The 144,179-nt window shown below is 40.5% G+C and overlaps 3 protein-coding genes and 1 long non-coding RNA gene across 7 annotated transcripts; all 4 read right to left on the minus strand.

The window, feature by feature from the left end:
- Positions 1 to 16,196: 16,196 nt before the first annotated feature.
- LOC110502263 (myopalladin) lies at positions 16,197 to 62,969 on the minus strand. 3 transcript variants are annotated; one of them, XM_036959987.1, is made up of 21 exons: positions 62,701 to 62,969; positions 61,154 to 62,452; positions 45,470 to 45,645; positions 45,204 to 45,252; positions 43,026 to 43,488; positions 40,042 to 40,134; positions 39,699 to 39,840; positions 39,411 to 39,434; positions 34,205 to 34,321; positions 32,006 to 32,720; positions 29,669 to 30,925; positions 29,334 to 29,481; positions 28,605 to 28,685; positions 19,872 to 20,093; positions 19,392 to 19,541; positions 19,219 to 19,301; positions 18,747 to 18,876; positions 18,355 to 18,562; positions 17,907 to 18,072; positions 17,531 to 17,664; positions 16,197 to 17,366 (listed from the first exon to the last, which is right to left on the minus strand). In XM_036959987.1, the coding sequence occupies exons 1-21, from the start codon at positions 62,754 to 62,756 to the stop codon at positions 17,317 to 17,319; spliced, it is 5,763 nt and encodes a 1,920-aa protein (XP_036815882.1). In that variant the 5' UTR covers positions 62,757 to 62,969; the 3' UTR covers positions 16,197 to 17,316. The 3 variants fall into 3 exon arrangements, with proteins under 3 accessions (XP_036815882.1, XP_036815884.1, XP_036815885.1); XM_036959989.1 differs by lacking the exon at positions 28,605 to 28,685; XM_036959990.1 differs by lacking the exons at positions 16,197 to 17,366; positions 17,531 to 17,664; positions 17,907 to 18,072 and having other exon boundaries at positions 18,422 to 18,562; positions 18,747 to 18,800.
- Positions 62,970 to 64,906: 1,937 nt separating this feature from the next.
- Positions 64,907 to 82,314, minus strand: LOC110502262 (CDK2-associated and cullin domain-containing protein 1). The gene is made up of 9 exons (XM_021580163.2): positions 81,848 to 82,314; positions 73,475 to 73,601; positions 71,510 to 71,612; positions 71,248 to 71,343; positions 67,472 to 67,574; positions 67,262 to 67,351; positions 66,867 to 67,005; positions 66,627 to 66,670; positions 64,907 to 66,495 (listed from the first exon to the last, which is right to left on the minus strand). Exons 1-8 carry the CDS (start codon positions 82,167 to 82,169, stop codon positions 66,628 to 66,630), a joined length of 1,023 nt encoding a protein of 340 aa, XP_021435838.2. The 5' UTR covers positions 82,170 to 82,314; the 3' UTR covers positions 64,907 to 66,495; position 66,627.
- Positions 82,315 to 92,669: 10,355 nt separating this feature from the next.
- Positions 92,670 to 97,336, minus strand: LOC110503047. The gene is made up of 3 exons (XR_002470420.2): positions 97,058 to 97,336; positions 96,800 to 96,887; positions 92,670 to 93,223 (listed from the first exon to the last, which is right to left on the minus strand). It is a non-coding gene; the product is annotated as an uncharacterized LOC110503047 (long non-coding RNA).
- A 13,486-nt stretch (positions 97,337 to 110,822) lies between these two features.
- On the minus strand, positions 110,823 to 118,634 carry LOC110502261 (NAD-dependent protein deacetylase sirtuin-1). Of its 2 annotated transcripts, none has more exons than XM_021580161.2 (9): positions 118,223 to 118,634; positions 117,308 to 117,430; positions 114,226 to 114,464; positions 113,982 to 114,134; positions 113,720 to 113,867; positions 113,548 to 113,627; positions 113,203 to 113,386; positions 112,424 to 113,077; positions 110,823 to 112,244 (listed from the first exon to the last, which is right to left on the minus strand). In XM_021580161.2, exons 1-9 carry the CDS (start codon positions 118,545 to 118,547, stop codon positions 111,964 to 111,966), a joined length of 2,187 nt encoding a protein of 728 aa, XP_021435836.2. In that variant the 5' UTR covers positions 118,548 to 118,634; the 3' UTR covers positions 110,823 to 111,963. The 2 variants fall into 2 exon arrangements, with proteins under 2 accessions (XP_021435836.2, XP_021435837.2); XM_021580162.2 differs by having other exon boundaries at positions 117,308 to 117,379; positions 118,223 to 118,631.
- Between the last annotated feature and the right edge of the window lie 25,545 nt (positions 118,635 to 144,179).

Here is a 144,179-nt window from a genome sequence, read left to right on the forward strand (position 1 = left end):
CTGACAAGTGTGGAATTTCAAGAAGCTGATTATATAGCATGGTCATTACACAGGTGCACCTTGTGCTGGGGACAATAAAAGGCCACTCTAAAATGTGCAATTTTGTCACACAACACAATGTCACAGATGTCTCAAGTTTTGAGGGAGCATGCAATTGGCATGCCAGAGAATTTATGTTAATTTCTCAACCATAAACTGCCCCAACGCCGTTTTAGAGAACCAGCCTCACAACCATAGACCACGTGTAAGCACGCCAGCCCAGGATCTCCACATCCGGCTTCTTCACCTGCGGGATCGTCCGAGACCAGCCACCTGGATAGCTGGTGAAACTGTGGGTTTGCACAAATGAAGAATGAATAAGAATACCACAAACTGTTAGAAACCTCAGGGAAGCTCATCTGCATGCTTGTCGTCCTCACCAGGGTCTTAGTTCGGCGTCGTAACCGACTTCAATAGGCAAATGCTCACCTTCAATGGCCACTGGCACGCTGGAGAAGTGTGGTCTTTATGGATGAATCCCGCTTTCAACTGTACTTATGGCGTTGAGTGTGCGAGCAGTTTGCTGATGTCAATGTTGTGATAAGAGTGCCCCATGGTGGCTGTGAGGTTATGGTATGGGCATGCATAAGCTACGGACAACGAACACAATTGCATTTTATCTGTGACAGTTTGAATGCACAGAGATACGGTGACGTAGATCCTGAGGCCCATTGTCATGCCATTCATCTGCCAACATCCCCTCATGTTTCAGCATGATAATGCACGGCCCCATATCGCAAGGATCTGTACACAATTTCTGGAAGCTGAAAATGTTCCAGTTAATCCATGGCCTGCATACTCACCAGACATGTCACCCAATGAGTATGTTTGGGATGCTCTGGATTGACTTGTACGACAGCCTGTTCCAATTCCAGCCAATATCGAGCAACTTCGCACAGCCATTGAAGCGGAGTGGGACAACATTCCACATGCCACAACCAACAGCCGGATCAACTCTATGCGAAAGAAATCTGTCGCACTGCATGAGGCAAATGGTGGTCACAACAGAAACTGACTGGTTTTCTGATCTATGCCCCTACTTTAAAAAAAAAGGTTTCTGTGACCAACAGATGCATATCTGTATTGCCAGTCATGTGAAATCCATAGATTAGGGCCTAATGAATTTATTTCAATTGACTGATTTCCCTATATGAACTGTATCTCAGTAAAATCTTTGAAATTGTTGCATGTTGCGTTTATATTTTTGTTCAGTGTATATTGACAAATGTCAACAACAAAAAAGGTCCATCAAAGTTCAAACCTGATAACAATGAATTTATAGGAATGCTGTAAGTACAGAACTTACACTCTGACAGAGCTCCAGAGTTGCTCTGTGAATATTGGAGAAACTTCCAGAAGGACAACCATCTCTGCAACACTCCACCAATCATGCCTTTATGGTACAGCGGCCAGACGGAGGCCACTCCTCAGTAAAAGGCATATGACAGCCCGCTTGTAGTTTGCCAAAAGGCACCTAAAGACTCTCAGACCATGACGTTTACATTCCTCTTTACCCATCTCATATGTATATACTGTAATATAAACTGGGTGGTACGAGCCCTGAATGCTGATTGGCTGACAGCCGTGGTATATCAGACCGTATACCACGGGTATGACAAAACATTTATTTTTACTGCTACATTGGTAATCAGTTTATAATAGGAATAAGGCACCTTGGGGGTTTGTGATATATGGCCAATATACGGCTACGGGTTGTGTCCAGAGGCATTCCGCATTGCGTCATGCTCAAGAACAGGCCTTATAGTCATGGTATATTGGCCATATACCACACCCCCTCGAGCATTATTGCTTAATACTATTCTACTGTATTTTAGTCAATGCCACTCCTACATTGCTCGTCCTAATATTTCTATATTCCTTCATTTTATTATTTTACTTTTAGATTTGTGAATTTTTAGATACTACTCCACTTTTGGAGGTAAGAGCACAAGCATTTCACTACACCCGCAATAACATCTGTTAAATATGTGTATGTGACCAATCAAATTTGATTTGACTTGAGTAACAAGATTCTCTAGTCTGATGAAACCAAGATGTATCTCTTTGGCCTGAATGCCAAGCTTCACATCTGGAGGAAACCTAGCACCATCCCTACGGTGAAGCATTGTGGTGTCAGCATCATGCTGTGGGGATGTTTTTCAGCAGCAGGGACTGGGAGACTAGTCAGAATTGAGGTAAAGATGAATGGAGAAAAGTACAGGGATCCTTGATGAAAACCTGCTCCAGAGTGCTCAGGCCCTCAGACTGGGGCGAAGGTTCACCTTCCAACAGGACAATGACACTAAGCACACAGACTAAGCACACTGTTAAGACAACGCAGGAGTAGCTTTGGGACAAGTCTCTGAATGTCCTTGAGTGGCCAGGCCAGAGTCCAGACTTGTACCCGATCGAACATCTCTGGAGAGACCTGAAATAGCTGTGCAGCGACACTCCCCATCCAACCTGATAGAGCTTGAGAGGATCTGCAGAGAAGAATGTGAGAAACTCCTCAAATACAGGTGTGCCAAGCTTGTAGCGTCATACCCAAGAAGACGAGGCTGTAATCTCTTCCAAAGCTGCTTCAACAAAGTGCTGAGTAAAGGGTCTCAATACTGATGTAAATATATTTCATAATAAAAATTGATACATTTGCTAGAATAAAAAAAAGAGTTTGTGCTTCGCCAATAAGGGGTATTGTGTCTAGATTGATGAGGGGGGGGGAAATGATTTAATCCATTTTAGAATAAGGCTGTAAAGTAACAAAATTTGGAAAAAGTCAAGGGGTCTGAACACTTCCCGAATGCATTGTATATACAGTGCCTTGCGAAAGTATTCGGCCCCCTTGAACTTTGCGACCTTTTGCCACATTTCAGGCTTCAAACATAAAGATATAAAACTGTATTTTTTTGTGAAGAATCAACAACAAGTGGGACACAATCATGAAGTGGAATGACATTTATTGGATATTTCAAACTTTTTTAACAAATCAAAAACTGAAAAATTGGCCGTGCAAAATTATTCAGCCCCTTTACTTTCAGTGCAGCAAACTCTCTCCAGAAGTTCAGTGAGGATCTCTGAATGATCCAATGTTGACCTAAATGACTAATGATGATAAATACAATCTACCTGTGTGTAATCAAGTCTCCGTATAAATGCACCTGCACTGTGATAGTCTCAGAGGTCCGTTAAAAGCGCAGAGAGCGTCATGAAGAACAAGGAACACACCAGGCAGGTCCGAGATACTGTTGTGAAGAAGTTTAAAGCCGGATTTGGATACAAAAAGATTTTCCAAGCTTTAAACATCCCAAGGAGCACTGTGCAAGCAATAATATTGAAATGGAAGGAGTATCAGACCACTGCAAATCTACCAAGACCTGGCCGTCCCTCTAAACTTTCAGCTCATACAAGGAGAAGACTGATCAGAGATGCAGCCAAGAGGCCCATGATCACTCTGGATGAACTGCAGAGATATACAGCTGAGGTGGGAGACTCTGTCCATAGGACAACAATCAGTCGTATATTGCACACATCTGGCCTTTATGGAAGAGTGGCAAGAAGAAAGCCATTTCTTAAAGATATCCATAAAAAGTGTTGTTTAAAGTTTGCCACATGCCACTTGGGAGACACACCAAACATGTGGAAGAAGGTGCTCTGGTCAGATGAAACCAAAATTGAACTTTTTGGCAACAATGCAAAACGTTATGTTTGGCGTAAAAGCAACACAGCTGAACACACCATCCCCACTGTCAAACATGGTGGTGGCAGCATCATGGTTTGGGCCTGCTTTTCTTTAGCAGGGACAGGGAAGATGGTTAAAATTGATGGGAAGATGGATGGAGCCAAATACAGGACCATTCTGGAAGAAAACCTGATGGAGTCTGCAAAAGACCTGAGACTGGGACGGAGATTTGTCTTCCAACAAGACAATGATCCAAAACATAAAGCAAAATCTACAATGGAATGGTTCAAAAATAAACAAATCCAGGTGTTAGAATGGCCAAGTCAAAGTCCAGACCTGAATCCAATCGAGAATCTGTGGAAAGAACTGAAAACTGCTGTTCACAAATGCTCTCCATCCAACCTCACTGAGCTCGAGCTGTTTTGCAAGGAGGAATGGGAAAAATTTTCAGTCTCTCGATGTGCAAAACTGATAGAGACAAAACCCAAGCGACTTACAGCTGTAATCGCAGCAAAAGGTGGGCTGAATAATTTTGCACGCCCAATTTTTCAGTTTTTGATTTGTTAAAAAAGTTTGAAATATCCAATAAATGTTTTTCCACTTCATGATTGTGTCCCACTTGTTGTTGATTCTTCACAAAAAAATACAGTTTTATATATTTTTGTTTGAAGCCTGAAATGTGGCAAAAGGTCGCAAAGTTCAAGGGGGCCGAATACTTTCGCAAGGCACTGTATATTTAATCTACATTACAAAATAATAGACTTATCTCAGAATCATTTTGTTAGTGACAACATTTTTAGATGAGACAGAATTGGTTTTTTTGGACAAGAGTAGTGGCAGACAGAGAAAGTTTTGGAAAATAATTGGTGACATAAAGAGGTTTCTGTGAGAATACCCCACATTACCCTATTTTCAGACACTTGAATAATTGGGTCATTCCTCGAAATGAGTGCCTTTTGCATCCCTTTGATATTATAATTAGAAATTGTGCGCGAATATAGAATTTTAAAATCCTGTTATATAAAAATAAAGTGCCCTTCAATATAGACCACATGGAAAATTCTAAAATCTGAATTTTACCCCACTTAACCCCAACATTTCTCCACGTTTTCACCATTATTGTAAAGCCCTAGTTATTTTGTTGCTTTGACAAAGTCATTTCTGAATACTATTATTATTTATTTAATGCGATACATTTTAAGGTAACCCAGTTACATGAACTAAATTATTGTTTTAATATGGTGAAACTATTCCCCCCCAAAATTATTTGAAAGAAACATTGAACATCTAATAGTCAAACAGAAGGTGAGCTGGTTCTACTCTTTTTGGCCATTTTCTGGTGTTTGAGTGGGGCGAGCATAACGCGTCAACCCTGTTACTGATAAGTAGATGTGTGAAGCTTGCATTCAGTTGCCCTTCCCTGTTGCACCCAGTGGCGGTCGGTGCCGTTTAAGATGACTTTTTTTTTTTATGAACATGCCTTATTTCTATTACAGCATATTGGATGACTGTCATTCATATTCCATTCATGCAGCTCAATGTAACATCGATAGGTTAACTACTACATGACACTCAAATTTTCCGTATACCCATCATGAGGTTGCTACAACATAACCTATGAATGTAAGTTTACAACGTAGGTGCACATGTTGAGAGACATTTGAGTAATCAAGGTGACAGATGGTAATACATTCAATACATCGAGCTGATCTAGGGTGTAATCATTAGTCCGACAGTTGCAAACAATGGTTTCTATGGGACAAATTCAGGTATGTTTATCCCTGTTTCGTTCCGTTTGCTTCCGTTTAAGAATGTTTTTCAACAGAATCGGCAGAATGAATACACCCCTGATCACACTAAAACACAGTTCACTTTCACCACAGCCACATACAAACAGCATGATCACTTTGATCATTGTAGCTATAATTCCTTCTCGACATGCTCTCCTCCTGTCACCTTTTCCCTTCGCTTGTGGAATTCAGTGCACAAAACATCAGCTGTCTGTGACCAGGAGAAAAACCTTTCCAAGCCATAACCTTCATATCATAACCACTATACACAGCCTACAATCGCTGTCACCATTATTAGCTGGTGTCATAGTCAACATAGCTACTAGAACTAAAGCGTTAGTAAACCCCCTACAATCATGCAATACAGTGTACAGTCAGCAAGCAGTTTAGCAGTTACACCGGTGTGCCCCAGTGGAAATAAATGAATAAAACCAAAAGCTTACCTTGACTTGGAAGAGTTCCAGTGTTGGATAGCCATAGCCAGCTAGCTAACATAGCATCCCTCTCTGTTTGAGCCAGGTGTTTGAGTAGGCTAAACTAGCTGAAAGTGGGAAAAGAATACAACAAAATATAGCTAGCTCTCTCCTTTGATTCTCCTTCACTTTTGAATAAATTAATTTGTTCAAAACGGTCCGCGGAACACACACACTTTTTCAGAGCACTCGCTCTGATTTATACACATACAACATATGAGACCATCCCACATGCAAATGAAGTTACATCCCAATCCGTGCATCCTGCTTGTTCAGCCCAATAACGCCCATATCTCCCCTGTCATTCCTTCAGCATCTCCATGTCCTAAGAATATGTGAGTTATGTCTATAATCCATCAGTTGGTCATTTGGCTGACCCCCTCCTTTGTATATCCCTCTGACCTTTGTATGTCCAGCTGTCCTAGGTGTCGCCTTCTCTTCATGTGGTTGTCTAAGATCAGAAGACTATACATCTATGGCCTCCTCTGTTCTTCTCTCCTATACAATAGACAATGTATTTTACCAGAATGGCAAATGCACTCTATAAGTGTATCTCTCTCTTGTGTTACAGTATTTATGTTCCTCCATATATGTACATAATTTCTCCCATAGTTGCACACAACAAGCTTCCATTCCCCCTGTCACAAGGGAATTTATAGCTGATTTGAGATGAAATCATCAACCCAGTTACAGTCAACCATGTTACTTTAGTTGACACTTTATAGGAACTTGCTATTCATAGGTTGCACCTCGATCCCTGGGTTGCGTCATGCCATTGTTATGAACGTTCTCAAGCCGCCCTTTATCGGCGGTGCCGTAGTGGGGCCGTGAAGTGGTGATAAGCCCAGTCATTCTGGAAGGAGGCTAACTACTGTTTTGTCTAATTTCACTATAGTGCATGGAAATACGATGACATTGCTAACGTACTCAGATATTTAGTAGGATTACACTTTGCCAGCATTAGCATGTATTTACTTTAGATAGATGGCAATGTTGACATTAGCTAGCAAATTTAGTGAAAAATAGCTAGCAATGCTAACGTTAGCTAGCTAAAATCCGGTGGCCTCCCCTCAATCTTAGCTAGCCAAAGTTATAGTTGGCAAGCAATCTGGGGACATCAAAATTATGACAAAAGTTTTTCCTATTAGTTATTTGCCTTGTATTTCCAAACCACTGTAATGCACTTTTGATGAAAATCTTCATCAGCACTCATTGACGATGCATTGAGTAGAATGCTCGGTATGGCATCAGTCCAAAACGAACGTTCAAACCATATTGTGAAGAAACATGCAACCCCTTCATATTTTTTAAATTTAATCTCATGAGATGTGAAAACATGTTTTTTATTAAGTTGAACATGTGCTCTTCATGACAAAATGTAAAAATTATGTGAAGAAAAATCTCAAAGTTACACTACCAAAGGGGTCTCACTTCGTGGAACGACCCAGTTAACTCGCTGTAAATACACTATCAGCCAGAACAACTTTTTCAGTTGCGCTCCTTTGCAAGACAAACAAAATATGAAGAACATATTGGCTGTCTGTGTCAGTGGATTATTATGCATATGCTTTTTCATTGTTTGATTCCAGACGTGGTCTATTGCGCATTTTTGTTTGTAGTAAATAGTGGCGACCGGTCATTCAGGGCAGAGTCACACCTGTTTTGAGCCCCACATTTTTAGCACAAAAAAGTAACAATTATTATTATATATATATTTTTGGAGGCTTTGCCTGTTTTGAATGTTATTTTGGCATTAATACCAGTCACATATCAGTTTGCAAACAATGTAAAAAAATATATATCATTGAGTTAATAAAGCAGCATACAAACATGGTCTCTTTTTTTGTTTTCTTAGGTAAGGTAGCTCCAAAATGCAGGTGATTCAGCCTAGCTCAGTGCTTTCTGTGGTGGTGGGACAAGCCAGCAGAAAATACGCTCATTGTCTTAGTCTTAATTATGGATTGCCTCTTATGCGCTTGTCATCCACTTACGCCATAGTTTGTACATATCAATTGTCAGTAGAAACCACATTTGTTTAATTAAGACAGCCATATCAGCTATGTTTTTATAAATGTCAGTAAATGAGGCTGAATGAACTGTTTCATCGTCAGACAAGGCTCCGCTGATAGCCAGGTGTAGCAGTGGTATAGTGCAATTAATGTATTGTTTAGTGTTGTGTAGTGGCTTTGCTGGCAAGCATCCCATTTTATATTTATTATTTCCAGAGATGGAAACCAGAGACTTGTTTCCATCAGATTGACTTCCTGCAGATATGTGATGATGTGTCATGATAAAGTGCACATAAAAATAGATTTTGCAGTAAATTTCTATGTACCAAATAAAAAATACATGTTAAATGAGTTCCTTAGCATTTTCAACTCAACTGATTTTCTCCCCCCAAAAATTATTGAGCAAGTGAGCCCGCTCTGGTATTGGCATGTGTGCTCTAGCTCTAGCCAACAGCGCTATTGGCTAGAGGTAGAGCACACCTACACAGAGTACAAAACATTAGAAACACCATCCTAAAATGTAGTTGCACCCAATTTTGACCTCAGAACAGCCTCAATTAGTCAGGGCATTGACTCCAATGCTTCCCACAGTTGTGTCAGGTTGGCTGGGTGTCCTTTGAGTGGTGGACCATTCTTGATACACAGGGGAATCTGTTTAGCATGAAAAACCCAGAAACGTTGCCGTTCTTGACACACTGACGTGCCTGGCACCTACTACCACACCCTTTTCAGAGGCACACCTTTTGTCTTGCCCATTCACCCTCTGAATGGCACACATACACAGGCCATAGCTGTGTTCAAATACCCATACGAACATACTGTATACTTAATGAGTATATACTATTAGTACATTTTAGTATACTGTAAATGAAACGTATTGTTTCAGTTGAGCTTACTAAAGCTTCGCCTGTCTACCGGAAGTTGATGCTGTTGCTATGCAACCTCTTGCTAGCTTGTTAGCATAACAAATGACTAGCTAAACATTTTACAATTTCGGTTGTATTCATAAATTCAAATCTTGAGTGCCAGAGTGCGCTCTGGACGTTCGTAAATCCAGAGCATTGTCAGCAGTGGTGGAAAAAGTACCCAATTGTCATACTTGTGTTAAAGTAAAGATACCTTAATAGAAAATTACTCAAGTAAAAGTGAAAGTCACCCAGTAAAATACTACTTGAGTAAAAGTATTTGGTTTTACATTTTAAGTATTAAAAGTAAAAGTATAAATAATTTAATATTCCTTATATTAAGCAAACCAGACGGAATAATTGTTTTATTTTATTTACTGCTAGCCAGGGGCACTCTCCAACACTCAGACATAATTTACAAGTAAAGTGTTTGTGTTTAGTTAGTCCGCCAGATCAGAGGCAACAGGGATGTTCTCTCTAATAAGTGCATGAATGTGACAATTTTCCTTTCCTGCTAAGCATTCAAAATGTAAGAGTACTTTTAGGTGTCAGAGAAAATGTTTGTAGTAAAAAGTACATTGTTTCATTGAGGAATGTAGTGAAGTGAAAGTTAAAGTGAAAAATAATATAAAGAATATGATCTACATGATCAGTCTCTGTGTGTAAAATAAAAAGTGGTTAAGTAGCCCTATTTTGAGATGTGAGATATTACAATCTCTTTAAATAATGACAGGAATGGAGGAGGTCTTTTCTCCAGTGAGATTGCTAAGCGAACACCGCCATGTTTAGGCTGGCTAACAACCTGCTGCCTGGCCTGCACCCTCTCTCATTTAGTTTCCAGTTGTCCAATGTATTCTAAGTCAGTGTAGTGACCCGTAGTCCTACATAATTGAAGATCATCCCATAATTTCAGATAATTCTTAAATGATATACTAATTTAAGACATTACACATTTCCTTAAATGAGATAACAAGGAAGGGATTTCCAACACAGTATTAGTCTGTACATCACTTCAACTTGATATCCTTACACGGTAATATAGTAAAAATTAAGCAAACGCAAATGCAACAACAAACTGTGTTGAACCAAATCATACCTTTGAAAAACGAGCAGCATCCACCACGTTTTGTTTCTGAACCTGTCTCTAGCCGCTTGATCTCGGTTGGGAAAAGGCTCATAGGGTTTGGGTTAAATGCAGAAGACACATTTCAGTCAAATGCATTCAGTTGTACAACTGACTAGGTATCCCCCTTTCCCTTCCTTCATTTGTGGTAAGTTTGCAGATGCTGTCGAAGGAGCCTTGGTGGAAGAGGGACTGGGGGTTGTAGACGGTGCGGATGGCCCGAGTAATGTATGGAGGAGAGCCACAGAACCCCTGGTTCACCCAGGAACGTTTCCCCAGGCTGTGCATCTCACCTGTCCACTGAAATGGTTCTCCGACTGGTTGTTGAAGTGCTGCATTGGTGCCTGGTTGGGATCACCTTGCTCTCTATACTCCGATATGGGATATTATTACTGTAGGTTCTCAAGCAACATGATAGGGAGGCAAGACCAGTCTAGCAAGGTTGTTAACCATCACCTGTTGGTGGGATCATTTAAAAAAAGGGCCGATGACATAGGCATGGAGGAGAGGGGAGCTGGTGCCTTCTTGTGTGCCATAAACTGCTCAGTTTAACATTAAATATATGAGACACACTGCACATTCTTTTAAAAAAGGCAGCATATTACACAGAGTTATTAGAATTGGGCACTTCGCTCATATTCATTTTCTTCAGCCATGGGGGTGCTGAGAAAATGTTTTTGATCATTTGTTTGGCCGTGCCTGATGTTACTACAAACCTACAGGAAAAATAGGTAAAATTAAAAAGTACATGTTTTCATTCGAAAATGTGAGAGTAATGCTGATAAATCACTTTAACAACCTGTTAACCACTCAGTCATTCAGCATGACAACAAACTCCCACTAAACATGTTACATTGCCAACTGTTAAACGCTTGTGGTGGAATCAATCAGAATATAACTGCAAGAGTTCCTCTGATCTTCTGCCCGAAGACCTGTAGTATAATTAGTATATACTAATACATGTATGTTGATTGATTGCAGTTGAAAGCACATATAGAGTACAATTGAATGCAAAGGATGTGACACACTCAGATGAAATAATACATCAAATCAAACCATCTTCACTCTGGCTTGGTTACTCTGAAGACACTCTGTATCATCAAATAATTCATTGTTTATTAAATGAACTCATTGAGTTAGAATAAAATCTATTTTGACAATGAATATAGACTAGGGCTAGGCATACACTTACAGTATGTGCATACTGCACCATCAAAGAGTGGGCCACCAACAAAAATGTTAACAATGGAGCACGTGCATCCTATGCCATTTTCACATGCACATCTATTGATTTATATGATATATATATATATATATATATATATAGGAGTCAATGAATGCCATTCCATGAGAATGCAACATTACTTTTCTAAACATAATGGTAAGCTATACAAGTCTCATAACAACAGAAACATAAACAGTAGAGTCATAGGTCCCATGTTTTGGTGTATGGTAAGAATTGTTTTTGTATTTATCTCAATCTCCAAGGGTAGGCTATATATCATTAGTTGAAATTACTGGAAGTCTTACAGACTGTGGCTTTTAAAGGGGCAATCTGCAATTCAAACAAAGGGCTAGATTCAATCCGGACCGAGGAAGATCCGCGTTATAGGGTGATTGAAATGTAGATGTAATGTCCGATTGAGCCGACATATGCAACGTTTACCGTGAATGCAATCTCTGCGAACATGGGAACATTGCCTTCAAATTTCAAACGCGATATAGCGTGGATCTTCCATGTTCCGGACTGAATCTACACCAAAGTGGTCACCCCCCGGCTGCTGTTGTTTCGGTAAACAGCTGAGGGATGGGGGTGGAGAAATGTAACTACTCTCAAATTCATAGACCGAGCCATTTATGCAAGGACTGACTATTATTTTCCCCTAATCCTACCACCTCTCCCCTAATTGGAGAAAACTGATGGACAAAAACACTTCGGCTTCTACACCCAGCTTATACATAGTATATACATTTTACAGACACAGTATATTAGTATATTAGTTATCTTTATTTTGTTTTTAGTCGCATCCTTCAGCTCCCCTCCACCCCTCACATCTATATCTGAACACCATCCAGTTTCTATTTTTCAATTGTGCTGTAATGTTCCACAAAAGTTCTGAACTGTTCTATTCTCATAATTTCTACAGATTGTAAATTAAAGATAACAATGTTTGCTAAGTGTATTATTATATTATTGATCAATTGGCTATATACTTTTCAGATCACCCAGCAGTGCTATTTGTAGAGATACTCCAAGTAAATGTTGCAATTTTTCAGCCATTCCTGAACCTGCGACCAAAAACATGCTACATATGGACAGTACCAAAACAAATGATCTAATGATTGTCTCTTCGCAGCAAAATCTGCAGAGCTGGGATGGTATATATAACATTCTATTGGTTGCAATAAGTTTTGAATCGGGCGTAATTTTGTGTATAAGTAGATAAACTATGTGCCATGAAATCGGTACATTGAAAATCTCTTCCCAAATATTTGGCAATCTGTATGGCACAGCTGTCAAATTTTGTTCCTTAAATTAAACTGGTATACTTTTATTTATCACAATTGTCTTTAACCAATTTAAACAAATGTGGTTTCTACTGACAAACTATTGCATAAGGGGACGACGAGGCAATCCGTAATTTCGATTAAGACATTAATGAGCGATCTAGGACGTATGTAGTCATAACTAGTGACAGAACAGTGACATAATTCAGAACATGGGCTGTTCTTACAGTGTTCTCCCTGTACACCAAGTCAGAAATGTAGGATAAATAAAGGGGGCATGTAAGTAGACAATGAAAGCTCTTACAATAGTCGATGATTACATTGCTCTAAAACAGGATATAGGCCACATGTGAACTACCAAGTCAGAACAGTAGGCGAAATTATGAGGGGGAAAGTGACCACATTTTTAGTGTGAGCCACATGGGCTACTAACAGCTTACTACACAACATACACATAGTATTACTTTCTTAGCTACAAACAGTATACATATCTCCCTGGCATATTACAACATTTATGCAGCACCATACAATACATTTTTGCACTATCCTTGTTGTGCTCACTTGAACAGGAAGGTGGTGCGTCGGTCCTTCATGGAAATTTTGCCATCAAAGTCTGGCATTCTCTGGATTTTGGTGCTTTCAAGACAACTGGGAACTCAGAAAAAAAACAAGGTCGAATCATGATGACATCAGGGATCTTCAGGTCGGAGCTCTAGAAAGAGGCCAGAGTTCCCGACTTGCAATTCCAAGTTGGATGACCGTTCAAAACGTATTTTCCCAGTCAGAGCTATTTTTTTCTGAGTTCAGTTGTCTTGAACTCATATTTCCCAATTAAGAGTTTCCAGTTGTTTTGAGTGTGGCAGAAATCATGCTGGATTGACAGCATGGCCAATGTTGAATGTTTATCCTTTTAAGGGATAAAAAGAGACACTTAAGCAGGCTAGTGATTGCTCTGCAATGGTTGCAGTTAGCCACTGACTCCTTCCAAACCACTCATTGTTAAATTTGTGATTTCCAACTTGTGAAATGTTTATGTCCAATGAGCACCAATACGTTTAATCTACAATATCTCTTCATATGACTAGGATTGAAAAGGATTTGCCAGCAGATTGTTGACTTGATTCATGATGATGACTGCTACAATAGCTTGCGATCTTGAAAGTGTGATGTTGACATGACAGTCCAATCAAAGCAACTGTAGATATAACGTGATTTGATGTTATTTTATCTGTGGCCAATGACCTTAAGTAACTCTATGGCAGTACCTAAGGGGCTTGAATTTTTTAGCTCAACCTTAGATTTTGCAGTGACGTAGTGTAACCATGAGTGACAGAACACTGAGCCAATCACGGCGCAACTAGAGAACATTACCAACCCCTATGCACAGTATTTCCCGCTGGCTGCCCCACCACAGAAAGCACTCTGCCTACAAGCATTTCGCTACACCCGCAATAATATCTGCTAAAAATGTGTATGCGAACCATAACATTTGATTTGGAGCCACCTTTCTCAAGAAAGCAAAAAAGAGACCAAGTTTGTATTCGGATTTATTAACTCAATTATTATTATTTTTATATTACATTGTTTGCAAACAACGTATTAATGCCAAAATTCAAAAGGCACTCGCACATCTGAGCTATCTTTTGTGCAGGTGCATGGTAAGAGTTGGATAAGATGAGGAAAAAGGAAACTGCACAAGGCCGATACGTAAAGCTTATATTAAAGATCAGTGATACTATCAAGAGCAGTGTGCAGTTTCCTTTTTCCTCAGACGTATTAATGCCAAAATAACATGCAAAACAGGAACAAAAAAAAGTGTTTTTAGCTGCCTCTATGGTACAGTTTTTATTGCTATCTGTACTGTTAGTGTTTTTTTGTTGCACTTTGCCCATTGCTCTTGAACACTTTGCTTACAGTAGTTCACTTGCTTTTCCAGCTGCTATCAATATGGTGTGCATTTACAAATAATTTATTCCTTGTGAAATATTCTGTTTTATCTGAATATCATGGGAAATTCAATCATATTGTCGAACCAATTCTTGATCAAATTTTAAAGATGTACTGTACCAATCATAAGTTTGCACACACCTACTCATTCAAGGATTTTTCTTTATTTTTACTATTTTCTACATTGTAGAATAATAGTGAAGACATCAAAACTATGAAATAACACATATGGAGTCATGTAACAACTAAAAAAGTGTTCAATCAAATTATATTTTAGATTCTTCAAAGTAGCCACCCTTTGCCTTAATGACAGCTTTGCACACTCTTGGTATTCTCTCAACCAGCATCATGAGGAATGCTTTTCCAACAGTCTTGAAGGCGTTCTCATATATGCTGAGAACTTGTTGGCTGATTTTCCTTCACTCTGCAGTCCAACTCATCCCAAACTATCTCAATTAGGTTGAGGTCGGGTAATTGTGGAGGCCAGTTCATCTGATGCACTCTCATTCTTGGTCAAATGGCCCATACACAGCCTGGAGGTTGTTGTTGAAAAACAAATGATAGTCCCACTAAGCACAAACCAGATGGGATGGCGTAACACTGCTGAATGCTGTGGTAGCCATGCTGGTTAAGTGGGCCTTGAATTCTAAATAAATCACAGACAGTGTCAACAGCAAAGCACCCCCACACCATCGCATGCTTCATGGTGGGAACCACACATGCGGATATTATCAGTTCCGCTACTTTGTCTCACAAAGACACGGCGGTTGGAACCAAAAATCTCAAATTTGGACTCATCAGACCAAAGGACAGATTTCCACTGGTCTAATGTCCATTGCTCGTGTTTCTTGGCCCAAGCAAGTCTCTTCTTCTTATTGGTGTCCTTTAGTAGGGGTTTCTTTGCAGCAATTCGACTATGAGGGCCTGATTCATGCAGTCTCTTCTGAACAGTTGATGTGGAGATATGTCTGTTGCTTTAACTTTGTGAAGCATTTACTTGGGCTGCAATCTGCGGAGCAGTTAACTCTAATGAACTTTTCCTCTGAAGCAGAGGTAACTCTGTGTCTTCCTTTCCTGTGGTGGTCCTCATGAGAGCCAGTTTCATCATAGCGCTTGATGTTTTTTTTGACTGCACTTGAAGAAACTTTCAAAGGTCTTGACATTTTCCAGATTGACTGACCTTCATGTCTTTGCTTATTTGAGCTGTTCTTGCCAAAATATGGACTATTTTACCAAATAGGGCTATCTTCTGTATACCACCCCTACCTTGTCACAACACAACTGATTGGCTCAAATGCATTTAGAAAGAAAGAAAATCCACAAATGTACTTTTAACAGGGCCATCTGTTAATTAAAAGGCATTCCAGGTGACTCTCTCATGAAGCTGGTTGAGAGAATGCCAAGAGTGTGCAAAGGTGTCATCTAGGCAAAGGGTCGCTACTTTGAAGAATTTGTTTAACTCTTTTTTTGGTGACTACATTATTCCATATGTGTTATTTCATAGTTAGGAAGACTTCACTATTATTCTACAAAATAGTAAAAATAAAGAAAAACCCTTGAATGAGTAGGTGTCCAAAGTTTTGACTGGTACTATATATATATATATATATATATATATATATATACACACAGTTGAAGTCGGAAGTTTACATACACTTAGGTTATGCATTAAGTGCATTAAAACTTGTTTTTCAACCACTCCACAAATGTCTTGTTAACAAACTATAGTTTTGGCAAGTCGGTTAGGACATCTACTTTGTGCATGACAAGTCATTTTTCCAACAATTGTTTACAGACAGATTATTTCAATTATAATGCACTGTATCACAATTCCAGTGAGTCAGAAGTTATATTATATTTATCCTATTTAACACATGTACAAGTGTGTACTAATACGCATGTGTGAATTGGAAATGTGTTTTTTTGTACATCCCAACTCTCCCTGAGACACCCTCAGAGAGTGGGGTCATGGCCAGGTCTGCCATTATCACCTTGTTGCTGGAGCAATTAGGGTTAAGTGCCTTGCTCAAGGGCACATTGCAGATATCTCACCTTGTTGGCTTGAGGATTCGAACTAGCAACATTTTAGCTACTGGCTCAACGCTCTAACCGTTAGTCCATCCGCCGCCATGTCAATTTAACTAATCAAAAATAAATAAAATAATAAATCTGATCTATTGGAAGATTATAGTTGACTTGGTGGCACGTGAACTAAGACTTGGCGAGTGTGTCTGTTTTTTGTGAATCAGATGCTTGAAATGATACAATTCAATAGGAATGGCGGACAAGCAAACACAGCATTAGGTTGACAGTTTAAAATCTAACCGTTTTTGTCATTCTAACTTTAATGTATCACTTCAAATGTATCACATAGGTCTGCTCTTCCATCTCTTAATCCTACTAGCCACCACAGATTAGATTGACTAGTAGATTAGACCATTTCAATGGAGAGTCTCTATTTGGGCATGCTTTTTAGTTCAGTACTTGGCTGAATCTGTGTCTGGGAAACCGGCCCTACGAGACTCTAGAGAAGAGTAGTTTGTAGGTTCAAAGGGCCAGTGGTGATTAGGTTGCTGGTGAAGTAAGTTGGCAAAATTCCATACATTTTCCAAAACTTTCAACTAGAATTTCAGAAAAACCTGTGCATTATGGGGAAGTTTACAGACTTTACAACCCTGTGGCAGAGTGTGTCTGCTTCTTACACAGCTAGCTCCTCACAGCTCATCGCTCTCCAACTGTGTCTCCATAGGTGAACTGGAGAACAGGATGGGGCTGTTGTCCGTCGTGGGAAAGGCAGACTTGATGTCTAGGCCTTGGCCAGTCAGTGCTGCATAGCGACTGCCTTACCACAGAGCCTTCTTCATAGGCAGAGGATCGTGTTGATGCCACTGGGCTGCAAAGAACAGAGATGGCTCTGGGCATTGTAGTCCATGCATTTGATATCTTGATACACTTAAAACACAATCATTAGCAACTATTGAGTCATTCAAAACTATCACAATAAACACTGTGACAGGTAAGAGAAAGCTGTTAAAAGTTGTATTGAATTTCATTTACCATAGATGTCTAGTCTCGCTGTGCATGAAACAATTCCAGCCTCATTCTTTGCTGATACGGTGTACCAACCAGCATCCTCTTTCCTGGTTGGCTGAATCAGGAGGAAAACATATCCAGTGGCATCCTGGTGTAAGCTAGAATAAAAAAACATATCTTCAATTAAATGATCACACTAAACTAAATGTATTTATCAACTGTGTTCTAATTAAATGTTTTTGGTGAATAACAAGCATACATTTTCTAATCTAATCTGGCTGAATTGGAATGTACTCTATGCATGGGTTTTGTGTGTTACCTCTTGTCTACATGAGTTTGAATATAAGTGGGCAGTCAACTTTCTGGTTGGAGGGTGAGAGGTTAGTTTGGGAATATTAACCTGACTCTGGCCTTGGTGTGAGGAATGGTGTCATTGTCTTTCTTCCAGTAGATGACAGGTGGAGGCATGCCCAGCACCCTGCACTCCAGTCGGACGGGGGTGCCCTCTGCGATGCCTGTGTTCTGGAGCTTCTCCACAAACTGGGGGACCTGCTTCATCTCTTTTTCTGAATGGGAAAATAAGTTATTCTCTGTCATGTACAATTACTATAATACTTATTAATTGTCATGGCATACGTCAATATATAAACAAATGTATGTTTTTGTCATCACTTATTCAAAACCTATCATTGATTACCTACATTATATAATTGTTAAATTTTATACTAACTTTCAATAATAAGTCATCATAAATGCTTCTAAATATTTATTAATAATGTAATACTAATTTGTTACCAAGATGTACACTATTTGGGTTTCATGAAAATACTTGTTTTGAGAACTCTTACCCACAACTCTTAACTCTAGACCGAAGGAGCTCTGTCCTGCTTTGTTGCTGGCAATGCAAGTGTATGTCCCAGCGTCGTCCTGTTTTAGAGGGTCTATGACAAGGGAATGGATTCCATTCTCCCTCACCAGCATCCGGTGGTAGAAGTTTGGGTAGATGGGCCTCCCGTTGATCAGCCACATCAGCTCTGGGTTTGGAAGGCCACTAACCTGGAAAACAGAGAAACACATACCACTTCTTGTGAGATGTATACAGTACTATCTATCTTCAAAGTCTATCCTGACTGATATTTAGCACAATGTTTTTTTTTATAGTAAATCTAAAATGTATTAAATGACCATTGCTTAAATCACTCTATTCAGATATTTTACAGTCCATGGTTATGTCACATACCTTGCAGTCTAATCTACAGACTCTGCCCTCATGAGCCACCATGTCCCCTGGAGCCTGGAGGAAGTGAGGTTGAAAGAAGCGTTCCTGGGTTAGTTCACCCTCTTCCACTTCCTGTATGCGGGCTTGCACCCTGTAGGCATGTAGGGATGTGCAGAACATGTTACAGTACATGTATATTGGCCCGAGTATTGCTGAGATATCTTGTCATCTGCAATCGCTAAGTCAATGATGTATGAGATTAGTGTTGCTATCATAGGGATAAAACTCTGATTGGTTTATCTCTATATGGGTTTATGGTTGCTATGAGGGTTTGTGTCTGTTCAACAGTAGTCTGGGAAATATCTACATCTGCGATCTTACTGTTCGTAACCTCTACAAACAACAATAGGAGCTGAAATCATGCTGGCTCTCCATGCTGAGGGTTCTTCTTGCCTCTGCAGATCACAATGCACACTCAGTCAGTCCTTCTCACCTCTGAGAGTGAATCATAGGTGTCATTCGGTTTCGGAGAGGACCTGTTTGGATGATCAAATGACCGGAGCAGCTGATTCGTCCCTGGTGATCATCAATTAATTCATTAGCAAATCAGATTTGGCAAAGGGGAAAGTTGTATAAGAGTGAAACAATTACAGGAGGTTATGTTACCTGGGGGTTAGCTGCCAGGACAGTGTAGTTGCCATCATCGTCGTTATTGGTGACCTCTATGTGTAGGGCACAAGTTCCGTCCCCCTCTCGTATCTTCTTATAATGATAATTTTTTCTCAAGATCTGCTTGCCATCCTTGAACCAGTAAACCTGAAATGGGTTGAAGACCGAGGAAGATTTCTAACAAATGTTGAGTACATGTCCACTCACTGTATGGTGAACATACAGATGAACTGCCATACCGAAGTCCAGATCCCGGACGACCCCCCGAATATAATACAACAGAGAGACCCAATCAAGCAGAGCACTCTGTCCTTCCTCCCTGGCATTGGCAGATAAAATCCTGACAGGATCACATACACATACTAAAAATCTTTGTTATCACTATACTGTAAGGCAATTTAGATGAAAACCTCTGCTAAAAACACATTCTGGGTGACATGATAACATATTTTAAAAAACAGAAATGTGCTGTCTCACCTTAGGTACAGGGATCCCCACCACTTTACAGGAGAACGTCATAGGCACACCCTCCATGGCCCTGAAGTTCTTCAGTTTTTTGCCAAACATGGGAGCGATGCACTTCCCTGTTGGGATCTCATCATGTTGTACCTCGTCATCTGACTCCTCGACTGGCGTGCGCTCCAGACGGAACTCTATCTCACTCATCAGCCTCTGCTCAAAGTTGGACACTTTGTACTCCTAAAATAAAGAAAGGTCGCTCTATAAAAATAATTGCAGTAGTCATGCCAATAGTGTAAGTCATTAAAGTGCTTTCCTTGCGTAGGTTAAAGTTAAGCAAAACTAAAAAGAGCATCACTGTTATAATAAATATCTAGGTATCATATCAATATATAATATAAATAATTATAATAAACAGATTAAGATCAAGATGCTGCAAATAATAATGCTATGGCAGGAATAAAAATAATATGACACCTGATATAATGGCAGAGACTCCTGCATGTAATGAAGGAAACATATTTACCAATTGAAATATCGTATCAAATACTTTACCGAGATGGAATGGGGATACATTTCAGAAAAAGTTTTGGAGAGTGTTTACAGTACTTGAGTAGATTTACAGAGGAGTCAGACCCAGAGCACCATTTTACCATTTAGCAATGGTGATATTGTGTTAAAGGCATGGTGGGACTCAATCCAATTCCAATTTTCCTAATTGAGATGCAATGAAGAACATTGGAATCAAATCAAAGTTTATTGGTCACATACAAAGATTTGCAGACGTTATCGCAAATGCTTGTGTTTCTAGCTCCAACAGTGCAGTAATAATACCTAGCAATACACAACAATATGCACGAAACAAGTTTAAATAAATTAATTAAGAAATATCAGAACGAGCAATGTCAGTCCGGAATATAAATATACAGTGCAGAGAATTCAGACCCCTTCCCCCAAATATTTTTGTTTTAGTTACAGCCTTATTCTAAAATTGATGCAATATGTTTTCCTCATCCATCTACACACAATACCCCATAATGACAAAGCAAAAAGTGTTACAAATAAAAAACAGAAATACCTTACAAGTATTCAGACCCTTTGCTATGAGACTCAAAATTGAGCTCGGGTACATCCTGTTTCCAATGATCAACTTGATTGGAGTCCACCTGTGGTAAAGTCAATTGATTGGACATGATTTGATAGGCACACACCTGTCTATATATAAGGTCCCACAGTTGACAGTGCATGTCTGAGCAAAAACCAAGCCATGAGGTCGAAGGAATTGTCCATAGATCTCCAAGACAGGATTGTATCAAGGCACAGATCTGGGGAAGGGTACCAAAAAATGTCTGCAGCATTGAAGTTCCCAAAAACACAGTGGCCTCCATTCTTAAATGGAAGAAGTATGGAACCACCTAGACTTTTCCTAGAGCTGGCCGCCCAGCCAAACACGCAGCAGGGACTGGGAGAATAGTCAGGATCGAGGAAAAGATTAACGGAGCAAAGTACACTGAGATCATTGAGGAAAACCTGCTCCAGAGCGCTCAGGACTTCAGACTGGGGCGAAGGTTCACCTCCCAACAGGACAATGACCCTAAGCACACAGTCAAGACAACACAGGAGTCGTTTCGGGACAAGTCTCTGAATGTCCTTGAGTGGCCCAGCCAGAGTCCGGACTTGTACCAGATCGAACATCTCTGGAGAGACATGAAATAGCTGTGGTGACTGTTTAACAGTCTGATGGCCTGGAAATAGAAGTTGTTAATCAGTCTTTCTTTCCCAGCTTTGATGCACCTGTACTGTCTCCTCCTAGATGGTAGCGTGGTGAACAGGCCGTGACTCAGGTGGCTGAAGACCTTGATGAAGCACTAAAGTCCTTGATGAAGCACTAAATAAACTTCAGTTAGTGCTAAATACGGCTGCTAGAATCCTGACTAGAACCAAAAAAAATGTATCATATTACTCCAGTGCTAGCCTCCCTACACTGGCTTCCTGTCAAGGCAAGGGCTGATTTCAAGGTTTTACTGCTAACCTACAAAGCATTACATGGGCTTGCTCCTACCTATCTCTCTGATTTGATCCTGCCGTACATACCTACACGTACGCTACGGTCACAAGACGCAGGCCTCCTAATTGTCCCTAGAATTTCTAAGCAAACAGCTGGAGGCAGGGCTTTCTCCTATAGAGCTCCATTTTTATGGAATGATCTGCCTACCCATGTAAGAGACGCAAACTCGGTCTCAACCTTTAAGTCTTTACTGAAGGCTCATCTCTTCAGTGGGTCATATAATTGAATGTAGTCTGGCCCAGGAGTGGGAAGGTGAACAGAAAGGCTCTGGAGCAACGAACCGCCCTTGCTGTCTCTGCCTGGCCGGTTCCCCTCTTTCCACAGGGATTCTCTGCCTCTAACCCTATTACAGGGGCTGAGTCACTGGCTTACTGGGGCTCTTTCATACCATCCCTAGGAGGGGTGCGTCACTTGAGTGGGTTGAGTCACTGATGTGATCTTCCTGTCTGGGTTGGCGCCCCCACCTTGGGTTGTGCCTTGGCGGAGATCTTTGTGGGCTATACTCTGCCTTGTCTCAGGATGGTAAGTTGGTGGTTGAAGATATCCCTCTAGTGGTGTGGGGGCTGTGCTTTGGCAAAGTGGGTGGGGTTATATCCTTCCTGTTTGGCCCTGTCCGGGGGTGTCCTCGGATGGGGCCACAGTGTCTCCTGACCCCTCCTGTCTCAGCCTCCAGTATTTATGCTGCAGTAGTTCATGTGTCGGGGGGCTAGGGTCAGTTTGTTATATCTGGAGTACTTCTCATGTCCTATTCTGTGTCCTGTGTGAATTTAAGTGTGCTCTCTCTAATTCTCTCTTTCTTTCTCTCTCTCGGAGGACCTGAGCCCTAGGACTACCTGACATGATGACTCCTTGCTGTCCCCAGTCCACCTGGCCGTGCTGCTGCACCAGTTTCAACTGTTCTGCCTTATTATTATTGGACCATGCTGGTCATTTATGAACATTTGAACATCTTGGCCATGTTCTGTTATAATCTCCACCCGGCACAGCCAGAAGAGGACTGGCCACACCACATAGCCTGGTTCCTCTCTAGGTTTCTTCCTAGGTTTTGGCCTTTCTAGGGAGTTTTTCCTAGCCACCGTGCTTCTACACCTGCATTGCTTGCTGTTTGGGGTTTTAGGTTGGGTTTCTGTACAGCACTTTGAGATATCAGCTGATGTACGAAGGGCTATATAAATACATTTGATTTGATGATCTACTTGGCCTTCCTGTGACACCGGGTGCTGTAGATGTCCTGGAGGTCATCCAGTGTGCCCCTGCTGTTGGGCTGCCTGCACCAGCCTCTGGAGAGGCCTGCAGTTGTAGGCAGTGCAATTGCTATACCAGGCAGTGATACAGCCCGACAGGATGCTCTTAATGGTGTAGAAGTTTGTGAGGGTCTTACGGGCCAAACCTAATTTCTTCAGCCACCTTTACCACAGTGTATTTATTTCAGGTCATCAGGGATGTGCACGCAGTCATGGGTGAACAGAGAGTACAGGAGGGGGCTGAGCACACACTCCTGCGGGGCCCCCGAGTTGAGGATCAGCGTGGCGGAGGTGTTGTTGCCTACCTTCACCACTTGGGGTCTTCCCGTCCAGGAACCAGTTGCACAGAGAGGGGTTCAGACCCAGGGCACGGAGTTCAGTGATGAGCTTGGAGGGCATTATGGTGTTGAAGGCTGAGCTGTAGTCGATGAACAGCATTCTTACTTAGGTACAGTATTTCTCTTGTCCAGTGTGCAGTGAAGTGGAGATTCCGTTGTCTGTTGATCTGTTGGGGCAGTATGCGAATTGTAGTGGGTCTAGGTTGTCGGGTAAGGTGGAGGTGATATAATCCTTAACTAGCCTCTCAAAGTACTTCATGATGACAGAAGTGAGTGATAGTCATTTAGTTCAGTTACCTTCGCTTTATTGGGTACAGGAACAATGTTGGATATAAGCAAGTTGGGACAACAGACTGGGATATGGAGAGATTGAATATGCCAATGAATACTCCAGCCAGCTGGTCTGCACATGCTCCGACGACGCGGCTTGGGATGCCGTCTGGGCCGACAGTCTTGCGAGGGTTAACACTCTTAAATTACTTACTCAAATCAGCCACGAACAACGAGAGCACACAGTCCTCGTGAGCAGAGGGGGACCACGTCGTGGATCAATGTTGTTTTCCTCGAAGCGGGTGAAGAAGGTGTTGTTGCCATCTATCCACGTGTTTTTTTGGTTTGGATCAATTCTAATCGCCAGAGTGGGAACAACATCATCTATGCACTTCCTGAGTAACCCATTCACTGAGTCAGTGTATAGTGTGGAATTTCAGTGTATACGTACACTACCATTCAAAGGTTTGGGGTCACCTTGTTTTTGAAAGAAAAGCAATTTTTTTTGTCCATTAAAATAATATCAAATTGATCAGAAATACAGTTTAGACATTGTTAATGTTGTAAATTACTATTTTAGCTGGAAATGGCAGATTTTCTATGGAATATCTACATAGGCGTACAGAGGCCTATTATCAGCAACCATCACTCCTGTGTTCCAATGGCACGTTGTGTTAGCTAATCCAAGTTGATCATTTTAAAGGGCTAATTGATCATTAGAAAGCCCTTTTGCAATTATGTTAGTACAGCTGAAAACTGTTGTTCTGATTAAAGAAGCAATTCAATTTGCCACCTTTAGACTAGTTGAGTATCTGGAGCATCAGTATTTGTGGGTTCAATTACAGGCTCAAAATGGGCAGAAACAAAGATCTTTCTTCTGAAACTCGTCAGTCTGTTCTTGTTCTGAGAAATGAAGGCTATTCCATGAAACTGAAGATCTCGTACAACGCTGTGTACTACTTCCTTCACAGAACAGCACAAACAGGCCCTAACCAGAATAGAAAGAGGAGTGGGAGGCCCCGGTGCACAACTGAGCAGGAGGACAAGTACATTAGAGTGTCTAGTTTGAGAAACAGACACCTCACAAGTCCTCAACTGGCAGCTTCATTAAATAGTACCTGCAAAACACCAGGTTCAACATCAACAGTGAAGAGGCGACTCCGGGATGTTGGCCTTCTAGGCAGATCTTCAGTTGATACTTAGATATATATATTTTTAAATATTTGCAAACACACATTTTTTGGTAATGGAACTGAACAGGTAATGTTAGTGGTAATGGTAGTGCTGTCTGAGATGTATAGAAATTATGACAACATTACAACATAATGACTTTCAGAGGGATAACAGATGGGATTTCAAGGCTTCAGTTGAAATCTTGTATTTTAAATAAATGTTTTTTTTATACGTAAGAAAGGTAGAAGGTTGCTCACATCTTAGAATGTCATATACAGTACCTCAGCCTATTTAGGACATAACATGAGTTTGGTCGATATTTCAGTTTAGAAATCGTTTAAATCAGTGGTCACCAACCTTTGCTGAGTCAAGATCACTCAGTCAAAATGCAAGCCAAGATCTACCGCTCAGATCATTTTTAAACAAGCCTATGCAACATTAACCAGGCTATAGGGCGGCCCAATACATTATCTCTGCACATTGGCTACGCTTGAATTGCCCTGCTAATGTTGTTCTTCTCAGACCATTTAGAAATTATATTTCAAAATTGTTGGTCTATGATCACACTGGTAAGAGATCATTTGTTCTATTACTTGTGAGGCACAGCTCAGTGAGCATAATAATGAGTTTTTTTTTTTACTGGACTGATGACCTGCATCTGATGGTCAGTCTGTGGGGCGGGAGTAGTGGTGAGACTGCCTCTCACCCGACTCAACGTCCCTCCTCTCTCCCTCCCTCCGCTGAGAAAAGGGGACACTGTCTTCCAACTGACGCGAAACATACACTATATATACAAAAGCATGTGGACACCCCTTCAAATTAGTGGATTCGGCTATTTCAGCCACACCCGGTGTATAAAATCGAGCACACAGCCATGCAATCTCCATAGACAAACATTGGCAGTAGAATGGCCTTACTGAAGAGCTTTCAACCTGGCACCTTCATGGAATGCCACCTTTCTAACAAGTCAGTTCCTCAAATCAGTCAGTCAGTTCCCCTGCTAGAGCTGCCCCGGTCAAATGTAAGTGCTGTTATTGTGAAGTGGAAACATCTAGGAGCAACAACGGCTCAGCCAAGAAGTGGTAAGCTACAAAAGCTCACAGAAAGGGATTGGCGAGTGCTGAAGCCTGTCCTTGGTTGCATAACGCTTCACCATCTGGCATTCCTAAATCGCCCAACATCAGTGCCCGACCTCAGTAATGCTCGTGGCTGAATGGAAGAAAGTCACCGCAGCAATGATCTAACTTATATTGGAAAGCCTTCCAGAAGAGTGGAGGCTGTTATAGCAGCAGAGGGGGGACCAACTCCATATTAATACCGATGATTTTGGAATGAGATGTTTGACGAGCCGTCCACATACTTTTGGTCATGTAGTGTATGTCGCACTGCATCATGCACCAATTCATGTTGTTACTCCTATGACTAAAGAAAGTGAAATGTTCCTCGATATTAAATAAGACACAAGCCGCAAATAATAACAATGCAAGCTTATCGAAACACTTCGCTATACTCATTAATTGTAGCTGCAGTGTTGGTTGTAGTGTGAGTGGAAGTAGGGAGAATGCACATTTTATGGCTTTTAAAGTTTTGAACAAAGTATTAACAGTGCTGAATAACAACTTAAACATGAACTTACTCATTAAAAACAGCAGCTGTTTGCTGTATTCATTGAGTCTCTCTCATCATGGTTGTAAAAGCTTTGAAATCTCACATTATCAACTTTCTGTGCATTCCAGGCATCATTTTACATTATATGGCACAAGGAAACTGCAGACGCTTGATCTGAGCTATCTGCTTGGCCAGCGTTAGAGTCCTATAGGTGCACTTGATTTGCTCTCTGGAACTGCCGGATAGGCGGAGGTCCACCTTCAGAAACATGAAATGGTTCCAAATGGGAACACCTTGCCATCCTGGTGCTCGGGCTGCTGAATGAAGTGCACCTACTGCCAACAGTGTGAAACAGATAAAATAAATAAGAATGCAAGGCTTTATCATCGTTTTTTTCATGTTTGGTGATCAACTAGGAATGGTTTGGAGATTGACCAGTCTATCACGAGGGGTTGGTGCCCACTGCTTTAGATTATTCATGAAATGGATATTAGTTTACAAATACTTTAAAAGTGCATGACTTATGATTAATTGGCGACAGATTCCGCATAAAAACAATATGCATATTTCCTCACCAGATATGTTTGTCAAATTGACTTGTTGCCGATAAAATTGTGCATAATGAAGTAGTGCCCGCTCCGGTATTGGAACGTGCGCTCCATCCAACAGCACGCCACAGTATATGTGCGATCGCGTATAGCCTACATGATAACAATATTATGTACTAAAGAGCAAGATTATTTTGATTTGTTAAACGGCAGTCAAGCATCAATGATCATGTCACCAGAATAAGACGCTCGATATTTATTGGAAAGGAGCATCAAGCTCATCACCTTGCACTTTCACCACCCTGTGAAGTTCATCATAATTGATTTAATCTGTAGCCTAATAAACTGTATGCTTTCTTGACAAATCGAATTGGCAGGACCACAAAACATGTCATCACGTAACTCCAAGTTTACTTTGATATGACGGTTAATATATTAATATTTGCTCATAAAAGCGCTTCTACCGACATTTCTCGCTTAATTCATTTTACCGATACAAAAAGATTCCACTTTGTCTAGCGTATTTTGTTTTGTCTACATTTAGACAGTTTACAGAAACATTTTCTGTTTCCATCAGGCCTGTTAGGACATTTTTTTATCCGACGTACTTTACTTGCATAAAAAGTTTGGAAGGAAACCTGGTTAGTGTTTGGATATATGAGTATGCATAATACTATTTAAAACCTGTTTTCAACATTCTGTAACGCTTTACATTAAGTTGCTCTTATACCAGTGTAGTAATGCTGTAATTACTACTCACAATATGTAATATTAAATATCCACTTTTATACTCGTCTTTCTCTTTTGTTCATATTGTTGGTTGTTGGTGCATGGGGGGGGGGGAGAATTATTGTATTTTTATTTTTTCTGTGCGGGGGTCTTGGGGAACTGTGGCGGGAATCTTGGAGGGCTGGTGGGAGATCTGTCGACGTGTGCTTGAGCACTAATGTGATGTACTGTAGTTGTTGAGCGGCTTTACTGCAAGTATATTGTTCGTTTTAAATATTCAGTCATTTGAAAAATGTGAAAAATAAACAATTGTAATGGGCTTGAATGGTTTTAGTTATTATGCAAGTGGAATAAGGAACTATTCCTCTCTAATGAAAAATGATTGCAGTCAGAGTGCAGTATAACTGCAGTTAAGTGAAATATAACTGCAGTATGCTGCAATTACTGTGCCCAAAATAACTGTTTTTTTTACTACAGTAATTTTGCAGTGTAACTGCAGTTAGTGTGCAGTTATTCTAGAATTACTGCATCCAAAATACCACAGTCAATTGCAGTTAAGGCAGTTTCAAAACGGCAATCTTTTTTTGTAAGGGTTACAAAAAACATTCAACCCCATTCTGCAATTACTGAAGTACTAGGAATAAACATGTTTATCCAATGTCGTTACTGGCGTAAATACATGGTTTCTGCATAGGTATAAGAGCAACTTAATGTTAAGTGTTACCGAATGTTCTGAGCAAAGCAATGCTTTGGGAGAGAGATGTTCGCGGTACCTCGTCATAGTTAAAGACAGTGGCGGGAATGTTTGGTCCGAGGTGTCTGCTCGCTGTTTTCCCCTCATAAGTAGTCGGCTTCTATGAGAGGATAGGGATGAATGATGAACACCAACACAAATGCACTCACACGAATGAACAAACACACACAGCCACGGACACACACAGAGACACACAGGCATCACTACCGCTAATGTGTGAGTAATGTGTGATTCATATGATATGCATGGTGTTATATGGGACACATACAGTACATGATGAATGAATATGGAAAATGAATGATTGGAAAAGGATTGCTCGCTGATGCTCTGCTCATCGCTCAGTTTAGACGAACGCTTGTTCTCACTGCTTCCAGATTGTTTCACATTGTCACTTTACCCCATTTCCAATGTGAAAGGAAAACAAAATGAATTTGTAATAAGAATTCCAGAATAGCAAATTGGAAGCAAGTGAGAATGCACCATGCAGTCTCCACGTTGTATTCTTTTCAAATGTTTGAAGAACGTGGTATTCAAACAGGTGTTGGTTTGAAAATAATTTGTAGAAGAAGAATGCTTTATTTATTTGAGATCCCTCTGTTCATTTTGTTCATTTGTTGGTTCCACTCCAAGCCATATTATTACTGCATAACTCATTCATTTAGTTACATATTCAGTCATTCACCCAATCTATAATGTAAGATATGTGCCTCACTGCATAACAGTACAATTGAAGGGATATATCCTATACCTGTTGTACATGACCACGCATTAAATCTTCATTGAACCTAAGCTTTTTCTCAATATCGTGGAGGAGAGTTTGTTGGCTGCTACGAATATCATCATCTAAAATAGGACGAGTGCTTGTAGGCAACTTCTTCAGTATGCCTTGAGGTGGCCTGGGGATCAAAACAAATTAATTAGCAAAAATGTATTTTTACAATATATAAAACTGAAACACAATGAATTGAATAGTGAAGTAAGAGGATTCCGCCCCTGCTTATTCCCTTCCCTCTAGTAATCTTCCAATCAGGATTTTTTTTTAAACTGGGAACTTTCTGGAATTCAGGAATCATAGGGTCTTACCTATGAGCACTCCTGGGCAGGCCCATAGAGTTGGTGGCTTGTGTGGTGTGTAGAGAGGGCAGGACAGAGCTGAGGAAGGCCACATGGTTCTGGATGGGGCTGGAGGTACTGGAGGTCGGGGACGCTGCCTGCGGGGGTGACTGCTGTGGCAGGGCGAACACAGAGTTTAGGTAGGCAGCAGGCAACATGGTCAGGGAGGTGGGGGAGGACATGAAGGAAGGGGGGCTGGTGGGTGACTTGAGGACTCTGGTGGGTAAGACTCTGGGTTGCGGAGAGAACTGGTTGGGGTTGGAGGAGTTGAGCTCGGCAGCCAGCTTGTGGAGCAACGGAACGGGGGACTCTGTAGGAGAGGGACTCCTAAATGGAGAGAGGGGAGTCTGGGCAGTGATGAACTCCTTTGGCCTAGCGTAGTTGAAGCTCTGTGACGTAGGAGCCAGGTTGAGGAGGGAGGCGTGGGTTGTTCTGAGCAGGGGAGTGGGGGAGGTGTTCTGCATGGTTGTGGGGGCCTTGTTGAAAGCTGCAGGGATGGAGTTGAGAGACGCTGTGGGGGCTGTATTCAGATGAGGTGTGGGAGGTGTGCTAAACTTGGGTACGTGAATGGCTTTAGGCAGGGATGAGTGGGTTAAATTCAGCTGGGAAGAATGGGTGGTGTTTTGCTGGGTCATATAGGGTGGGGATGCAGGGCTGGTGTACAGGTGTGGTGCAGGAACAGTTCTCAGCAGAGAGGCAGATGGAGGGGAGCTCATACAAGAAGGAGCTGTCTTCAATTGAGGAAGGGACGGCAGGGTACCCATAACTGGTGCAGGAGGGGCTGTGTTCAGTAGCGTTGCAGAGGTAGTGTTCTTTGGTGGTACAGGGCTTGTGTTTAGCAGGGGTGAAGAAGTAGAATAGGAATGGGTGGTGTATGGGTTCAGTAGTGGTGCAGATGCAATGTTTAGCAGGTGGGCAGGGGGACTAGTGTTTAGCTGGGGTGTAGGGGTAGTGTTCAAGCTTGTCACAGGGGCGGAGTTGAGAAAGGGTGTTGGGGCTGTGGTCAGTATGGGTGCGGCGTGGGTGGTCTGCAGGAGCATGGGGGTAGATGAACAGGGCAGGTTTGACTGAGACTGGGCTTGGGTCTGTGCCTGGGACTCGTGGTGTGTCTGGGCTGGCCAAGCAGATGCCTCCGGTTGGCTCTTGGTGGCTCCGTTTGGCTCAGTCTCAGTCTGCTGCTGCTCCATAAGCACCTGGTTGTGCAGAAGCTGCAGCTGGACAGGATCTCTGAGAAAACAGAGATGGAATATGTTGAAAACTTTATATAATAAAACTAGCCTGGTCCCAGATCTATTTATGCGGTCTTGCCAATTCATAAATCCTTGTCACGCCAAACCATAGGAGTTGGCAAGACAGTATAAACAGATCTGAGACCAGGCTATAATTAAACCATATGTTTGTCTTAATGTGTTCCTCACCCGAATAACTACAAATACTCGAGACACAGTTTCGTAAAAAGTAATGAGCATAATGTGTCTTTCAGGGGCAGGTTTGAGAAAGTCTGCCCTTTTAACGTGTAGGAGTATCCAGGGAGCATCCAGACTCTAAACACACTCAGATCTGCAATTGGAAATGTCAGTAATGTTCTGTATCAAGCTTGGTATAAGACCTGTCATTGCATTATTCTAGCACTTTTTAAATTAGTTATAATGCCCTTACTGAGATGCATGTTCTGTAGCTTCTTATTCAATATCAGTCACTTTGATAATGTAGAGTGAAAACAAGACAATAACTTATTGTCCCTCAATCAATTATTATTATTAACACTATGCAGAACACATATCATCTTAGTGCCTTGATCGAACAGAAATATGAAAAACACAATAGCAGAGTGCAACAATTCATAGCACGTGCATGCAAAAAGCATAGCATTGCACTTAAGTATGTTAAGAAATCCCCAACCTCAGTTTTTTTGTAGTTTTAAACTCCACATAGTTAAGCACAGATATGTATTCAGTAGACAAATGACAACTGGAATGTAGCAGATCTGATAGGGAGCTCAAGAGGAGACATTCCCACCTTCAATGTTTACTGTTTTAAATACAGCCCAAACAACTCAAGCTGCTTTCTTCATTTCAAAACAAGGACCGCAATTGAAAAAATACACCACAAGACTGAGACCAAACCTTTTATAGAATTACTTTTATAATTAAGCATATTTTCTCGTAACAAAATCAACTGCAGGTGCAAAATTTGGGAGTTTGTGGTCTGATTGGTTGTTCATTTGGCGCTAAATCATGTTAGGATTTGTCTTAAGTTAAGTGATACTAGATAAGTTGAAAAATACTTGAGAATTCGAATACTTACAGTTTGGGCTTGGCCAGTACTGGAGGTGGTTCCTTATTGGCCAACTGCGACATATCTTCATATGAATGGCTATTGGATGCTTCACTCTGGTTTTCCGTTTCATCCTCAGGCAGTTTAAAGTGCACACGGAGTCCTGCCCTGGATCTGGACCTGGGCCCGTTGTGGTTAACCAGAACCCCAGGCTTAAGGCAGGAGGAGTTGGGGGGATCAGGGAGGTTTACATGGGGAGGGGGCTCAGGTTTATGGATAGGAGTCCCTTCCACCTTAGGCCAAAGACCAACGGGAGGGTCAAGTAACACTGAAAAGGCTCTGGAGTCTCCCTGGTCAGTCTTGGGCATCTCACCACTGCTCTGGGGCTCCGGGCATAGCCCGCTGGAGCTACGGGTGCCTATACGGAGGCTGCTGCCCAGGCTTAGTGGATCCAGGCTGGGCATGCTGAGGCTGATAGGCACCTGGCGCAGCATGCTGGAGCTCAGAGGGTCTAGACGGAGGGTACTGGTGCTCACAGGTTCCAGTCGTAAATTGCTGGAGCTGAAGGGATCCAGGCGGATGGTGCTGGAGTGAGGCTTGATGCTGTTGGTGACAAGAGCCTCAGCTTGAGGCTTTAGTCTGGGCAGAGTGAGATCTGATGAAGAAGGCTCTGGAACTTGTGTGGACTCCATTGTTAAAGTGCCTACGAGAGTTTTCACGTGGTTGTTGTTGGTGTTTTCATTTCCTAATGAGGTACAGGGAGAAGGATAGGTACAAAGCCAAGTGAAAGTCTAAACATCCCTCTCACAGTTTTCACATTTTGCTGCCTTGAAATTACCTCCAAAATGGGATTGCATTGGATTTTCCCCTTCTAATCTAATCAACCTACTCCACATTTTCAAAGTGAAAGAACAATTATAGAAAATTTTCTAAATTTATACAAAAATGTAAAACAAACATGGCATGATTGCGTACGTCTTTACACCCCTGAGTTAATACTTGGTGGAAGCACCTTTGGCAGCAATTACAGCTGTGTGAATTATTTTGAATAAGATTCTACCAACTTTGGGCAACATTTATCCATTGTCTTTTTTTATTGTATTTTATTGCTCAAGTTCAGAAAAATTGATGGACAGCAATATTCAAACCTGCTTTTAAAATCAGATTTAAGTCAGGGCTGAGGCTGGACCACTCAGAAGCACTTATCACCTCTTGGAAAGCCCTTATGTTGTGTCTTTGGCATTACAATTTGTAAAATTGACCCGCTGAAAAAGAAAACTAATTTCCAGGGTTAGGTATTTAGAAGACTGAAGTAAGTTTCTCTTACTTTTTTACCTGGGCTTTGAACCTATCATATTTATTGTGTTCCTGACAAACTCCTCAGTCTTTGCCGGTGACAAGGATACCCATAACATGATGCTTCCACCACAATACTTGAAAATGCAGAGAGTTCCAATCTGATAGGTTTGACTCTAACATTTTTGTTTTTAATTTTTGCCAAAAAGTAAATTTATTTGCAATGTTGTCTTGCAGTATTACTTAACGTAAATAATTGATGATTTCGAGTGATTTTTTAAGACGGGCTTCTTTAAAAAAAAACGTTTTCATAAAAGCCAATAATGTGGAGTGAATGCAATGTTGTTAATCAATGCACAGTTTTCTCTCAGCTCAGCCAATGAATCTTAAGACTCATGGTGATGTCGTTGAGGAGTTTCCAATTGCCATACTTGACCATACTCAAAGGGATATTCAGTGTCTTGGAATTATTTCTTAGAGACCCCTGATCTATGCGTGTGGAGAAAAAAAAATCCCAGACATGCTTATAAAGCGGCTCTGAGGTTGAATCATTGTTTGACATTCACTATCAATTTGAGGGACATTCCAGAGACAGGTAAAAGTTGTTCTTAAATCATGATAACCACAACTTTGACAAACAGATTGTTGTGTGATTTTGTATGAAAATATTTGCTCCTGAACTTATTTAGATGTGCCACAGAAAAGAGTTTGAAGACCATTGCAATCAGGACTGTTTTATATTTTTATTAATTTCAGAAAAATTATAATTTTTCTTTCACTGTGGATAAAAAAAAACTTTTTAGAATTTTTGGCAGAAAAATGTGAAAACTATGCAAGTGTGTGTAGACTTTCACGAGGCACTGTAAACAGTCTTCAAATATTATCTTACGAATAGAACTTCCAAGTCTAAACTTTGTAAGCCAGTGACATTACCTTTCACCCTTAGTGCAGCGATACTGGATACAGTTCCATATTTGTTGCTTGCAGTGCAAGTGAATTTTCCAGAATCTTCAGGGAAGACTTCAGCAATGACCAAAGTGCATATTTCCTCTAAAGGGAATACAAAATTAGGGAGATGAGCACCAGCTGAATGTCATTGTTGAAGTTCAGGCAACATGACTGATAGGTTAAAGTGCAGAAAAATTACTATACTGAACTAAAATATAAAATGCAACATGTAAAGTGTTGGTCCCATTTCTCATGAGCTGAAATTAAAGATCCCAGAAAAAGCACAAAAAGCTTATTTTTCTCAAATGTTGTGCACAAATGTGTTTACATCCCTGTTGGTAAGCATTTATCCTTTGTCAAGATAATCCATCTACCTAACAGGTGTGGTATATCAAGAAGCTGATTAAACAGCATGATCATTACACAGGTGCACCTTGAGTTGGGGACAATAAAAGGCCAATATAAAACGTGCAGTTTTGTTATGCAATGCCACATATGTCTCAAGTTAAGGAAGCATGCAATTTGCATTCTGACTGCAGGAATATCCACCAGAGCTGTTGCCAGAGAATTGAATGTCAATGTTTTTCCCATAAGCCGCCCCCAACGTTATTTTAGAGAATTTGGCTATACGTCCACATGGCCTCACAACCGCAGACCATGTGTAACCACCCCAGCCCAGGACCTCCACATCCAGCTTCTTCACCTGCGGGATGGTCTGAGACAAGTCACCCGGACAGCTGATGAAACTGTGGGTTTGCACAACTGAAGAATTTCAGCAAAAACTGTCAGAAACCGTCTCAGGGAAAATCCTCTGTGTGCTCGTCGTCTTCACCAGGGTTTTGACTTGACTGCAGTTTGGTGTTGTAACCAACTTTATTGGGCAAATGTTAACTTTCGATGTCCAGTGGCAAGCAGGAGAAGTGTGCTCTTCACGGATGAATCCCGGTGTCAACTGCACCGGACAGATGGCAGACATCGTGTATGGCGTTGTGTGTGCGAGCGGTTTGCTGATGTTGTGAACAGAGTGCCCCAGGTAGCGGTGGGGTTATGTATGGGCAGGCATAAGTCACAGACAACAAACATAATTGCATTTTATTGATAGCAGTTTGAATGCACAGAGATACCGTAACAAGATCCTGAGGCCCATTGTCGTGCCATTCATCCAGCGCCATCACATCGTGATGCCATTGAAGAGGAGTGGGACAACATTCCACAGGCCGCAATCAACAGCGTGATTAACTCTATGTTAAGGAAATATGTTGCGCTGCATGAGGCAAATGGTGGTCACACCAGATACTGACTGGTTTTCTGATCCATGCCCATACTTTTTTTTTTAAGGTATCTGTGATCAACATATGCACTGTTGAAGTCGGAAGTTTACATACACCTGAGCCAAATACATTTAAACTCAGTTTTTCACAACTCATGACATTTAATCCTAGTAAAAATTCCCTGTTTTAGGTCAGAATAATAGTAGAGAGAATTGATTTATTTCAGATTTTATTCCTTTCATCACATTCCCAGTGGGTCAGAAGTTTACATACACTTAATTAGTATTTGGTAGCATTGCCTTTAAATTGTTTAACTGAAACGTTGTCGGGTAGCCTCCCACAAGCTTCCCACAATAAGTTGGGTGAATTTTGTCCCATTCCTCCTGACAGAGCTGGTGTAACTGAGTCAGGTTTGTAGGCCGCCTTGCTCACACACGCTTTTTCAGTTCTGCCCACATATTTTCTATAAGATTGAGGTCAGGACTTTGTGATGGCCCCTCCAATACCTTGACTTTGTTGTCCTTAAGCCATTTTGCCACAACCTTGGAAGTATGCTTGGGGTCATTGTCCGTTTGGAAGATCCATTTGCGACCAAGCTTTAACTTCCTGACTGATGTCTTGAGATGTTGCTTCAATATATCCACATAATTGTCCTTCCTCATGATCCTCAAGTGCACCAGTCCCTTCTGCAGTTAAACACCCCCACAACATGTTGCTGTCAACTCCGTGCTTCACGGTTGGGAGGTTGTTCTCCGGCTTGCAAGCCTCCCCCTTTATCCTACAAACATAACGATGGTCATTACGGCCAAACAGTTTTATTTATTTTTCATTAAACCAGAGGACATTTCTCCAAAAAGTACGATCTTTGTCCCCATGTGCAGTTGCAAACTGTTGTCTGGCTTTTTTATGGCGGTTTTGGAGCAGTGGCTTCTTCCTTTCTGAGCAGCCTTTCAGGTTATGTCAATATTGGACTCGTTTAACTGTGGATATAGATACTTTTGTACCTGTTTCCTCCAGCACCTTCACAAGGTACTTTGCTGTTGTTCTGGGATTGATTTGCACTTTTCGCACCAAAGTATGTTAATCTCTAGGAGACATAACGAGACTCATTCCTGAGCGGTATGACGGCTCTGTGGTCCCATGGTGTTTATACTTGTGTACTATTGTTTGTATAGATGAACGTGGTACCTTCAGGCGTTTGGAAATTGCTCCCAAGGATGAACCAGACTTGTGGAGGTCTAAAATGTTTTGTCTGGGGTCTTGGCTGATTTCTTTTGATTTTCCCATGATGTCAAGCAAAGAGGCACTGAGTTTGAAGGTAGGCCTTGAAATACATCCACAGGTACACCTCCAATTGACTCAAATTATGTCAATTAACCTATCAGAAGCTTCTAAAGCTAATTTTCTGGAATTTTCCAAGCTGTTTAAAGGCACAGTCAACTTAATGTATGTAAACTTCTGACCAACTGGAATTGTGATACAGTGAATTATAAGTGAAATAATCTGTTTGTAAACAATTGTTGGAAAAATGACTTGTGTCATGCACAAAGTAGATGTCCTAACCGACTTGCCAAAACTATAGTTTGTAAACAATACATTTGTGGAGTGGTTGAAAAATGAGTTTTAATGACTCCAACCTAAGTGTATGTAAACGTCTGACTTCAACTGTATGTATGTGGATGACTCAGCACTATACACATCAGCTACTACAGCGACTGAAATGACTGTAATACTCAACAAAGAGCTGCAGTTAAGTTTCAGAGTGGGTGGAAAGGAATACGTTAGCTGTAAATATTTAGAAAACTAAAAGCATTGTATTTGGACCAAAACACTCACTAAACCCTAAACCTCAACTAAATCTTGTAATAAATCATGTGTAAATTGAGCAAGTTGAGATGACTAAACTGCTTGGAGTAACACTAGATTGTAAACTGTCATGGTCAAAACATATTGATGCAGTATTAGCTAAGATGGGGAGAAGTCTGTCTACAATAAAGTGATGCTCTGCCTTCTTAACAACACTATCAACAAGGCAGGTCCTACAGGCCCAAGTTTTGTCGCACCTTGACTAATGTTCAGTCGTGTGGTCAGGGGCCACAAAAAAGGACATTGGAAAATTGCAATTGGCTCAGAACAGGTTAGCACGGCTGGCCCTTGGATGTACACAGAGAACTAATATTAATAATATGCATGACAATCTCTCCTGGCTGAAAGTGGAGGTATTGACATGTTGAATGAACCAAGCTGTCTGTCAAAACTACTCGCACACAGCTCGGACACCCATGCATACCTTACAAAACATGCCACAAGAGGTCTCTTCACAGTCCCCAAGTCCAGAACATACTATGGGAGGCACACAGTACTACATAGAGCCATGACTACATGGAACTCTTTTCCACATCAAGTAACTGACACAAGCAGTACAATTACATTTAAAAAACAGATGAAAACACTTTATGGAACAGCGGGGACTGTGAAGCAACACAAACATTGGCACAGACACATGCATACACACACACACACGATAACATACGCACTATACATACACATGGATTTAGTACTGTAGATATGTGGTAGTGGTGGAGTAGGGGCCTGAGGGCACACAGTGTGTTGTGGAATCTGTGAATGTATTGTAATGTTTTAAATTTGTATAAACTGTCTTAATTTTGCTGGACCCCAGGAAGAGTAGCTGCTGCTTTGGCAGCAGCTAATGGGGTTCCATAATAAATACAAATACAAAACTCAGTAAAATCTTTGAAATTGTTGCCTGTTACTTTTTGTTCACTGTATAGCAGCATGGTAGCTGTACTATGTAGCTAACCTACTGTATGTACGGTATATGTATAGTGAAAAATAAATACAGTAAGCCTCTGCATTGTAAAATATGTCTGCATTTCTATATACTGTATAATTATTGCTCAATAGATTGTCTTTTCTAAGATATCAAATCAAATTTTATTTGTCACATACAGTACACATGGTTAGCAGATGTTAATGCGAGTGTAGCGAAATGCTTGTGCTTCTAGTTCCGACAATGCAGTAATAACCAACAAGTAATCTAACTAACAATTCCAAAACTACTGTCTTATACACAGTGTAAGGGGATAAAGAACATGTACATAAGGATATATGAATGAGTGATGGTACAGAGCAGCATAGGCAGGATACAGTAGATGGTATCGAGTACAGTATATACATGAGGTGAGTATGTAAACAAAGTGGCATAGTTAAAGTGGCTAGTGATACATGTATTACATAAGGATGCAGTCGATGATATAGAGTACAGTATATACGTATGCATATGAGATGAATAATGTAGGGTAAGTAACATTATATAAGGTAGCATTGTTAAAAGTGGCCAGTGATATATTTACATCATTTCCCATCAATTCCCATTATTAAAGTGGCTGGAGTTGAGTCAGTGTCAGTGTCAGAGAACTAATACGCATTCATGAAATGTATATGCTGTAAGTGAGCTGTTTTCCCCAATGGCACAGCAGCTACATTTGCTTCCATTCACGAGTGCTTCCCTGCGTTTCAGACACTCTGAAAGGCTCTGTAACCATGATAGTTCAACCGACACAGGTTGTTAAGGTTCCTTATAAGGTTGAGTTTTAGGAGGAGAAGTAAACAGTTTTTTTATGCAGAGGAGTTACAGAAGCTACAGCCCCAGCCAGATACTCTACACATCTGGAAAGAGGAATGGTGTACACTGGTTCATAGTAAACATCACCTGAGCTACAGTAGGACTTTGACTTTCTGAGGCCATTGTATCTAATGCTTGTATAATGTGAATAAAATGTACATATCAGTAACACATAACATAAAATATTTTGATACATGCAGAAATATGCTGCATCTTAACATTTTACAATTGTATTAATTGTACCATGACAGTCTCTCCTTTGCATAATACGTACCTGATTCATCCATGGATCGAGGCTCTAAAAATGAAGAAAATGCTAATATATATTTTATCGTATGAAATCAGAGCTTTCTGTTCTTCATGCAGCCTTCTAAAAAACTTCATCTCAGTTTTTTGTATTTTTATACTTTAACAGTTTTCAAAAATGCTTCCATTTATTAACTTCAAGTGAAAATGTACTAATAAACTAATACAAGAGAATTGAGGTAAATCACAGAACGTACCATAAGAGGAATGTACATTATTCCGACACACAGTAAAAGAGGGAAGGTCTTGGTCTTACTCTTCTGCAGGATCCTGAAGTCAGGGGAGTCCTCCATGACAGTTCCTTCTCTGTACCAGTCCACCTTGGGGGAGGGGACTCCTTTAACACGGCACTCTAGCACCACCAGCTCGCTCTCCGATGCCAACAGGTCCTGCAGACTCTGAGGGGCCAAGTAGAGTGCACAGCCATCATAAGTTTATTATCATCACACACAAAACATGCAGTTTCTTAATTAAGTACATGAGCTTTAAAAATGTACCATATAAGACAATGTCATATTTTGTTCGAAGTTTGATGATGAAGTTGACATTGTACAGGTCTTCTAATTATTCATTGTATGGATATAATATTAGCGGGGTACCTTTGTGAAAACAGGGGCAGCCATAATAGGCCTCCCGTCTAGACCTTGAGGATAGATGTCTGGACTTAGAGTATAGCTGTCTCCATTTAGGTTCTGAAAACAAAAGGATTTCATCAATTCAAGTGGAACTGACACCGTTTTAACTACTTTGCAGAAATGACATTAAACAAACACAATCATACAAACACAATCATAATATCGGTCTAAAATATCAAATTCACATTTTATGCTTCAACACCAACTTTATAAGAGTTTAAAAAAAATACGTACTATTTGACAAAAAAAATGTAATTGTAGCTAGCTAGCTATCTAGCAACTGGACGGATGTCAAGTTATCACTAGGGGCCTCAGAAGCATTCCGTACGCACAAAATATGCCCTAAAACACGCATGCGCCAGTTGGCATTTATAAAAACTGAAGTTATCCTTCCGCAAACTTTAGACCATGCATATGCATGCTCTATTAGATGGCTATTTTAATTTCATTGTTTTGATCTGAAAGTGAGCGCGGTTTATAACATACAGTAGAATTAAACAGGTGAACAGACAGTTGATCTTTTGCATTGAAGTGTGTAGGCTACCACTGTAGTTCAAAAATAAATCTAAGTAGACAATGTTTCAGAATTCGGGTGCAGTGCAGCATATGGGTTTGGAAAAAGTCGGCTAAATGCCAAACATTATTGAATTCAAACGATCTGTTACAGGTTGATAAACATTTTGCAATTGTTTTTGTCTATCAGAAACAGTCAAATACAGCAAATGTCACTGCAAAAGGAAACGTTCTGAAAGAACATCCAAAGACATTTGATCGCAAATTCGCAATTGCTATTTCATTTAGATACCGTCTTGGTCGAATTCCATTACTTCTAAAGTATACACAGTTTTACAACTGGCTTGATTTATAATGGGAAACGTATGGCGAGTGCCAAGTTTATAAATCTCAATATTTTTGTGCATGTGCAGTGTTTTCAGGGGGCTCATTTATAACAGTTACGTATTTCACACTTAATATTTGAGTGCGTCATTTCTGAAAATACTGCTGTCTTTGGAGGTGATGGCAGAATGTTAAACTTTTGCAGGGACATTTGCTGTAGTCCTAGGCCATTTGACAGACAAAATATCTGTGGGATCCATTTCTGAAATGTCTGCGCATGTGCACAAATATTGAGATAAATAAACTTGCCGCACGCCATACACACTTATGTTCTCCTTTATAAATCAGACCTGCCATAAAACTATGAGCACGTGAACGAGCATTAAAACTCTGCCTGGAAAACAGCCTCCATTCACCTTTTTAGAGAGTTGGGCCAATAACCGGAAGGTTGCTGGATCGAATCCCCGAGCTGACAAGGTAAATATCTGTCGCTCTGTCCCTGAGCAAGGCAGTTAACCCACTGTGCCCCGGGCGCCGAAGACGTGGATGTCGATTAAGGCAGCCCCCCGCACCTCTCTGATTCAGAGGGGTTGGATTAAATGCGGAAGACACATTTCAATTGAATACATTCAGTTGGACAACTGACTAGGTGTCCCCCTGTCCTTATCCCTTTCATGTAAGACATAACCTTTCAACCTGCAAACATTTCTCTCCGCCAACAAGAGGGGTGTGAACAGTTTGTGTCATGAACAGTGCTTGTGCCGATAGAAATCGACGTGCATGGGATGATCCGAATGCTGTAAGGGAGGTCTGAGTGAAAAAGTTTGGGAACCCCTGCTGCATAGGTGTGCACAGAGTGAAAATGTCACTGCAAAATATCAAAACAAACTAAATGCACGTTGCCTATAGAGCGAATGCCTGCGCATTCTGCAAGAGTGATTGTATATTCAAAACAATTTAGGCTAGTAGGCTAAAGTAGGCTAAATGCTACAGCCCACACTTCTATGCGAAAGACTAATTGTTGTTCAATATTTAGTTCATCAACATTGGGTTTCTATGTCCTGCCTTGGTATAGGCTCTGATATTAAATAGGTAATGATGTCGCACAGCAACACTGTAGCCTACCCTTATTGTCAACTATTTTACATAAACTAGCTTTACTGGGTTGGCAATTAAAAAAAAAATCTGCAGTAATTTATGCTGTGCTGGCAAGGATTGTGTCTATTTCTATAGGATAAAACAATGGCCAATTGTTGTCGACCTGTCAGCAGAACATTTGAATTCAACAATGTTTTGCATCAACCTTTCCTCCAACCTAAATATGGACTGTCCGTGAATTCTGAAACAATTGCAGTATTTACAGTAGCATATATACAGGCTTATTTCAATGTAGAAACGTCAACTGTTCACCTGTTAAATACGACTGTACATTATAGCATAAACCGCGCTACCTATGGGATTGCAAAACATGAAATATACAGTAGCCTATCTATACTAGGCCAATTAAATGAGAGATGTGCATGGTAATCTGTTGTATGGCTACTTCAGGAATATGAACCCATCACAGCCACAAAATATGAGGAATTTACTCTGCAATGTTTGTGAAAATAAAATAAATAGATACATACGCACGGTTTACAAATGAGCCCTCTGGACTGGACAAGACTGACAAGTTTTTATTTGTTTCATTTATTTACTGCACTGTCTCTTATTTGCCCAAACTTACAGCCACTTTCCCATTCATATTACTGTAGAATTTTCACAAATACCGGACTCTTGTAATTTCCAAACGTTTTATGAATGTATGAAAACATGAAGATTAGCATATCTACGTGTGCTAGCTTGTCACACACAAAAAAAGGTGCATCATATTCTTCCTGAGGGTGTATATGAACAGACCTTAATACCATTTAATGTTACTAAATTGGTGTCAGTTCCACTTTAAGTAAGCAAACACAAATACACATGATTGTCAAGTACTGTGTGGGTCTTGAATAAAGATTACTGAGCAGAAAGGAACGTTTTTGACACATGTAGTATTTCAGATATCATTCATTTACATTGAAATGTTTGCAGGATATTCAGGAGCCAGAGATTGAGAAGATTATTACCTCAGCTAGAGTCGTCTGTACCGCAGCAACCTGGGCAGGCAGTGTAGAGGAGACCACCTGGGTCAGCGGTAGTGCCGTGGTAGACACTGTCTGTGTCGGTAATGGTGTGGACGTCACTGGGACAGGTGGCGGTGTTGGCAGTGACAGAACTGACGCTGTGTCCACAGGTGGTAGCTCTAGAGTAGAAACTACCTGGACAGGTAACTGTGCTGACATCTCCTGGGCAGGGACCAATGTAAACGCCACCTGGGTGGATGGTGCTGTTGTCACCTCCGTAACAGGAAGGACATTAGTAGTTACCTGGACAGGTACAGATGCAGTGACTACCTGGCTAGAAGGCAGTGAGGTGGCCTCCTGTGGCTGTTCTTCAGTGCAGATGGTTGCGTCATCCACACACAGAGACACAACACTGACCACTGGAGGTAAAGATTGGGCACCCGGCTGAGCTCGGGTCCTCTGTAGTCTTTAGGTTTACAAGAGAAACAGGATACATTGTTACTAACTAGGTCCCACTGGGCTAAAATGATTTTTAAAGTGACATACAGTTAATTCAGGGAGAATTCATATATCCCTGGACTTATTCCACATTTTGTTGTGTTACAGCCTGAATTCAAAATGGATACAATTGTTGTTTATTTCTTCATCCATCTACACACAATACCCCATAATGACTAAATTAAAACAATTTGTGGAAATGTATTGAAAATGAAATACAGAGATATCTCATTTACATAAGTATTCACATCCCTGAGTCAATACTTTTGGCAGCAATTACAGCTGTGAGTCTTTCTGGGTAAGTCTCTAAGACCTGTCCACATCTGGATTGTTGTTGATCATTGCTAGAGAACCATTTTCAGGTCTTGCCATAGATTTTCAAGTAGATTTAAGTCAAAACTGTAACTTGGCCACTCAGGAACAATCATTGTATCCTTGGTAAGAAACTTCAGTGTGGATTTGGCCTTGTGTTTTTTGTAATTGTCCTGCTGAAAGGTTATTTAATCTCCCAGTGTCTGCTGGAAAGCAGACTGAACCATGTTTTCCTCTAGGATTTTGCCTGTGCTTAGCTCCATTTCTTTTTTATCCTGAAAAACTCCCCAGTCCTTAACAATTACAAGCATACCCATAACGTGATTCAGTCACCACTATGTTTGACAATATGGAGAGTGGTCCTCTATAATGTGTTGTATTGGATTTGCTCCAAACACAACACTTTGTTTTCAGGCCAAAAAGTGAATTGCTTTTTTGAAATAATACGTTATTGCCTTTTTTGCAAACAAAGGCATGTTTGGGATTTTTTTTTATTTTGTACAGGCTTCCTTCTTTTCACTCTGTCAATTAGGTTAGTACTGTGGAGTAAATACAATGTTGTTGAGCCATCCTCAGTTCTCCTATCACAGCCATTAAACACTAACTGTTTTGAAGTCACCATTGGCCTAATAGTAAAATCCCTGAGCGATTTCCTTCCTCTACTACGGCAACTGAGTTAGGAAGGATGCCTGTATCTTTGTAGTGACTGGGTGAATTGATACATCCTCCAAAGTGTAATTAATAAATTCACCATGCTCAAAGGGATATTCAATGTTTGCTTTTTTTACCAATAGGTGCCCTTCTTTATGAGGCATTGGAAAACCTCCCTGGTCTTAGTGGTCGAATCTGTTTGAAATTCATTGCTCGACTGAGTGGCCTTACAAATAATTTTATGTGTGGGGTACAAAGATGAGGTAGTCATTCAAAAATCATGTTAAACACTATTATTGCACACAGAGTCCATGCAACGTATTAAGTGACTTGGTAAGCATATTTTTATTTTACTCCTGAACTGATTTAGCTTGTCATAAACAAAGGGGTTGAATGCTTAGTGACTCAAGACATGTCAGCTTTTCATTTTATATTAATTTGTAAAAAAAAAAAATCTAAAAACATAATTCCACTTTGACATTATGGGGTACTGTGTGTAGGCCAGTGACACAAAATATCAATTTAATCCATTTTAAATTCAGGCTGTAACACAAAAAGTTTTGGAAAAATTCAAGGGGCGTGAATACTTTCTGAAGGCACTGTATGAGCTACACTGAGAGGCCTGTTACATTGCAGAATGTAAACCTTTGAGCTTGCTTTTACTACCCAATTAAATGTTTTATAATTATATTTTGAGTAGAGGAAGAGTAGAGTACTCACTGTGCAAGTTCAGAATGTTGTTCCCCCTCCGAATCTGTTGAGGAGGCACCTGTATAAAATATAAAAGAGGGTGATATACAGCACACTAGTAGGGATGATCTTAGTATGATTGTCTATATTAATGTTTTAACTTAAAATTAAACATTTGTACCAGAGGATTTACTAATTAAATATCAGTAATACTTTTTAGGTTGTATAGTAAGTATTTATGTGACGATGCACTCTAGATCGGTCACTTGACTTGAAGGTCGAAACTCAATGGTCACCTTCGACGTAGATTTCGGCCGACGTAGAGCCTGTGCCGTAAAAGTTGGATGCAAAGCAAGAGTACCGCCCTGTGTCTTCCTCGAATGCCTCGGCAATGGTCAGAGAGTGCAACTCGCCGTTGTTGATGATCTGAATGTCAGGGCAGTTCTCCAGCTCCTTCCCCTCACAAAACCACCTGGAAAGCCACACAATACATATGCTCCTTTTAGTGTCATTACATTAGCTATTCAGCCCGTTGTGCGTAATCGCTGTATAACATCTAACTGCTTCCAACTTCAAAATATGCACAGAGTGTACAAAACAGTAGGAACACAGAGTCGCACCCCCTTTCGACTTCATTGCTTCCCAGAGTTGTGTCAAGTTGGCTGGATGTCCTAGGGTGGTGGATCATTCCCAATACACACTGTTGAGCGTGAAAAACCAAGCAGCGTTGCAGTTCTTGACACACTCAAATTGGTGCGCCTGGCACCTAATACCATACTCAATTCAAAGGCACTTAAAACTTTGGTCTTGCCCGTTCACCCTCTGAATGGCACAAATACAAAATCCATGTCTCAATTGTCTCAAGCCTTAAAAATCCTTCTTTAACCTGTCTCCTAAAAAATATCTACAGTGATTCAAGTGGATTTAACAGGTGACATCAATAAGGGATCATAGCTGGATTCACCTGGTCAGTCTGTCAGGGAAAAAGAGCAGGTGTTCCTAATGTTTTGTACACTCAGTATAAGTTAAATGAAGTTCAAGTTGAGTGGACAAATATATATATTTTCTGTATTGGCAACTCTCTTCCAGTCATAACTCATTAGTGTATGTGGTGAGTGTCTTGACCCAGCTCCCTCCCATTACGTATGTTTGGTCAACGACAAGTAAGTGTAGCTACAATCAAGTCAGGGGAAGAAGTTCTGGTGAGCACTCTTACACTGTAAAACAAGCCGCAACCACCACACCACCTTACCATGCCAAATGAGCCCTTAGTTACCACTTGCTATATGCCAATAGTGATTGATGTAAAATCTAAATGAATAATGTTCTGAAGATGAAAAATATACACTACTGTTATATACCTGACTGTGACTAGTTTAAAACCACCTCAACTAACTAAACGATTTTCTATAAATACCCCCAAAAGTTTACAGATTTAATAGAGCAAAAGTATTTCTAGTTTTGTATTCTCTACTACAATATTCAGTTAAAGATGTTCAAGTATGAATTTACAGGAAGTTGTCTTTCAGGCTTCATGTAAAAAAAATGGCTAGTATTTCCAGTATGACATCAATGGAGTCCTTGATCTGCTAGAATGGCAACTCCATAAAGACACTTGTTAAATCAGAGATGATTTAACGGCCAAATACTAAACCTATATTATTGTACTAACTGGTATCCTCTCATACCCTGTGTACTAAAAAGCCGACCAGCCACCATGTCTCTGTACTGTAGATCTATTTTGGGAGGATGAGGCAATGTTGCAGTGTAAAATATATCAGATAGACATGTAGACAAGAGTGTCTATGCGATCTCTTAGCAGAGTTCACCAGACATACAGTGCCTTGCGAAAGTATTCGGCCCCCTTGAACTTTGCGACCTTTTGCCACATTTCAGGCTTCAAACATAAAGATATAAAACTGTATTTTTTTGTGAAGAATCAACAACAAGTGGGACACAATCATGAAGTGGAACGACATTTATTGGATATTTCAAACTTTTTTAACAAATCAAAAACTGAAAAATTGGGCGTGCAAAATTATTCAGTTCAGTGAGGATCTCTGAATGATCCAATGTTGACCTAAATGACTAATGATGATAAATACAATCCACCTGTGTGTAATCAAGTCTCCGTATAAATGCACCTGCACTGTGATAGTCTCAGAGGTCCGTTAAATGCGCAGAGAGCATCATGAAGAACAAGGAACACACCAGGCAGGTCCGAGATACTGTTGTGAAGAAGTTTAAAGCCGGATTTGGATACAAAAAGATTTCCCAAGCTTTAAACATCCCAAGGAGCACTGTGCAAGCGATAATATTGAAATGGAAGGAGTATCAGACCACTGCAAATCTACCAAGACCTGGCCGTCCCTCTAAACTTTCAGCTCATACAAGGAGAAGACTGATCAGAGATGCAGCCAAGAGGCCCGTGATCACTCTGGATGAACTGCAGAGATCTACAGCTGAGGTGGGAGACTATGTCCATAGGACAACAATCAGTCGTATATTGCACAAATCTGGCCTTTATGGAAGAGTGGCAAGAAGAAAGCCATTTCTTAAAGATATCCATAAAAAGTGTAGTTTAAAGTTTGCCACAAGCCACCTGGGAGACACACCAAACATGTGGAAGAAGGTGCTCTGGTCAGATGAAACCAAAATGGAACTTTTTGGCAACAATGCAAAACGTTATGTTTGGCGTAAAAGCAACACAGCTCATCACCCTGAACACACCACCCCCACTGTCAAACATGGTGGTGGCAGCATCATGGTTTGGGCCTGCTTTTCTTCAGCAGGGACAGGGAAGATGGTTAAAATTGATGGGAAGATGGATGGAGCCAAATACAGGACCATTCTGGAAGAAAACCTGATAGAGTCTGCAAAAGACCTGAGACTGGGACGGAGATTTGTCTTCCAACAAGACAATGATCCAAAACATAAAGCAAAATCTACAATGGAATGGTTCAAAAATAAACATATCCAGGTGTTAGAATGGCCAAGTCAAAGTCCAGTCCTGAATCCAATCGAGAATCTGTGGAAAGAACTGAAAACTGCTGTTCACAAATGCTCTCCATCCAACCTCACTGAGCTCGAGCTGTTTTGCAAGGAGGAATGGGAAAAAATTTCAGTCTCTCGATGTGCAAAACTGATAGAGACATACCCCAAGCGACTTACAGCTGTAATCGCAGCAAAAGGGGGCGCTACAAAGTATTAACTTAAGGGGGCTGAATAATTTTGCACGCCCAATTTTTCAGTTTTTGATTTGTTAAAAAAGTTAGAAATATCCAATAAATGTCGTTCCACTTCATGATTGTGTCCCACTTGTTGATTCTTCACAAAAAAATACAGTTTTATATCTTTATGTTTGAAGCCTGAAATGTGGCAAAAGGTCGCAAAGTTCAAGGGGGCCGAATACTTTCGCAAGGCACTGTCTGTATAAGTCAGCTACAAAGCCTTCAGACAGCTATGGGCCTAAACGATCCAGCATGAATTAATGTTCTGCATACACAAACAAATAAAAAATAAAGTTGAGACTATGCAGTCAAATATAAATACTCAGTGTTACAGAGTCCCCCTGCCGAGAGCGCTGTGGGACTAATTTCTAGCGTGTGTGTTATTGTTTATGTATGACTGGAGCTGTGCGGTCTGACTCTCACCCATCCTTACCCTTTCTCCCCCTCCGGTGAGAGATCGACATCTCCTCCAGCTCATGCCTTCAGCCAAATCAGACAATAGCCATGTGTCTCAACACTGTGCACGCTCTATAGCTATGCAGTCTCTCCAGGCCCTGATTGACTAGCCAGCCTGACCCACACTCTCCAAGGGAGTAAATATTGTCATGCTGGGGGGTCATGTCAGGATGAGCCTGCAGGAAGGGTACCACATGAGGGAGGAGGATGTCTTCCCTGTAAGGCACAGCATGGAGATTGCCTGCAATGACAACAAGCTCAGTCCGATGATGCTGTGACACACTGCCCGAGACCATGACAGACCCTCCACCTCCAAATCAATCCCGCTTCAGAGTACAGGCCTCGGTGTAATGCTCATTCCTTCGACGATAAACGTGAATTCGTCCATCACCCCTGGTGAGACAAAACCGCAACTCGTCAGTGACGAGCACTTCCCCATGTAAATGTCCATGTTTATCTTCTCCTGTGTGTGTTAACTCGTGGGCTGCTTTATTCCCCTCTAACCAGGGCCGGTGTCAGTGAGTCACAAACCAGTAAAATACGTAGAGACGGGTTGCTCTCTCTCACTCACTATTGGACAAAGTTTCAAATCAAACCAATCAGAATGCAATACACAGTATAAGCGGAGGATGTTCTGAATCCTTTTCTAGGATTGCAAGTCTGCTACCCAATCTCTAACAAACCAGCGAGCCTATCAAAAGGATTTGCTGGATAGTTCAGCAAAGGTTTGAGTTTATTCCAAGGGGAGGTGGTCCTCTTTGGTGTGCCCCCTAGAGAAGATGGAAAATCCCAATTGAGATTCTTATCAAGAAAGAGGATCCAGTGTCCAAAATATCCCTGATGCAATCACCCACTTTACTCCTGATGTGTGGCTGATACTTGGTCGCAATGTACATATAGGAGACATCACTGGAATGTACTGCCTAAGGTCCATCTGGCAAAGCATGTCAGTTCTAATGAGTAAGGGTCTAATTTGAAAGTATGAGTAGTAGAGTAGCTGGCTAATCTCTACGTAGACTGCCTGGCTGCTGCACCTGTCAAGGTTATTTTCCCTCCAGACTCCCACCCTAGAGAGGAAAGCCCCCCCCCCCCCAACAGAACACCCTAAAGCCTAGGAAGGCTATGACTGGGTGTCCCAATTGCATACACACAATATTAAACAGACTGAGAATACGCACAATACCATTCCCTGACACACCACAGCTACTAAATCCTAGGAGGTGATACAGAGCACACTTAAAGCTAGAATCCTTAATTGAAACAATAACAAAGAGGCCACCCTGCCTGTGTTTTGGTAAAAAAGTGGAGGCAGGGGCCTGGAGAAATGTAACCACTTTCAAATGAATAGACATATATGGATCCAAGGACTGACCATCCATGATATCAAAATGATAGTTGTAACCATGTTTTGAGGCTATACAGTGATTGTTTACATTTACATTGTTCAAAAACATTGTAATAAAAAAAGCTTGTATTTTGGGTTCTGATGGGGTACGACAGTTGAACTGAGCTCATGAGGCATTTATAAGATATGTCAGTGGGTATATATATATATAATTCATTTATAAGTCAAAAATGGATGTAGCAACTAAGGATTCTAGTTTTAATACTGAGAACATAACCACGACATCAAGAACAAACCCAAGTTAACACACCAACTGACAGAGCTTGGCACTGTACACAGTTGCTAACAAAATTACATGACACATCATATGAAATACTAAGCGAAGAGGCAAAAGCTCCTTAATATATTGATAATGATAGAACGTCTAGCGTGGAGAGTGAGCAAAACATGAACTCATACACAAGCACAATACACTGACAATCTATAGAGCCTTAATACATTGACACAATACAAATACATCAGACAACATAACAGCACTAAGAACTGACATAAAACACAATATAACATTTCAAATACACACCTATCATATCAACTGTTTTACCAAATCCTACTTCCACGTTTCTAACAACTAAGCCAATTCCATTCCAACACAAGACACTAATGTGCCCAGTGCCACTGCCAGTCCCAAAATGGTGGAGAGAAACATCAGTGACCGGAGCGTGTCAGTAGGTTAGCATCGTCTAGTGAGACCTTCAGCTGGCCCCCGCTTATTCTGACCACTCAGGTGACCTCTCTCTGTCTATCAATTCAAGCAGGAATCTTTGACCAACGGTTCAAACTAGTACACCACATTCTGTTACTGTTATTTCTTGGCAAACAGGCCACAATCTGTGTTCAGATATTTAAGAACATTATTATGAGCTGAGAAAAACCCACTGGCATTTAGAGTGCTGCACACAAACACTGCAATGATCTAATGTTACAGACATAAAACAGAACACACAGCACTTTGTCAGCTGTTTGCTAAAATCACCCGTCAAACATGCAGGTCTTAGAAAACGGGAAACTTTGTCTTGACTATCCCACACAGAGCATTGTCACAATCGACATATCTTATGACAAACACAGTGACAGTTGTATTGTCTAACTAATAGCTGATCTATACTTAGGAATTGTGACACTTCTCTGAGTTTACTGTACCCTCTCACTAAAAGTACTGGAGTCCATGGGTATCAGTATGTAAATACCAGCTCAGTATCATGAATACCCCGAGACATATCTGAATATTTGCAAATTCAAGCCCAAACAAGCAAATATTACCCTGAGATCATTTACAAAATACCTGTAAAAACAGATTTTCTTACTGGCCTTCTTTTCTTTGAAACAAAAGAAAGCTATACATTTCAAAATGTGTTTAACTGGTGTTCATATTCGACAATGTCAACAACATTCTGAATATCTTAATTGTCTCACTTTGCATCTTATTGCTCACTCACCCTTGATTCCTGCACTTCTTTCATATGTCCATTTAGATTGGGCTCCCGAGTGGCGCAGTGGTCCAAGACACTGCATCCCAAGACACTGCATCCCAGTACAAGAGGCGTCACTGCGGTACCTGGTTCGCATCCAGGCTGCATCACATCCGGCCGTGATTGGGAGTCCCATAGGGCGGCACACAATTGGCGCAGCGTCGTCCGGGTTTGGCCGGGGTAGGCCGTCATTGTAAATAAGAATTTGTTCTTAACCTGACTTGCCGAGTTAAATTATTATTATTTATTTTTTTAAATAATGTCTTCAACAGTAAAATAATCCAATTTTACTCAGATCATGCTATGTGATGGGTAATCTCCTGTTTTCAGGCTCATACATTGCCTTCGGAAAGTATTCAGACCCTTTACAGTCTTAAAAAAACTCACAGTACCCCATAATGACAAAGTGAAAAAAGGTTTTTAGAATTTTTGCAAAGAAATTAAAAAGAAAAAAAAACTTATTTACATAAGTATTCAGCCCCTTTGCTATGAGACTTGAAATTGAGCTTAGGTGCATCCTGTTTCCATTGATCATCCCTGAGATGTTTCTATAACTTGATTGGAGTCCACCTGGGGTAAATTCAATTGATTGGACATGATTTGGAAAGGCACACACCTGTCTATATTAGGTCCCACAGTTGACAGTGCATGTCGAAGCAAAAAACATGCCATGAGGTTGAAGGAATTGTCTGTAGAGCTCGTAGACAGGATTGTGTCGAGGCACAGATCTGGGGAAGGGTACCAAGACATGTCTGCAGCATTGAAGGTTCCCAAGAACACAGTGGCCTCCATCATTCTTAAATGGAAGAAGTATGGAACCACCAAGACTCTTCCTAGATCTGGCAGCCCAGGCAAACTAAGCAATCGGGGGAGAAGGGCCTTGGTCAGGGAGGTGACCAAGAAACCAATGGTCACTCTGAAAAAGCTCCAGGGTTCCTCTGTGGAGTTGGGAGAACCTTCCAGAAGGATAACCATCTCTGTAGCACTCTACCAATCAGGCCTTTATGGTAGAGTGGCCAGATGGAAGCCACTCTTCAGTAAAAGGCACATGACCGCCTGCTTGGAGTTTGCCAAAAGGCACCTAAAGGACTCTCTTGATGAAACCAAGTTTGAACTTGGCCTGAATGCCAAGCGTCACATCTGGAGGAAACCTGGCACCAATCCTACGGTGAAGCATGGTGGTGTCAGCATCATGCTGTGGGGATGTTTTTCAGTGGCAGGGACTGGGAGACTAGTCAGAATCGAGGGAAGGACGAACGGAGCAAAGTTCACAGAGATCCTTGATGAAAACCTGCTCCAGAACACTTAGGACCTCAGACTGGGGCCGAAGGTTCACCTTCCAACAGGACAATGACACCAAGCACACAGCCAAGACAATGCAGGAGGGGCTTTGGGACAAGTCTCTGAATGTCCTTGAGTGGCCCAGCCACAGCCCAGACTTGAACTCGATCGAACATCTCTGGAGAGACCTGAAAATAGCTGTGCAGCAACACTCCTTATCCAACCTGGCAGAGCTTGAGAGGATCTGCAGAGAAGAATGGGAGAAACTCCCCAAATAAAGGTGTGCCAAGCTTGAAGCATCATACCCAAGACTCAAGACTGTAATTGCTGCCAAAGGTGTTTCAACAAAGTACTGCTTAAAGGGTCTGAATTCTTATGCAAATGTGATATTTCCATTACTTTTAAAACCTGTTATTGCCTAGTCATTATGGGGTATTGTATGTAGATTGATGAGGGGGAAAAAACGTTTTAATCAATTTCAGAATAAGGCTGTAACGTAACAAAATGTGGAAAAAGTAAAGGTGTCTGAATACTTTCCGAATGCACTGTTAACTCCACTGCTTTGATTGGTGTAACGTTAGCTACAAACCCTACAAGTGTCTATCCAGATAATAAAAAGGCTCCCGCAAACAAAAATACAAGGAACTTATAGTTGCATGTAATTTGCACCTGCATGAGCAAAGTCATTGTAGCCAATCATTTCACTTCCCCTGTGAGAACCATGAGTATGAGCTGATTTGGCTTTGCTGTACCACAACCAAAACCTGCCAGCAAGCCTACCTACCAAAAAAAAAAAAGTAAAGATACTAGAATAGAAAATTACATTAGTAAAAGTTAGTCACCCAGTAAAATACTACTTGAGTAAAAGTAAAAAGTATTTGGGTTTAAATATACTTAAGTATCAATAATAAATGTAATTGCTAAAATATACTTAAGTATAAAAAGTAAAAGTATGAATAATTTAAAATGTCTAATATTAAGCAAACGAGAAGGCACCATGTTTTCGTGTCAACAGGAAGTATTATTAAAGAGATGCTTTACATTGAAATACAGACAGAGATGTAATAATCCCAGAGTTAATGATCCAAGGTCAGTTTTGCTTAATCAAGCTCTCTCTCTATCCATCTTTCTCATCTGCAGGTATGTTTTGATGTGAGAGAGGAAGCCAGTCCCATCAGCGCCACCTCACCCGCTCTTAAGATAGCCTTGAGCCCCCAGTTGGCCCGAAGGTTGGTTAGGAGACACCGTAATTGTGATGAACTGAGAGAATATTAGGGTAGCACTGTAATTCATTAATCACATGCTGTCTGCCGCTGTTCTTACCTCTTTCCCTTTCTGTCTTCTACACCTCTCTCCCCACCTCGTCTTTCTTCCTCATTTTATAATGCACACCATAGGTTCATTGAAGTACAGATTGAATGTGTATTTATAATATAATATTACAATTATCATAATTATAATGCATGTATTATGTATTTATATCACCTGGATAATGAACTTCTTTCAATAAAGCGCTTCACATTCTCCACTGGTTGAAATTAAGCATCTCATTGAAATACTACACCTATCCAGTGTCCTCAGATTAATGCAGATGAAGGGAGTAAGATATGCATAGGTTTTCTTTTCTGTATATACAGTGCCTTGCGAAAGTATTCGGCCCCCTTGAACTTTGCGACCTTTTGCCACATTTCAGGCTTCAAACATAAAGATATAAAACTGTATTTTTTTGTGAAGAATCAACAACAAGTGGGACACAATCATGAAGTGGAACGACATTTATTGGATATTTCTAACTTTTTTAACAAATCAAAAACTGAAAAATTGGGCGTGCAAAATTATTCAGCCCCTTTACTTTCAGTGCAGCAAACTCTCTCCAGAAGTTCAGTGAGGATCTCTGAATGGTCCAATGTTGACCTAAATGACTAATGATGATAAATACAATCCACCTGTGTGTAATCAAGTCTCCGTATAAATGCACCTGCACTGTGATAGTCTCAGAGGTCCGTTAAAAGCGCAGAGAGCATCATGAAGAACAAGGAACACACCAGGCAGGTCCGAGATACTGTTGTGAAGAAGTTTAAAGCCGGATTTGGATACAAAAAGATTTCCCAAGCTTTAAACATCCCAAGGAGCACTGTGCAAGCGATAATATTGAAATGGAAGGAGTATCAGACCACTGCAAATCTACCAAGACCTGGCCGTCCCTCTAAACTTTCAGCTCATACAAGGAGAAGACTGATCAGAGATGCAGCCAAGAGGCCCATGATCACTCTGGATGAAATGCAGAGATCTACAGCTGAGGTGGGAGACTCTGTCCATAGGACAACAATCAGTCGTATATTGCACAAATCTGGCCTTTATGGAAGAGTGGCAAGAAGAAAGCCATTTCTTAAAGATATCCATAAAAAGTGTCGTTTAAAGTTTGCCACAAGCCACCTGGGAGACACACCAAACATGTGGAAGAAGGTGCTCTGGTCAGATGAAACCAAAATTGAACTTTTTGGCAACAATGCAAAACGTTATGTTTGGCGTAAAAGCAACACAGCTGAACACACCATCCCCACTGTCAAACATGGTGGTGGCAGCATCATGGTTTGGGCCTGCTTTTCTTCAGCAGGGACAGGGAAGATGGTTAAAATTGATGGGAAGATGGATGGAGCCAAATACAGGACCATTCTGGAAGAAAACCTGATGGAGTCTGCTAAAGACCTGAGACTGGGACGGAGATTTGTCTTCCAACAAGACAATGATCCAAAACATAAAGCAAAATCTACAATGGAATGGTTCAAAAATAAACATATCCAGGTGTTAGAATGGCCAAGTCAAAGTCCAGACCTGAATCCAATCGAGAATCTGTGGAAAGAACTGAAAACTGCTGTTCACAAATGCTCTCCATCCAACCTCACTGAGCTCGAGCTGTTTGACATTTTTTCCCATTCCTCCTTGCAAGTCTCTCGATGTGCAAAACTGATAGAGACATACCCCAAGCGACTTACAGCTGTAATCGCAGCAAAAGGTGGCGCTACAAGGTATTAACTTAAGGGTGCTGAATAATTTTGCACACCCAATTTTTCAGTTTTTGATTTGTTAAAAAAGTTTGAAATATCCAATAAATGTCGTTCCACTTCATGATTGTGTCCCACTTGTTGTTGATTCTTCACAAAAAAATACAGTTTTATATCTTTATGTTTGAAGCCTGAAATGTGGCAAAAGGTCGCAAAGTTCAAGGGGGCCGAATACTTTCGCAAGGCACTGTATGAATTACACATCAGCCTTTACTTAAATCTTGTTTCTAGTCTATTGCATAGTTACAATATGTAATCATTGATGTCCCAGGAGCAGGAGTGGTAAACACTGTTGAAGTGTATAATTGTAATATATACATGCAGACACAGCATCATTCAAATAATGGTAATAACTACAGTACATGTGTATATAGGACTTGCATCCTAGGCACAATAAAGTTATTATTTCTACTCTATCCATAGGCTTCATTAATGCCATTCAGACTTGAAGTTGATACAACAACTATGATAACTGAGGTTCATAGATCGGCTACATACTGTAGCTAACTACACATCCATAGTCACAGTTATTTTTATCCCCCACTACACAATAAGCAAGTAAATAGTTAGCTAGCTATGTTACTTCAGCTGCATTGCAAGGCAAGCTTACACAATTGTACATTCAATTTGCAGTAAATGCTTTAGCTAGCTAGATTCTATTCATCCACTGTTTCACAATACGACAGCCTGGTTTGCTGGTTTTCTCAGGAGCCCCTAAAACATTAAACAACACGAATTATGAATTAATTCTCCTGTCATAACACTAGCTAGCTAGCTGGTTAATGTTAGCTAGTCAGCTAACTTGCTAAATAGCAATTTTCGTCAATTAACTTTATGACAAAAAAACATGCACAAACGTTAGTCTCTATATTAACGAACATACTCCTCTCAAATGTAAATGTTTTGCTTGACTCGTTATGACGTTATAACTACTTACATTTGATTCCACCGTAATGTTTTGTCAGCCATCTTCACCCAGGGACGGGCGTCAAATTCGTCATTGGAACCACTCGATATGATTGGTCATATAAAAACCTTTGGACCCAAATGCATAATGAGTGTTCTAACTCCCACTTGTGGTGGTCTGGAGCAATGAAGCCATGACACTGGGTACCTACCTCTAAGTCCCGCGGTGTAAGCTTGCAACTTTTAAAGGAGGAACCACTGTGTGTGTGTGTGTGTGTGTGTGTGTGTGTGTGTGTGTGTGTGTATATATATATATACACACACACACACACACACAGTGGTTCCTCCTTTAAAAGTTGCAAGCTTACACCGCAGGACTTAGAGGTAGGTACCCAGTGTCATGGCTTCATTGCCATTGCTGTGTGTATATATATATATACATGTGTGTATATATATATATATATACACACACACACAGTGGTTCCTCCTTTAAAAGTTGCAAGCTTACACCGCGGGACTTAGTACCTTAGGTACCCAGTGTCAAACTAAGCACACAAATGCTTAGTTTGTAAATTATGTCTGGGTGTTGGAGCGTGCCCCTTGTTATCCGTGTATATTTTCCTGTCATGCTAAGCATACAAAATGTAACGAGTACTTTTGGGTGTCAGGGAAAATGTATGGAGTAAAAAGTACATAATTCTTTTTAGGAATGAAGTGAAAGTAGGCAAAAATATAAATTGTAAAAGTAAAGTACATATACGTCCAAAAACTACTAAGTAGTACTTTCAAGTATTTTTACTTAAGAATTTACACTACTGGTAGCTAGGAGTGATGGGGTAAAAAAAAATTATAGTTACATATCAGGATATTATTTTTTACGATATATCGTATCGTCTTGACAATATCTCAATATTATTTTTGCGCTAGTTAGCTATACCTGAACCAAGCTCCAGTATATTTCCTTCATAGCTTGTTCTCCAACTTCTTTTTAAATAGGGAGTCAATTTGTTTTCAGCACTTTTATTTCCATGACTGATGGAAACTCGTTTTCTCATGGCTCCCTCTTGTCCCTCTGCAGCAGACATATGGGGTGAGCAATAAGTTTGGAACATTGAATCGCAATAAAATCACAGTATCGAATCGCAATACATATAGAATCGGGAGAATCGCAATACAGCGCCTTGAGAAAGTACTCACACCTCTTGATTTTTTCCACATTTTGTTGCGTTACAAAGTGCGATTTAATTGCCATTTTTTCTCAACGATCTACACCAAGCACTCTGTAATGTCAAAGTGGAAGAAAAATTTGACTTTTTTATATTTTTTATGAATGGAAAATAAAACAAATACATTTCATTAAACGTACTCAACCCTCTGAGTCAATACATGTTAGAATCACCTTTGGCAGTAATTACAGATGTGAGTCTTTCTGGTTAAGTTTCTAAGAGCTTTGCAAACCTGGATTGTAAAATATTTGCCCATTATTATTTTTAAACTTCTTCTAGCTCTGTCAAGTTGTCTGTTGATCATTGCCAATGGTTTAAATTATTTAAGTAAAAAATACTTTAAAGTACCATTTAAGTCATTTTTGGGTCGGTATCTGTACTTTACTATTCATATGTTTGACTACTTTTACTTTGCTACATTCCTTAAGAAAAACTGTACTTTTTACCCATTACATTTTCCATGACGTCCAAAAGTACTCGTTACATTTTGAACACTTAGCAGGAGAGGAAAATGGTCCAATTCACTCACGTATCAAGAGAACATCCCTGGTCATCCCTATTGCCTCTGATCTGGCGGATTCACTAAACACAAATGTTTTGTTGTAAATTATGTCTGAGTGTTGGAGTGTGCCCCTGGCTATCTGTGGGGGGGGGGGGGGGGGGGGGGGGGGGGATAAAAAATAGTGCACCCTTTACTTTTGATACTTAAGTATATTTAAAACCAAATACTTTTATATAAGTAGTATTTTACTGGGTGACTAACTTTTACTTGAGTAATTGTCGATTAAGTTATCTTTACTTTTACTCAAGTATGACAATGGTACTTTTTCCACCACAGATCTTTGCTTGACAGCCATTTTCAAGTCTTGACATACATTTTCAAGCCAAATTAAATCAAAACTGTAACTAGGCCACTCAGGAACATTTAATGTCATCTTGGTAAGTAACTCCAGTGTATATTTGGCCTTGAGTTTTAGGTTATGGCGCTGCTGAAATGTAGATTTGTATCCCAGTGTCTGTTGGAAAGCAGACTGAACCAGGTTTTCCTCTAGGACTTTGCCTGTGCTTAGCTCTGTTCCTTTTATTTTTATCCCAAAAAACTCCCTAGTCCTTGCCGATGACAAGCATACCCATAACATGATGCAGCCACCACCATGCTTGAAAATAGAAGACTGGTACTCAATCATGCATTGTGTTGGAATTACCCCAAACATGATGCTTTGTATTCATTTCTTTGCCACATTTGTTGCAGTATTACTTTAGTGCTTTATTTAAAACAGGATGTATATTTTGGAATATTTGTATTATGCACAGGCTTCCTTCTTTTCACTGTCATTTAGGTTACCACTGTAGAGTAACTACAATGTTTTTGATCCATCCTCAGGTTTCTCCCATCACAGCCATTCAATTCTAACTGGTTTAAAATCACCATTGGCATCATGTTGAAATCCGGTTTACTTCCTCTCTGTCAACTGAGTTATGAAGGGCGCCTGTATCTTTGTAGTGACTGTGTGTATACTTCACCATGCTCAAAAGGATATTAAAATGTTCACCCATCTACCAATATGTGCCCTACTTTGCGAGGCAATTAATAACCTCCCTGTTCTTTGTCGTTGAATCTGTGCTTGAAATTCACTGCTTGACTGAAGGACCTTACAGATAATTGTATGTGTGGAGTACAGAGATGGGGTAGTCATCCAAAAAGCATGTTAAACACCATTATTGCACACAGAGTTAGTCCATGCAACTGATTATCTGACTTGTTAAGCACATTTTTACTCCTGAAGTTATTTAGGTGTGCCATAACGAGGAGTTGAATACTTAGTGACTCAAGACATTTCTCCTTTTCATTTTTTATTAATTAGTAAACATTTCTAAAAACAGAATTTCACTTTGACATTATGGGGTATTGTGTGTAGATCTGTGACACAAAAACAACATTTTATAAATTTTAAATGCAGGCTATAGCACAACAAAATCTGCACCTAAGTATCGTGATAATATCGTATTGTGAGGTCCCTGGCAATTCCCAGCCCTACTAGCTACAGTAGCTACACTCACAGCTGACAGTCCCTATTTAAAAAAAAATATTTATCAACTCCAAGTGGAAATTCCCATACCCAATTTGTGAGTATGTACAAGTAACCTTCGTCATTCTTCTTAGGTGAAACCTAAACGTGTTTTCACTATAGGACAGTAAATTACATCAAAATAGTGGCGGCAACTTCCTCTGTGGGGGCCCTTTAAAAGCCCAATGCAGCCATTGTTATTTCAATATTATTTATGGGTAGCAATTAAGTACCTTACTGTAATAGACTTCCATTAAAATGGGCAAAAGTAACTTTTTAGCAAAAAAAACTATTTCTCAAGCAAGAATTTTGCTAGGACTGTCCGAGTGGCCTGAGTGGGGAGGCGAAAACTGAAAACTGGCTGTTATTGGCAGACAGGTTTGGAACTCTCTTTAATATTGGTCTATTAACCAATTGACTGCATGGTGATGTCATTATGGAAAGCCGAAACCCTTGCCTATGCACACCTGCTGATTATAAGGTCCTGTGTAGATTGAATTTTCAACAAGCAACTATCAGGAATTAACACTGATCAAATGTTTCATCAGCTGTTGTATAATATGATACAAAACTTTGAAATTTGACTGCACTGGGCCTTTAAGCTGACTTTAGCCACTGTAACTCACGTAGTTTTTTTAGATAGGATTAGCTAAAGTTAGCAGTGGCTATTTAAATACATTTTAACTACGGATCACAGTTTCTCTTTGCCCCATAAACTTCTTTCAGACGAAGTGTAAAAGTCGAGGTATGTGTATAAAAAAAAAAGAAAAAAAAAGAATAAAAAGGGAAGATATCCTTTAAATTAAGAAGATATGAAACTTTGGCTACCTAAACACTAACATTCAGTGAGGTTGACCGTTTGGTTATCCTTACCGGACTTCGGGCATGGGGAGTCCTCGAACAATGCAGTCCAGCTGTACCTTGCTGCCCTCCAGCACCTCCCTGCCTTTCAGTTTTTGGATGAAGTGAGGGGGCTCACAGATGGGGTCGGCTGTGTACACCCCGGGGGTGATCTCCACCAGGGCAGGGCTTTCAGCTTCATCATACTGCTCCTCAGTAGTCCTCCAGTCCTGCATGGGGAAGTAAGCATGCCCAAACCCTGGATCCATGCCCAAACCCTGGACTTCTGATGGCTGAATGCTGAAAGGATTAGTAGGTCTCTCCATTTCCGTTTCGAAGTCTTGGAGAAGAATGGTTCGTTCCCTGTTGTCTGCATTCAGGGAGTAAACACTCCCATCCACTTGACCCTTGTTGGCTCTGCTCCTATGAGTTTTGCATGATCTGGGCTGTATCCTTTTAGAGCTGTTAGTCTTGAACAGAGAGGAGAGCTCCTCGATGAAGTCTGCTGCCTTGTTGAGGAACTCCTTCTTGGACTGGGTCCCCAGGCCGTACTCTGGAGTGTTCATCCCCCTAGCCCCTGGCCTCTTAAAGTCCTCAAAAGCCTCCCTGGCCACCCAGTTGTTCATTGTAATGTCCTGGATGATGGACGGTGGGAACGTCTGTCTGTCTGTCCTCATTCCATTGTCCTGGATGGACGGTGGGTACAACTCTCTGTCAGTCCTTGTGTCGTTGTCCTGGATGGACGGTGGGTACAACTCTCTGTCTGTCCTCGTGTCGTTGTCCTGGATGGATGGTTGGGACAGTGGATATTTCTGTCTGTCGGTCCTTATTGCGTTGTCCTGAATGGACAGTTGGGATGGCTGATATATCTGTTTGTCTATCCTTATCACATTGTCCGGTATGGACAGAGGTGAGAATGACCGTCTCTCTGCGAAGAATGTCACATGTGTTGGTAGGGGTTCTTTTAATTCCAGGTCAGGCTGGGTGTCGGGAGTGTTGGATGCAGTGGAGGTGACAGAAGGGGTGACCGGGACCTTGAACTCTGTCCTCTCCTCGCAGGCCTCGTGTCCGATAGCCTGACAGGCCAGGTTGACACTCTTATCCAGTTCTTCCTGGCTCAGGAAGGCTGAGAGGTCTGGGAACTGGGGTTGGGGCTTGTCCTGCCCCGCGGAGTCCTCCGCCTTGCCTTTGAGGGGCACGTAGACCAGGTGCCGCAAGGAGTCGGAACGGCTCATGCCGCTGTGTCTCTGGTGTGACCTCGCTTCGGCCAAGTAGTTCTCTCTCAAGAGCTGAGACAATGATGTAGGCTGGTTCACATTGTTCTCTTGCATGCTGTTGGGAAATAAGAGGGTTTCAAACTTTAACTTGATTGTGACTCATTTTAGTGTGCCAGTGCATAATGTATTCCCCCCTGTGAAAATTCATAATTACACTTCCATTTAAATTTGTTCAGACATGAATCATTTAGAAACTTATAATAAATCAATGTTTCTACATTCATTGAATATTTGACAGAAAGAATGCAATCTGTGTTCCACTTGTGGCTCACAATAAATTCCTATTTTAGCATTCGTTATTACCTTGCTTTTCCCAATCTTCTGTCTTTCAATTGCAATGAAAATGCACAGTATACCATGCACAAATACCACTCCCCCAAAAACTGTCTTTCTTTGGAATCGGTTTGTTGGGCTCAACATTCGTTGATCATAATTCTCCCACAAAATCAGCAAGCAGCCACATGGCTTGGAATAAGGGCACAGTAACAAACCTGACGAGTGAGAGCAACTGCTCAATATGACTAATTGTTTCAATGACATACAAAATATATTGTTTCCATATTCATTACCCCCCCCCCCCCCCCCCCCCCCCCAAAAGAAAAATAAAGAAAAGACTCTAGAGTATCATTCCATTTGAATAATAGTAAAAGCCTGACAATGCAGATGCAAAACCACAATGCATTCAATACGACTTAAAAACAGTACTCCATTTTAATTTCAAAACATCTTAAACTCCGTGGCCCCAGACAGAGATTAGTTTCATGCATGAACCTTGGATCAGGCCCAACTTTTCAGTGCATTTAAGATATGTTTCTTTCATCATGTCCAGCCTTTAAATAGCTTTTTGGCTCTGAGTAGTTATTGAATCCAGAAATGGGATATGGTACACAGATGCTACTGACACTCAAATCTGTGCAATTAAGAGAGGCAGCAATGCCCTTCTAATAGACCTGCAGCTGCTGTATACACGAATCCTTTGCAAACAGCTTCCAAGCCCCCCCAAGTCATATCTAATTATAGTAAGGGCTCAGTTTACAAGAAGAAAAAAAAAGTCCTCCTGGTCTTCTGTGCACTCAACAAGGATTTGATCACCTACCAAAACTCAAATGACACATACAAATCATTTTGTGTGAGTTTATGAAGGTGATACTGAACACTTAGAAAAACACTGTCACCCCCCTCACAGACTGGAAATATAGACCCTGGCTTAAATCAGCAGCACTACCTACCCAGGTTCATGGTAGAATTAATAAGATGCATAAGTCACTTCAAATTCAATGATATAAGCCCATGCTTGACCAATGAAGTAGGTTTATGTCAGACTTGCTGAGTTTACTGTACTCACCAATTAATACGTTGGGCAGCATGTAGCCTCGTGGTTAGAGAGTTGGGCCAGTAACCAAAAGGCTGCTGGATCAAATCCCTGAGCTGACAAGATAATAATTCTGCCCCTGAACAAGGCAGTAAACCCACTGTCCACTGCTAGGCTGTCATTGTAAATAAGAATTTGTTTTTAACTGACTTGCCTAGTTAAATAAAGGTTTTAAAATATATATATATAAATATGCAGTTGATGTATGAACCCAAATGAGGGTCAATGAACAAGAGGTAATTGGGGTTGGGTGTTTTACCTTCAAATAAACCCCAGCGGGCCCCGGCTGGAGCTGGCGGTAAATCCTCGGAGTGCACCTGTGCTCAAAGAGAGGGGATTCCAGTCTTCCAGTGGTGGCCACCTGGGAAAATGTGGACACGGGGCAACTGGCCCAGATGGATTCCCAATTTACTGCACAGAGTTAGCCTTGGAGTTTACTGGAAAATATGGAGGCAAGTAGCTAGGGCAACCTGACACCAGTAAAAGTAGTGACATTTGTCAGCACACTAGTCGCAAGTTATTTTGGGGTGACCAGGACCATGTGCCTGAGTGGCATCCCAGTTCATTGGCCAGTGGGGGCGTTCTGGGAAGGGATTCCTCCTCCGGAAGAGAAGCACCGGTCAAAGCACGACCACTCCACTGAATTAGAAGCCCCTTGTTGAGCCTCCACTAGGGTTAACAGCAGATTACTGGTGATGATTAACAGCACTGTAAGTGCTCTCTGTGAACTAGCTGAAGGGGAATTATCATAGAGCCCTGTCAAATATATTGACTAATGATTATATACACATACTGCGTCATTCAACTAAGACATGCAAGCACAAATTTATCAGCATTAATAAACAAAAACAAAGATCAAGCATTGTTCAAGGGAACACTGAAATAAAGGCATGCTGCTGGACCTCTTCTTTGATACTAACACAGTAAATACTACTTAATGAATGCAACAATTACCTGCACCTGAGTGTCTTGTGTTGTGGGTGTTGATTTTCTCCATTTCAATGCATTGTTTAAGCTCGTCAGTGAAAAGCCTTTATTCACAGTACTAATTAACTTTCGAAGAGAAACTCTACTCTGCCCACAAGATCCTACTGCTGCCATCAACCCCCAGTGATTCCACAGGTGATAATATACATCCTTTTCAAGATTTGTTTATTGAAAGTAAAACTGTACATAAGACAATGAGCGTGCCATCTCCAACATCTTCAAAGATGAGCATCACATTACACTTAAAACAGTGCAAAGAGCTGTATCAAATACTTCCATTTTAACATAAACCACATGTAACAAAGGTAAATCTGTGACAGTAACTACCGTACATTGATCATTACCACAATGAGACTGGATCGGTTTACATCATCAGGAACTGGAGAGAACACAGGGATGATTTTAATTAACTCCACCTACATCATTTGACATAATTATTGTAAACAAATTCACAACAGTTTCAAAAATGTATCCTAATCAATTGGCTCAGTGACTTGGTACAATGGGTAAGCTAATGCAGATACAGCAGCAACATGGGGAGACTGACACCATCATTTCTGGAGTCACAATGCAATTATTTTTTTATTTTTTTTTAGAACAGGGAATAAGAACATTGTGAATCATCTTTGGCATGCTTGGTAAATACGATCTGGTTCAAAAACAAAGGCAATTAAATATAAATGTTGTAGAAAATAGACCTTTAAACAATTACCGACATAACCTATTCAGTTATAACCAAAACTTTAGGCCGTCATTGTAAATAAGAATGTGTTAATTGACTTGCCTAGTTAAATTCAATTAAAAATACTCCTATTTTGTATGCTAACAAGCTTTGTTGCCGTTTCATACCCATTGAGAAAGAAATTGTTATACAGGACATATTTTATCCTGTAAGTTCCAGATAAACCATTGCTTAAAGCCTAAACATCAAAAATAGAATGAAATGCATACCTAATTGGGTATGTGCCACTGTAGAACTTTCTTAAATTCAAGAGGAAATGTTCCCACTTCCCAGACCCTAGTCTTTCATTACAGACGTTAACATATCTGACTGATACAAAGTGACACAATTTGTTCCTATCCATACAACTGTCAATATTAATTACACAGACCAGACAGACAAAAATCAAGTGTTCTATACAACAACAGATGAGGAATAGCAGCAGACTGTCATAGTTACAGAATCAGATCAATCAGACCAATAACAGATCAGGGAGGTCCAGGTTAGAGTTATGTTCATTAGGCACAAAGTGGAAGAAAACGGACAAACAGAGGAACCACCTGTATTTGTCCAATCAGAAACACTCCAATTGTTTTCCACTGTAATTCATGTTTTCCGCGGCATATCCTAATGAACATGACCCATAATTGACACAGTATGTGGTCAAACTGGGAATCATGCCCCATCCACCTGGTTAATGGCAACTTGAATATCCCAACAAAGCAGAGCAGAAGGCACACTTTAATGGAGAAAATAAGAACAAATACATTAAACTACATAATACCTTAACAATAAAGAAGATGGATTCATCACCAAAAGCTGACAGAATCATTATGCACCATTATGAATTCACTGTGCTTTTCAAAAAAGAGGCAAAGAAAGCAGTGTCCACTATGACTCTTGCGGGTCAAAAACGAGCCCATGCTTATGCTCACCCACTGCACTCAGCATCAGAGAATCTTAATCGTTCAGTGTTTTGTGAATTTGGGTTGAGCCAGGTCGAAGACTGTCTGAGCACCTGCAAAAAACAACAAAACAGCTATTCATATTTTTGTACATATTTTTCAATAGGCCAATTATAAGTCATATGCAAATTAAGTGACATTTTTCTATTCAAAAGCAAGCAATGTATGTATGCATCATCCTTACTCTATGCAGACTCCTCGCTGGCTCTCTTGCGAGACTGGTCACCTCTGCAAAATAAAAGGAAGCATCGTCAAAAACCAGGGTTGTGTTCATTAGGCACAAAACACAAGAAAACGGTCCAAAACGGGGATGTACAATCTGAACTTGTCTAATAAGAAACGCTCACTAACGTTTTCCTAAAGGACACTACCCTGGTGGAAGTATTATTATTATTTTTGCTCAACTCTGCCTTATAACACTCACCTGGGAAAGCCATTCTGAGAGAGCTCCATTTGTAGTTTCTGGTCATGAGCAGCATAGTCAGAGAGCTGGGATTCCACTGTCGGCGGGTTGATTTGAGGAATGAATCCAGAGAAGAGAGCTGGGGCTAAATGTGCCCAATCTGAAACAGGTAGCCAATAGTCATTATAATGGATGTCATAACACATACAGGGCAGGTGTTTTATAGTGAATGTTTACCTCTCCAACTTCAAGTCGAAGTAGTGCAAATCAGAGTAATCTATATTTCTCATAGCTTTGATTAGTGCTACACTCGTGTTTGACAGTTACATTAGTTAAACATTTCACTAGTGGATGTAACTATTTAGGTAGCAGCATGTCTTGTGGAATCTTTTTAAAAGACAGAAAGGAAAGGGCACCTGGCCGAAGAGTATACAGGCCTTTCACGACACTGGCCATTGTTGAAGGTCTGACTTGAAAAGGCATGGAATGGGCTTCGAGGAGAAGAGCTAAAGGAAAACAGAAGAAAATAAAATAATAATTAAGACATCAACACAATTTTACAAGATGAATAATAAGCTAGATATTTTGGGTTTGGCCTGCACAGTTGACCAGTCCACTGTACTCACGTATCAGCGTGTTCACATGTTTTTCTGCAACATGATCAGTAAAAAGCTTCATGAGATCTTCTCGCAGGTGCCGGTTTAGCTTCGTTTCAATGTAGAATTTATTCTTAGAAATGAAGAAGAAAAAATGCTTGTATGTAGGGTTGCACATTTTGGGGAAGTGGAGGTAGAAACTTTAGAAACGGGAAAATATGGGAATGGGAATGTGGGAAAATATGGGAATGAAAATGAATGCTGTTTAAATGTAGATGTTTTTTGCATTGGATATATTTACCATATCATATGGGAGACAAACATAAACCTTTTTACCTTTATCATAAGTAGACAATGGCAAATTATTCAAGATTTCCAATAGAAATTTTAAAAAACTATTTAGTTACGAATTGAACTTTAATTAAATTAGTTGACTCTTCACATGGGATGATTTCACTGAACAACAAAAGAAAGAGAATACTGAATGATCCACTGCATCTCCCAAAAACATTCTCAGACCCACTGGCTCCAGGTCATCTACAGGTCCATGCTAGGTAAAGCTCCGCCTTATCTCAGTTCACTGGTCACGATGGCAACACCCACCCGTAGCACGCGCTCCAGCAGGTGTATCTCACTGAACATCCCTAAAGCCAACACCTAATTTGTCCGCCTTTTGTTCCAGTTCTCTGCTGCCTGTGGAACTGGAACGAATTGCAAAAATCGCTGAAGTTGGAGATTTTTATCTCCCTCACCAATTTCAAACATCTGCTATCTGAGCAGCTAACCGATCGCTGCAGCTGTACATAGTCTATCGATAAATAGCCCACCCAATTTTACCTACCTCATCCCCATACTGTTTTTATGTATTTACTTTTCTGCTCTTTTGCACACCAATATCTCTACCTGTACATGACCATCTGATCATTTATCACTCCAGTGTTAATCTGCAAAATTGTAATTATTCGCCTACCTCCTCATGCCTTTCGCACACAATGTATATAGACTTTTTTGTCCTTCTGTGTTATTGACTTGTTAATTGTTTAATCCAACTCTGTGTTGTCTGTTCACACTGCTATGCTTTATCTTGGCCAGGTCGCAGTTGCAAATGAGAACTTGTTCTCAACTAGCCTACCTGGTTAAATAAAGGTAAAATTAAAAAAAAATTAAAAAATAAAAACATACATCTGTAAAATGATAGTCCAGAAACTAAAGCATTGGTTGTCTTCCTCTCAGGCTTCCATGTCTTCTCCCTGGACCTCCTCAATGTCCACCTCTTGAAAATCAGATTGAGGGCTCATCTACTCTGTCACTTTCCAACCTTGTTAGGACGGCTCGTTGTCAGGCTCAAAAAGCCTCATATTTGCCCGGATGGCCACCAATGCTTCAACCCTTTTATTGGTCAGCCTGTTGCATGCTTTGGTGTGTGTTCCCTAACAGGGACCAATTGCGCTCTGATGCGGCTGATGTTGGTAGAATTTGGAGGTTGATTTCGGCAACAGGGGAAAGAGGCTCAGATCCACAAAGTCCCTTCCACCAGGTGGCTGATGAGATATGTTGGCATGACTGCCATATTGCAATGCCCTTGCTTGGAAGTGTACTGTACTTCGCCAGACTGCCAAGAACCATGCCCTTATCCAGGCCAAGGTGGCGAGACACGGTAGTGAGGACACCATAGGCCTGGTTGATCTCAGCACCAGAAAGGATGTTCTTGCAAGCATACTTGGGGTCAAACATGTACACTGCGGCGTGTATGGGCTTCAGGTAGAAGTCTTCACGCATTTTTAAATGTATTTCAGAATTGCAGTTTCCTCTGCTTGGAGCAACAGTGAAGTGGGCAGGGAGGTACGGATTTCTTCTCTTACATCTGCAAGCAGAGTCTGAACATCAGACAGGATGGCATTGTCTCCCTCAATCCGTGCAATGGCTAGTGCTATAGGTTTCAAGCTACTTACCACTCCCTCCCAAAATACATAATCCAGGAGGATCCTCGGCAGACTGATATGGCCATTTCTTGGAGAGACTCCTTCTCCTCCAGGAGACTTTCAAACATGATGACAACACCACCCCAATGGGTGATGCTGGGCAGCTTCAATGTGGTGCTCTTATTCATCTCACTTGGTGAGGTAGATTGCTGCTATAACTTGATGACCCTCCATATACCTAACCCTTTCCTTGGCTCTCTCGTAGAGTGTATCCATTGTTTTCAGTGCCATGGTATCCTGGAGGAGCAGATTCAATGCATGAGCAGCACAACCAATGGGTGTGATGTGAGGGTAGGACTCCTCCATTTTAGACCAAGCAGCCTTCATGTTCACAGCATTGTCTGTCACTAGTGCAAATACCTTCTGTAGTCCAAGGTCATTGATGACTGCCTTCAGCTCATCTGCAATGTAGGGACCGGTGTGTCTGTTGTCCCTTGTGTCTGTGCTCTTGTAGAATACTGGTTGAGGGGACGAGATTATGTAGTTAATCCTTGCCCACAAACAATCGACCACCCATCAGAGATGATTGCAATACAGTCTGCTTTCTCTATAATTTGCTTGACCTTCACTTGAACTCTGTTGAACTCTGCATCCAGCAAATGCGTAGATAAAGCATGTCTGGTTGGAGCGGTGTATGCTGGGCAAAGAACATTCATAAATCTTTTCCAACAGACATTGCCTGTGAGCATCATAGGTGAACCAGTTGCATACACAGCTCTCTTTCTCTGACTACGTTCCTCCATTGAGTCAAAAAAACTTCTGATTCCAGGAGGACCATGAGCTGTTGCTATCGATAAGGTGTCCGATTCATCATTTTCACCTTGAATAGAAGTAGAGGGACTTTTGTCAGAGGTTGCTTGTTGTGAGCCATGAGGGAACTTTATGCACTTGGCCAGATGATTCTGCACCTTTGTTGCATTCTTCACATATGATTTGGCACAGTATTTGCAATGGTACATGGCTTTCCTTCTACATTAGCTGCAGTGAAATGTCTCTACAAATCAGATAGTGCCCGTTGCATTTTCCTGTAAAGATTAGAAAAAATGGAGTAAAAATTCATTTAAAAAACAACTACAATTCCATGTACAGGTAAATAGTTAAGCAGTTAGACTAAACAACTCCTTTGTAAGATACCCGTTTTAAAATTAAACGTATGGAAACAGGTGAATTAACACTCCCCAGTTAGCAGGCTGAAGCAAGCTAAAACCCACATGGTAGCAAAAACTAACTAGCAGAAATTGTTAAGTTAGAAATGATTTATACACACTTTGCAGTAGGCTACTATTTACAAGTTAACAAAGAAATCATGTCATATAAAATAGAATCACCCCACCCAGTATTTTAATCAAAACTTACCAGAAAGCATGTAGTCCTTGGCTCAGACAGTGTAGTAGTGTGGGCTCAATAGCATTTAATTAGTGTGCAAGATCTTGAGAATCAAGATCCATGTGATGTGATGGAAGAATGCACTGTGCATGCAGAGGGTTGCAATTCCATTGAATTGGGGATAGTTTAACCAAAAAATGCCACAAGACCTAGAATTGCCTTGTGTATCCCACAAAAAAGTTTCACTGTTATAAGCAAATTTTTTGATGAATTTAAGCTAAATTCCCGGGCTTAACTTCATGGAAAATGTCCAGAAAAATTCGGCAAATTTACCTGGAAAGTTTCTGACCCTTTGCAACCCTACTTGTATGAAAGGAGTATATGATTAAGGTCTGCCCTGAGTATTGACGGAGTAGGCTTTATCTATCTGGGAAACAGGCCCAAAAAGATTTAATGGAAGGAATATTCAAAGGATGAGCACTTCATCAGGATACATACCATGTAGATGAATACAGGAACTATGCATTGAAGAGCATCTGTGTACTGAGTCAGAGCAATGTTAAAATGCTCAATGAAATTCCCTGGTGGAACAATCTGAAAAAAGATAATAAATTATCAGTGTTAATTTACTTTTCAGGTATTTACACAACAACAAAAAATGCAATGAAAGGGGCATACAATCTGTACAATAAGAAACACTCGTTTTTGTTTTCCATTATTGTAAATCTTTGAACAAGACCCAGGTTCTGTTTTCACTTACTTGTAAATCAGATGAGACTTGTTGAAGATGGGTAGTAATCTTCAGCATCAAGTCTTTGTACAGTAGCTCTGAGTGCTGTTGACAAACACACTTGTACACATAACTGAAAAAGGGAAAAGAAAATTACCATTAAAACTTTAACAAATGTGACCGGCCGGCTCGATCTTATGAGCAAAATTTGAAATGGTGTTTTTTACATTGGATAAAAGTAGCAACTCTAGAAATTGGTTTATCATACAATACAGTTGAGGAACAATGGGAAAGTAATTCTGCTTTCAAAGTTGATAAACTTGTAACCTCACTTTTGAGAAAATTGCCTTGAATGTTTTGGTACACCTACTGGAGAGCTCTTTTTTGTCTACACCCATTCAGCATCGTTCACACCCTCTAAAGCCTTAGCTCCACTCATCTCTTTAAGGATTCACATATGAAGCCATGTGCTAAACAAATAAATATTTCAAGACACTCGTAAACGCAGAGCGTTGTCATATTGTCAGTTCGTAAATTCAGAGCGTTCAGAGAGCACACTGGATGTTCTGGCCGAGGAGTAGGGTTGATCTGAGCGTTCTGACCTAACAGCAGCATTCAAGCACCCAAGCTAATTGGCTAACGTTGGCTAGCTACTTCCAAACACAAATGAGAGAACAGCTACTCTGACCATTTTACTTACCCTAGCAGAGCTGGTTAGCCTGTTTTTATGTTATCCAGAGCATTGATAACTGCAACTGTACTGCTGACAATTTAAAATCAGGCTTTTTTTTGCCAATGTTTACTGACACCGGACATATTCAACGGGTGTTGAGTGTACGTAAATCTGTCAGTTATTCTGCGCTCTGGCACACTCAGACGAGAGTGCTCTGAAATCGGAGTAGATAGCCAGAGCGAATTTACCAGCTGTGTCTATCGACAGTTGACGCAGTGACATCATTAACATTCTATTGAAATGGTTACTTGCATAGTGGAGTCTTTTGTTTAGACATTTAGCTTGCTAGCTAAACAATGAACCATAATCCCAACTCCTAATGTCACTACCCTGTATGAATCTGCATGTAGCTAACCAACCAGGTTCAATGTTAGCTAGCTAACATTAGGCTATAACTAGCAATGTAAATGGCTCTGCGATACAAATAATAACAATAACTACACAGAACATACACAATGTTAGGTAGTGAGCCATCCAGCTAACATTAGCTAGCTAGCTAACAGTTCACTAACTTGAAATTAAAAGACTTAGAAATGTGTCATATCTGAAAATGTAGCTAGCAAGACTATTTTACCGGCATACATTGATGGACGCTTCTCCCTCTCTGTCAAGGATGCTATGGTTGCCCTTAGTTTGAATCCGGGGACAGACATTTTATATATCTGCATATTTGAAATCAAATGCCAGAATTTTCTCCATCTCCTTAGCTATCACTCTAATTCCAAAACATGGTCCTCCAGAAAGTAGAAAGCAACACTTATGCAGTTCTGCTACGTGATATTTTATTTTATTTTAAAGCTGAGTTAGAAAGAATTACCTACATATACTGACCAGCTCATGTTATAGACAGAAGCATACTACAAGGCAGAACAGTCCAAAACTCATCTCTCGGCATGTCCAGCCCACTCATTATCTTAGCCAGTCATGGCTAGTGGGAAGGTTTCCGTCTTTTTCTGTGGCTAATCTAACTAGGCCTGTAATTTAACAATTGTATTTGTATTTACAGATGGCATACATGTTTGTTATTAAGGCACATGAAAGTTCACATGTTCTACAAGGCATTTTTTTTAAACTACATTTACGTTCAAATGACTTTCCTGTGAAGTAGTGATACGCGACATATGCCTAGTTTCCTGAAACGAGTCACAAATGGCAATATCTCCCCTCAGAATTCTCACACATAAGTAGTACAGCAGTTCCATGTCTTAATTTCTTTCAAAGCTACATAAGATATCAATACAGTCAGACAGTTTGTGTCTCACCTGTATATCTGCTCATATGAAATGGAGATGTGGTCCATGGGGTTTTGTATCAGCAGGTGGTCAATGGCTTTCTCCAGGTTCGGCCAGTATGTGGTTCTATAGTCCTCTTCGGTCATTGCATTCATTACTGAACCACAAAATGACAAAGATTAGGTTATTTTCATAACAACACGAGCCCTAGCTCTGCCCTGCCCTGACATGACAATAAAATGAATTCCAAACAAGGACTGTCCGACTGAACAGTACAAGGGTCATTAGCTAAGGAATGCTCAACTTTGTTCTCCATATATCGAGGATGAGTTGAGCTTTAATAACTGGTTGTGGGATTTGATAGCAACAACATTTAGTCAAATTCAGCCAATTCCTCTAAAAATGTCAAATCTGAAAACGCTTCAGCAGGGTGCTGAAATTCATACTTCTAATAAAAACATATTTAATACAACCACCAAATTTTTCCTCATTTGTGTTGCTCAGCGCATGTGCCAATTTAGCTGAGGAACCCTTAACTCCTTTGTCTTATATTTAGGCGGAGATGAGTTTTAATTACTGGTCACAGGATTTTGCTAGCAACAACTTTGAGTCATCAGTTGATTCTTGTAAAAATGTCAATTCTGAACACACTTCGCTGTACCTATCTTTGTCCTGTACAACTGCAGTGCTTCCACAGTGTGGTGAAATTCTAAATTCTAAAAAACTTTTATCGAATACAACCACCGAATGTCTCCTCTTGCTAGTACTACGTAAGCCGAGATTCAATTGGGTCTGTGCAATCCGGTATCCTTGGGACGTCTCTACCCTAAACCTAACTTTAACCCGTACCTTAACATTAACCATAACCCTTACCGTAACCACTTAAACTTCAATGGGGTAGGGACATCAAGGATCCCGGATAGCACGGACCCAATTGAATCTCAACAAGGAAAAAGTTGGTGGTTGTATTCGCTAAAAGTTTTTATTAAAACTAGGGATTTCTGCACCATGAGGAAGGACCACAGTTGTACAGGTCAAATATAGGTAAAGATAAGAATTTACTGATGGTGACTCAATGTTGTTGCTAGCAAATCCTCTGACCAGTTATTGAAACTCAACTAAGCCTCTATATAAGATAACGGAGTTGAGGGTTACTATTTTTTAAACTAAATACCACAAACTCATGTCGGGAAAAGAAAAAGGCGAAACTAATCTACGCCCGTTCTGATTAAAAACCTTAGGGCATCTAGCCTCGGGGGATGCCTTGCTTGACCACACCCTCCTTCCTTGCTCCTGGCCTGCCCCTTCCACCAATCCAATTGTTTCTTATGGACAGAAAAGAGCAGAAGCTCTGAGTTGTCCGATCAGGTCCATTGTCCACTGAGCGGTTCCTCAGCTAGTGCCAATTGAATCTCATCGTACGAGCAACACAAATTAGGAAAAAGTCAGTGGTTGTATTCAACAAAAGTTTATTAAAGTATGAATTTCAGCTCCCAGTACAGACCACAGTTCTTCAGGTCAATCATAGGTAAGCATTATCAGAATTTACAAGTACTGACTGAAGGTTTCTATTGCCCCAGGTTTATTCGACAAAAGCAATGTGGCAAAAAATGTATTTGCAACATGTGTAATTGAAATGGCAGATATAGGAGACATTTTCTAAAGACAAACAACATTTTATCCATGGGACAGGGGTGTTTTTTCTAACTTACTTTATTGTGAAAAATGATGGAAACTGTTTTTCTAATAAATGATGATTGCCGAATACTTTTCAAGGTACACGGGGCACATGACGTAACTATAAGCTCTACTCCACATTTAAAGATGCACTATGAAGAGGTGCCAAGATGGCGGCTTGAACAGACGCTTTTTTACCGAGCTCCATACCAAACTTCAGAAAGATTGTGAAAAAAACAAGTTTACAGTCATTACTATTACTGTTCTTATTTGTTCAAGATTTAAGACCTTTCCTGTGACTGCAAAAATAATTTGATCATTTATTTTCGGCATGTCCAAGCAAAGTTGTGACAAAAAAAGAAAGGAAGAAGTTAGCCGTTCTATTGCTAATCAACAAGAGAGAAACGTGTTTATAGGCAACTGCCATAACTACGCTTGGCCTATGGATAATATCATGCTTTCGAATGCTGTTGGAGATTACGAATTCCCCTCTTTACCGGTTACTCCGTGCAAGCCTCCACCCTCCAAAAAACCCAACATGCACTCTGACATCGTGGCTACCCTCTCCTTACTCATCAACTCAAGGTCTGACACCATTGAGAAAAATTGTAGGCGAGAACAGCATGGTTATCGAAGGCTTGAAAAAGACTGGAGTTCGCATGTGGTGAAATCAAGGATGTGAAAATGAAAGTGGCAAAAGTTGAAAAAAGTGTGGAAAAGGTGGAAAAGAATAACAATGTCTACCATAGACGTCTCAATGATCTGGAACAATACACAAGAAGATGGAACCTGAGACTCTACGGCTTGCTAGAGGTGGAGAATGAAGATGTGCGTGGAGAGGCTATCCGCATCTGCCAAGAAGTTATGCCTGCAGAGAAGAACAAAGTTGGTGATACCATCGACGTCGTGCATCGCCTCGGCAAGAAGCAACAGCAAAACGATTCAAGACCAAGGGGTATCATCATCCTCTTCACAGACAGATTATACAGGGATGCTGTCTGGAAAGCTGCTAGGAAGAATGCCTTCCTTCAGAGCCATGGTGTGCGTTTCGCCGAGCATCTCAGCCCGGAGGACATAGAAAGAAGGAACAAGTTGTGGCCAACGATCAACATAGCACAAAGTGAGGGAAAGGCTGCTTACTTCGTCAGAGAACGAGGCTTCATCAATGGTTCAGAAATCCATATTCCTCTCTAAAATCTCACCAGATGGTACAGATTGATGGTTTCAGCCATGGTATTCTCATTTTCTTTATATTGCTTACCTAACAAGCATCAGGTGACTATTTTTCATAATACTCAGGTACTTCAATTTATTAGTTTGTTCTTGTATGACCACCATACCTATTTTGTTTACAAACTTAAAAAATAAATACAGCTTTCAGTCTTCTTGGTAAACTAAGATACTGTTTTAAAGGGCATACAGGTCTACTCGGTTATTGTTCTATTGAGTTATTAATACTTAATTCCAAGTGAAAAAGGTCTTAGGAACATGTATATGTAAAACATTTTTTATTCAAATGTTTTATGATCCGTTTTTATATGCACCCTTTTATTTAAATTATTATTTTGTACTTTATTTCTCAGAATAGTTCCTGATTACACTAAAGAGGGTTTTTAGTATCTCTTACTACAAGAACCCTTGGTTTGGTCTTGAACATAATTTTCAGTTGAGTTGAAAGCCGGACAACATCTAGTTCAAAGTTTATGGTTTAAGCTATTTTCACTTTAAGTTGACTTAAATGGTGCAGATCTCGGTTCCTTTGTCTTTGACTCATCCTACTACAGTTTATACTTTTATATAATCTTTGTTGTTTTGTCTAGGTCTATAGTTTCTCTTAATGCTAGGGGTTACGAAACAATGTGAAGCGCAAGGCCTTATTTTTATTTGCTAAACCATTTCGAACAGATTTTTGCTTTTTTCAAGATTCTCACTCAATTTCAGCTGATGCCAACTTCTGGAGGTCGCAGTGGGGCAACAATATTTGGCTTTCCCATGGATCTGAACGTTCCGCTGGTGTCACTACAATGAAAAATACCTTTGGTGGTAATATTCTACACTTGGAATGTGACCCCTTTGGTTACTTTATTTATTATTATTTATTTTTATTTGTCTTTATTTATTTATTTATTGTATTTATTTGTCAATGACATTACGCTCATTACTGTAAACTTCTATGGGTACAACACCAAACATGAGAATGATGAATTGCTTGAATCTATAGATATACTTCATTGGGTATCTACATTTCCCAATTCGTTATTATTGATAGGGGGGGACTTTAAAATTACTATAGATAATTCAACTGATTGGTTGGCCTATCTGGGGACCATCTATCAGAATTTGGGTTTAATACTTTTTATGGAAAAGTTTGATCTTACTGATATATGGAGAGAGAGGTTTCCGGCCGACAGATCATTCACTTGAAGTAACAAAACAGGTTCCAGACAATCCAGAATTGATTTTTGGCTTATATCCAAATGTATTGATAGTGAGTGTGTTACTACAAATATTTGTACTACTCCCCTCACAGACCATAGGGTCATTTACATTGATAAAATATTTACCCCTGATACTAACTTTGGTAGAGCATCCTACTGGAAGCTAAATAGCTCATTATTAAATAATGATATGGTTCAATTTGAGGTTAAAGATCTGCTCTCATAATTTTGGGAAAGGGCTTGTGAAGAAAAATCTTATTGCAAAGAACTGGGAGCTCTTTAATTTGAGGTGTCCAAATACCTTAGAAAATATAGTAGTAATCTTGCTAAGACCAGAAGAGCTGAGGAGGAAAAGGTGATCATTAAGATAACCCCTTTCTCAGAGGTCCCCAGCCGGCCTCTCGGGGGAGGAGAAGATGGAACTAATTGAGTTACAAAATAAACTGGATAATATATATAGATTAAAAGCTTAAAAAATTCATCCTATTTCTTTAGACGTGAGATATTTAACTCTAAAAATAACACTATCCATAAGTTAAACATTGATGGTGTTATTACAGATGACCAAAAATGAATCGCTAAATACTGTAGCAATTTTTACAGAAAATTGTATAGCTCTACATACTGTCAGGAATCCACAGATGTGGTTTTTTAACTCACTGAATAATGTTCACTCTATCAGTGATATAGAATCTAAACAGTGTGATGAACCCATCAAAGTTGAAGAGATTATAGAGTCTATCAAACATCTAAAAAACAATTAATCACCAGGTGTTGATGGAATTACATCAGAATTTTACTAATTATTTTTTGAACAAGTAGCTCCCTTCCTATTTGAAGTATTTTTAGTTTTTAGAGAGTATTAAAAACAATGTTCTCCCTCCTACAATGAGTCAGGGGTTAATAACACTGATACCTAAGCCTAAAAAAGAAGTGCTGCTCATCGATAACTGGCGTCCAATTTGTCTTCTTAATAATGACTATAAGATATTAGCCTTATTACTTGCAAAAATAATTAAAGAAGTCTTGGATGCAATCATTCATGAAACACAGTCTGGCTTCATGAGGAACAGACCTATTTCTAACAATGTCAGACTAGTATTAGACATACTTGACTACTCAGACCTAATAACATATTATTTTTATATTTTTATATAAAGCATTTGACACAGTAGAGCATCAGTTCCTCTTCCACTCCCTTGAGAGACTTGGCTTTGGGGATTTTTTTCTGCAACACTATTAAGACTCTTTATGCAAATATTAACAGCTCTATCAAATTGAAATATGGCACCTCGCCTAGATTTGAGTTAAAGAAAGGAATTAGGCAAGGTTGTCCTAACTCTCGTACATATTTTTTTTAATCATTTTTATTCTTACAAATTCTTTAAATAACAGTCCTGTACAAGGTATTTCCATAGCTGGTAAAGAAATTATTATAAGCCAGCTGGCTGACGATACTACACTTTTTCTGAAAGACGCTAACCAAATTCCCATATCGATCAATGTGATACAATCCTTTTCCAAAGCGTCTGGTCTATATCTTAACATTAAGAAATGTGAACTGTCAACATGGCTGTCAAAGATTGTGTGACATCATCATATTATGGTATTCCAGTAAAAGAAGAACTTACATATTTAGGCATAACCATTACAAAGGATCAGAAGTCTAGAGGCTTACTAAATTTTAACCCTCTTATTAAAAAAAAAAAAACAGAAGAAGCTAAATCAATGGCTATAGAGGGACTTATCTTTAAAAGGTAGAGTCCTAATAACCAAGGCTGAAGGTATCTTTATATCTTGACAGTAAACTAAGCAAGGAGGTAGACCAGATGCTTTTCAACTTTCTGTGGAGAAATCGTACCCATTACATTAGGAAAACTGTTTTAATGACCACTTATGAGAATGGTGGGCTGAAGTTTCTGGACTTTACTACCTTAAATAATACTTTTAAGGTCAATTGGATAAAACCATTTCTAAGAAGACCCACTTCTATCTGGAATTTTATTCCTCTTCATGTCTTCTCTACTTTTGGTGGCCTGAACTTGTTTTGTTGTTTTGCAATTATAATATTGGCAGAGTTCCAGTGAAACGTTCTACTTTTCATCGGCTGGTTTTCTTGTCATGGTCATTAATTTATAAACACAACTTTTCTCCACACAGATATTATATATGGAATAATCAGGATATATTGTATAAAAATACTTCTTTGTTTTAAGAATATTGGTTCCCGAAATAATATCCTATTGGTGAGCCAACTGGTAAATGCAGAGGGTCTTTTACTCAGTTTTAAGGAATTCTTATCACTTTACAAGGTCCCCGTAACACCTAAAGATTTTGCAATTGTTTTAGATGCCATTCCCTCAGGTGTTGCTCTATTATTCAGGAATGTGTCAAGACCTGACTCTCAGAGCCTACCTTCTATTGACCCTGCTGACTCATCAGTAGGAAAGATTTGTTTCTCTTTTGGTCCATTCAACAACAGAGTGATACGATCCTTGTTTCAGCAGGATGTTGTATCTATACCATGTCATGCCTTATTGGAATGGATTTATTGACATCTGTTGGAAAAAAGTTTCAATGTTGCCACACACATACCTATTTGTTAACAAAAATTAAGGAAGTTTCCTTTAAAATTATTCATAAATGTTATCCTGCCAACCATTATATGAAGAAGTTTAAGAAAACAACTCAAATGGCTCCTTTTGTAATGACCACCCAGAAACAGTGTTGCATATTTTTTGGCATTGTATTCATGTAAGAAAACCGTGGCAAGACATCCGTAGATTTATAAATGAACACTTTTATGAAGGTCTTACACTATTGTGGAGAGATGTACTTCCTTGGATTCTTTACCTACGATATGAATAAGCTGAAACATGATGTACTTAATTTCATTATTCTTTTGGCCAAATTTCATATTCACAAATGTAAATTTACAAACAAAAAAACATTTTCTTAACCTACAAAAAGAAATTGAACGGTATTTTAAAAGACAATTAAATACTCTCATAACAAAAAAGCTGTTAGAATTATAAGTGTATGTATGTCCCTTAAGGTCCTTGTGATATTGTACCCTCTAGCTCAATTGTCCATTGTTCATAATCTATATATACTTGTGTTCCCTCATGTACTCTCTGTATTGATTTGTTGTTAATAAAAAATAAAATAAATAAAAAATATTCACTATGAAGAAATCGCTCCGCCATTTCCTGGTTGCTAAAAGTTCCCCTATTTTCAGTTTGTGACAAAACAAGCAAGTACAGTGTAGATAATCATTACACCATCTAAACCACTTAAATATTTTCCCTTTACCAATAATATTGTACTTTCAGCTGGTGTACAAAACTGAAAGTAAAAGAACAAAAACTAAACTTAAGAGGAAGCATATTAATATCTAACATAGAATATATCTACTGCTTCTTAGACATGCTTTCAATGAGAATGACAGATCTATAACACACATTTCTGAGAATTTTGGTCAAATCCCCAAAACATTACATATTGCAAGTTGAATTCTAAATGCCTACTACATGCAAAAGCTACTTTTTCAACTATACAAATAATGTGTATTTGTTGTACAACAATTATCCTGACGCCTAAATTGCTTTTATGGTTGGTTGGCAAGTTTCAACATCCAATTATTTCAAATCTACAGGAGTGCAAGTTTCACCATGGCACGAACCGTGCCGATATGTTAGCGTATGAGAATTTAGAACATGGGAAATATTAGTCAATTAATGCATTCTATCCATGCTCGCTTTCGCGGGATACCCGAGACATGAAACAGATAGGACATACAGGCGGTCGCCAATTTATTATTGCACAATTTGCCTAAACGGATAATGGAAACACTTCAAACACTACATTTTTATTTGATACCTGATTTTTGCGGGGGGGTTTTGTTGTTGGTGTGACGTCATTACGTCTAGCTGTTTTTATCGACAATGTAGTTCAATAGAAACGCACCGTAGCAAGCAATTGGCGCATCTGTTTTCAATATGTCGCCAAATAAATAATAATCACTCGATAAGTTAATGGAAACATACCTAGTGTTGTTGCTAACAAATCTCTTCACCTAATATCAAAACTTCGCCTCGATATGAGGGAGAATGTAGTTGAGCGTTCCTCAGCTAAAAGGTCATATAGTAAGTAGCCAACTTACTCCACTGACGTTTAGGCCAAAGGCAATGCCATGGAATGTTGACCAACTACATGACCAACTACATTCCCATCCCATATCAGTAAGTCAAAAACATGATAAACATTAAACACGATGCGTTCAACTTACGAAACTTTGAGGCGGAGTTCAGGGTCAGTTTCCCTGCGATGGAAGCCGGCGATGCACTGTCAGTCTCGCTGGTCTCACTGTTCACGCTGTTAGAGTCTGAATCCACGAACTTTGAACCACTGCTGGAACTGGAACAAATCTTTGTGTGGTTCTCCTGCGCAGCTACATCTCGCGTGCCCAGAACCGGAAAAATTGGTAGGGTCTGGGGTTCATTTGACAATTCGGTCCTGAGAAAGTGAACTTGTCCACTGGCACGGTTTTCACAGTAGTTATGGTTGTGGTCGTCATTTAGACCAGAACTTTCTTCTTCCATGTCCTCCATGCTTTAGCCTTTCAAGTTGTCTAATGAAAATCTTCATGAATTTGAAGTTTGGTAAGAAGAATTGTGTTTTTAGAGCACCATCGCTTTTGCACCTTGTATACGCTAGCTGCTGTATGGGGAAGTAAATTAAATGTTTTACGACACTTTGCAGCATTTGCTTTTAGGCAGAGCCTTAACTGGCGATCGTCACTAGTTACCACAGCCACAAAGTCAGAAGGCTCACCTACATAAACCAATCAGATGAGCGAGTGTGGTGACGCGTATGCCGGTTTCCGGTTCGTTGGAAACGACCAATGACACAGTTTAAAATTGTTATTATTCTTGATGACTTTTGTTTTTTTTATGGGAGAATGTGCTGCTCGGTTTCCTTAACCATAATAAGGATAAAGAAAACATATTTTACCTCATAAATCTAACTGTACTAAAAGAAAACTTTCATATTCAAAAATGTAAATTCACTAAGAAAAAAACACTCTTCCGTGTTTTCTATATTTCTATGAATTCGAGACCATTAAGACCATTCAACATTCTTCTAATAAGAAAGCTGTGAAAACAATATGTGTGTTTCTTTTAAAGGTCGTTGTATAATATATAATTTGTTGCACCCCCTAGCATATGTTATCATTGTCTATCTGTATACTTATTGTATGTATACTGGTTTTTCTAAATAAAAAATAAAGAAAATAGAAGAAAAAAAAGAAAAGAGAAAAAAACAAAAACAATGATGTGTATGAACGCACAACTCCTATGCCGACTGGCTTACAGAGTTTAGAAACTGTACTGTCTTTGGGTGGATGAGAAACATGCTTTTATTTTATTTATTGATCCATCAATTATTTGGTTATTTATTAGATAAGGTTAAACCAACCGTTATAAATGCAAAGTGTTAATCAGATGTCTTATTCAAACAGCTTGTTGGGCTCCAAAGTGGCGCAGCGGTCTACGGTACTGCATCTCAGTGCTAGAGGTGTCACTACAGACCCTGGTTTCTTGGCTGTATCACAACCGGCCGTGATTGGGAGTCCTATAAGGCAGCACACAATTGGCCCAATGTCATTAGGGTTTGGCCGGGGTAGGCCGTAATTGTAAATAAGAATTTGTTCTTAACTGAGTTGTCTAGTTAAATAAAGGTTCAATTAAAAATATATATATATTTATTTGCCCCTATATATATTTGCCCCTACTCAAAGTTACCCAAAATAGGTTTACTCCAATATCTGTGAAGAGAGGGGTGCCTGCCATCACTGCCTAGATTGGAGAGTTAAGTATGAGAGTGGAAGTATTGATGTGTTTGTATTTATCCTTTGATATACTGGCCAGTATCATAATCCATATTTCATCAACTTACATGCATATGCATACATGATCATTCTTTTTTTATATTACTAGGCAAGTCAGTTAGGAACAAATTCTTATTTTTTTCAATGACGGCCTAGGAACAGTGGGTTAACTGCCTGTTCAGGGGCAGAACGACAGATTTGTCAGCTCGGGGATTCAAACTTGCAACCTTTCGGTTACTAGTCCAACACTCTAACCACTAGGCTACCCTGCCGCCCCGTTATTCTTATGTAGTTGTGTGAATGACAGTATGTTATGTCATTTTGTTGTATTATCATTTTGTTCTCATTTTGTGCCTGAGTTGCACCCGTGCCAGAGGGGAAGTGTATTTATTTGGGTGCTATGGGGTGGGCCTTGAAGTCTCCTGGGTTATGGGCCTGGGAAAATATGTGTGAGGGTGTCTCCGTGAGGAGCACTTCTGTATTGCCATCAGTACCATAATTAGTTTATTATTTTCAGCCTGAGGGCCACGTAAGAAGCTTAAACCTCCCTTTACTTTTCGCATGATACCACGTGGTCCTGGGTTTCATTCAATACAGTCCAAGTCTGTGACATTTGGTGGCAGTGGTGGGATGAGTTTTCTTACAGTGATAGTGAGTGAGATAGATGGGGAAGGGACCCCAGTGAGGGCTCACAAGTCAAAGTGACAGTGCAGAGAGGCTAAGCAGCAGGTCGGTTTGCAGAAGCTAGATGGGAAGCTACCGTCTCTGTGGCTGGTGCCGAGGGATATTGTGAACCACAGAAAGCACTGAGCTAGGGTGAAACATCTCCATTTTGGAGCTGCCTTACTCAAGAAATCAAAAAAGAGACCAAGTTTGTATGTGGCTTTATTAACTCAATGATTTGTATTCTTTATTTTACATTGTTTGCAAACTAATATGTGACACGTAATAATGCCAAAATAACATGCAAGTGGGGCTCACCTTCCCTGAATGACGGGTCACCACTGCTCCTATCACACTGTAGGCCTACAAAGTTTGGTTCCAAATCACCATTCAAAGTTAGTGGTACTACATATCACCATATGATTGGTTTATATTTATTTATATGTTTTGCTTCCAGACACGTCTCCACTGATCCAGGTGTAGCAGTGGTAAGGTGTTGGGACTCTGCTGTTGGGACAGCTTTATGTAGGCCCGAACAGTTTGCAGGCACTGTTTGTCACCATTATAGTGCAATGAATGTATTGTTTAGTGTTGTGTTGTATAGTGGCTTTGCTGGCATGCATCTAAAAAAAAATATGTTTTAGTTTTCACCACCAAGATTTACATGCTAATGTCACCACTGTAACAGAGGTATGTATTTTCTGAAGGTGAAAGCCAAATCATGGCACATCTGTTCTATTTGGATAGGCGGTGAGAATTCATTGCCTAATTGTCTTTCTTGTTAGGAATATGCTGTGCCGAAGACCATGGCAATAGAGGGGCGGTTATGGCCATTATGGCCATAATGGGTACAGGAGTGGAATGGACATATAAAGGGTGTAGAATGTTTAAATAGTATATTTTCGAGGTTCCCAAGGCTCCAATATTGATATAACACTGTTTGTATAAGCGTTAGGGACTGCTGTACATACGTCACAATTTACAAGCATTTACATACAAACACTCGACCACCGCTACTCCCCCTTCCAGGATGCCTACAAGGCCCTCACTCGTCCTCCCTTCAGAAAATCAGATCATAACTCAATTTTGCTCCTCCCTTCCTATAGGCAGAAACTCAAACAGGAAGAACCCGTGCTAAGGTCTATTCAACGCTGGTCTGACCAATCGGAATCCATGCTTCAAGATTGTTTTGATCACGCGGACTGGGATATGTTCCACGTAGCCTCTGAGAATAACATTGATTTAAACACAGACACAGTGACTGAGTTCATCAGGAAGTGTATAGGGGATCTTGTTCCCACTGTGACTATTAAAACCATGGATAGATGGCAGCATTCGCACAAAACTGAAAGGGCGAACCATGGCATTTCACCATTGGAAGTTGACTGGGAATATGATCGAATACAAACAGTGTAGATATTCCCACCGTAAGGCAATCAAACAGGCAATACGTCAGTACAGAGAGTGGAGTCGCAATTCAACGGCTCAGACACGAGACGTATGTGGCAGGGTCAACAGACAATCACAGATCACAAAGAGAAAACCAATCACGTCGCTGACACCAATGTCTTATTCCCGGACAAGCTAAACACCTTCATCAGCTTTGAGGATAATACAGTTCCACTTACACGGCCCGCTCCCAAGAACTGTGGGCTCTCGTTCTCCGTGGCCAACGTAAGACGTTTAAGCATGTTAACCCTCTTAAGGCTGCCGGCCCAGACAGCATCCCTAGCTGCATTTTCAGAGCATGTGCAGACTAGCCGCCTGGAGTGTTTACGGACATAATCAATCTCTACTCATCCCAGTCTGCTGTGCCCAATTGCTTCAAGATGTCCACGATTGGTTCAGTACCCAAGAAAGCAAAGGTAACTGAACTAAATGACTATCGCCCCATAGCACTCTCTTCTGTCATCATGAAGTGCTTTGAGAGGCTCTCCCCGTTCTCTCTCGCGGTGTGCCACCGTGCTCCTTTTATTTGGCCTCCACGGCTGTTTGGCACTTTCCTCGAATTACCTCCACTTAGAGCTGTCCGTGTCGGGGTGCCCAGCTCCCGTATTCCCAGCAGAGGGAGCCAACGTCGCCTCACGTACATACCCTCTATTACCATCCCCCGGGGTAGACCTCCTGGGATACCACAGGAGGTACATATGAATTTACATGCATATTAGAATGATATTGGTGATAAGAATCTGATTAGGGTTAGAAAAATGAACTACAAAATATAATACACCATTGTGTCCTCCTGGCTCTGCCCTCTGCCGTATCTGCTGCTTTCCTGATTCATTGTACAAATTGTAGATCTGTCCTACTGCATGTAGATGTTTATGTTAATGTCATTAAACAATAATATAAGATTATATTAGATCCTAATAATTCTTCACAATGTCTTCATAAAGCACAAACCATACATTTGAAAATTAAGAGGAATTATTATATGGAGATAAGTGGGGGGGGGGGGGGGGTTAAAGGGAGAGAGAGAGAGAGAGAGAGAGAGAGAGAATGAGAGAGCTCCTTCACAGGTGTAGGGAGAGCAGTGGGTTTTGAGTGATGGTGGGTTGGTGCTCTGCCATTTTCTGCCACTGCAGTGAAACCAACAACAAAATGAACAAACCACATCAGCATAGGTCAAATAGAAGAATTCAAGAAATTATGTTAGAATGTTTTCCTGACATACATAACATGTAACATGCGTGCGTGAATGCACAAATGGTGGGGTGAGGGAAGAGACTAATTTGGTCTTGGACATACAAACACACAGCATACACACTACGCATATGTACACCTGGATTGTGCTGTAGTATAGTGGCCAGAGGGCACACACTTAATGTATTGTGAAATCCGTTGTAAAATGTATTTTAATTATAAAAATGTTTATTAAAATGTATATTACTGCCTTAATTTTTGCTGGACCCCACGAAGAGTAGCTGCTGCCTTGGTAGGAACTAATGGGGATCCATAACAAATACTGTAACTCTTGCTCACCCTCTGGTGCTCGAGGTCACCAGGCTGCTCATCATTACGCACACCTGTCACCATCGTTACGAGCACCAGCGCTTCATCGACTAACCTGGACTCCATCACGTCACTTCCTCAGTTTCCTTCCCGTGTCTGCATTGATGTTGTTTTGTTTCTTTTGTCCAGATGCTGTTGTTTAGTTTCATGTCTATTAATTATTAAATCCTTACCCAGTACTTGCTTCCTGTCTCCCAGCGTCTGTGGTTATGGAACCGTTACAGAATGCAGACACCACAATTGAAAGCATCAGGGAGTGTTTTTTTTGTGAGTGTTTTTTTGTTCTTGTTGGTGACGTCGGCCGCTGCAACCGGGGATGCCTCAGCTAGCTCGTCAGTCTCCCATGCCTCAACTGGCTCACAAGCCTCGGTTGGCTCAGCAGGCTCCCACGCCATGTCTCAGCTGGCCCGTCGAGTTCCCACGCCTCGGCCTCCCTTGGCCGGCTTGTCAGGCTCCCGCACCTCAACCGCCTCAGCTGGCTCACAAGTCTCGGCAGGCTCCCACACCATGCCTCAGCCGGCCCGTTGGACTCCCGCGCCTCGGCCAGCTTGTCGGGCTCCCGCACCTCGTCAGACTTGCCCAGGTAGGCCACCAGGTGGCGCCCCTAGAGCGGGGGGTAGTCACGTCTGCTCCCGCTCCCCCTTCTGAGGTTGCCAGGCTGCTCATTATTACACGCACCTGTCACCATCGTTATGCACTTCATCGGACTTACCTGGAATTCATCACGTCATTGATTGCCTCTCCTATATCTGTCACTTCCTCAGTTTCATTCCTGTCTCTGCATTCATGTTTTGTTTCTCTTGTCCAGACGCTGTTCTTGTCCAGTTTCATGCCTATTTATTATTAAATCCTCACCGGGGACTTGCTTCCCGTCTCCCTGGGGTCTGCAGTTACGGAACCGTTGTAAATACATCAATAAGGGATCATAGCATTCACCTGATCAGTCTATGTCATGGAAAGAGCAGGTGTTCATAATGTTTTGTACACTCAGTGTATATCAATCAAGTATACTTAAAAGTAGTGTAACTCAAACACAAATAAAAGGGCAGTGTGAGCCCCCGTCTCCTCCTCTGACAGGTTCCTAGGGGTAGTGAGGACCTGGGCTTTAAATCCACCCCTCCCTTTTCCCAAGAAGCAGGATGGGGACCCTGCTGCCTTTTAGACTAAGAAGCTGAAACCACTAAATATTATTGTCATATTTCTGTACAATTTCCAAGGAAAGTCACTCAAGTCTCTTTGCTCATAAAAGGTTTTTCCAGACTGCCTCAACAAACAAAATATCAACAGATATGCTTGTGACTATGATATTTTCACTCAGATGGAGGTATGCATTATTTTTACATTTATTCATTTAACTAGGAAAGTCAGTTAAGATCAATTTCTTGTTTTCAATGACAGCCTAGGAAAAGTAGGTAAACTGCCTTGTTCAGATGCAGAATGTCAGATTTTTTACCTTGTCAGCTCAGGGATTTGATCTTGCAACCTTTTTGTTACTAGTCAAATGCTCTAACCACTAGGCTACCTACTGCCCCGCAACATTATCCAGTCTGACTAATTCAGCATCAGTCCTGAAACCCCTTGTTTGATTTTTTTCAAGCCTCCAGTTTTTTCATTCTTTGTAAGGCTGTGGGCCCCTCTCAAGGGTTTGGGTACAGCTTGGACACTTTTTTGTTGATCCCAGTATTTCTGAAATTGAGGACAATGTGCATCTATATAATCTGTCAATATGAATACAAACCTAGGTTAATTGTTTAATATCATACTCATACCATTATGTCATATTATGTGAATTATAATTCCAGAATGAAGTAGAGGGTTACTTTGGATATTAAATTGTCCACATCAGGAACAAGATCAATAAACGGATTAAGAATGCAGATTCAATTATTGGAGTTAGTTTATGGCCTGACTCCAGACTCTCTAGTGGTCATGACAGAACAGAGAACCAGACAGAAACTGGATATCTGTATAGTACTTCCAATGACCCTAGGATTACTTTTAGCAACTGGCTTGTAATGCTAAAGTACTCAACTGATGCAATAGTTTAAAAAAAAAATGTAATGTATGACCATACTTGAGGGGTAGCCTACTGGGTACCTCCATGATTGTAAAATGTTACAGACCTATATTTTATTGTATAGTTGCTATATATTGATAGTAAGATATTATTATTAGGCTCACTTCTGCCCTACAATGGCAAAATGCAGGAACTATGCCTTTTTTTTACTGCAAAATCTGACTTCACGTTATTTTTCTGTCTAGACAGACAGCAACTTCTGATAATCCATGATATATTCTGATCAACTGGCTTGTTCTTGTGTCAGGAAACCATTTCAACAGATCAAATATGTTTTACCAAATTCATAGTTAATGGTTTTGCTTTTATAGGGCAGTCTTGCCAAAGTCATATAGTGTTATTGGTTGCACTATTGCCGGGTCACATCCCTGTTGCCTTGGACATTAAGCCTTCCCAGTCTAGTCCCCTGATGCTGTCCCAGCGCACAAACTTAGGCTACATCAGTCATTCTGTGTTTTACCTGATCATCAATAAAGACAGTGAGCTGTGGGACAATGAATAATCTACATTCTCAGAAAGGAAGAGTTTTATCTGATTTAAAATGGTTCGATGTAGAACCTTTTTTTTAAGAGGGTTCCCCTACAGGCACAAATGGTGCCCCAAAGCACTTTTTTTTCCTGAGTGCACTGTGAATATCATCTCAATATACTGTCAACAATGTTTCACTGAGCAACTAATACTAATTCTTACAGTAATTTTTCTATTGGACACACACAGGCCAATAAATAAACTAGCTACACTATTACAGATCTAATTAAAATGCAGAATACAATTGTTTCTTATATTATTATACATTATATGTAGAGTAGCAGTAATTGTTTTTCTTAAGGTTGGTGCAGAATTCAACATAATTAAGTTGATTTATTACAAATGACAACAAGGTCAGTTCGGGTACTACGGAATCGTGGGAGATTGAATTTAACAGTCCATCACACACAGCCTGCCATTTAAGTTATGAATCTGAAATAAATAAATAGCTAAAAAGTATTTCCATGTGCTTACATGATTGATATTATGGATCGTCTTTTTACATAAATGATAACAACAGCGAGTATATTTTTAAACAGCTCGCTAAAAAGCCTACACTAACCCTAACCAACAACCTAAGGTTAAAGTTAGTATACAACAACGTTGGCCAGGGCAAATAAAGATCACTTCCATTATACAATGTGATAAAGTAATACAGATAACTGATTAAAATAGAATTATGTGGGCAGAAATAAAGAAAATACCTAATTGGTCATTTCTTATCCAATAACTTGCCTCCCAAAAAGGCTTCTTATCAGCTTCTACCCTCAAGCCATAAAACTCTTGAACAGTTCATCAAATGGCCACCCGGACTATTTGCATTGTCCCCACTCCACCCCCGCAGCTTGCTACTCTGTTTATTATCCATGCATAGTCACTTTACCTCTACCTACATGTACATATTACCTCAATTACCTCGACTAACTGTTGCCCCGGCACATTGACTCTGTACCGGAACCCCCTTTATATAGCCTCCCTACTGTTATTTTATTGCTGCTCCTTAATTATTTATAATATTTTTAAAAAAATCTTAAAACTGCATTATTGGTTAAGGCACTGTAAGTAAGCATTTGATTTTAAGGTCTACACCTGTTGTATTCGGTGCATGTGACAAATAAGATTTGATTTGATACGAGACCATTTCAACTGAGATTGAGTGCGCATGTTCTCCATCACTTGGCAGTCTTCTTGACACCAGTCTCAACATCAATAGTGAACAGGCAACCCCTGGGATGCTGGCCTTCTAAGGCAGAGTTGCAAAGAAAAAGCCATATCTCAGACTGGCCAATAAAATAAAAGGTTTTATGTATGTACCTGTGTTTTGTGGCAGCCGGTACTTTGTACTTTGCTTGTGGTACTTTGTGCTGCCTTACTTGTTTTGGGCATTTGGTTTTGGTGACGCTGTTGCGTTCTGGTCTTACTATTTGCCTCAGTAAAGTACTTTGTGTTCACTCATCTCTGCTCTCCTGTGCCTGACTTCCATGCACCAGCTACACCCACCGTTGACATTCGCCTCTTCACTGTTGACGTTGAGACTGGTGTTTTGCAGGAACGATTTAATGAAGCTGCCAGTTGAGGACTTGTGGAGGTGTCTGTTTCTCAAACAAGACACACTAATGTATTTTTCCTCTTGCTCAGTTGTGCACTGGGGCCTCCCACTCTTTCTATTCTGGTTAGAGCCTGTTTGCGCTGTTCTGTGAAGCGAGTAGTACACAGCGTTGTATGAAATCTTCAGTTACGCCTAAAACATTTCATTTAAATAACCCAAAAAATACAAGAGTAGGCTACACAAAAACAAGTTCAGGAACAAATCGTCCAGAATGTGTTTAGTGTTCTAGCTTCTTAAGGATGTTGGAGTCATTGAAAGGGTTGAAATTGTCACGAAGGGACCAAGTAGGCTATAAAAGATTTGTTGTTTCAACTTATTATTATTTCCAGTGATCTGGTTGCATTGCCTTTTTCAAGCTCACAGTACTTCACATTTCACTTTACCCTAGCTTTTATTACATTTATTTTGACTAATAATAGACGGTTAATTTGACGTTTGTTAATTGTTCATTTAACATTATTTGAAAAAACTTAAACCTTTATGTTAACAAATGTGGAGTTCTAATAACTAAAGCTACATTACTGTTGACAAATAAAAAACATTTAAGTTCACATCATCATGTCAGTATAACCGACCATTTTTAGTTTTGAATTAGTTGAATTAATTTCACATTTTGTTAAGTCAACTTGCAATTAAGTTATTGTAACTAGTAATACAGTTTTCATACCTACATTTAAAGGTTACATAACAGAATTGTCTAAGCAAGGGTAACGTGACATGTTATGTGCTCTGAGCATGAAAAAGGCCACGCAACTAGATGACTGGAAATAAGTTGAAACAACCTTAAAGCTAGTTATCTGAACTAAAGCCATTTACTTTAATTTATAAAATAGTTAACCATTTGCCATTATAACTTACTATTCTGAGTTTAAACTTTTTCCAATTTTGTTATGTCAACTTTTAATAAAGTTATCATAACTAGTAACAGTTAAGATAACTCGATTTAAAGTTGACATAAAATTGTCTGCATGTGACATGTTAAGTGCAAAATAATCCTATTGTGTATTTCAGAACATGTATTACACTATGTATTAACAAACAAATACATTTGCAACAATGTATTGTTCCCTAGAACGCATTTGGATTGTCATGAGAAAAAAAAATCTAACAATGCATGTTTTTAGGTGCATGTCTTTGGGTGCATTTAAATAGGAATCCAAATTCTGCTGTCACTAATTGGTCTTAACCAATATCAGCTAAGATTTTTTTTTATAAAGATAAATGTTTTGTCAAACTTTTTTTTTCCACTGTCCAAGAAACCCATACACTTGTAAATGGAACCATTGAAACATGGTTATGGCACGGTAAATAAAAATTAAAACACTGAGAAATGACAACCTTCAGAACAGTTTATATGACAAGTTGGTGTTGAGTGTGAAAAATTCTAACATGCTGTAAACATTTTCAGAATGCACTTTTTGACCTTCAGTTTGTAGACTGAAGGTCACACATAAAAATAGGGTAACTTAAGTCTTCCCAAAACTGAGATTTCTAAGATTTAGGCAAATAACAGCATCATTGTCCGAGGAATGAACTCAACTACTGCGAGTAAAACAAAAACACACAAATTAGTTGTCTTAACGAAGAAGACGGTTCAGCCTATGGACCTTTGCTGTAGTTTTCTGCACCAATCTTCAAGAATATTTTCTGAACTACCTCAAAAGTAGACCTCAAACATTTTTGAGTAATCCATATTCAGACATTAAAGAAGTCCAATCAAAGTGGCAAAGGCATTTGGGACATTGTGAAGCTCATGTACGATGATCACCTGCTCTTCCATCACAAGGGCAATATCCACATTGTAAGCTGGCATTGGGTCACCTGCTTCAGCTCCATCCACAACAACTTTCACTCCGCGGGTGCCTTCCTCTGAATCAGTTGTCTTCTGAAAAACAGAACAAAAATAGGCAAAGATTAGAGGCATTGCCCTACAAAACATCCTCAAAAACAATTTTTCTGTGACACTGTCTGCAAATGTACTGTTGCATATTGATGCAGGCAAGTGGGGTGGCAGGTAGCCTAGTGAGCAAGAGCGTTGCGTCAGGAAACAAGCATGGTCCTTAAGCATATCAGTCAACCATGATTGCTCCCAGGTCTAGATAGAATGCGTTCTTAGTTGAGGTATAACATGGTCTGTACTTTTCCTATTTGCAAAAAACAATTGATTGTCCGCTATAACGCCACAAAGGCCCATGGTCATCCAACACTGAAAATGAGGGGGGAAACAATGTAAATCCTCATCTATCATTCTGTGCTGTTTTGGCAATCAGCCCTTTCTACAACATTCATTATACACTGCTCAAAAAAATAAAAGGGAACACTAAAATAACACATCCTAGATCTGAATTAATGAAATATTCTTAACTTTTTTCTTTACATAGTTGAATGTGCTGACAATAAAATCACAAATTATCAATGGAAATCAAATTTATCAACCCATGGAGGTCTGGATTTGGAGTCACACTCAAAATGAAAGTGGAAAACCACACTACAGGCTGATCCAACTTTGATGTAATGCCCTTAAAACAAGTCAAAATTAGGCTCAGTAGTGTGCGTGTGGCCTCCACGTGCCTGTATGACCTCCCTACAACACCTGGGCATGCTCCTGATGAGGTGGCGGATGGTCTCCTGAGGGATCTCCTCCCAGACCTGGACTAAAGCATCCGCCAACTCCTGGACAGTTTGTGGTGCAACGTGGTGTTGGTGGATAGAGCGAGACACGATGTCCCAGATGTGCTCAATTGGATTCATGTCTGGGGAACGGGCGGGCCAGTCCATAGCATCAATGCCTTCCTCTTGCAGGAACTGCTGACACACTCCAGCCACATGAGGTGGCATTGTCTTGCATTAGGAGGAACCCAGGGCCAACCGCACCAGCATATGGTCTCACAAGGGGTCTGAGGATCTCATCTCGGTACCTAATGGCAGTCAGGCTACCTCTGGCGAGCACATGGAGGGCTGTGCGGCCCCCCAAAGAAATGCCAACCCACAAAATGACTGACCCACCGCCAAACCGGTCATGCTGGAGGATGTTGCAGGCAGCAGAACGTTCTCCACAGCGTCTCCAGACTGTCACATGTGCTCAGTGTGAACCTGCTTTCATCTGTGAAGAGCACAGGGCGCCAGTGGCGAATTTGCCAATCTTGGTGTTCTCTGGCAAATGCCAAATGTCCTGCACGGTGTTGGGCTGTAAGCACAACCCCCACCTGTGGACGTCAGGCCCTCATACCACCCTCATGGAGAGTTTGACCGTTTGAGCAGACACATGCACATTTGTGGCCTGCTGGAGGTCATTTTGCAGGGCTCTGGCAGTGCTCCTCCTTGCACAAAGGCGGAGGTAGCGGTCCTGCTGCTGGGTTGTTGTCCTCCACGTCTCCTGATGTACTGGCCTGTCTCCTGGTAGCGCCTCCATGCTCTGGACACTACGCTGACAGACACAGCAAACCTTCTTGCCACAGCTCGCATTGATGTGCCATCCTGGATGAGCTGCACTACCTTGTGGGTTGTAGACTCCGTCTCATGCTACCACTAGAGTGAAAGCACCGCCAGCATTCAAAAGTGACCAAAACATCAGCCAGGAAGCATAGGAACTGAGAAGGGGTCTGTGGTCACCACCTGCAGAACCACTCCTTTATTGTCTTGCTAATTGCCTATAATTTCCACCTGTTGTCTATTCCATTTGCACAACAGCATGTGAAATTTATTGTCAATCAGTGTTGCTTCCTAAGTGGACAGTTTGATTTCACAGAAGTGTGATTGACTTGACGCTACATTGTGTTGTTTAAGTGTTCCCTTTATTTTATTTTTGAGCAATGTATTAAAGAGGTGCACTGGGCCTCCCGGGTGGCGCAGTGGTTAAGGGCGCTGTACTGCAGCGCCAGCTGTACCATCAGAGTCCCTGGGTTCGCGCCCAGGCTCTGTCGTAACTGGCCGCGACCGGGAGGTCCGTGGGGCGACGCACAATTGGCCTAGCGTCGTCCGGGTCAGGGAGGGATTGGTAGGGATCTCCTTGTCTCATCGCGCACCAGCGACTCCTGCGGGCCGGGCGCAGTGCGCGCTAGCCAAGGTTGCCGGGTGCAAGGTGTAGCCTCCGACACCTTGGTGCGGCTGGCTTCCGGGTTGGATGCGCGCTGTGTTAAGAAGCAGTACGGCTGGTTGGGTTGTGTATCGTAGGACGCATGACATTCAACCTTTGTCTCTCCCGAGCCCGTACGGGAGTTGTAGCAATGAGACAAGACTACAACTATTGGACAACTACTACAACTATTGGATACCACGAAAAAGGGGTAAAATAAAAAATAAAAATAAATTAGAATTCCACCATCTACTTTCTTTTTAAAAGACCAGCATACAAAAGCTATAACTATATTTCTAGATATGAATTGATTATTGTAGATTATTGTTACACAAAAGCACAGCCTAAAATGCAAAGTCTATATTGAAGACGGAACTGCGCGAGCCCACTGACGAACAATGTTGAATCAAAACTGATTGCAATTCCTTAAGTTCCTCGGTGTACACATCACGTACAAACTGAAATGCTCCACCCACACAGATAGTGTGGTGAAGAAGGCGCAACAGCCTCAGGAGGCTGAAGAAATTTGGCACGTCACCAAGAACACTCACACTTTTACAGATGCACAAAATCGAGAGCATCCTTTCGGGCTGTATCACCAACTGGTACGGCAACTGCGCCGCCCACAACCGTAAGGCTCTCTAGAGGGTAGTGAGGTCTGCACAACGCATCACCGGGTGCAAACTACCTGCCCTCCAGGACACCTACACCCCCCGATGTCACAGGAAGGCCAAAAAGATCAAGGACAACAACCACCTGAGCCACTGCCTGTTCACCCCGCTATCATCCAGAAGGCGAGGTCAGTAGAGGTGCATCAAAGCTAGGACTGAGAGACTGAAAAACAGCTTCTATCTCAAGGCCATCAGACTGTTAAACAGCCATCACTAACATTGAGTGGCTTCTGCCAACATAGACTCAATCTCTAGCCACTTTTATAATTAACATTTGGATGTAATAAATGTATCACTAGTCACTTAAACAATGCCACTTTATACATTACTCATCTCATATGTATATACCATACTTTATACCATCTACTGCATCTTGCCTATGCCGTTCAGCCATCTCTCATCCATATATTTATATGTACATATTCTTAATCATTCCTTTACACTTGTGTAGTTGTTGTGAAATTGTTAGATATTACTGCACGGTCGGAACTAGAAGCACAAGCATTTCGCTACACTCAAATTAACATCTGCTAACCATGTGTATGTGACCAATACAATTAGATTTGGTTCACATTTGATTTGGCCTGTGTGTTATAATCACTTCAGATGGTGACAGACATTCAACTTGACTCCATTGAACATTACAGTGCATCGCGATTCATAGGAAATTTCACTCCTGGGAGAAAGCATAAGGTTATCTTGTAGGGTTGTATACCTCAAGTCTTCAAAAAATTGGTAGGGTCTTCTCGCAGGAAGTATGGCAAGCCTCGGAGCACAGCGTTTCTCTTCCTTTGATTGGAACTCTAACAACAAAAGCACAATTGACTGTTTTACAACATTGTTAATGTGGTTGTCAATGATAAGGTCTCATCCCCAATATTGACATGTGCTTAAAAAAGTAGCAATTATCAATACACCAAAACCTAAGTAACAACTGTACAGAATACTTTAATGTCAACATAATCAAACCTACGTCTTTGTCAAGACTGTCCAGGCCTTCATAAAATGTCTTCTTGAGGTCCACAGACACCAGTCAGTCCCATGAACTCCAGGGCAACCTGTTTGAAGAGCATAACATACCAGGGAAGGAATTTTAGGGACAATGCCTTAAGGGGGTGCCTGATCTGCCAGTGCAACAAAACAATCAGCCAGGGCACTAAGGCCCTGGAAATATATATCTTGATTTTGCAGTTTAAGCATGTGATTAAAATATACATAGCTAGGAAACACGAAAACTAGCTAAGTCTTAGTTGTGATATTTAAAATGTATCTATGACAGGCTGTGACTGCCTCTGCGCTCATTGTTAAATATAGTTAAGGGATTCAGAGTCAAGCTATGAAGCTAAATGACAGAAATACTTTGAAAACAATGGTTTATATCCATAACTGACTTCAGAAAATGTGAGTGAAACACTTACACTGTATAGAGCCCTGCATTTGTGCGACCTATAAAACTGTCAGAGTTAGGATTTTTACACCCAGCCTAAGAGCACTACAGATAAAAGGAATACATTTTTGAAAAGCATATTACATAACTTATGTAGTTCCTTGTGTCCTCTAATCACCTTCATCTAAAAATGCACAAAGGTCTGAAGGGAGAAAAGCTCTTGAGATATGAGAAACTGTGTATATTATTAACCCTTTCATGCGTGAGTTCCAAATATCTCCAACGGTCACCCCAGCGTGAGTTTTTTTTATGCACGTGATGTTAGAATGTTCTCTCCATTCCAGAATGTGATTGATACATAACAGTACATTTTATCCGCGCTGCCCTCAAACTAAAGCACGCAGCCTGTTTATATTAATAGGTTGTTCAAACTTCAATTTCAAATGATTTCTAACAAGTTTTTATTTTCTAAAAACAGCTTGAATTTCGGTGTGTTCCGCCTCATTCATTCACATAAAAATAGTCATTTTTACTTTCGCGGACAATTACATTTTTGGGATATTTCTGACACGGACAAAATTCCCCAAGCACTTCCCAATTGTTTGTGCAGACATTTGCTCATCTCCCGTCAGAACAGGATCTGCTCACGTGTTCACATTTTCCATTTCTATTGTAGCGTACTGTATGTATGGAGCATAATATATTTGTGTATATTCTTTATCACCGTGGACACGTGAGGTAACGTTACTCATTGTATTACCTTTATGGTGTGATAGTCAATCATGCTTACGTAGCTACATTATTCTATTAGCTCTGTAAAACAATGCTAGTTGCGTCAGAACTATTAGCTTGTGTTGTATTTTGAAACTACCCTGGCTTTATGACTCCCAAGTGGCGCAGCAGTCGACACTGCATCTCAGTGCTAGAGGCGTCACTACAGACACCCTGGTTCAAATCCAGGCTGTATCACAACTGGCTGTGATTGGGAGTCCCATAGTGCAGCGCACAATTGGCCCAGCGTTGTCTGAGTTTGGCCGGTGTAGGCCATCATTGTAAATAATTTGTTCTTAAATTACTTGCCTAGTTAAATAAAATAAAAATATATGACCATGGTTTATTTGGTCTATTCAGCATAGCTCTGTTCTGCCCTGCCCCCTTGTGGAGCTCAAAAGTTAGTTTCTTACTGTTAATTTGTCAATGCAATAAACTATTTTTTATAGCAGTGTTTATTATGTTACTTTGTAGTATTGTTTTGCTATATTGTTTTCTAATTAGTAATTCCTCTTTATTCTGTACTTTCAGAAATCACAAACATTATTTGCCAATAGCATAACTGGAGCTGGACATCTTTGGAGCTGAAGAATGAGGACAGCTTTTGTATGCTAACGTACACTCCTTAACAGTTTTACTGGATGAAAACACAGCAAGAAAACATATGCCAATATGTAATAGTCATCTATTTTATTGCAGTATTGGTAGTTGGTTCAACAACTTGTTTTACTAGAGGACAAAAAACTGAATATGCATAACCCATATTTAATATCCATGCAGTGACTGAACAACCACTGCATTTCCACCCCCATCTCTAAAGGCATAGTATCATAGCAGGTCACCTGTCAAGTCACCTGTCAGGTCAGTCAGTCACTTATTGCTGCAGATGTGCTCAATAATGCTTGAGCATGTGATATTCCTCAGAGCATGGTGAAATACATAGAGGTGTATCACAAGCTAAACATGTATTTTGTCATCTTCCTCTGCTTACTTCTCCTGGCGCCAGACAGGCAGACTTTGCAATGCCTCCGTGTGCGACTACCTTGAGAAGCAGTTTGAGGGACTTTGCAGGGAAAATGCTGTGCAGTGAGGCGTAGGGGATTGTCTGCAGCAGGACGGCCCCCAGTGGATGGGCGCCGAGGGGTGTGGTGCTCCTCTAGCAGCTCTCTCATGAGGTTCTCTCTGTATTTTTGGTAGCTAATTACTTGACCTATGAGGGAGTGGGGAGGATGAGGAAACTTAAGAGGATGATGAGGCACTGGGTAGGTGGGTGAGATATTGTCACTATAATTGCATAATGGATTTTTGTATGTGAACTGTACATCCAATTACAAAAATACCTTGTTCAGTAATCATCTCACCTGTTAGTTGGCGGTGAACTATGCTGCCGTTGAGGACAGCAGTGTCGATCAGATGGAAAAAGATCTTCTTAGTCGTTTCCCGAGTGCATTCCACAAAGCTGTTTATCATGTCCGTCTTATGCAGGACATGGACGTCTCGTTTGTCATGCCACTTTACTGCCAGCTGTTGACTGTTCTCCTGGAACTCCACCTCCCCTCTCTGCATCCCCTTCCTGTTCGACCTGACTGTGCCACAGGCCCTGTGCTGTTGGAGAGCAGATGCTGGAAGAGTGTGGGACTGCTGTACCAATTGTCCACGTACAAAGTGTGTCCCTTGCCGAGATGAGGAGCCATCACCACAGACCCTGACACCCCAAGCCCCTCATAATGTTTGATGTCAGTGGTGGACCCTGTGTAAACTATAATATCCTGGACAAATCCTGTCTTCACGTCGCACATGACAAAGAACTTGACCCCAAACCTGTGCCTTTTGGAGGGAATATATTGACGGAACGCCAGCCTACCTTTCCATAACATCAGGGACTCATAAATGCATAGGTCCTTGTATGGCACAAAGACCCGACCAAATGCTGATAAGAACATTTCTTATTTTGTATAACGGGTCACTTAGGATGGCAGTAGCATTGTCGACGAAATGCAGGCATCGCAGCAGAACTAGGAAGCGGTCTTGGGAAAAGAAGGGAGTTGCAAACATAGGATCTGTGCTCCAGTATTCTCTTAGGGAGTTCTTCTTTACTATTCCCATGAGAAGGACTGTCACCAAGAAGGTATACATTTCACTAATTGTGGTTGTCACCCATTTAGCGAGTTTCCCCCTCACTCCTGGCTCTCTCTTCTCCTGTAGCTCCAAGACATAGTGATTGGTCTCCTCTACTATGTTTCCCACCAGCTCCTCTGTCAGAAACAACTTGAAGCACTGCCTCAGTTGAAAATGGCAAGGGGCGTTGCACTCCAGACTGGGACTTGTCAAAGCAAACAGCAGGGCCAGGAGGGGTGAAATGACTGGTGGCCTTCCAGCTACCACAGAACTCCTGTACTTCATCCACTGTCGGTCTGCCTCCATCACCACCAGCATCTTCAAAGGGACCTGGTACTTCGTCAGTGGACAAGGGAAATTCAGATTCAGGGTTCTCAATGGCTACAAGTTTGGGGGTAGAAAATATGACCGCTTGTGTTGGGTCAATCTTTCCTCAGCGCTAGGACAAATATAGCCTACATTTTTCCAGTTAGGATGATTGTGTTATGCTATATATACACACACACTTCTGTGAATATCTGAACATTACATACAAAAATAAACTGCTGACATTCTGGACATAACTTTGTAAGGACTGTGTTTGTGTAAATAGTTTCTGAAAAAAGTGTGGCCAGCTCAAACGCTGATTGTTGCGTCATTTGAAACTGCAGTTCTAAACGAGCATTCTAAATGAGTGTTCTAATCACACAGGTGTGATCGTATGCTTCAGGGAACACTGTAGAACGATCACACCCGTGTGATGGTACGTGTGAAAGGGTTCATTTCAACAACCACAGAAAATCTTATTGGACCTTTCGCAGATTTTACATAAGCACTTACTTTTCTGTCTGTGAACAGCGCTGGCCATCTAGATTTGATGTCAATCACAAGGGGCTCATCTTCCACAATCTCCTTTCTTCTTAAAGTTAATGAGAAAGTAGTCATCATTGATGCAGCAACAGTTACTCAGTCAGGACTTATTTTCTGAATCTCTTCTTGCATATAATCCTTATTGTTGAAATGACTTCTCAAATGAGAAAAGTACTGCTTAACATTACAGGGCTCAGAAAAATTACAGAGGTCACATTTTATACAAGCAGTAACTGTTTCTTCAGTGTTGAGTCAAATGCTTCTTGAGTGCCATTTCTGTTTTAAAGGTGCACTGACAGTCTTGATGGATACATGGCAATGTATCCATCAATGTATCTTGCATCATGTCCATGCTTCAATTTGTAATGTCTAATAAGGATGCGTTGATTTGATGTGTCAAATCTGCAGTACTTACAGTTCCACTTCATCCATTGAAGAATAATGCTTTTGGATTTCCAATCATCTAAAAAAAGAATGTTTACATAAACCCTTAAATATAAATATAAATATATATATATATATATATATATATATATATATATATATATATATATATATATATATATATATATTCACTTTAGTTCATGTTAATTAGCAAATTCTGAAATTGGTTAAAAATTCAAGATATAAGTGCTGTCTAGGTAAATCTATTAACTACCAAATTCATTATTATAACATGGTTTAACATAACATCTCAATACACCCAAACTAACAAAATATGCCAACATTAATACTTGCAAGATTAGGCTAATTAATTTAAATCACTGGAATATTCTTAGGTTTTAAATAATATATTTTTGGAAAAAAATGGAGGGTTTAAAACCCAATACTAACTAGAAGCATGGCTAGCAAACATCTTTCCTTTGTACTATTATGCAGGTTATCAAACTATTTCCAAGCTAGCCAACAAGCAACTCTTATCAGCACATGTGCAATTCTGACCATGTGCTATCTTAATAAACGCACTTTAACTAACCAGCACATGTGCAAATTCGGCCACGTGTCTTAACCGTCCTAACTAACACTATGCTAGCTAACACCATGCTAGATAGTGCGATGCTAGCTAACAGCATCCTAGCTAAATGCCACAACATACCCTGGAGAATTTACTTAGCTAAACATGCCTATATCTGATGTTTGGCTAGCAAGTCACTGAATACAACCACAAATAGTAAAATAAACTGATACAAGCATAGCTACAGTTGCCTTTTGTTGCTAGCTACTGTTATACAGGTTATCAAACAAAGTTAGTCAGCATGTCTGCAATTTGGAGCCATGTGTGCTGCTAGCTAGAGCGGTACTATTGAAAAGCATGATAACAGCAAGCTTAGCTACAATTATACAGTACACATAGCAGAATTGCACAAGTAATCCCATTCAAATTGATATAGTAAAATAATATTTGCTAAACGTAGCCAAATATGTTTGTTCTTGCTTAATTTAACCAAATGACCATTTTAACATGGAGTGTGTGCGGTGCTAACCAGCTAGCATGTAACATAGTGGCTAATGTCCTTGCTATTCTTGTGCTGAAAAGTAGGTAAATAATATGCTAGTGGTTGTATTTTTTTTAAGGAGATACTCACATTTTGCCAAGCTACTCACTCCAGCTTGGAAAGCTGTTGAATGAAGTAGAGTTTCAGAAGCACAGTCTTGATCAAGCCACTTCCTGAAATGATGCCACCGCCTATAAATTAACACTTGTGTTCTAAAATAAATTGTGCTAGTACAACAAGGCTTAGGTAAATCAAAAATATGTTTGATTCTAAACATTGTACACTTTTGTTTAATAATTAATTGATTACTAGAATTACAAGGAGTGCTTGTAAGTGCTAAACCAAATTAAGTTTGATTTATGTCCCCTATCAATGTGCAAACAAGGAGCAAACTCTCCACAAACATCGGGATAGGTGATCTGATGCATTCCGAGTGTTTTTTGTAGTTAATCTCTTTTATAACCAATTGTAACGTTACACATATTACTTTCACTACATTGGCCTCACCAAACACGAATTGTTAGATGGTTAGCCATGAAAGCTTAGGCCCAATATTAGGATCACTAATACATGTGCATGTGTAACCGAGTTAAAAGCTTCAATCAGGTGATGTCACTCGCTCTGAGACCTAAAGTAGTTGTTCCCCTTGCTCTGCTATGTGGCCCCATATTCATTAACATTTGCTCCACTGGTGTCAGAAATGAGAACATGAGATATTGCACGTGACCTTTGCCCTCACAGACAAAACCTGAATTTATTGGCTGCAAGGAATATGGGGGAAGTCACTGCAGAAAAGTTGCACCAATCAAATTCCATTTAAAACAAACAAATCAACAAAATTACAATTGTGACAATTGTTGGTATATTTGGATTCTTACTTATGGAAAAATGAGCTGTATTGTGGCCTTACATGGCTCCCTTTAACTGGGATATAAAAATAAGCTAACACGCATAGAATATGCATTTTTCATCTATCACAATGTGGAAAGGGAAAAACACTCACAAATTCAAAAATAAAATAATGGTTTCCACTATTAAACAATAGGTACACTATTAGGCCAATAATTAAGAAGTTCAAACCCAGACTCAAACTCACAATAGTACATGTGCACCGGAGGCAGTTGCACTGATTTGATATCTTGGTTCTGACTTAAAAGTTAAATGAACATATAGGTCTTAGCCGATTTAACTTAATTTTGTAAGTTAAGTTAATGTACAGATTTGTAGTTATCCTGACTTGACATTTAAAGTCAAGACAACTGTTGTATTCATTTAGTTCATTTGACTTATTGGATCTAATTTGGAAGTTGAGGGAACACATCATTTATAGCTGATTTTTTTTGTCAACACAACTGGGATCTTGTTTTAGTTTATTTGACTTATTAGTTCTGATTTGAAAGTTGACTGAGCAAATTGTTCTTTGCTAACTGAACTTGATTTTTTATGTTTGCAGCTTTTATTGAGTTGAAGTCAACTTAACTTAACATTATTTGTCAAATTAACACATTTTGCACATTTAGTTGACTTGAATAGATGGATGTTGGAGTATTTACATGCCAGTGACTTCAGATCCTTCTGTTTCTTGTGGTAATGGGGTCTTTGCCATGGCAGTGGTACCCCAGAAGTTGCTGCTCCATTCTCATTTCACTACTTTGCTGCTATCATTGCAATGCCTCGATGATCTTCCAAATGGTGGGATGGGTAGCGCCAAGATTCGCAGAAAAAAGTCGATGCCATCCCTCTACCCCTGTTGTCGGTCTTCGACAAGTCTTGCAGGACAGCATCGTGGCAGTTCCATTCTGAACATAAAAAAAGAGATAGAAGCAGATTAGCAACCATGTTATTGGCATTGAGCATGCTGTCATCAACAATAAGAATACAAATAATAAATCCATGATTATGTTAAACAACACAATGGCCTACCTATGGAAAACATTGGCTTTCTCCAAGGCGTCCGACCTTTTCTGCAACTCATGTTGCCTGAAAGTGTCAGGAGCTCCTCCAGTTGATGTTCCGGGCGCTGAGGGTTATGCGACGTTGGCATTCGAAAGCATCATATTCGGGGCACTTCCTGAAGGTCTTATTTGCGGTCGGTCGTTCCGGTCTGTAGATGTAGCATTCATGCGCCTGGATTTTTTTTCTAAGAATAATTAATGCTGAGGGTAGCAGTACAATATTTTTTTAAGCAGAATATTTGGATTATAAATCTATGAACGACTTGCAATTCGATTGCTGGACTGTTGAAGCCATCCATCCAGCCATTTGTTCAGAGCCGGCAGTTCAGACGATAGTTTTAAAGGTAATCAAATGGATTGTTCATTCGCAGGATATATTTGCATTCATTCTCTTAAATCTCATAAAATAGCCTATACTCTTCTTGTGCAATGTATAGCCTAATGTACTGTTTGTCTGTATAGACTGCCTGTCTTGGTGATAATCTTAAATTAATAAAATTGTATTCTTTAGTTTGCTTGCATGCTATTATTTTACATTTAAGTATGACCTCCTAAAACTAGAACCATCTTTTAGGCGTCTTGGGAATGTACAATTTAAATATTCTGATAACATTTTACTTGTCGAAATCGTGTGACATTAAACACTTTTTGTTCCTTGTATTAGTGACAATGTTCGCCTATCAATATAATAAGCATTTATCTGTGAAAGTAGACATAAAACTTGAACCCTGTTTCAACAATCATCAGCTGATTCCGAAATAATTTTCAGGATAACAGTAAAGTGAACAGCTGTTGTGATAACATGCAAGGTTTTTCTAGAACGCTTTGATATCTCATATGTTACAAAAAGGATAGTCCAACAAACTATACAGGTTAACATTTACGCCTATACAGGTTCAAAAGCTAAAAAACATTATTTCCATGTAATTCATTTTATTCAATCTGTGTCCTCGCCAACCATGCATGGTACGGCAGCACTTTGCAAAATTCCAATGTTATAGTCTTGTGAATCTCTCATGCATATTTTTTTTTAATTGAAAATGATTTTGAGGAGGTGGAAATGATTTGAATGTGGGTGTCCAGGCAGGGAAGCATTTTACAACATTCAAATGTTATAGTCTTGTGAATCTCTCATGCCGACAACTGGGATCTATGGGAGAGATGGACAGATAATGATTTCAAAATTAAATGGACTACATTCTCATTCATATTATCAAGACAGGAGGTGAGTATCAACATAGTTTTAAAATATGTCCTTGCCTTAGTTGAACCTCGAATAGATCTTTAATATGATACCTTATACAGTCAACTCAAAATATGGTATACTGATCTTTTGAAATAGCCAACATTTTTTGTATCATATTGAGACTAAATTAAATGACAGGCCAAATGGATTTTGTGATGTTGTTCTATTTTACATTGACTTACTAGACTGTTACAATGTAGGGGAAAATTTGCTATACATTTTATATAAACATTGGATTTCTGTGGTCCAAATGTCATAATCATTTTAAGACTTTTTCTTTTGGTATGCCTACCAATGTGTCTCTCCTCACTTTTAATATTGTTTTATTTAACCTTTATTTAACTAGGCAAATCAGTTAAGAACTAATTCTTGTTTACAATGATGGCCTACTCCGGCCAAACCTGGACAGCGCTGGGCCAATTGTGCACCGCCCTATGTGACTCCCAATCACAGCCAGATGTGATACAGCCTGGATTCAGACCAGGGACTGAAGTGACACCTCTTGCACTGAGATGCAGTGCCTTAGACCGCTGCGCCACTAGGGAGCCCACTTGGAAAACCTGCTCATTGATGTCAATACCCAAGCCGATAATTGTGATGGGTTGAATTGGAATTATGTGAATAATGCTAAGGATGATGAGGGTGAGAGCCCAATATAGCCTAACCCTTTAATCATAGGCTACTGTGTCTCTAAAATCACAATGTTTCATTTCTATAGTCATGTTACAAAGTATTTTTTTATTGAAACTTCCAAATGTTGGCCTTTTAGGCCTACCACATGAAACAATTACAGCATTCATTGCATGTACTATTTTCATAACTGACTCAAAATTTGCTATGCTACAGCCTATATATAATATTCTCCCTATATGAACCCATTTATTTTAGGCCATATAAAGAACAGCTCTGCATGATTTGATTAAAAGCAGCAAAAATACACATAGTTTCATATTCTTTAATAAAAGACACAGAAACAGGCAATAGGCTATAGAGCTGTCTTCACAGTTTCCTCGCCAAAGGAAACTCGACAAACACCATATATACAAAAGTATGTGTACGCCCCTTCAAATGAGGGGATTCGGCTACATTCTAAAAAGTAAAGGTTCCTGGAGTATCCTTCAGGAGTTCTTCAAATTGAAACTGTGGGGGAAGCCCTATAAGTTCTTTGAAGAACCCCTTTAAAGGGGTTATTTGAATAACCTTTTGGGGTTCATTTTTTAACTACCCCCCCTCCCCTATTATTATTTATTATTAATAATAATATGCATTACAATAACAACAATAACACTATATTTTAGTTGTCAGTGTTTATTATGATTTTAGTGACAAAGCAGAATAAAAAAATCTAAATATGAGGTAAACTCCCAGCAGAGCTCCAAGTCAAATGGATATATCCTCTGGTCTGGTGATGTTAATGTGTAAACGTTCTCCATCTCCTTAGCCAGAATGATTTTGCAGTGCATGATGATCAAACACGTTCCCTGTTGTATTCGTCAGAGGTGTAGGAAGGCTGAAGTCTGTGAATCCAAAAAATAGTAAAATAATAATTATACAGATGGTTAACAAAACATGCACACAACAGTATTCATACCTTGGTTTTTGTGGTAAATCTGAATTTAAAAAACGTTTTTTATAATGGTTTTCATTCACATACCTTGTCCATAATGTATAGGTCTATGGGATATTCGTTGAAGAGGTAAGGGAGGAGGATGGTAAATGTGATCTGCATAATAACATACCAATACCAATTGACATACCTTTGTATGCCTCCTCCTCTGTGTACCTGCAGACACAGACACAAAAGTGAGCAGTTCAGTCATCTGCACCCAATACAGCTAGCCTTCAACACATTCTTATAGCCTGTGAAGTGGTAGGCCACACAAGCTCACAGAACGGGACCACCAAGTGCTGAAGCGCCTAGTACCGTAAAAAATTGTCTGGGTTGCAACACTCACTACCGAGTTACAAACTGCCTCTGGAAGCAACATCAGCACGAGAACTATTCATTAATGAAATGGGTTTCCATGGCAGAGCACAAGCCTAAGATCACCATACGCAATGCCAAGCGTCAGTTGGAGTGATGTAAAACTCGCCGACATTGGCCTATGGAGCAGTGGAAATGCGTTCTTTGGAGTGATGCACCACGCTTCAACATCTGGCATTCCGACAAACAAATCTGTGTTTAGTGGTTGCCAGGAGAACTCTACCTGCCCCAATGCATACTGGCAACTGTAAAGTTTGGTGGAGGAGGAATAATGGTCTGGGGCTGGTTTTCATGGTTCGGGCTAGGCCCTTTAGTTCCAGTGAAGGGAAATCTTAACGCTACAGCAGACAATGACATTCTAGACGATTCTGTGCTTCCAACTTTGTGGCAACAGTTTGGGGAAGGCCCTTTCCTGTTTCAGCATGACAATCCCATCGTGCACAAAGCGAGGTCCATACAGAAATGGTTTGTTAGGGCTCCCGGGTGGCGCAGTGGTCTAAGGCACTGCTTCGCAGTGCTAGCTGTGCCACCAGAGATCCTGGTTTTGCGCCCAGGCTCTGTCGCAGCCGTCCGCGACCGGGAGGCCCATGGGGAGGCGCACAATTGGCCCAGCGTTGTCCGAGTTAGGGAGGGTTTGGTCGGCAGGGATATCCTTGTCTCATTGCGCACTAGCGACTCCTGTGGCGGGCCGGGCGCAGTGCACGCTGACCAGGTTGCCAGGTGTACGGTGTTTCCGCCGACACATTGGTGCGGCTGGCTTCCGGGTTGGATGTGCATTGTGTCAAGAAGCGGCTTGGTTGGGTTGTGTTTTGGAGGACGCATGGCTCTTGACCTTCGCCTCTCCTGAGTCCGTATGGGAGTTGCAGCGATGAGACAAGACAGTAACTACTACCAATTGTATGCCACGAAATTGGGGAGAAAAAGGGGTAAAAAATAAATAATTATGGTTTGTTGAGATAGGTGTGGAAGAACTTGACTGGCCTGCAAAGAGCCCTGACCTCAACCCCATCGAACACCTTTGGGATGATTTGGGAACGCCGACTGCGAGCTAGGCCTAATCACCCAATATCAGCGCCGGCCTCACTAATGCTCTATGGCTGAATAGAAGCAAGTCCCCACAGCAATGTTCCAACATCTGGTGGAAAGCCTTCCCAGAAGAGTGGAGCAGAAAAAGGGAGGACCAACTTCATATTAATGCCCATGATTTTGGAATGAGATGTTCGATGAGCAGGTGTCCACAAAAAATGTTGGTCATGTAGTGTATCTCAATGACATTATGTGCACGAGAAGGTCTGTAGTACCTTCCACAAAAAGTTGTGCTCTACAAAAAGCCAGGTAAGCGTCTCACACACACTCTCTCTGTCTCTCAAGTTTGGCAGGTATCTGATACTGTGAAGATTAGCCTCTCTCCCCCAAACGTTTACTAACAATTCAGCATTGTAGTCTTATTTACTATAATGTTACAGTCCTTGCGGCCTATAGGATCATAACACATGATGATGCTGCAACATGTTATGACTGATCAAGTTTTTGGTGTGTTGTTTGATTATTGACTTCTACTGGACAAGGGGACTATCTCATTCTCTCTCTCTCTCTTTCTCTACCATGGCAGGTACATGTAATGTTTGGTTAAAGCCCCATCTCTAGTTAATCTCTGCTGATTATATTGCAAGTGTTTCACTCTTAGCATATTTGATTTTACTCGTATTCTAAGCAATTTAAAAGCTGATGAAGTGCTCTCTCGCTCATGTCTTTTTGTTCAAGGCCTTTACTTGAGGCCAACTTTACCATATTACCCCGGAGGCATACTTACACACCCAGTCTCATTACTTTACTGAATGATATCTCTCAAATTTAAACAATGCGAAATTCAAATATAAAATCATTTGTTTAGCTTCTTTCCATTTTGTGGCTTCATGAAATTTAAACATGACGGGAATTCAGCGATTACATTTGTTTACTTCATCTTTGTGGCTCCCTGATGAAACAGCAATACCATCACTGTAGTTAGGCTTAGCCAACCTGTACTCTATAATGGCTTAGCGATGTATTGAATAGATTCCACGATCCGGTGTTATGATACTGATTATTGTTCTGCCACAGTTGGTTTGTTTAAGCTTCTACAATTGTCTAATGGTTAGAGCGTTGGATTAGTAACCGAAAGGTTGCAAGTTCGAATCCCCGAGCTGACAAGGTACAAATCTGTCGTTCAGCCCCTGAACAGGCAGTTAACCCACTCACTGTTCCTACGCCGTCATTGAAAATAAGAATTTGTTCTTAACTGACTTGCCTAGTAAAATAAAGGTAAAATAAATAAATAAATTGTGACTAGATGAAGTTACAGGTTCATCTAGTGGTTGCGTCTGGAACAACAGTTGTTGACAACTTGCGTTATAGCTAAACCTTAATTTCATAATGTACGTTAATTATCCTAACCGACTAAATAAACAAACCATCTGTAGCAACAAATCAGTATCATCACACTGGATTTGAGAGTGGTTGGCTCATTCTCGACACTGTGTGCACCTATATACGCACTGAAATGTACGTCCACATGACCTATCGCACGAAATGGCGTGAAAAGAACTGCGACTGGGGTATCAGGAGAATGTAGTTAAAATCATGCAATGACCACAGGTTCGCTTTTATCACTGATGCTGGATTGGAATTACATTCTTTGAAAAATAATCTTAGTACAATTTTAGACAAAAACACAGCTCTTTGTGACTTTTGCAGGCATAAGAACTTTAAAAACATAGGTATAGGGCTATACTATAAATACAGTATACATTATCAATATGGGTAAATAATGCCATATTTACATAAATGGTAACCTCAAATGAGATCTGCTATTTTATGGGCTATTTGTTGGTGCATGGTGTCATTAAGCCTAAAATAAATCCAGCAAATAAAATGTAATGTTTTTAAAGAAAACGGTTAGTACGTTTTTAATGTAAAAAAATAATGCAGAGCATAAAAGCTGACACACCAACATCACAAGGAATGACATACTATTTCTAAACTCAAATTTCATTTTAATCATCTCCATTTCATTCATGTAAATGTTGTCCCTTCACTTGTGTAAAACATCTTGGCACTGCTGCAGGATCTGAACTGCATGCACTTACCTGTAGTGGTCTTCTCAAACTAAAGTTGGCCATCAAATAGCATGCAACTCTCATATCTCTATCCATTTCTTACACAAGTGTGTTACACCTTGTGATTAATAAAGGCTATTTATGTTGTGTCATGAAAACAAAAAAAATGCCTACCACAAATGTTGAAAATGCTTGCGATTTTACTACCAAGATCAATATCAAAACAAAAACAATTTAAACATACAAATAAGGTTCTTAAAACACTAAATTCAGCTCATGTTAAACTGCTCACAGAACACAATGTCTGTGTTACGGCTGGATATTTCTCCAGACAAGTGAATACGAGCTCTATAGATTTGCACTTCCACAACCAGTCACATCCTCCAAATAGCTCATGCATTTGTACTTATGTCCTTGGTTGCATCAAACAGCTCGAAATGGAAGACAAAAAAAGTGCTATTTGCTCAAAAGAAAGCATATTGAACATGGTTATAAGGCTTTATGTTTGCACAATGTATAACTTCAATATGATTTAGAAAACCATCACCTACTCGTTGAGTATGTCTTACAAAATACAAAAATAATAAAAGCTTGACCGTGACAGTAAAAAGTAGCTGCCAAATATCGTAAGGAAAACAATGCCACCATTAAATATAATCTTTACACTTCAGTGGTGGGTAAGTCAAAAACAAACCTTTTAGGACTATGGAAAAATTGAAAAACATTTGGAGTATGGGGGGGTGTTCTTTGGTCTAAGTTTGCTGTTCCTTTCTTGGTTAAGCTGCTAATGGTAGTACACAAAACATGTACTCAACTACCCTGCAGCTCAGTAATGTGGTCGGACGCAGAAAGACAGAATTAATTTTCTGCACAAGCACGCAAGTGTCAACGCAATCTAGTAAAAAAAAATACTAAACAAGATAATAAAATCAAAAAAGAAAAGTGCCTTGTCAAGACAGGGTAATTCTGTCTTTTTTACAGGTCTGTGGTGTTCTGAACATTTGTGTCTGTATTGTCTGTCTGCTTCACACTCAAGGTGCCCTCGCAGGCTTTCTTGTGTGTCACTGTGTCTATGAGGCAGCCCTCGACCTCCTCTGTTGGTGCGCTCTGCTCGTTCTCTGCTTCGCTGTCTTCCTCCATCTCCAAGCTTGAGTCATCGCTCTCGCAGGAGCTGGACGTCTCATCCTCCGAGTTGGAGTACACTTCTGCCCCATGAAAGATGTAGTGATTTGGTGCTCGGAAAAGGTATTGAGAAGCTGGGTAAAAGACATCACATTTTGGGTGAATTTCACAACAAGTTGTCATAACATGGAAATTACAGGACATGATTTAATAAAACGACATGGAAAAGTTGTTACCAGCAGAAGGTTTTGCATAAAAAAAATTAAAGACATTTTGCACAAAATCGGAAGTAAACGAACACTTGAAATCTTACTCTCAAGGCGCTTGCTGATAGGACTTCGACAGATTCGACTCATCCAGCATAGTCTGCGAACCTCAAGGTTGATGTGTTGATCATTTAATCCAGAGCCTTCTTCACTCCGCGTGTCTGCTGATGGAGAGACGGAATACTCCATTCTCTCCTCATTGGGGCTTGGAGCCTTTGGACAGGGCTCTGGTTGTGCTACTACTTCTGGAGTGTCTTGGACAATCTGCCCTTTTGGACAGGGCTCCGGTGGTACGCCATCGACTTCAGGTGTGTCAGTGACATTCTGAGCCGTCGGACAAGGTTCTGTTGGTACTCTGTCGCGTTCTGGAGTGTCTGAGACCATATGAGTGTTTGTCTCCTCTGAAGCACTGACTGATGAATCTGTGTGACGGTGCTTCTGTTCTTTTTCTGATGGCTTACTGTGAGTAGACAAGGCCTTGCAAGATGGCTGCTCTGCAGAAGTCACTAACCGCGGGGGGTTTTCTGTGATCTCATTGAGTCTTAAGGAGTTGTAGCACAGTTGCTCAAAGTCTCCGCCCAACCGATGGCAGAGCTCGTTAACGATGACATCACAGTCCCCAAGTAGCTCCACATCAAAGTTGAGGTGAGGCAGCTGCTCCCGATTTATCAAGACTTGAGGCACGTCATGAGGAATAGAGGCTGGATGGGAAAAGAGGTCACCTGTTATATATGCATGGCTCGAGATAAAGCATAATACCGGTAATAACATTGGTAATAGCATTGCTTATCTTGGGCATCTAAAAAAACAAACATTTTCAACATACTTGGGATGAGAGCCACCGGTCGCACTTTCAGTGAGGACCCAATGACAATAAGGAGGTCCACTTCATCCTTATCCTGCCTCATTGCTCTGTGGAATATTTCTGGAAGATTCTCTCCAAAGAAGACAATATCTGGCTTCATGATTGCCAGGGGGATATCTGTACACCGTGGACAGTGAGGAACAACCTTGAACAGAGATTTGAATTCAGACAAAATCAGACAATGGACGCTACTGTACAAGATAAGCTGTGAATGACTGAAAAAAAGCCACAAATCTGTCCAGGAGTACACATCAATTCACAGATTTGACACTGGTGAATATTAATAGGAACCATTCTTGCCAATACCTGATAAAAAATGTCTTCCCTTACGGCCTCACAGTCAACCTTGTGTTTACAGACGAGACAGGAAGCTGTTGCAAAAGACCCTGAAATACAGAAGAGTGTGGGTCATAAGAATGAATATTAGACCCGGGACCACAAACACTTGATTAAAGTTAACATGTATTACAGTATGTACCGTGACATTGGATGATCCTCTTAACCCCAGCCACTTGTTCAAGAGTGTCTATATTCTGGGTGTAGTTGCGGAGTAGCTTCCCCTGCTTGTCCAGCATAGATATGAATTTGTGACAAGGCGAAGGTTGGAACTGTCCTGGATAGATCTCCTGCAAGAGATCAGAGCAAATCAAAACCGTCTCACATATCCAACAAGTGGTCATTTACAGATATTCATCATCGCTTAAACAAATACTATATAGATATGCTTTCAGTCCACAAACCTTAGCAAACTTGAAAAATGGCCTTGGGTCTCTTCTGAAGTACTCGATATCAAACATTGCCTGAGGGTCTGGAAGATCTGGGAAATCTATTGCCAGCCTTGCATAAATGCCATCTCTGGATCGAAAGTCTGGTATTCCACAAGAAACAGAGACCTGAGGAAAAATAAACCATCAGTCCTAATAAGGCAACTGTGAAAGCTATACAAAGACACAGCAAAACTTCATTGTTCCCTGCAATACATACCCCAGCACCGGTCAGCACAAGGATCTTTTTGCTTTCCTGGAGTAGCCGAACCACATCCTCCAGGGTGTTTATGTCTTTGCGCTTCTTTCTTTTAGGAGGCTCCGAGATGTTGATGATGATCTGCCACAGTGTCATGTCATCCAAGTCGGGCGGAAGCACAGTCTCAGGAAGCAAGTCTTTTAGTATTGTTCTCGGATTGGTCTCTCTCATAATGTGTTGCTGAATAAAACTGTAGGAACCTATTAAAAAAATAAAAAATACTTCACATTCAAATTGCTTTAAAAACATGTTATTGTATATTGAACATTACCCGGGTTGCATGCAATTGTATTAAATGCAACATTCTTCCCATAAATCGTAAAGGTAGAATAAACCTCTTCAGAATGGCATGGTTCCCAAAGTTCTTATATTTATTCTCAGTATTACCAATAACCCCACCAAAGACTTTCTTTAAAAAAGTATACCTCAGCCATTAGACTTTATACAGGCAAATAAAACTCAAAAAGTAAAGTTACAGCTCCCTAATCTTTTTAACCTCTGATTGGAATTGCATCAACTCGCCACCCAAGGCTTTTACTTGAGACATATCGTTAAATGCACTAAAGAGGAGAAATGTGTAATTATAGAAGATGCGCATTCACCCTCAATCGTTTTACTTGGCTATTTTCAAACGATAAACTAAGAACATTAACAACTTCATAGTTAACACTAACAATATGGAAGAAAATTAAAACAGATTCTACAAAAAACAATGTTATTCCCAAAAAACACAAGCCTAGGTAAAAATCCTTGGATAGCTATTCAGAATGCACCGATAAATTGGTTCACATGGAAACAAAGGCGTAAAAAAACAAATTACTTGGTAATAGGAAACATTTATTTCCATGACAGAAATAAAAAGCAATTTTGGATTGACCAATGTCGATATTTTCAAATACATGCAATTTAAGTTTAATATCACAAAATGTTGATTTGAAATCTTTTGGGACATTAGAGCAATCTTAAGGGAATTCTATTTGAGTTAGAAAAGGATCTTCCTATGATAGGTATGATATTCAAAACCTTGCAGAGAGCCTATCCAAATGACAACCTCAAACGGAACAAGTTCCACAGACATGTGAGTAACAGAAATTGAATATTGTGTCCCTGAACAAAGGGGGGGGGGGGGGTCAAAATCAAAAGTAACAGTCAGTATCTGGTGTGGCCACCAGCTGCATTAAGTACTGCAGTGCATCTCCTCCTCTTGGACTGCACCAGATTGCCAGTTATTGCTGTGAGAGGTTACCCCACACTTCCACCAAGGCACCGGACATTTCTGGGGGGGAATGGCCCTAGCCTTCACCTTCCGATCCAACAGGTCCCAGACGTGCAATGGGATTGAGATCTGGGCTCTTCGCTGGCCATGGCAGAACACTGACATTCCTGACTTGCAGGAAATCACGCACAGAACGAGCACTATTGCTGGTGGCATTGTCATTCTGGAGGGTCATGTCAGGATGAGCCTGCTGGAAAGGTACCACATGAGGGAGGAGGATGTCTTCCCTGTAAGGTACAGCGTGGAGATTGCCTGCAATGACAACAAGCTCAGTCTGATGATGCTGTGACACACCGCCCCAGACCATGACAGACCCTCCACCTCAATCCCACTCCAGAGTACAGGCCTCGGTGTAATGCTCATTCCTTCGACGATAAAACGCAAATCCAACCATCACCCATGGTAAGACAAAACCACAACTCGTCAGTGAAGAGCACTTTTTGCCAGTCCTGTCTGGTCCAGCGATGGTGGGTTTGTGCCCATAGGCAAAGTTGTTGCCGGTGATGTCTGATGAAGACCTGCCTTACAACAGGCCTACAAGCCCTCAGTCCAGCCTCTCTCAACCTATTGCGGACAGTCTGAGCACTGATGGAGGGATTGTGCGTTCCTGGTGTAACTCGGGCAGTTGTTGCCACCCTGTTCCGCAGGTGTGATGTTCCGATTTAGCGATCCTGTGTGGTTACACGTGGTCTGCCACTGCGAGGACGATCAGCTGTCCGTTCTGTCTCCCTGTAGCGCTGTCTTAGGCATCTCACAATACAGACATTGTAATTTAGAGTCAGTAGAAAGGTTTCTTTAGTGTCCTAAGTTTTCATAACTGCGACCTTAATTGCCTATCGTCTGTAAGTGGTTAGTCACATGTGCACGTTCATTAATTGTTTATGGTACATTGAACGAGCATGGGAAACAGTGTTAAAACCCTTTACAATTAAGATCTGTGAAGTTATTTCGATTTTTACTAATTATCTAATTAACTTTTTTTGCTGAGTTTATAAACTATTGGTACCAAGACATAAAAACAACTGATATTGGCACAAGATGGAGGGAATGTTTGAACATAACGAATGAATGGATTCTTAATGAACCTTAAGTTTATACTGGATTAGGCATAATGTATAATACAAGAGACAATTTACAGAACAGAGTAATTTCTAAAGTGTAAACCTAATAATGACTAAATAATCCATGCTATAATGCTATATTACTATATTATATTATGCTATAAAATGCTATAAAGTCTAAATGTTATGAGTGGAGATAGAAAGTTGGTTGTCAGAAGTGTTGCAATGTAAATTTGTTTGTCTGCATATTTTAAGAATTGTCATGAGGGTGCAGTGAGATACCCGATGGACTGGACGATACGCTTCTCATCAATTATCTTGAAAAATGTACAGTACCAATCAAAAGTTGACACCTACTCATTCAAGGGTTTTTCTATATTTTCTACATTGTAGAATAATAGTGAAGACAATTATGACATAACATAGGGAACCATATTGTAACCCAAAAAATTGTTAAATCAAAATATATTTTATATTTGAGTTTGTTCAAAGTAGCCACCCTTTTCCTTGATGACAGCTTTGCACACTCTTGGCATTCTCTTAACCGGCACTGGAGATATGAGTGAAAACAGGTATGTCTCTGGACAGGTGTGATGTCATTGATGGTTGTGCTTTGTTGTGCATGTTGTCCTTTGTATGGTTTGAACAATTCATTTTCAATACACCTGGTAAAAATAACATTGATTATCAGACATCTTGTACCTACCTATCTGTGGTTGAGGGGTCCAGTCACTGGAACTTGCATGTGAGGATCTGTCATCATCCTCATTGACACCATCTGGGAAGGCAAAGCCATTTTGGTGAAACTCCTCATCAGTGCCACGACACTCTGGACAAGCAATAAAGAGGACATGATTGTGGGAATTGATAGTTTTGCCAATTCATTTAAAGCTGCAACATGTACCCGAACAAATTCATATAGAAATGTGTTAGATAGCTGTCACTCATTGAAAGCAAGCAGTACATCTGTTCTGTGTGTTTTTTCTATTCTTCCCGTTCTTAAGTTTCGCGTCTTGTGCTTTCGGTTTTATACACCAGCATCAAACAGCTGAAAATACAATATTTTTGGTTATGTAAAAATAGATTTCATAGCGGTTTAAATGGTACATTATTATCTGCTTGTATGTTGTCACATTAACTGAAATTAAGCTAACTTTTAGAATTTTAGCAACCAAGAAATGGCGGAGGGATTTCTGCATCTTTAATGTGGACTAGCTGTCTCTTCATAACAGATCACTCAGGCAATGTGTTGAACAGTAATTTACCTAACTAACTATTCTGCAAAGAACTTAAATGTTAGTGTTTTTGCATTCCCTGAAATGTACAAAACATGCAACCCAAAAACCGGAATTGTATAACGTTACTAGCCAAAAAGCTAATGTTGATATCGGCTACCTTTTTTTAAATGATCGGCTAAAGTTTGCTAGTTTCAACCTTTCAACCTCAGCTGACGTACTGTTGAACTAGCGTGCAGCAAGTTAGCTACAACGCTAGCGAGCCCAATTGAATTGGCTATCCAAGGTGGAGTAATCGAACCAGACATGCAACACTCGAGTCCGCAAAAAAAAAAAAAAAAAAAAACTTTGCATACTAGCTATAGCAGCTAGCTAAATTAGCCTACCTGCAAGCTCCGCAGCGGGTCCAGACGCGTTTAAGTTTGTTACGCTTTCCTGAGGCTCCAAGACCAGCAGCCCATTGTCTCCGCCTAGTGCTGCTGCTGGGGCCTGTCCTAACGCCATCACCGGCTCAATCTCCTCATCTGGCCGCGCAGAAATCGCCGCAGCCCAACTCTCACAAGCCTCTAGCCCGTATGTAGCTTGCTCAGTCTGAACAATTTTGAGCCCACATTCTATGGCCATGCTCATTTTGGACTTTTTTGAAACGGGTTCTTCCATACTTGAAGCGCTGGAAGTGGCTCCAACAAGGATATTCTCCCCGTCCGCCATCTTCAGCAGAAAAAGCCGCTGTGGTGAAAAAAAATTTCTCGGTCGACAGCTGGGTATTTAAATGGCGCATGTGACTCGCTCTCCACTCCACCAGTAGTTGCGACCCGAGCGCCACGTCAATGACGTCAACCATAAGAACACGTATCATGATTCATGTTTAGCTCTGAACATTGATTGATATTATTTGAGCAAATGTCACATTTCAAACCAACTAAAGCTACTAGCGTTAGCTGGACAATATTGCAATATTCAATGGCACATTGTCGTTCTGGTTCTTGAGACTGCCAGCTGCACAGCGCGACCTAAAATAAAGTCGACCTGAAACGCGCAAAACCACTGAAGCCTTCAGAGGAGCCAGGCTAGCTAAATCAATTATTTTCAAAGCTTGCATAATATTGATCAGAATGGATTATACTTAAGCAATAAGGCACGAAAGGGTGTGGTATATGGCCAATATACCACGGCTAAGGGCTGTTCTTATGCACGACGCATCTCGGAGCGCCTGGACACAGCCCTTAGCCGTGATATTTTGGCCCAATACCACAAATCCCGGAGTTGCCTTATTGCTATTATAAACTGCTATCAACGTAATTAGAGCTGTAAAAACAAGTGTTTTGTCATACCCTGTATACGGTCTGATATCACGGCTCTCAGCCAATCAGCATTCAGGTCTCTAACCTCTGAGTTTATCATTTAAACTTCAGACCGTATACTACGTGTATGACAAAACATTTATGAAGTATTGCATTGAAAGTGTGAATTAAAAACAAACAACTAAACCCATTTGCATCCTGCAACCATAAAACTGTCACTGCCTGGTGTAGACTTATTACAGGGCCATGTAACATTTAAACTACACTGAAGTGCATTAGTAATTTAACACATTAAGACTGGGGGTCACTCAATTGTTTTGAGCATAGGCTCACATTAAAGGTCCTACGGAGACCTTGATGTGCGAACGGTGCCCATACTGTTGTTGAACATTGTCTACTACAATGGCGACATATCACTCAGGGCAGGTAGGGCAGTGCCACATTTTTAGCAAAAAATAAAACAACTAACAAAATTGGGTTGCCTGTTTTGAATGTTATTTTGGCATTAATACGTTTCACATATCAGTTTGCAAACAATTTTTTAATATATTTTTTTATTTCACCTTTATTTAACCAGGTAGGCCAGTTGATAACAAGTTCTCATTTACAACTGCGACCTGGCCAAGATAAAGCAAAGCAGTGCGACACAAACAGCAACACAGAGTTACACATGGAATTAACAAACATACAGCCATTCACACAATAGAAAAGTCTATATACAGTGTGTGCAAATTAGGTTAGATAAGGGAGGTAAGGCAATAAATAGGCCATAGTGGCGAAATAATTACAATTTAGCAATTAAACACTGGAGTGATAGATGTGCAGAAGATGAATGTGCAAGTAAATATACTGGGGTGCAAAGGAGCAAAAAAGAAATAACAGTATGGGGATGAGGTAGTTTGATGGGCTATTTGCAGTGATCTATGAGCTGCTCTGACAGTTGGTGCTTAAAGTTAGAGAGGGAGATATGAGTCTCCAGCTTCAGCGATTTTTGCAATTCGTTCCAGTCATTGGTAGCAGAAAACTGGAAGAGAAGGCGGCCAAAGGAGGAATTGGCATTGGGGGTGACAAGTTAAATATAACTGCTGGAGCGCGTGCTACGGTTGCTATGGTGACCAGTGAGCTGAGATAAGGTTGGGCTTTACCTAGCAAACACTTATAGATGACCTGGAGCCAGTGGGTTTGGCGACGAATATGAAGCGAGGGCCAGCCAACGCGAGCATATAGGTCGCAGTGGTGGGTAGTATATGGGGCTTTGGTGACAAATGGATGGCACTGTGATAGACTGCATCCAATTTGCTGAGTAGAGTGTTGGAGGCTATTTTGTAAATGACATCGCGGAAGTCAAGGATCGGTAGGATAGTCAGTTTTACGAAGGTATGTTTGGCAGCATGAGTGAAGGATGCTTTGTTGAGAAATAGGAAGCCGATTCTAGATGTAATTTTGGATTGGAGATGCTTATGTGAGTCTGGAAGGAGAGTTGACAATCTAACCAGACACCTAGGTATTTGTAGTTGTCCACATATTCTAAGTCAGAACCGTCCAGAGTAGTGATGCTAGACCGGCGGGAAGGTGCGGGCAGCGATCAGTTGAAGAGCATGCATTTAGTTTTAAATGCATTTAAGAGCAGTTGTAGGCCACGGAAGGAGAGTTGTATATGGCATACAACTCTCCTTCCGTGGCCTACAACTGCTCTTAAATGAAGCTCGTCTGGAGGTTAGTTAACACAGTGTCCAAAGAAAGGCCAGAACTATACAGAATGGTGTCATCTGCGTAGAGGTGGATCAGAAAATCACCAGCAGCAAGAGCGACATCATTGATGTATACAGAGAAAAGCGTCGGCCCGAGAATTGAACCCTGTGGCACCCCTGTGGCTGAGGTGCACCCATGACCAGCTCGGATACTAGATTTCATAGCAGAGAAGGTACGGTGGGATTCGAAATGGTCTGTTTGTTAACTTGGCTTTTAAGAACCTTTGGGGCGGCAGCGTAGCTGTTAAAGGAATTTAACAATTCCTATATGTGTTCATTAACCAATTCAATTTAAATCACTCTGTCTGTTTCAAAAAATGTGTAAGATCCTTATTTCCATAAAATGGACAGAGACCATTCTACCAAAATTAGCCAATAGTATTTATTCTCGAGAGCGCTGGTCTTAATACAATGTACATTGGTTTATATACCTCACATTTTGTCATAAATGTCTCTCCTCCTCTCAGATACAATGGCAATATAGTTCACAAGCCTTCCCACATTGTCTGCCACCTGTTAAAAAATCTACTTCAAGCCCAAGGTCCCTCCCTGGGTAGGGACAGAATGTCCTGTAAGGAACAGTATTCCAGCCGGTCTGACGATAGCTCCATTAGTTTCTAACAAGGAACAGAAAGTCCTTGTTCTAATTCTTGACTAAAACTACACACATTATATTCAGTATTGTGATTATAATAAGATTCATACATTCATACAGTAACATAGTTGTTTAGTTATAGGTCTAAGTTAAATGTATACATAATTTAATCATTATTCATAAAAATCCCATAACAGTAGCCTAGTGGTTAGAGCGTTGGACTTGTAACTGAAAGGTTGCAAGATCTAATCCCCGAGCTGACAAGGTACAAATCTGTCGTTCTGCCCCTGAACAGGTAGTTAACCCACTGTTCCTAGGCCGTCATTGAAAATAAAAATTAGTTCTTAACTGACTTGCCTAGCTAAATAAAGGTAAAAAAAAGTCAGGATAGGTATAGGTTGTAACAGTTTGGGTCTAGAGTGTCTCCCCCCTTCAAGAGTGAGATAAGTGCAGCAGCATTCCAATCTTTGGGGACCTCAGATGATATGAAAGAGAGGTTGAACAGGCTATTAATAGGGATTGCAACAATTGCGGCAGATAATTTTAGAAAGAGAGGGTCCAGACTGTCTAGCCCAGCTGATTTTGTAGGGGTCCAGATTTTGCAACTCTTTCAGAACATTGGCTATCTGGATTTGGGTGAAGGAGAAATGGGGGAGGCTTGGGCAAGTTGCTGAGGGGTGCAGGGCTCTTTACCGGGGTAGGTGTAGCCAGGTGGAAAGCAGGGCCAGCTGTAGAAAAATGCTTATTGAAATTCTCAATTATCGTGTATTTATTGGTGTTTCCTAGCCTCAGTGCAGTGGGCAGCTAGGAGGAGGTGCTCTTATTCTCAATGGACTTTACAGTGCCCCAGAACTTTTTGGGGTTTGTGCTACAGGATGCAAATTTCTGTTTGAAAAAGCTAGCCTTTGCTTTCCTAACTGCCGGTGTATATTGGTTCCTAACTTCCCTGAAAAGTTGCATATCACAGGGGCTATTCAATGCTATGCCACATTATGTTTTTGTGCTGGTCAAGGGCAGACAGGTCTGGATTGAACCATGGGATATATCTGTTCCTGGTTTTACATTTTTTGAATGGAGCATGCTTATTTACGATGGTGAGGAACTGACGGAATGAGGTCAATATCCTTCCAGGATACCTGGGCCAGGTCGATTAGAAAGGCCTGCTCGCTGAAGTGTTTTAGGGAGCGTTTGATAGTGATGAGGGGTGGGCGTTTGACCGCAGACCCATTACGGACGCAGGCAATGAGGCAGTGATCACTGAGATCCTGGTTGAAGACAGCAGAGGTGTATATAGAGGGCAGGTTGGTTAGGATGATATCTATGAGGGTGCCCGTATTTACAGATTTGGGGTTGTACCTGGTACGTTCCTTGATCATTTGTGTAAGATTAAGGGCATCTATCTTAGATTGTAGGACGGCCGGGGTGTTAAGCGTGTCCCAGTTTAGGTCACCTAACAATACGAGCTCTGACGATAGATGGGGGGAAATCAATTCACATCTGGTGTCCAGGGCACAGCTGGAGGCAGAAGGTGGTCTATAGCAAGGAGCAACGGTGAGAGACTTGTTTCTGGAAAGGTGGATTTTTAAAAGTAGAAACTCAAATTGTTTGTGCACAGACCTGGATAGGCTATCTCTGCAGTAGATCGCAAATCCGCCCCCTTTGGCAGTTTTATCTTGTTGGAATATGTTATAGTTAGGGATGGAAATTTGAGGGTTTTTGGTGGCTTTCCTAAACCAGGATTCAGAGCTTGCGGTAGGAATCCGGAAGCCAGGAAAAAGAGTCTAGTATGCTCTGGGTTGAAACGCGCTGTGCAGACTGGCAGGAGTTGTCTGTGCTTAAGGTTAGCTGATGACCGCTAGCAGTGGCTAGCTGACTACTAGCTAGTAGCTAGTTAGCTGGCTAGCTTCTGTTGGGGGTTCCGGTTCTAAAGTAAAGAAAATAGCAGATCCATACCACATTGGGTGAGGCGGGTTGCAAAAGAGTATGTTGGAGTTGAGGTTTAAAAAATATTTAAAAAATATATCCAAAATATATGCGAAGAAAATGTGAAGAAAAAATATATATCCAAGGGACACGACAAGATGAAGACAAAGACGCCTGACTGCTACGACATCTTGGATAAGAAGATCCAATTAAAAAAAAATATATATATAATTGACTTAATAAAGGCTCCATACAAACATGGTCTCTTTTTTGCTTTCTTGAGTAAGGCAGCTCCAAAATGAAGGGGTTTCAGCCTAGCTCAGTGCCTTCTATGGTGGGGCAGCCAGCGGAAAATACAGAGCAAAGGGGTCGGTAATGTTCTCTAGTTGCGCCGTGATTGGATCAGTGTTCTGTCACTCATGGGGACACTACATCACTGCCAAATCTAAGGGTAGCACTCGAAAATTCAAGCCCCTTGGGTGCTACCATAGAGTTACATTAGAAGTGCCCATCCAAGAAGGCTCAAGATCATTGGCCATAGATAGAATAATGTCAAATGAAGTTATATCTACAGTAGCTTTGATTGGATTGATCATGTCAACATCATACTTTCAAAAACTTAGCTAGCAGTCATCATCATGAATTAAGTCGACAATCTACTGGCAAATCTTTTTCAATCCTTGTCATAAGAAGATAAATAATGAAGATAAATAGATTAAAGATTATAGATTAAACATATCGGTGCTCATCGGCAATTGGACTTGAACATTACACAAAAAGTTGGAAATCGCAAATTCAACAATGAGTGGTTTGGAAGGAATCAATGGCTAACTGAAAGCATTACAAAGCATTCACTAGCCTGCTATTCAGTGGGGTGGGTGTGTGGTCCCATTTCTCAGTTTAAGGTTATTTTTTCCAAGTTTAAAATTATAAACAGTCAACATTAGCCATGCTGTCAATCCAGCATGATTTATGTCACGCTCAAAACAACTGTTAACTCAGAACTAGGAAATCTGACTTCAGTGAGTTCAAGACGACTGGGAACTCCGACTGGGAAAATACGCTTTGAACGGTCATCCAACTCGGAATTGTAAATCGGGAACTCGGCATCTTTCTAGAGCTACGACCTGAAGATCACTGACATCCTCATAATTGGAGCTAGTTTTTTTCCGAGTTCCTAGTTGTCTTGAAAGCACCATGAATCCAGAGAATGACAGATTTTGATGACAAAGTTTGATGACAAAATCTGCCCACGAAGGGCCGCCGCGCCACCTTCCTGTTCAAGTGAGCACAGGACAACAAGGTGAGTCCAAAAATGTCCTGTGTGCTGCTGCATAAATGATGTAATATGCCAGGGAGATATGTATACTGTAGTTAAGAAAGTAATACTAAGTGTATGTTGTGTAGTAAAATGTTAGTAGCCCATGTTCCTCACCCTAACCATTTGGTCTATTTTCCATACTGTTCTGGCTTGGTGGTGCACATGTAGCCTATAACGTGTTTTAGAGAAATTGAATCATCAAATATTGTAAGAGCTTTCATTTTCTGCTTATATGCCCCCTTTATTTATGCTACGGTTCCCACTTGGTGTACAGGAAGAACACTGTAAGAACGGCTCATGTTCTGAATTCTGTCGCTGTACATTTCAAAAGTGCTGAACAAATAGTTATATTGACCATATCCGTCCTAGCTCGCCCATAAATGTCTTAATCGAAACTACAGATGATCTTTTATCCGCTTTGTTCCCTTATGCTATGGTTTGTCCATCTCAATTGTCCGTAGAAATCACATTTGGTTTCTAGTGGCAGTAAATGAGGCTAAATTAACTGTTTCACTGCCAGACAAGGCTCCGCTGATATCCAGGTGCAGCAGTGGTAATGTGTTGGGACTGCTGTTGGGACTCAGCTGTTGGGACAGCTTTATGTAGGCCCTAACAGTTTGTCGGCACCGTTTGTCACCGTTATAGTGCAATTAATTTATTGTTTAGTGTTGTGTTGCGTAATGTCTTTGCTGGCATACATCCCCAAAATGTGTTGGTTTGCCCCACCAAGATTTACATGCTAAAATTGGCACTGGTCTATTATAAAACGTTTAAAAATACCATCTATAAACTGGGCATCTGTTTACTTGCCTTCCTCACCCTTGTTTAATTGGCCAAGTCATAATATCGTTACTTTGACAGACTCAACGGTCCACTGACAATCAAGTCACGGCTGGTATCAGATTTGAAGGTAAGACACAGATGCAGACTGTGTCGGAGTGACAATGTTTATTGGCAACAGGGCAGGCAAACAACCGGTCATGGCAGGCAGGGGTCGATAACCAGAGTAGTAGGGGAAAGGTACAGGACGGCAGGCAGGCTCAGGGTCGGGTCAGACAGAGGTCAGTAATCCAGAGGTGGGGCAAAGGTACATGACGGCAGGCAGGCTCAGGGGCAGGCAGAGTGGTCAGGCGCGAGGGCTCAGAGGCAGGACAGGCAAGGGTAAAAACCAGCAGGGCGAGAAAAATAGAGACTGGGGAGAAGAAGGATCTGAGATGTAAAACGCTGATTGACTTGATAAACAAGACGAACTGGCAACAGACAAACAGAGAACACCGGTATAAGTACACAGGGGATAATGGGGAAGATGGGCGACACCTGGAAGGGGGTGGAAAGAATCACAAAGACAGGTGAAACAGATCAGGATGTGACAGCTGGAAATAAATGTTTCAGGTCACTAGCAGTAAGCAAAAGGGATTTCATTATGGCAGGCCATACGCCGTACCTGTACAACCTTGCAATTGCCAATAAACAATGTTGTGGCGAGATAGCTGCCACACGCAATGGGCACATTAAAAGGTCAGTGTGTGTGTGAAAAATACATTGAATCGGTTATTTTACGCAAGTAAAATATATCGACATATCTGTCAAATCTAAGAAGTAGTCTGTTTTAAGTAGTTAAAACCTGTTATGGCTGCTGTCCCTGTACAGGGATCAACATCAGCGGAAATTTCAGAGTGACAACTAATAGTACTCGATACAACTCAAACTTTCATTAAAACATACATGCAGGGTACTCAATTAAAGCTACACTCGTTGTGAATCTAGCCAACATGTCAGATTTTTAAAATGCTTTTCGGCGAAAGCATGAGAAGCTATTATCCGATAGCATGCAACCCCCCGAAATACCTAAAGGGGACGTAAAACAAAAGAATTAGCGTAGCCGGCGCTACACAAAAACTCAGAAATAAAATATAAAACATTCATTACCTTTGACAAGCTTCTTTGTTGGCACTCCTATATGTCCCATAAACATCACAATTGGGTCTTTTTTTCGATTAAATCCGTCCATGTATACCCAAAATGTCCATTTATGAAGCCCGTCTGATCCAGGAAAAAACTGCTTTCCAAAACGCAACGTAATTTTTTAAAATTAAAAAAGTTGCTTATAAACTTTGACAAAACACTTCAAACTACTTTTGTAATCCAACTTTAGGTATTAGTAAACGTTAATAATCGATCAAATTGATCACGGGGCGATCTGTATTCAATAGCAGCAAGTCTTGAAATCATGGTCCATATTCTCTCTTCCATAACTTCCTCCGGTGTACTCGACGACAGGAAGTGCCTATTCCTCATTTCACCAAGGATTAACTTCAACCAAATTGCCAAGTCTGGCGACATCGTGTGGAAGCTGTAGGAACTATAAACTGGTCGCTATCTATTTTCCCTTGCCATAGACAATACAGAGACTGGTGGAGTTTCTTTTTTTTTTGTGAACAGTTTTCCTTGGAATTTTGCCTGCTACACACGTTCTGTTATAGTCACAGACATGATTTAACCAGTTTTAGAAGCTTCAGAGTGTTTTCTATCCACACATACTAATCATATGCATATACTATATTCCTGGCAGGAGTAGCAGGACGTTGAAATTTTGCGCGATTTTTAACAAAAAGCTGAAAAAATTCATAGCCTCCTGTTAATTCGGGAAATTGTAACTCATTAAATTAACTTTTCCGTGGTGCCCCAGATTCCTAATGAGTTAATTGTTACATGATTCATTTAAAATCGGGTAATAATTCAATGTTAGGTAATTATTCGATAAATAGCATGTCATCACAGTAATGATAGTCATGTCACAACACCTTAGGGGGGGACATGTTAGATGAAATAGCTTACATTTTGAATTAGGCTACCATCTCAGTTTTTTTATTTACTTGGCAATACATTTTTTTCGGATCTAGAGCCCTGCCGCTAAGGTAGCCTTAAGTAACTGCCCATAAAAATAAATGATTGAATTTATTCAGCAAAATAGTTACATTTATCACATTTACTTTTTGTCCATATCTCCCAGCTCTAGCACCTCCCCAAACAACTATTTATCGTAATTTATCTCTAATTTATCGTTAATGCAAAAAACGTATATTTATCTTGATGTGGATTTTTGTCCATATCACCCAGCACTAAGAGTTTTTTTTTTGGGGGGGGGGGTGAGGGGGTAGATCAGCTTTAATATTGCAGATAGATTGTAGTTTCCATCAATGTAATTGTCTACATCACTTCCAATACCCCATATATTTTTTTCAAATACACACACACACACACACAAACATACATACACACATATATATATATACACACTACCGGTCAAAAGTTTTAGAACACCTACTCATTCAAGGGTTTTTCTTTATTTTTCTTATTTTCTATAATGTGAATAATAGTGAAGACATCAAAACTAAGAAATACCACATACAGAATCATGTAGTAACCAAAAGAAGTGTTAAACAAATCCAAATATATTTTATATTTTATACTTCAAATAGCCACCCTTTGCCTTGATGACAGCTTTGCACAGTCTTGGCATTCTCTCAACAAGCTTCATGAGGTAGTCATCTAGAATGCATTTAAATTAACAGGTGTGTTGTGTTAAAAGTATTTTTAATGCGATTTAGCCAAGCAGTTATGTTGTGACAAGGTAGGAGGGCTATATACAGAAGATAGCCCTATTTGGTAAAATACCAATTCCATATTATGGCAAGAACAGCTCAAATAAGCAAAGAGAAACAACAGTCCATCATGACTTTAAGACATGAAGGTAAGTCAATACGGAACATTTCAAGAACTTTGAAAGTTTCTTCAAGTGCAGTCGCAAAACCAATCAAGCGCTATGATGAAACTAGCTCTCATGAGGACTGCCACAGGAATGGAAGACCCAGAGTTACCTCTGCTGCAGAGGATAAGTTCATTAGAGTTACCAGCCTCAGAAATTGCAGCCCAAGTAAATGCTTCACAGAGTTCAAGTAACAGAAACATCTCAACATCAACTGTTCAGTGGAGACTGTGTGAATCAGGCTTTCGTGGTTGAATTGCTGCAAAGAAACCACGACTAAGGACACCAATAAGAAGAAGAGACTTGTTTGAGCCAAGAAACATGAGCAATGGACATTAGACCGGTGGAAACTTGTCCTTTGGTCTGGAGTTCAAATGGAACATTTTTGATTCTAACTGCCGTGTCTTTGTGAGACGTGGTGTGGGTGAACGGATAATCTCTGCATGTATTTCCCACCGTAAAGCATGGAGGAGGAGGTGTTATGGTATGGGGTTGCTTTGCTGGTGACAATGTCTGTGATTTAATTAGAATTCAATTCACGCTTAACCAGCATGGCTACCACAGCATTCTGCAGCGATAGGCCATCCCTCTGGTTTGGGCTTAGTGGGACTATCATTTGTTTTTCAACAGGACAATTACCCAACGTACCTTCAGGCTGTGTAAGGGCTATATCACCAAGAAGGAGACTGATGGAGTGCTGCGTCAGATGACCTAGCCTCCACAATCCCTCAACCTCAACCAAATTGAGATGGTTTGGGATGAGGCAGACTGCAGAGTGAAGGAAAAGCAGCCAACAAGTGCTCAGCATATGTGTGAACTCCTTCAAGACTTTTTGAAAACATTCCAGGTGAAGTTGGTTGAGAGAATGCCAAGAGTGTGCAAAGCAAAGAGTGGCTATTTGAAGAATCTCACATTTACAATATATTTTCAATTGTTTAACACGTTTTTGGTTGCTACATGATTCCAAATGTGTTATTTCATAGTTTTGATGTCTTCACTATTATTCTACAATGTAGAAAATACATTATAAAGAAAACACCCTTATTTTGTTTGTTTTTACTCCTGTCCTTCTTCTACCCTCAACCTCTCCCATCTATTTCTGATGTCCATCCTGTCACCATCCTGTCACCATCCTGTCACCACCTGTCACCATCGTTACCCGCACCTGCGCGTCATCAGACTCACCTGGACTCCATCATCATTTTCATCATACAGTGCCTTGCGAAAGTATTCGGCCCCCTTGAACTTTGCGACCTTTTGCCACATTTCAGGCCTCAAACATAAAGATATAAAACTGTATTTTTTTGTGAAGAATCAACAACAAGTGGGACACAATCATGAAGTGGAACGACATTTATTGGATATTTCAAACTTTTTTAACAAATCAAAAAATGAAAGATTGGGCGTGCAAAATTATTCAGCCCCTTTACTTTCAGTGCAGCAAACTCTCTCCAGAAGTTCAGTGAGGATCTCTGAATGATCCAATGTTGACCTAAATGACTAATGATGATAAATACAATCCACCTGTGTGTAATCAAGTCTCCGTATAAATGCACCTGCACTGTGATAGTCTCAGAGGTCCGTCAAAAGCGCAGAGAGCATCATGAAGAACAAGGAACACACCAGGCAGGTCCGAGATACTGTTGTGAAGAAGTTTAAAGCCGGATTTGGATACAAAAAGATTTCCCAAGCTTTAAACATCCCAAGGAGCACTGTGCAAGCGATAATATTGAAATGGAAGGAGTATCAGACCACTGCAAATCTACCAAGACCTGGCCGTCCCTCTAAACTTTCAGCTCATACAAGGAGAAGACTGATCAGAGATGCAGCCAAGAGGCCCATGATCACTCTGGATGAACTGCAGAGATCTACAGCTGAGGTGGGAGACGCTGTCCATAGGACAACAATCAGTCGTATATTGCACAAATCTGGCCTTTATGGAAGAGTGGCACGAAGAAAGCCATTTCTTAAAGATATCCATAAAAAGTGTTGTTTAAAGTTTGCCACAAGCCACCTGGGAGACACACCAAACATGTGGAAGAAGGTGCTCTGGTCAGATGAAACCAAAATTTAACTTTTTGGCAACAATGCAAAACGTTATGTTTGGCGTAAAAGCAACACAGCTCATCACCCTGAACGCACCATCCCCACTGTCAAACATGGTGGTGGCAGCATCATGGTTTGGGCCTGCTTTTCTTCAGCAGGGACAGGGAAGATGGTTAAAATTGATGGGAAGATGGATGGAGCCAAATACAGGACCATTCTGGAAGAAAACCTGATGGAGTCTGCAAAAGACCTGAGACTGGGACGGAGATTTGTCTTCCAACAAGACAATGATCCAAAACATAAAGCAAAATCTACAATGGAATGGTTCAAAAATAAACATATCCATGTGTTAGAATGGCCAAGTCAAAGTCCAGACCTGAATCCAATCAAGAATCTGTGGAAAGAACTGAAAACTGCTGTTCACAAATGCTCTCCATCCAACCTCACTGAGCTCGAGCTGTTTTGCAAGGAGGAATGGGAAAATTTCAGTCTCTCGATGTGCAAAACTGATAGAGACATACCCCAAGCGACTTACAGCTGTAATCGCAGCAAAAGGTGGCGCTACAAAGTATTGACTTAAGGGGGCTGAATAATTTTGCACGCCCAATTTTTCAGTTTTTGATTTGTTAAAAAAGTTTGAAATATCCAATAAATGTAGTTCCAGTGCATGATTGTGTCCCACTTGTTGTTGATTCTTCACAAAAAAATACAGTTTTATATCTTTATGTTTGAAGCCTGAAATGTGGCAAAAGGTCGCAAAGTTCAAGGGGGCAGAATACTTTCGCAAGGCACTGTAGGTACACTTCAACTATGACAGACAAAATGAGAGAAAAAATCCAGAAAATCACATTGTAGGATTTTTTATGAATTTATTTGCAAATTATGGTGGAAAATAAGTATTTGGTCACCTACAAACAAGCAAGATTTCTGGCTCTCACAGACCTGTAACTCCTCTGTCCTCCACTCGTTACCTGTATTAATGGCACCTGTTTGAACTTGTTATCAGTATAAAAGACACCTGTCCACAACCTCAAACAGTCACACTCCAAACTCCACTATGGCCAAGACCAAAGAGCTGTCAAAGGACACCAGAAACAAAATTGTAGACCTGCACCAGGCTGGAACTGCAATAGGTAAGCAGCTTGGTTTGAAGAAATCAACTGTGGGAGCAATTATTAGGAAATGGAAGACATACAAGACCACTGATAATCTCCCTCAATCTGGGGCTCCACGCAAGATCTCACCCCGTGGGGTCAAAATGATCACAAGAACGGTGAGCAAAAATCCCAGAACCACATGGGGTGACCTAGTGAATGACCTGCAGAGAGCTGGGACCAAAGTAACAAAACCTACCATCAGTAACACACTACGTCGCCAGGGACTCAAATCCTGCAGTGCCAGACGTGTCCCCCTGCTTAAGCCAGTACATGTCCAGGCCCGTCTGAAGTTTGCTAGAGAGCATTTGGATGATCCAGAAGAAGAGGATGGGAGAATGTCATATGGTCAGATGAACCCAAAATAGAACTTTTTGGGAAAAACTCAACTCGTTGTGTTTGGAGGACAAAGAATGCTGAGTTGCATCCAAAGAACACCATACCTACTGTGAAGCATGGGGGTGGAAACATCATGCTTTGGGGCTGTTTTTCTGCAAAGAGACCAGGACGACTGATCCGTGTAAAGGAAAGAATGAATGGGGCCATGTATCGTGAGATTTTGAGTGAAAACCTTCCATCAGCAAGGGCATTGAAGATTAAATGTGGCTGGGTCTTTCAGCATGACAATGATCCCAAACACACCGCCCGGGCAACGAAGGAGTGGCTTCGTAAGAAGCATTTCAAGGTCCTGGAGTGGCCTAGCCCGTCTCCAGATCTCAACCCCATAGAAAATCTTTGGAGGGAGTTGAAAGTCCGTGTTGCCCAGCAACAGCCCTAAAACATCTCTGCTCTAGAGGAGATCTGCATGGAGGAATGGGCCAAAATACCAGCAACCTGATCTCTGCAGTTCATCCAGAGTGATCATGGGCCTCTTGGCTGCATCTCTGATCAGTCTTCTCCTTGTATGAGCTGAAAGTTTAGAGGGACGGCCAGGTCTTGGTAGATTTGCAGTGGTCTGATACTCCTTCCATTTCAATATTATCGCTTGCACAGTGCTCCTTGGGATGTTTAAAGCTTGGGAAATCTTTTTGTATCCAAATCCGGCTTTAAACTTCTTCACAACAGTATCTCGGACCTGCCTGGTGTGTTCCTTGTTCTTCATGATGCTCTCTGCGCTTTTAACGGACCTCTGAGACTATCACAGTGCAGGTGCATTTATACAGAGACTTGATTACACACAGGTGGATTGTATTTATCATCATTAGTCATTTAGGTCAACATTGGATCATTCAGAGATCCTCACTGAACTTATGGAGAGAGTTTGCTGCACTGAAAGCAAAGGGGCTGAATTAATTTGCACGCCCAATTTTTCAGTTTTTGATTTGTTAAAAAAGTTTGAAATATCCAATAAATGTCGTTCCACTTCATGATTGTGTCCCACTTGTTGTAGATTCTTCACAAAAAAATACAGTTTTATATCTTTATGTTTGAAGCCTGACATGTGGCAAAAGGTCGCAAAGTTCAAGGGGGCCGAATACTTTCGCAAGGCACTGTAACTTGCTAAATAGCAAGGAACTTTGTGTCAATGAGATTCGTGGCTGTTTCAGTGGGGCAGCTCATGACGAACAAACTTTTTGGAAAAAAAATTCATTTAGATGTAAAGCATGACAGTATGGTACGTACACAGACAGCCTACCAGCCGTTTGTCACTAATGCCTGGGATAATGTGAGTCTTATTTGGTTCCAGTATGCTCCTTGGGTTTCAGAATCCTCCAAGGATCCTTCAGTTTTTTTTCTTCATAAAAAGGACTTCAAATCAATCTTATTTGAATTGAATGAAATATCACAATAGGTTGAAAGAAAATGTATGGTATTATTTAGATATTACCTTTCCGTTCTTCAGTGTCTGCAAGGCACGTCGCTCAAGTCCAGTGGCCTGTTCCTCATCAGTTGGAATTCCTGAAAGGGAGACTGTCACTAGGGTGACACCTGTGACTTTACAAACTACTTGACATTCAGATGATGGGCATTTTGTTGTTTATCTGAACAATAATTGAATGTTACTTCTAACAGAAAGCATGTAATAGTTATGAGTCAAAATGCACGTCCACAAGCACACACAACTCATGTCCTCCATATTAAGATATACCTGGCACCAAATCAACGAATGTCGGCAAAGAAGGTGGGTCTGTCAAGGGGCCTTCCACGGGTTAAAATCCAAATGACCTTAGGTTTTTCAACCTACTACATAATTGTACAATTGGTAATTACTGTCAAATGGATAGTTTTCCTTTTATGAATGTGTGTGTCATGCATGTTTGGCTATTCTGTGATTTTACTTTCAATTTTTACAAATGATGTGCCTAGGCGAAGTGTGCCTTGTAGGATTTATTTGCAGAGCACATTCATATAATAATTAATTCTAAGTTAAGAATATAGATATCATAACAGTCGTCAATTAATAATTTCCTTATATCAGTCTCATTCTGAATGTCGCATAATCCGTAAATCTGCACAAACCCGAATCTCACTGATCATTCCGTACCACACAAATTGATTTAATTATTTACTAACAAGCTAAATGATAATATAAGATACATACACGGTATTGGTTATTGATTAGAAACTTAATACGATGACAACAGGTCCCTAGCGGACCAACACAATATGACACACAAGATGAAACTGGTATACTTTTTTTAATCACAATTTTCTTTAACCAATTACGGTCTTTAATGCAGGGCTGGACGACAAGTTCCTTACTGTTTCCCCCTTCCACTTTTCTCTTCCATTTTTGTGGTAATGATGCAATTAGTTGGTTGTAATTTTGGGTAGAGCAGACATTTCCATATGTTTTTGTTAGCTGCATGTGTGAAATAACTCCACCAGCCCTTTAAATTATATAATTTACAAAGATTATACCTTTTTTAAATATTCTTAAAAAATAATGGTATATTATCAATTTGAATATTTGAGTTGAACAACAATATTTGTTATATTATTTGTTCTGTATTTTCTGGTGGATTAAATTGAAATTGCAACCAACTTTCTATGGCTTGTTTAAAAATTGTGATATTTGGGAGACAACTTCCTTTTCAAATAACTGAAAGTGAGCGGTTGTAATCGGAACAAAGGGAAAAGGGCCATTTTTGAACAAATTTGGTAGAGAACCAGTTTGGTAGGGAACCAGTTCGAATTTGATGCACCCATCCCGTTAGCGGGATAATTTTCGTCAACATCCACTGAATTGCAGAGCGCCAAATTCAAATTAAATTACTAATAATATTAAATTTTCATGAAATCACAAGTGCAATATAGCAAAACACAGTTTAGCTTGTTATTAATCCACCTGGCGAGTCAGATTTTAAAAAAGCTTTTCGGCAAAAGCATACCAAGCGTTTATGTAAGGACATCTCTCTCAACAGCCAAAACATTACAAACAGCTAGTAGCCAAGTAGATTGGTCACGAAAGTCAGAAAAGCAATCAAATGAATCGCTTACCTTTGATGATCTTCGGATGTTTGCACTCACAAGACTCCCAGTTACACAATAAATGTTCCTTTTGTTCCATAAAGATTATTTTTATATCCAAAATACCTCCATTTGATTGGCTCGTTTTGTTAAGAATTCCACAGGCTCAAGCGGTCACAACGGGGCAGACAAAAATTCCAAATAGTATCTGTAAAGTTCGTAGATACATGTCAAACGTTTTTTATAATCAATCCTCAAAATGATGTGGACATATTGAAGCAACATCTCAAGACATCAGTCAGGAAGTTAAAGCTTGGTCACAAATGGGTCTTCCAAAAGGACATGGACCCCAAGCATACTTCAAAAGGGGGGGTATTATTATTATTATTTTCTATTATCATTATTATTATTGTTATCATAACTATCAAACTTAACAACCTACTCTTTCTTATCTTACAGTACGCTCTGTACATTGCAATGGAAGCACAGTATGATTTCACTGAGGTATGTATAAATTCTTAAATTCTCATCACCCGTGGATATAAGTTTTTTGGGGATCCACATCCGATTGTGTGATTTTCTTTTTCAATGGAAAACATGCATCAAATTAGGCGATGGTGGTGCCTAGTTCTCCTGCAGAACTTTCCAATGCCGTAAGTCTTGAACAATATAAAAACGTTTAATTTGCATCCTTGCCAGACTGACCTGAATATATTTTCATATTGAATGTACTGTTTGTCTTTCACTAACTAAGTTCTGAAGTAGAGAGATGGAAAGATCGAAAAAGGCGGCGGAAACAAAACACACTACAGGTAGGAGTTGTCATATGATGAGTGGTATAGTCTTAAACCAATGTTTAAAACCCCCCCCCCCCCCCCTTCCTCTCCAATATATTTCAGGATGATGTAGAAGACGTCCCCCCAAGAAGTCACAGCATGTCACATCAGCATCCAGCTCTGCAGGATCAGGCACTATATAGGCTATTTGCTAAAGTAAGGTGCATTCTTGTACACATATCTCTAGAGGTTTCTTTACATTACTTAATGACCACAATCTGTTTTCTTTCTAGACGATACTGAAAACAAAATGCACTGCGAACTGGGATCTGTGAACTGGGTATGTAGTCTACTGTGTGTGATGCTGAAGGCTTGATTGCATGGCAAGATATAATAGTTGTGATGACTTGTCGAGTAGTTATAAATATCACTGAAAACCCTTAAAGCAATAGTGGCTTTTGTTTGCATGGTGGTATTGTGAAAGTGGGGTGTAATTTGTCTTGATCACCCAATGAGGCCTACTCTTAATATTTATTCTTCCTTTTTCTTCAAGGATGCAGACGTTCTTCTAAGGGACACCCTAGAAGCAGCAAGGTGGTGCGAACACCAAACATTTAAAGGCACCATTTCCCTCCTTAGAGTAATTGGGATGGAGGGGGAAGACCATATTACAACCCTTAAAGAACTTTATATGATGGCCTGGATGAAAAGGAAAATATTATCCTCAAGGAACCATTCATGTTCTCGTTCCAGTTACAAGGAGAGATGTTCTATGTTGAGGCAGTTGACAACAAGAAAATGACTGTCTCTGCCTCTTTTGAGGAGCAAGAGTGAAGCCATTTTTGAGGAGTGGTCAAACCTTGTTTTTGTAGGCACAGACTACACAGTCAAAATAATAAAAACTAAATAGACAATTAAACCTGCATCATTAAACCTGCACACAATCATTTAAATATGATTTAATGTAGTCTAAATGTAATGTTTTTAATGTCATTTTAATGTAAGCTACATTCCTCTCTCTGGTTTGAGACAGCATTAAATGTGTGCATTTTAAATAGAACATTGATCATTACAAAGCAATTAATTAGGGGTTTGGTTCAGTTGCACCTGAGACTTTATGGTTTTATAAGAATTCCTTGAGTAACTGCATACTTGGTTTTATAACGTTTCCAATGGGTCTATATATACATGGGTAGGCAGATTTTCCACAAAATAACAGTAGCCTAACCTTATGCACACATTGTTTCTAGGTGTAGCCTATTAAAAAAAATAAATAGCTATGTTGAGTGTATCATTAAATAACTCTGATTCAATCAGTTGACGTTTATTTACGTAATAGCCCAGCTCACTACGCATAACTAGAGCCTTTTGTGGTTTAATAATACCTAACAAATGCGGTTAAACCTGTATTACTGGTTATTTGTAGGAGTTTCACATTGCGGGAGTAGTCTGTTAAAGCTTAGGAGCAGGAAACTTCGCTTCTCTTAAGATAAGACCTCACACACCTCTCAGGAAGGATTTACAGAGAGAGACACATGTTGTACATATTAGGGGTAAGTTCAAACTTTTTATAAAAAAAAAAACAAGGACCTTTTATTTGAGCTTCCAATTGTAGTTCATACTAGGTATTACCTATACTTTATTCTGGATTTGATAAGCAGTGCTAGACTATTGTGAAACCTGTATTTTTTCTTTAAGATCCTTCGTCATAACAAGACTTAGGCCCTTATGTGGGAAAATAAAAATGTTGACCTAATGTTTCTTTTCCATTAAACCTTTACAGATTACCATTGGCCTCATTTGCATCATTATATGCTTTTCAAATGGCCTAAAAGAGGCGAGTACTTTTTATTTCCTACATCACAAGTTTCACTACCAATACTAGTGATATTGTATTTAAAACTCCTGTTAATGCCCTCACAAAATTATTAATTATCAAAGTATAATTTTCCTTACTTGTTTCTTGAAACCTCCGGGGTACGCAAATCAAATGTTTCCTAAGAAGGAAGTGTAAACCAGAAAAGGATTCCTTATCAACCTCATCTTATCTCTAGATTTTCAGATTACACATTTTCAGTGTCTTCAAATTTGACCGTTAAGCCTTAACATTTCTATCTTTACATTTTTCCTGTAATCATTGGGGGCTCATTTGACACATCTGTAAATCATTTATTGTGCATTACCATTTACCTTTATAATTCCTTGATTTACCACTGACTGAAAGTGCCCTGGTGTGTTTTTAAAAAATTGTCAGATTATGCAACACTTCGATATATTGTGTCACCCTGCTCAAATGTTTGGAAATTATTCCCTGTCTTGACAACAAAGAAATTCATATTTTGATAAATGACAGACAGAGCCACCTCCTTTTGAAATTTTAAAATTATTATTGTTGTCCTAATCACAGTTCACTAGTCTTCATTCTAAAAGTCCATGTAACCTTTTTTTTCACAGAAAAATGCTTTGATGCGCAGAAATAAAGGTGGAAATCCTCAAAATCCTGAACACAAGGAAGCCAACAAGAAAAAGGTGTGGAGTTGATGCAGGCCACGTATATTCTGATAACACACTTTAGATAATAAAACTGTTTCATATATTCTTTAATATCGTCAAATGACATTAGTTTCTTCTGCAGTTAACTGAACAAGACTATCACTTGTTGGCCAAAGTCCTGTCCGTTGGATTGGTAGACGCAGACCCCAATTATCTTCAACACCTCAAGAACTACAGGGACCTGCGTGGTGGCACTTCCTGAAGGATCCACACACCAGGAAATGTACGGCACAGTTATTCCTGGAGCCAATCACATTTGGTACCCTGGAAAAGGGTACCATGGTGCCATGGTGCCCCAGGTTAATTATTCGATGAGCAACAGTCGTCACATTAACTAATACAACGTCCCAACACTATAATACTATTTGTTCTATGTGGTGTTTCCATGTTAGTGTGCTGTCACCCCTGTTCAAGGGTCTGTTCATATAATTACAGTCACGTTTGCTGGAATGCTCTTCCTGGTAGATAATATGCAGATAAATGAAAAAGCAATTTTTTAGACCATTCTTCCACTCCTGTGATCCCTCCCTGTATATTCCTATCCATATTTCTCCGTCAGCATACAGTGATGTCTTAATTCCAGGCCTAGTAGAGTCAAAAATATAATTAAACAATGTTAAAAGGGCTGGACTGATCAGACTTTCCTGGGCGGTCTCATTCTCCACCTCATGACTGGTTGATGGAGTTGAACCGATCAGTTATTCAATTTCCCCCCTATACCTAGTAAATGTAACTTCCTTAGAAGTTCTTCTCGCCACAATAAGTCAGAAGCTTTTTTATGTTGTCAAAGAAGACAGTTGGTCTGTGCTTTACGGTTACTGTATACGTTTCTAGGCACGTTATTCCATCTAGAGTGGGCCGATCTTTTCAGAATCCACTTTGACTGCCTCGTAACAGATTTCTGCTCTCAAGGACATTGGACAGTCTGTCTGTGACCATACGTTCCATTAGTTTACATGTGTTTGAGGTGAGAGATATTGGCCGGTAAGCAGTTGCAGATGATGGGTATTTTCCTGGTTTATAGGATACTACTACAGCATGTTTCCAGGCCTTCCCATAATCTGAGAACCATTTGTATGGAATTGTCTGATAGGTGTCAGAACATTTCATAGCATATTCGGTCTGCTTCCAGGCTATGCCCAATTGCTTAACGCTCAGCGGCAACTTTAGCATGTAAATCTTGGTGGGGCAAAATAAAATAAAACATGTTTTTATGCATGCCAGCAAAGCCACTACACAGCACTAAACAATACATTAATTGCACTATACAGTGCATTGCGAAAGTATTTGGCCCCCTTGAACTTTGCGACCTTTTGCCACATTTCAGGCTTCAAACATAAAGATATAAAACTGTATTTTTTTGTGAAGAATCAACAAGTGGGACACAATCATGAAGTGGAACGACATTTATTGGATATTTCTAACTTTTTTAACAAATCAAAAACAGAAAAATTGGGCGTGCAAAATTATTCAGCCCCCTTAAGTTAATACTTTGTAGCGTCACCTTTTGCTGCGATTACAGCTGTAAGTTGCTTGGGGTATGCCTCTATCAGTTTTGCACATCGAGAGACTGAATTTTTTTCCCATTCTTCCTTGCAAAACAGCTGCAAAACAGCTTGAGCTCAGTGAGGTTGGATGGAGAGCATTTGTGAACAGCAGTTTTCAGTTCTTTCCACAGATTCTCGATTGGATTCAGGTCTGGACTTTGACTTGGCCATTCTAACACCTGGATATGTTTATTTTTGAACCATTCCATTGTAGATTTTGCTTTATGTTTTGGATCATTGTCTTGTTGGAAGACAAATCTCCGTCCCAGTCTCAGGTCTTTAGCAGACTCCATCAGGTTTTCTTCCAGAATGGTCCTGTATTTGGCTCCATCCATCTTCCCATCAATTTTAACCATCTTCCCTGTCCCTGCTGAAGAAAAGCAGGCCCAAACCATGATGCTGCCACCACCATGTTTGACAGTGGGGATGGTGTGTTCAGGGTGATGAGCTGTGTTGCTTTTACGCCAAACATAACATCTTGCATTGTTGCTAAAAAGTTCAATTTTGGTTTCATCTGACCAGAGCACCTTCTTCCACACGTTTGGTGTGTCTCCCAGGTGGCTTGTGGCAAACTTTAAACAACACTTTTTATGGATATCTTTAAGAAATGGCTTTCTTCTTGCCACTTCCATAAAGGCCAGATTTGTGCAATATACGACTGATTGTTGTCCTATGGACAGAGTCTCCCACCTCAGCTGTAGATCTCTGCAGTTCATCCAGAGTGATCATGGGCCTCTTGGCTGCATATCTGATCAGTCTTCTCCTTGTATGAGCTGAAAGTTTAGAGGGACGGCCAGGTCTTGGTAGATTTGCAGTGGTCTGATACTCCTTCCATTTCAATATTATCGCTTGCACAGTGCTCCTTGGGATGTTTAAAGCTTGGGAAATCTTTTTGTATCCAAATCCGGCTTTAAACTTCTTCACAACAGTATCTCGGACCTGCCTGGTGTGTTCCTTGTTCTTCATGATGCTCTCTGCGCTTTTAACGGACCTCTGAGACTATCACAGTGCAGGTGCATTTATACGGAGACTTGATTACACATAGGTGGATTGTATTTATCATCATTAGTCATTTAGGTCAACATTGGATCATTCAGAGATCCTCACTGAACTTCTGGAGAGAGTTTGCTGCACTGAAAGTAAAGGGGCTGAATAATTTTGCACGCCCAATTTTTCAGTTTTTGATTTGTTAAAAAAGTTTGAAATATCCAATAAATGTCGTTCCACTTCATGATTGTGTCCCACTTGTTGTTGATTCTTCACAAAAAAATACAGTTTTATATCTTTATGTTTGAAGCCTGAAATGTGGCAAAAGGTCGCAAAGTTCAAGGGGGCCGAATACTTTCGCAATGCACTGTAACTGATAAATGGTGCCCACAAAATGTTAGGGTCTACATAAAGCTGTCCCAACAGCAGAGTTCTCTTTTCAGCACCAGGTAGGCTTAGAGGTTAGAGCGTTGGACTGGTAACAGAAAAGTTGCTAGATCAAATCCCCGAGGCGACAAGGTAAAAATCTGTCATTCTGCCCCTGAACAAGGCAGTTAACCCACTGTTCCTAGGCTTCATTGAAAGTAAGAATTTGTTCTTAACTGACTTGTGTCGCAGAAATTCAGTACTGAGAGAGACTTGGTCTTGGTCATTTCTTCAAACAATCATCTTTAATATCTATTAATTATTGCAATAACGAGACCGTCAGCCCACCAGTCTTGCCTGACTGTTAGGCAGAGAGCCTAGCCTTTACAGACGATGCACAGTTTTTAATATAGCTGATACCAAGATTGCTTAGTCAGTCACTTCTAACCTTCCCATAAGCCACCTTGGTTATCTACACAGGATGGTATTTTACTTAGTTTCCCAGATGCCAGGAAGATGAGACCATGAGGCATTGTTCTTAACTCTTCCAGGCTCTCTCTATATCTTGAGTCACACACACACACCACATCTTGTCTATAGAACGCTAGCTTTTTATCACCAACACTGTCACATGAGTTGATGCTGGAGAGACGAAGCAGGTACGAGGAGTAACATTGAATAAATAACGGACATATAACAAGACAAGCACAGCGTCAGCAAACAGAAACTAAGACAAAAGACAATCAATGCAGCAGCAGGGAACAGAGCTGGGGAACTGACAAATATAGGGGAGGAAATAAGTGAGTCCAGGAGAGTCAGATAACGCTGATGCGCGTGACGAGGGAAGGCAGGTGTGCGTGATGGATGGCAGGAGTGCGGATGCAGGGTAATCTGGCGCCCTCGAGCGCCAGGGGAAGGGAAGAGCGGGAGCAGACGTGACAGTACCCCTCCCTCTTGGGACTCCACCCAGCGTCCCACCTGGGTGAACCGGCCGAGACATGGGTGCTGGGCAAGTCGGTCGGGGCTTGAAAATCCGATAAACCGGCAGGAGCGCGAGAGCCTGACGATCCGGCTGAGGCAAGACGACTGCCGATCCTGCAGTAGAAGGGGAGCCCGATGATCCAGTGGAGTGTGACGTGGGATGGGAAGCCGCCAAGCCGGAAAACCTCTCGAGCCAGCCAGGGCGTGAGAAAGCCTGACGGGCTGGCTTAGGCACCCCCGGTTCCATCGGCGGCAGGATCCAACCCGATGTCACCAACAAAACAAAAGACAAAAAGTCCTGGATCAGCCGGGTGAACAAGAACTGACGATCCAGCTGAGGCCCGACGTGGGATGGACGCCCTCCGAGCCAACTGGGGCAAGGAAACCTCTCGAGCCAGCTAGGGCGTAAAAGCCTGATGAGCTGGCTAGGCGACCCAGAGCCGCTGCCACCATTCCAACCGGAACGCCAGTAGTCCCCGATGCTTCGTATGTGGCTGCTGCATTCTGTCACATGTATTGACGCTGGAGAGACGAATCAGGTACGGGGAGTAACGAGACAGTTTCTGTTTGCTGACGCTGTGCCTAAGACAAAAGACAATCAATGCAGCAGCCGGGAACAGAGCTGGGGAAATGTCAAATATAGGGGAGGAAATAAACAGGAGATAAGTGAGACCAGGTGAGTCCAATAACGCTGATGCGTGTGACGAGGGAAGGCAGGTGTGCGTGGTGGATGGCAGGAGTGCATGATGCAGGGTAATCTGGCGCCCTCAAGCGCCAGGGGAAGGGAAGAGCGGGAGCAGACGTGACAAACACAAGTCAATTGTGAGCTTCAAGCTATCTCTAGTAGAACCCATGTCCTCAACACCCAGACTGGCTGCAGGGTGCTAGAGTGGAGACCATACAACACTGCATTAGCAGGACAGAAATATCTTACTGTTTGTTAAGTAAATAGTTGTTACATAGACAACAAATAAGGTGAACACATAATTTTTCCCTCACACTTGCTTAGTTAAATAAAGGTAAAATAGATAAAATAAAATAAAATCCTTACCACCGCTACATCTGGCTATCAGCAGAGTCTTGTCTGGGGGCAAAACAATTAGTTCAGCCTCATTTACTGCCTTTAAAAAAAACATAGCTAAGATGGCTGACTTGCTTAATCAAATGTGGTTTCTACTGACAATAGAGATGTACAAACGATGGCATAATGGAACGATGAGAGGATAAGAGGCAATCCATAATTTCAATTAAGACAATGTCTATTTGTTCAGCACTTTTGAAATGTACAGCGACAGAATTCAGAACATGGGCCGTTCTTACAGTGTTCTCCCTGTACACCAAGTCAGAACTGTAGCATAAGTAAAGGGGGAATATACAGTGGGGCAAAAAAGTATTTAGTCAGCCACCAATTGTGCAAGTTATCCCACTTAAAAAGATGAGTGGGAGAACTTGCACAATTGGTGGCTGACTAAATACTTTTTTGCCCCACTGTAAGCAGACAATGAAAGCTCTTACAATAATAAATTATGACATTTCTCTAAAACAGGCTATAGGCTACATGTGCACCACCAAGTCAGAACAGTAAGCTAAGTTATGAGGGGGAAAGGTACCAAATTATTAGGGTGAGGCACATTGTCTACTAACAGTTTACTACACAACATATACTTAGTATTACTTTCTTAGCTGCAGTATACATATCTCCATGACATACTACATCATGCAGCAGTATACAACACATTTTTGGACTCACCATTGTGCTGTGCCCACTTGAACAGCAAAGTGGCGCAGCGGTTCTTCTTGAGAGAAAATTTTGGAACAATGGAACATTGTCAGCAAAGTCTGGGGTTCTCTTGATTTAT

The sequence above is a fragment of the Oncorhynchus mykiss genome, chromosome 23 (assembly GCF_013265735.2).
Source record: "Oncorhynchus mykiss isolate Arlee chromosome 23, USDA_OmykA_1.1, whole genome shotgun sequence".
In the NCBI taxonomy this organism is placed as follows: Eukaryota; Metazoa; Chordata; class Actinopteri; order Salmoniformes; family Salmonidae; genus Oncorhynchus; species Oncorhynchus mykiss.

Bases quoted from the DNA above. Each gene is read 5' to 3' on its own strand.
- LOC110502263 (XM_036959987.1), bottom strand. From the start codon at position 62,756: ATGGTATACTGTGCATTTTCATTGCAATTGAAAGACAGAAGATTGGGA. The intron at 29,482-29,668 runs GTAAGACCCTAT...TTTGATCCCCAG, and splicing joins CTGCCCAGGAGTGCTCATAG to GCCACCTCAAGGCATACTGA. The intron at 18,073-18,354 runs GTAAGAGTTCTC...TTTCCCATTCAG, and splicing joins TCTAGAGTTAAGAGTTGTGG to AAAAAGAGATGAAGCAGGTC.
- LOC110502262 (XM_021580163.2), bottom strand. From the start codon at position 82,169: ATGGAGGACATGGAAGAAGAAAGTTCTGGTCTAAATGACGACCACAAC. The intron at 71,344-71,509 runs GTAAGTGAAAAC...ATCTTTTTTCAG, and splicing joins AAGTCTCATCTGATTTACAA to ATTGTTCCACCAGGGAATTT. The intron at 67,006-67,261 runs GTGCCCTTTCCT...TACCTGTTTCAG, and splicing joins CCTGTATACTCTTCGGCCAG to ATTGGGCACATTTAGCCCCA.
- LOC110502261 (XM_021580161.2), bottom strand. From the start codon at position 118,547: ATGGCGGACGGGGAGAATATCCTTGTTGGAGCCACTTCCAGCGCTTCA. The intron at 113,628-113,719 runs GTACATACTGTA...TCTGTATTTCAG, and splicing joins GAGGATCATCCAATGTCACG to GGTCTTTTGCAACAGCTTCC. The intron at 113,387-113,547 runs GTATTGGCAAGA...TCTCTGTTCAAG, and splicing joins GGGAAGACATTTTTTATCAG to GTTGTTCCTCACTGTCCACG.